At 44.7% G+C, this 144,179-nt stretch overlaps 2 protein-coding genes across 22 annotated transcripts in view; one reads left to right on the plus strand and one right to left on the minus strand.

The window, feature by feature from the left end:
- The window catches only part of ralgps2 (Ral GEF with PH domain and SH3 binding motif 2), a 911,087-nt gene extending 887,576 nt beyond the window's left edge, over nt 1-23,511 (minus strand). For 7 of the 18 annotated variants that reach the window (XM_085982219.1, XM_085982212.1, XM_085982214.1 and 4 more), the window contains exon 1: nt 23,317-23,509. The gene's annotated coding sequence lies outside the window, so the exon portion shown is untranslated. Of the gene's footprint in view, nt 1-2,527; nt 2,628-23,316 lie in introns of all 18 variants that reach the window. The other 11 variants (XR_015077609.1, XR_015077608.1, XM_085982220.1 and 8 more) reach the window with 5 other exon arrangements.
- A 4,808-nt stretch (nt 23,512-28,319) lies between these two features.
- Nucleotides 28,320-100,768, plus strand: LOC147121748 (tRNA-splicing endonuclease subunit Sen15-like). 4 transcript variants are annotated; one of them, XR_015077611.1, is made up of 4 exons: nt 84,671-84,777; nt 85,816-85,908; nt 98,143-98,297; nt 100,347-100,437. XR_015077611.1 is itself a non-coding variant. In XM_085982234.1 (3 exons), exons 1-3 carry the CDS (start codon nt 28,325-28,327, stop codon nt 100,534-100,536), a joined length of 399 nt encoding a protein of 132 aa, XP_085838360.1. In that variant the 5' UTR covers nt 28,320-28,324; the 3' UTR covers nt 100,537-100,768. The 4 variants fall into 4 exon arrangements, 1 of the variants encoding a protein (XP_085838360.1); XM_085982234.1 differs by lacking the exons at nt 84,671-84,777; nt 85,816-85,908; nt 98,143-98,297 and adding exons at nt 28,320-28,397; nt 51,638-51,773 and having other exon boundaries at nt 100,347-100,768; XR_015077610.1 differs by lacking the exon at nt 98,143-98,297 and having other exon boundaries at nt 100,347-100,480.
- The last annotated feature ends 43,411 nt before the right edge of the window (nt 100,769-144,179 follow it).

The raw sequence follows: 144,179 nt of genomic DNA on the forward strand, positions 1-144,179 counted from the left end.
AATTAACTGGATTTTTCTCATTTCAAACACTTTTGAATGTGTGTGTATTCCCATCATTTCTGCTTTATTATTTCCAGCACTGTTGTGCTGCTGCTCTACAGCCTGGACATGAAGTGCAAAAAAAAACCAGTAAATTAATGGTTTGAGTTTTCTGCCAATGTTTTCAGGCTTTCTGAGCAGTTGATGTAATGGTCAAATTGCAATCCAATTTTAAGATTATGGCTATGATGCACAAATCATCCTCAATGCCTCCTTCAGATGGTTCATTTCACAATAACTGCAAGCCAAAATCATTCCACTGCCAAACAACAAGCTGGACACAGGCATACTCCTTCAATTGTATACCGACTGTACCCTGGCTGTCACCACACCTCAAACGCCCTTTTTCATTAAAGAAAGATAGGCATGCTGCAAAGAAAATTAGCCCCAGTCTCTCTATGGACTCATATTACATGAAAGGATTAAAGCTAAACCTCAAAAGTAATCTGAACATTTCTCATTACTAAAGTGAAGGCAAATGAATCAACATCTCTCAGATCATAAAAGCATTTGCACATCTTTGTCTTTGAAGATGTTATTTTATTATTTTGTTAGCAGGAAAAAAAAAACAAGCACATATCACACAAACACTCCTGCACATCTCCAAGCAGTTAAAAACAACAGTACAGGAGGCCTAGAAGTGAAATCCTATCCTATTCTCTTTGCCAGAAAATGAGTCAGGCCTTGGGAGGACTGAGTAAAAGAAAAATATCTGAAAAACTTTAATGTATGTAATGCTTAAAGATCATAATATTTTGCTTTTTCTGTGATGCCATATAAGTAGGTTTTTTATAAAATAAACTTTTCTTGCATTGTTTTATCATACAAAGAATGCAGCACATACCTATTGCTCCATTAATGATACTTTCACCAAAACTTAGCACAGCTTAAACAATGGAGGAAACTTATGAACCAAAATAAAACCAAATTTCATTGCAACTGAAAATATATCGCAATTGAGAATAATGCTAATAGTTTTAATTACAATTAGTTTTAAAATACAAATTTCTGTCAATTCCCTCATCAACTTCACTTATCACAAAAGCAGGTCCTTCAAATTAGCGGAGTGCAAAGCTGGTTTTGGCTACCAAACAAGTCTCTAACATAAGACCCCATTTTCCACCTGTAACATCGCCCATCTCTGCCCCACCTCCGCTGATCTGCTGCTGTAACCCTCATCCATGCCTTCGTTACCACAAGACTTGACTATTCCAATGCACTCCTGGCCAGCCATATCTCGCACCCTCCAGAAGCTCAAGCTCATCCAAAACTCGGCTGCCTGGATCCTAACTCACACCAAGTCCCAGTCACTTGTCACCCCTGTGCTCGCTGACCTACATTGGCTCCTGGTTAAGCAATGCCTCGATTTTAAAATCCTCATCCTTGTTTTCAAATCCCTCCATGGCCTCGACCCTCCCTATCTCTGTAAACTCCTTCAGCCCTACAACGCTCCTAGAGATCTGCCCTCTACCAATAATGGCCTCTTGCGCATCCTGATTTTAATCACGTCACCATTGGTAGCCGTGCCTTCAGCTGCCGAGACCCTAAGCTCTGGAATTCCCTCCCTACGCTAAAGGTGCTATATAAATGCAATTTGTAGCAGTAATCGTAGTTGTAGATTTATATCAGCAAGCGAGAAACAAATACTGGTATTGCCTTGCTAAAGCTTGCGAGAGATTTTGAAGAATTACTGTCCAGACAACAGCACCTTATCAATAGTAATTTGATCAAATGTTAGTGTCTGCACCTATTTTTCAACTCCCATTTAGGGTTACATTTTTCACCTATTCATGGTCAATTTTCATAAAATCAAACCCTAAGATGTCACTAACAGACTGAAAACGACTTTCAGAAAAGGAACTAGTCATATCAAATGGCAATGCATTCTCTACCAAATTATTTTCACTACAACACAGCCCAAAGCAGTCTAAAAATTAGGGTTTTACCTGCATTGCCACCATTTTTTGGGAAACAACTTAATATTTCTAGCAAGTTTGATTCAGCATTATGTCTCAACATAAAGCCAGCAGGACTGAATCCAGGCACGCCACCATCATAATTTTGGATGTTCACTTGTAAACAATGGGGTGATCATTGTGCATAATCACAGGCATTTCACATCACTGTTCCTTTGCAGCACCGAAGTGGCCAGGCATCACCTTATTTCATTCACAAAGTAGGAGCTTAGCTAAGACAGACAATTAGGAAAGTTGTGTTCCTATCCCAAAAGGGGGAGGCATTTCAATTAAAATAGGGACTTCCATTGATGGCTTGGTGGCCAAACCCTGACCTCACAAACTTAAGGGGCTGGGTCTACTGCTCTTCTGCACACAGAAAGTGAGAGCACAGCAAAGAGAGTAAACAAAGTCTAGATCAACTTGCTTTAGAATAGCCTAGCTTGAAGTGGGTCTACACCTAGTGAAATACTACGGTTGCATCCTTATTATTTTTCATAAACTGAGAAACATAGGAAATTGACTGTTCTCACTTAAAGCTGTGTTCTCTTCATTCATGTGCTAGTGTAAAACAAATCAGTCTGTTGGTTTCAAACTGTGGCACATCTATACAATGTGTTTTTCAGTCCGCTTCTGTAAAAGAGAGAATGCACGCTGTGACACATGCAACAATTCAGTGCCAATATATATCCCGGTCATAGGGGTAACGAGGTCTGTTTACAGAAGTGACCAAGACTGAACTAGAGAGAATATCAAGCACACAAACCCAAAAATTGAACAAATATCAAATAGCAGTGCATTTTCTACCAACTTATTGTTTTCATTACAGCACAGCCCAAAGCAAATGCTAAAAATTAAATCCCACTAAAGATCAAAAACATTTTCTTCACTCCTTTGGTCCTTCATGTAACGTGCAACACTCCCCATCAAAATAGCAGGCATCAACCTGCTCCCAAGTCACTGCCAATACTATCTTTAAACTGGCTGCTACTATTACCAGTGATGTGTAAGAGAACTATTGCTTAAACCCATTTTCCCTTTGTCTCTCCCAAAGTGCTTGCCTTCCCCCCAGAATGAAGAATTAGGATCAGCCTAAAAATCAGAAATTTAATGTATGGGTGATGCGCCATCAATTACTCAAAAGACTGAAGTTGAGCGAGTAACAATCAGGCTTTTATTAACTAAAGAATGAAGGTCTTGTCTCGAGTGGTCGACCCGTCCAGAATACTAAGGGACTGGGAGGTAGTCACTTATATACCTGGAATAGTGGGAGGAGTCAGCCGAGGCATGTCCAGACCTGTACCTAGTGGAATACACATACAGACACAGACAGGTATGACAGTGGTTTACCACATTGGGGAATTACATAATTCTCACCACCTGTCCAGGGCAAAGCTGCCCACCAGCCTACCTACAAGATCATATTTTCCATGGTAAATAAGTGACCTTAAGACACAGTATTAATGATACCAGTATCAAAGTCCTATGGGCTAACATACTAAGTTTGGACCTCGAGAGAATAGCACATCTGCCAAGAAAGGGTCAGATAGAGATTACATAGGATATATGGCACAGAAACAGGCCATTCAGCCCAACCAGTCCATGCCGGTGTTTATGCTCCACTCGAGCCTCCTCCAGTCTTCCCTCATCTAAATCTATCAGCATAACCCTCTATTCCCTTCTCCCTCATATGCTTGTCCAGCCTCCCCTTAAATGCATCTATACTATTTGCTTCATCCACTCCCTGTGGTAGTGAGTTCCACATTCTCACCACTCTTTGGCTAAAGAAGTTTCTTCTGAGTTCCCTATTGGATTTCTTGATTACTATCTTATATTGATGGCTTCTAGTTATGCTCTTCCCCACAAGTGGAAACATTCTCTCTGTATCCACTCTATCAAATTCTTTCATAATTTTAAAGACCTCTATTAGGTCACCCCTCGGCCTTCTTTTTTCAAGAGAAAAGAGACCCATCCTTTCCCGATATGTATACCCTCGCATTTCTGGTATCATCCCTGTAAATCTTCTCTGCACCATCTCCAGTATATGGTGGCCAGAACTGCACGCAGTACTCTAAGTGTGGTCTAGCTAAGGTTCGATACAGGTTTAGCATAACTTCCCTACTTTTCAATTCTATACCTCTAGAAATAAACCCCAGTGCTTGGTTTGCTTTATTTATGGCCTTGCTAACCTGTGTCGCAACTTTTAGTGATTTGTGTATTTGTACTCCGAGATCCCTTGTTCCTCTACCCCACCTAGACTCGCACCCTCCAAGTGATAAGTGACCTCCCTATTCTTCTATCAAAATGTAATACCTCACATTTATCTGTATTGAACTTCATTTGCCAATTATTTGCCCATTCTGCAAGTCTATTAATATCCTCCTGTAATTTGTTGCAGTCCTCCTCAGTATTTACTATCCCCCCAATTTGGTATCATCCACAAATTTAGAAATTGTGTTTTTGATTCCAAAGTCTAAATTGTTAATGTAAATTGTGAACAGCAGTGGTCCCAGCAGTGATCCTTGTGGAATACTGCTACCCACCTTCTGCCACTGTGAATAAGCTTTCTGTCCTGAAGCCAGCCAGCAATCCATTCTGCTACTTGTCCCCCTACTCCGCATTCTCTGACCTTGTTCATTAGTCTATTATGGGGTACCTTATCGAAGGCCTTTCGAAAATCTAGATGGCCTTTCAAATCTTAGATCTCATCCTTCCTGCATACCATACCAACAAATTTCCAATCACAGTATAGTCTGTTCAGCTTGATTCAAAGTCACTTATTTCAAATTATCTGTTACTTCTAACTTTGAGGGGAAGAAAGCGCCCTGCTCTTTTATTTAAGTTGCTTAATTCAAACTTCTTTCAAGCAAACAACTTGGAATTAAGTGGAGTGGATTGCACATCGAAAGGTCATCGGCTTGAAACGTTAACGGGTTCTCTCTGCTGACCTGCCGAGTATTTCTAGCATTTTCTGATTTTATTTCACATTTCCATCATCTGCAGTATTTTGCTTTTGGATTGCATATAGCGGTTTCTTAAATGGGTACCATCTCCTAGACTCAAACACCTAGCAACCACTTCAACTGTTAATGACCCTCAATGTAAAGAGCTACTTCCTGGTGTCAGTCCTGAATTTTCCTTTCACAGTCCTCTTGTCCTGCTGCCTTGGTGTGTTTTAGGCTGATATTTAATGGAATTGTAATTGATTCACTTAACATTTCTTACAATGTTAGATTTAATTTCCTTTCTTGTATTCTCTTCTGGGCATTTTCCTAAAAGAAACGCATCACACCCTGAAGGAAACAACAGGGACACAACTCTCATTCAGACTTCCACAAGTATTGAACTGCAACCAGCCATTAATGCCATTCTTATTTTCACTTCAAGAGCCATCATTCTACTGAGATGTTTGTTGTTCCAGCACCAGAAGTACAATATAATGCTGTTAGCTTGATCTCTGAAAAATTGGCACGAGGAGTGCTGCCATAAACTGATCATGCATTGATTTAGTTTCACAAAATAAAGCCCGCTTTTTCCCCTAAACTTAGGCAACATTTTGTACTAATAGCATACTTTCTGTCCCATCAGATATTTATTTTCAAATCAGCAGAAAGATCACGAGCAACTGCACCAGCAAGCGTAACAACAGCATGAGAGGTTAGTAATGTGGTTGCCTTGTAGTCAGATTTCCCTCCCTGAGAGGAAGCATCCATTCAGTACCTTCCCCCAACAACAGTGAGATCAGCTGCACACTGTGTGGACAAGTCACAAATCCACCTTTGCAGCTATGAACATCGGTACACCAACATGTTGTGTTGACCAAACAATTTCCTTGTTTAAGTTGAACTTCCGAGTGCCCGCTTAAAACACCAAGAAAAACGAATAAAGAGGTCATGAATACTTGCCAAAATGAGCTTATGTGCACAGATGGATCCTGTTGAGTCTCCTTCATTGCACACCAAGGTGCAGCTGCTAAACAAGGGATCATGTTACAGCTTACAAGCTCAGATCTGAAAACTTAACACACTAAGGGAAAACATTTTTAAAACTGATTTCTAGTCATCAACAATCATATGTAAAACTTTAAGTACTATATATATCCTACTGGCATCTGCAGCCACGCTTAAGTAGTAGTTAGATTTTCAACTTTTCAATTGCACATTGCTGTGTGGAGGTTCCAAAAATTAGTGGTCTAGATGTAGTTACTACAGTATAAAAACGCTTACTTATTCACTGGAGACCTCAACAGAAAACATTTTAAATAAAAACAGAAAATGCCGGAAATACTCAGGTCAGGCAGCATCTGTGGAGAGAAACAAAGTTAACGTTTCAGGTCGATGACCTTTCATCAAAACTGTAAAACGTTAGTGATGCAACAGGTTTTAAGCAAGTAGAGGGGCAGGGAACGGGTGAAGGGGAGGAAAGAACAAAAGGGATGGTCTGTGATAGGGTGAAAAGGAGAGATTAAATGACAAAAGGCATGATGGTACAAGACAAAAGGAGATGGTAATGAGACAAATAAAGAAACAAAAAATGGGTAGAGGTGTAAATGGCAAAAACAGAATGATTACCAACAGTTGCTGTCCGATAAATAGGGGCAGTGGTTATGATCTGAAATTGTTGAACTCAATCTTGAGTCTGGAAGGCTGCAAAGTGTATAAGCGAAAGATGAGGTGCTGGTCCTCAAGCTTACATTGAGCTTCAGTGGAAGAGTGTAGGAAGCCGAGGACAGAGGGATCAGAGTGAGGCGGAGAACAAAGTGAAAGGCAACCGGAAGATCGAGGTCACGTTGGCAGACTGAACAGTGGTGTTCCGAAAAGCGATCACCCAATCAAAAGGTTCTTTCCTGCCTCTGCACTTGTTTAAAATCTGTTACATCTCTAACTTTTTACCAGTTCTGATGAAAGGTCATTGACCTGAAGTTAACTTTGTTTCTCTCTCCACAGATGCTGCCTGACCTGCTGATTATTTCCAGCATTTTGTTTTTATTTCACATTTCCAGCATCCACAGTATTTTGCTTTTATGTTAGGAAACATTTTTTAATTGATTTCTCATCACTGACAGCAAGATCACACTTTAACCTTCATGTCAGTGACAGGAAACCAATTTTAAAATGATTCTGTTGATGCTGGTTATGTCAAAAACTCAGCCAAGAGCCCAGATTGTGGACACCAGCAGCACGGTGGCATAGTGGTTAGCACTGTTGCCTCACAGCGCCAGGGACCCGGGTTCAAATCCGGCCTCGGGTGACTTGTCTGTGTGGAGTTTGCACATTCTCCCCGTGTTTGCGTGGGTTTCCTCCGGGTGCTCCGGTTTCCTCCCACAGTGCAAAGATGTGCGGGTTAGGTTGATTGGCTATGATAAATTGACCCTTAGTGTTAGGGGGATTAAATACGTGGGGTTACGGGGATAGGGTGGGATATGTGTTGGTGTAGGGGTTACGGGGATCAGGTGGGATATGTGTCGGTGCAGGCTCGATGGGCCGAAATGGCCTCTATCTGCACTGTGGGGTTTCTGTGAATAATGGAAAGAAAATTGACAATTTTGTGAAAATCTAACATGGTAATCCACTACAGCAGTTATTGTGTTTTGAGGAAAATATGATGGTTTGCAAACCAAGTGTGTATAATTTAAACTTATGCAATAATACCCAACCTTCTTCAAAATTATTTTCTCCCCTTTTCCCAAATGGGCCTCCCCATCCACTGCATTGTCCACAATTCACAGTATTGTATATGTAATCCGCTCCCGGTTGTCCACAAATGCCACCCAGAAAACCAGCTGCGCTCTCCCTCAGATTCTCTTGTTATGGAAATGTGCCTGCCTTCTTGATGCTCCACCAAAATGACCCAGCTGAAACTGTGAACTCAGCAATGCGGAGGTACAAACCTTCCTCACTCCAGACTGCCCAAGACCAATCTACTTATGCATCATATAAAATATAGATAAGCTGCCAGAATGACAGTCTTCATCTTCAAGTCACCATGTGCTTATCATCGTTAGATTAACTATAGTTTTTTTCTTTTTGGAACTAGGATCCAATTCTCCAAATTCATGGATTCAGGCCCTTCTATGGGGCTGGAGGGCGTATTTCTTCAGGATCTGGTGGATATGTTAACAGTTTTCCTGCTTTCATTGCTCCTGAGTGACAGCTGACTCTGCAGATCGAGCTCGAAAACTTTTTGCTACTACCTTTGCTAATGAACATCTCTGGGGAAGGAGTCATAGATTTTTTATTTAAAGATAAACAACAATTAATTTTGAGTACTAAAACAAACTTAATCAACAAGCAGATCTCCTCCAATGGCCAAGTGGGTGAAAGCAACACACAGTGCAGGACCAGAAGCTCCTAAATTTAATTTCTAGTCTGTGCTGAGGTAGCTGATCCAATCTGAGACAACAGCTGCAGCACTACAATTGACCTCCTGCTCACTCCCAGGTCTAGGCATGCTCATTCCTCTCAATATCGAAGTTAAATTGCAGTGTTATGGCTCTCCTGTAGGAACCCCCCTTCCTCTATCCCTGGTACCAAGTAATTACTCACTGTTGGTCGGAATCACCATCAACGAGTTATACAATTCTCCTCTCTAAATTAATAATTTCAAGTTATTACATGTGTTTCAACTGAAATATGATGCATTTGGCAGTAATATTTAGCATCATATTTTATGAAATATTTATATTGCTTATTCAGCAGAAACTATTAAAGTTGAGTGAACATAAAATATTAATATACTAGTAAAAATGATGGAATAAACACAACAAAACTAGCCAAAATACAGAGGTAGTGATACAAAGGTAATGCTACAAAATGAAGAAAATCAGAAAGCAAGAAAGAATGATGAGTGCGAGACAAACAGTAACATGAAGTGAGCAACATCAGGAAAGATTAACTGGCACTATACAGGTATAAGTGGAGAACTTAATTCTACTTCCAACCCCCCACATAAAAAGAACACTTGTAAAACTGACAACCTATTAAAGACTATTCCACAAATAAACAGGCAATTGCATTCAAGTATCAGTTAGTTCTGGAGAACAAAATATTGATGTCTTTAATGTCTACTGTATTTGGGCCATCATTATGCTTTATACTGGCAAATAATTTTTCACAACAAAGAACATAATGACAGCAGCGAACGGGTATTACGGAACATACATTTAGCAGTCGTGCTCAAAAAATATCCATATAGCTAAACAATGCCAACTGAAAGTATAACAAATAAATTTAGGTGCTGAATGTGGAGCATCATGGATTCCCATAAAAGGATAAGCTATATAGGTCTTAGGGTTGCAAAATTCTGGGAATTTTTAAAAGAGGAAACTTTCCATGGGAATTTTCGGGAATTTAGAGTTTTTTTGCACACTGATGGTTTTTGTCTCTGACCCTTATATTATCTTTGTCGTCAAAATAGACATACTGTTCCATACAAATAAAAACAGGCTTTCAAAACTTTATTTAGGTTATAATTTTGAACTTTATTGAACCCCCACAAAAAAGACCCATCTAAAATAAAATAAAAAGAGCGTCAGCTTATTTAGCCTGTAATTTGTCCTTATTTTGTCCCTTTGAGTCTTCTACTCATGAGTCTTCTGAGTCTTCTACTCCTCATTGCTCCTCCTGATTCTCTGACTCTGACGTGTCCATTTCCTCCTCTGTGTCAGTGTCTAGCTGTGTGGTGGACACTTCTGTATCTGGCTCAATAAGTTGTAGGTTCGCCCGGATAGCCACCAGTTTCTCCACTCTCTTGGTAGTCAGCCTGTTGCGCACCTTTGTATGCGTATTCCCAAAAAGTGACCAGTTTCATTCAGAGGCCGCTGATGAAGGTGGGATTTGGAGTATCACCGATGCAATAGGTGACAGGGCCTCAGATGCACAAAGTCCCTTCCACCAGGTATGTGCACTGATATGCTTGCATGATTCCCATATCCCATCCCCATTCCAAAGACCTTGCTTGGTAGAGAACTTTGCCAGACTTCCCAGAACTTTGCCCACATCCAGATTGAGATGGTGTGAGAGGGTAGAAATCACACTGTAAGCGCTGTTGATCTGTTCTCCAGAAAGTATTGGTCTCCCAACATGCTTTGGGTCCAGCATGTATGCTGCAGCATGAATCGGCTTGACACAAAATTCTTGACGCGTCTGTATGAATTGAACAATTGCCTTCTCCTCTGCTTTGAGCAGCAGGGATGTGGGTAGGGCAATGCTGATTTGTTCTTTTAAATCAGTAAAAAGCCTGAGAACATCTGACAAGACAGCGTCATCTCCTTCAATCTGAGCAATTGCAGATGCTACTGGTGAGAGTAGTTTAAGGCTGCTAACCACTCTCTCCCAAAACACATCATCCAGCAGTATTTTCTTGATGGTGGTTTCCATATCCCCAGACTGGGATATTGCCATTTCTTGCAGCTACTCCTTACCCTCCAGAAGGCTGTTGTACATTATGACAACACCACCCCATCTAGTGTTGTTGGGCAGCTTCAGTGTGGTGTTCTTGTTCTTTGTCATTTGCTTGGAGTTGTAGGTTGCTGCAACTACCTGTTTTCCCCTGACATACTTAACAACTTGCTTGGTTCTCTTGTACAGTGCTTCCATGGTTCTCAAAACCATGATGTCCTTGAGGAGCAGGTTAAGCCCATGAGCTGCGCACCCAATAGACGTAATATGAGGGTAGGCCTCCTCCACTTGAGCCCAAGCAGCCTTCATATTCGCAGCGTTGTCAGCAACTACTGCAAAGACCTTTTGTGATCCAAGATCGTTGATGACCGCTTTCAGCTCATCAGCAATGTATGTGCCTGTGTGTCTGTGCTCTTGAAGAACACTGGGAGAGGAGTGGAGACGATGTAGTTTATGATGTCCTCCCCTCGTACATTTGACCACCCATCTGAGATAACTGCAACACAGTCTGCCATCGCTATCGTTTCTTTGAGCTTTCCTTGGACTCTGTTATACTCAGCCTCCAGCAAATAAGTAGACAAAGCATGTCTGGTGGGAGGACAGTATGCAGGGCGAATAACATTGAAAAATCTCTTCCAGTACATATTGGCTGTGAGCATGAGGGGTGAGCCTGTTGCATATACAGCTCGAGCAAGGCACTCATCTGCATTCTTCTGGCTATGGTTATCCATTGTATCAAAGAACCTTCCAAGTGGGCCAGGAGTTGCTGATGATAAGGAGCCTGATGCTGAATGGAAGCAGAGGAACTCTGGGCTGACTGCTGTGAGCTTTGAGTGAAGTTGTTGCATTTGGATAAATGCTGCTGCATCTTTGTGGCATTCTTTACATATGGCTTTCTACAGTGTTTGCACATGTACACAGTCTTTCCATCTTTAATGCCTGGGGTAAAATGCTTCCACACATCCGACGGTAAACGTGGCATTGTTCTATGCAGAGAAATAAAGGGCATTCATCTGTGTCGAACTGCGGTCGATCAGCACGATTGCAACAGGGTGAGTTCATTTTTGCTGATGCTCCATGTGATGGAAGCATGACCTGTACACACACGATGCTACATCACCAATAGTGTATTATTTTGTATATTTTAAATTGAAGGAAAACAGAGTTCAACAAGTAACTGGTTTATTTGGTATAAAGTCTGATTTACTTACTGCATCATCACAACATCAGCAGTAAACAAAATGACTTCCCTCAGGACCCCTAACCTGGATCTTAAAAAAACTATAGCAGTCTTACAGATGCCTGCAGGCCAATCACAATTCGATATGCAAATATTACAAATAGAGGGAGCTAATCGCTCATCCACTCATCCAACCAATCAGGACACATTTGTTCACAGTCACACACAAAACTTGTAATTATTAAAACAAGCCAAGTAAGAAGATAAACATATATTGATTAAGAAATTCCTTAACAATTAAGATTCCATCTCTGTTACTAATTTTAAGAGAGGACCTGTGGAAAAAAAAGAAATACAAAAAAAAACAATATTATGCTAACAAGTGCTTTTTTGGGCAAAATTCCCAAATTCCCAAGCTAAACTTCCCGTGGAAAATTTCCGGAAATTTACCGGAAACTTTCCACCCCTTTGCAACCCTAATAGGTCTCATCAGTATTTATCTTAATGAACTAATTTACTGCTACCATAAATTTCAATCCTTTGAATGGCATGAACTAGAGATCAAAACTTGCATTTAACAGGTCAACTTGCAGTTATAGTGCCTTTAATGTAGTGAAACGTGCCAATGAGCTTCACAGGAGCATTATCTGACAAAAAATTGACAATGAGCCGAAGAAAGAGATATAGGACAGGTGGCCAAAAGCTTAGTCAGAGGCAGATTTTAAGGAGCATCTTAAAGAAGGAGAAGTGGAGAGACAGAGGTTTAGGGAAAGAATTCCAGAGCTTGGCATCTCAACAGCTGAAGGCACGGCTGCCAATGGTGGGGCGCAAGAAGTTGGGGATCAGTTCAGGATTCAAAGCTACAAAAAGTCCAATGCATCAACAGAGATCGAGATTCATGGGTGGGGAAAATGTATCTATTCAGTTTTAAAAATGAATACTGAAATATTAGTGAAAAAGCAGCTGGAAAAAAGGATAAAGACAGGGAAAAAAAGTGAAAAGATGGGAAACTGGAATAGTAAGGCTAAATATCTGTGCTTTCAGGACCAAGGACTTTGAAATCAAAATAAACAGCATTTCTGACAACCTAGAAATCAATTTTTGACCCTCTATATTATCACTAGCTCATTTCCTGTCATTTCAAACTTCCTTTCCGCGCTAATTTTTTTGAATGCAACTTTCTGAAGTTACACGTGCAAGCAGTGCTGCCCTATAAACAAAAAAAACTTAAAAACCAACATTAGGTTTGCAAAACCAAAAGCCAGTGCCATAATTCAGCACTTTTGTTAAGGTGAGGGCTATTATTGATGCCAAGCATAGGCAAGCTACTCGATTGCCAAGCCTGAGCTTAACCTCATCTAATGTCCACACGTAAACTTCAAGCACAGGGCAGCAATTAACAAACAGAAGGGGGAATTCGAGCGAAAATGTCCCCCTTCTTAACCCGGGGCAGCGGTCAATTGGTTTGGGGGTAGGGGAAGAAGAGGGAGAAGCACAGGGTCAGCCAGGGCTCCTGCATCTGATTGCTTTTCAGCAACCCCTGCCGAAAGTGCATGTGCTGCTGTGCTCTCGATAATCTGAGCAACTGGGATTAAGTGTTTTAAAGAAGTTACAATGGAATGGATGAAAGGCTGTAACCCACATTTAATCTGGACAATCTGGAAATGTATACTCAATTCAATGGAACGCTTAAAAGTTTTGGTTCTAATTGCAGAGCTTCTGCAAGGGTAAAATTTACACGAGGATGAGAAAACTGCAGTTAAAAATACCAGCAGGACACATGGGAGGAAAAACTCAACATACAGTAAACTTTTATTACTACTACTAGATGTCTCTAGAAACAAACAATAATACATCGGTGCAGTTAACCTAGTCACGGTACAATTACTTCTGAAACTGACGGAAAATAATCTGACCATAAAATGGAGAGTTCCTATATCTGAATATAATATATTCTGATTTAGCATTTATTCTTAGTTAATTAATTCACTCTTAAATGATAATGTTCCCCCAAGAATTTTTTTTTTCATATAAAAGGTGCGATAAGTGCACAGTTAGAACAGAAACCTATTCCAGGAATAAAGTGTGCCTCTTTCTACAGCTGTCACTTCTAATTTATATAGACCCCAGAAACACTGATTGCTTAAGCAAGCACGAGTGCAAAGCCCTAAAGCGTCTACCCCACGGTCATTCTGGAACAGATAAGGAAACAGCCTGGAAACTTGAAAAAGTTTTGAATTTTGTATCTGTATTTCAGTATGTTGAGTGATCCAAATTATTTCATCACATGCTATCCATATTAACACATTTTATTAATAAGTCAAAATGACAATGTAGGATACATTGAATATTCTCTTTGAATGCTTTTCCCTTGGGACAATCCATTCATCTTTCAGCAATGCTAATTTTTTTTAGTAAAAGCTTTCCACAGGAAAATAATTGTCGTGCAATTATTTTCAACCCACACACATGAACTAGGAACAGGAAAGTCCACAAATGCGGTGGGGAAATGCAGTCACCTAGAATACACAATGCATACAGGACTTGAGCTATCGGTTTGGGGGACACAGAGCAGCACAAAATCCAAACCAACATTCAACATTAGTCTACTCCAACTGGTATCAACATTTCCTTGCATCATTTCTCAATAACAGATGCCTACTTGGCACTGGGGCCTCAGGATATGCAACTTGATCTGAAGGAGACCACCACAGGTGGACTCCCTTCAAATTTGGTCCACCTAAAGCCTTTTGGCACAATAACAACTTGTGTATTTATATAGCACCTTTAACGTAGTAAAACATCCCAATACAGCAAGCAACTGGCTGGAACACCTTAAAGTGTCTCAAGTGGTATTTTCAATCAAGCTCATACATACAATTTGGCCCAGATTAGAATATTGGTAGTTAGCACAACTGACAGGTATAACAAGGAAACATCAGTTTTCACTCTAGATTATTTTCATATGTTCCATAATTTGAACCTCCCTCTCCATCTTTCCATCAATATACAAAAAATAAAGCTTAGATTCCCACTTTTTAAGATATTTTCATTTCTTTGACCATTTTTGGTCTCCTCACCACCATCCCAACACTTGATACCTAACCAATGATGCTGTGAAACCAGCTATTTGAAGATAAACAAGAGCAATCCTGAAAACGTTTTTTTCCTCTCGCCCCCACAAATGAGATTGGGAGCTCATAATCAGGAGCATGACTGGCATGATTCTGTGCCACACAACTCCACGATATAGCATGATAAGAATCCAGCACACTGTGCTCCCAATTATTTCGAATTTTTGTTTGGTAAGAATCCTGATCTTGCGTTCAATATAAATAATTCCTACCAAAAGTCAGTGTCTAGTATGATCATTAACAAAAAAATGCAGTGATTAATATGCTGCTGCAAAATACTAACAAACCCATTGCAGTCCCTAGAAACACAATCTTTTCTTCTTTCCTTGCTCTCTTCACATTACAGGCCGCACACTTAGAATCCATAATTTAAAATCAAATTAGTGAGCATTTATATAAACAAAGGATAATCAAAGGAACACAACGCGGATATTTTAACGGCAACTCGTGATCGATGAGTTTTAGTTTTTTTTAAAGTGAGAAATTAGATGAAGGGATTGTAGATGTAGTTTATATGGATTTTCAGAAGGTGCTCAACAAAGTGTCTTGTTACAAAAATTCAGGTGTGTGCTAAAAGAGGAATGTGCCAGAGAAAGAGGATTGAATGCTGGTTGACAAACAGGAAAAAGGTGGATAATTATGACTAATAATAGGTATATATAAATATGACTAATGGCTGCTGCTGGGACTGGAGAAGGATTGGAAGTGGTGTATCCAAAGGCTCAGAGCTAAGGCCACTTTTGCTCTTTTACATATTATTTAAAAGTGTGCGAACTTGGATAAAATTAGCACGATATTGAAATTTGCAAATTATGAGAAAGAAGTGGATTTGAAAAACAGCAAGGGCCAGAAAAGACTTCATAAGGACACAGATTAGTGGAATGGGAAGACAGGTGGAAAATGTAAGTCAACGAGGAGGTATATGAGGTGATGCATTTTGGGAAGACACAGAAGGAATAGAAGAATGCTGAAGGGTGTGGAGGAACAGAGACGCCTAGAGCTGCAATTACCTAATTCCTTTAAAGTGCAAGTACAGGTAGATAAAGTCAAAAAGGTCAATAGCATTATGGGTATTATAAATGAGGGCACAGAGTGTGAGAGCAAAAAGGTTCTGATAAATTTGTATAAGGCAATTGTTTGGCCACAGTTAAGAGTACTGTGTGCATTTTTGGGTGCCACATTATAAAAAGCACACGAAACCCACATAAATACATATTTCATTGAGAAATAAAAACTCCACAGGAAAAGTGATCCAGAAGTTAAGGATAGTATTAGATTAAAAGAGGCTTATAATGTTGCAAAAAGTAGTAAGCCTGAGGATTGAGAGAGCTTTAGAAACTATTAAGGGTGACCAAAAATTTATAAGGGAGAAAATAGAATGATAGTAAACTACTGTAACAAGAAATATAAAAACAGATTGTAAGAGCTTCTACAAGTATGTAAAAAGGGAGAAAGTAGCAAAAGTAAACATTGGTCCCGTAGAGACTGAGACAGGAGAAATTATAATGGGGAATAGACTTTAAATAAATATTTTGTATCTGTCTTCACAGTAGAAGACACAAAGCATACCAAAAATAGTGGGGAACCAAAGGGCTAATAAGAGTGAGGAACTTAAAGTAATTAAGATCAGCACAGAAAAAAGTACTTCAGAAACTAATGGGACTAAAAGCCAACAAATCCCCTGGACCTGATGGCCTAAGTCCTAGGGTTCTAAAAGAAGTGGTTGCAAAGATAGTGGATGTACTCATTGTGATCTTCCAAAATTCCCTAGATTCTAGAACGGTCCCAGTGGATTAGAAGTTAGCAAATGTAACCCCGCTATTCAAGAAAGGAGGGAGCAATAAGACAGGGTATTACAGGCCAGTTAGCCTGACATCAGTCGTCGGGAAAATGCTGGAATCCATTATTAAGGAAGTGGTAATGGGGCACTTAGAAAATGATAATATGATTAGGCAGAGTCAACATGGTTTTAGAACAGGGAAATGCTGTTTAACAAATTTATTAAAGTTTTTTGAGGATGTAACTAGCAGGATAAAGGGGAACCAGTGGATGTAGTATAATAATAATAATAATAATAATAATAATAATAAATCAACTTTATTGTCATTGTTAGTGCACAAGTGCAGTACAACGAAATGTAGGCTTGCGGCTCCCGAGAGTGTACATTCAGATTAAGACATTTAAACATTCAACATACATTTGGCTTGTAATACATAAACATAACCATAATAAAGTGCATTGGCAGATGTGCAGGCTTTAGAGTTTATTTGTGGAGTTCAGTAGGATGACAGCCCTGGGAAAGAAGCTGTTCCTAAATCTGGATTTCCAAAAGGCATTCGATAAGGTGCCACATAAAAAGCTGTTACGCAAGATAAGGGCTCATGGGGTTGGGGGTAATATATTAGCATGGATAGAGGATTGGTTAACGGACAGAAATCAGAGGGTAGGGAGAAACAAGTCATTTTCAGGTGGGCAGGCTGTAACTAGTGGGGGTGCTGCAAAGATCAGTGCTTGGACCTCAGCTATTTACAATTTATATTGATGATTTAGATGAAGGAACCGAGTGCAATGTATCCAAGTTTGCTGATGATACAAGGCTAGGTGGGAAAGTAAGCTGTGAGGAGGACGCAAAGAGCCTGAAAAGGGATGTAGACAGATTAAGTGAGTGGGCAATAAGGTGGCAGGTGGAGTGTAATGTGGGAAAATGTGAGATTATTCACTTTGGTAGGAAGAATAGAAAAACAGTATTTTTTAAATGGCGAGAAACTTTTAAATGTTGGTATTCAGAGTGATTTAGGTGTCCTCGTACAGGAAATACAGAGTAAGCATGTAGGTACAGCAAGCAATTAGGAAGGCAAATAGCATGTTGGCATTTATTGCAAGGGGGTTGGAGTACAAGAGTAAGGAAGTCTTGCTACAATTGTACAGATCACACCTGGAGTACTCTGCAGAGTTTTGGTCTCCTTATCTGAGGAACGATATATTTGACTTAGAGACAGTGCAACGAAGGTTCACTAGATTGGTTCCTGGGATTAGAGGGTTGTCCTATGAGGAGAGATTAGAAACATAGAAGATAGGAGCAGGAGTAGGCCATTCGGCCCCTCGAGCCTGCTCCACCATTCAATGAGATCATGGCTGATCATCCAAATTCAGTACCCTGTCCCTGCCTTCTCCCCATATCCCTTGATCCCATTAGCCTTAAGAAATATATCCAACTCCTTCTTGAATATATTTAATGAATTGGCCTCTACTGCCTTCTTTGGCAGAGAATGCCACAGGTTCACCACTCTCGGTGAAGAAATTCCTCCTCATCTCTGTCCCAAATGGCATACCCCTTATCCTTAGACGGTGACCCCTGGTTCTGGACTCCCCGACCATCGGGAACATCCTTCCAGCAGCTAGTCTGTCTAGTCCTGTTAGAATTTTATATGTTTCGATGAGATCCCCTCATTCTTCTAAACTCCAGTGAGTACAAGCCCAATCGAGCCAGTCTCTCCTCATACGTCATTCCTGCCACCCCAGGTATCAGCCTGATGAATCTTCGCTGCACTCCTTCCATGGCAAGAACATCCTTCCTCAGAAAAGGCGACCAAAACTGCACACAATACTCAAGATGTGGCCTCACCAAGGCCCTGTACAACTGCAGCAAGACATCCTTGTTCCTGTACTCAAACCCTCTCGCTACGAAGGCCAACCTTCAGCGACTGGTGCACAAGGACACCCAGGTCTCGTTGCACTTCCCCTTCTCCCAATCTATTGCCATTCAGATAATAATCTGCCTTCCTGTTTTTGACACCAAAGTGGATAACCTCGCATTTATCCACATTATATTGCATCTGCCCTGCTTCTGCCCAATCACCCAACCTGTCCAAATCATACTGGAGTTTCTCGGCATCCTCCTCACAGCACACACACCCACCCAGCTTTGTGTCGTCTGCAAACTTGGAGATATTACATCTAGTTCCCTCGTCTAGATCATTAATATATATTGTGAATAGTTGGGGTCCAAGGACCGATCCCTGTGGTACCCCACTAGTCACTGCCTGCCACTCGGAAAAAGACCCATTTATTCCAACTCTTTGCTTTCTGTCTGCCAACCAGTTCTCTATCCAAGTCAGTATCTTGCCCCCAATCCCATGTGCATTAACTTTACACGCTAATCTCTTATGCGGGACCTTATCAAAAGCCTTTTGAAAGTCCAAATACACCACATCCACTGGTTCTCCCTTATCTATTTTACCAGTTGCATCCTCAAAAAATTCCAGTAGATTAGTCAAGCACCATTTACCTTTTGTAAATCCATGTTGACTTTGTCCGATCCTGTCACTGTTTTCCAAGTGCTCTGCTATTACATCTTTTATAATGGACTCCAGCATTTTCCCCACTACCGATGTCAGGCTTACCGGTCTGTAATTCCCCGTTTTCTCTCTACCACCTTTTTTGAATAGTGGGGTAACATTAGCTACCCTCCAATCCATGGGTACTGTTCCAGATTCTATCGAATGTTGGAAGATGATCAGCAATGCATCTACTATTTCTAGGGCCACTTCCTTAAGTACCCTAGAATGTAGATTATCAGGCCCTGGGGATTTATCGGCCTTCAATCCCATCAATTTCCCTAACACCATTTCCCTACAAATACTGATTTCTTTCAGTTCCTCCCTCTCATTAGACCCTATGTTCCCCGACATCTCTGGGAGGTTATTTGTGTCCTCCTTTGTGAAGACAGAACCAAAATATGTATTTAATTGGTCCGCCATTTCTTTGTTCCCCATTATAAATTCCCCTGATTCTGACTGCAAGGGACCTACGCTTGACTTCACCAATCTTTTTCTCTTCACATATCTATAAAAGCTTTTACAGTCAGTTTTTATGTTCCCTGAAAGCTTACTCATACTCTACTTTCCCCCTTCTTAATTAATCCCTTTGTCCTCCTTTGTTGAATCTTAAACTGCTCTAAGTGGAGACTAATTCTGTCCCTCAGAATTTTTTCCAATAATTTCCCTACCACTGATGTTAGGCACACTGGCCTGTAATTGAGTAGATTGGGTCTGTGCTCTCTGGAGTTTAGAAGAATGAGAGGTGATCTCATTGAAACATACAAGATTCTGAGGGGGAATGGCAGGGTAGATGCTGAGAGATTGTTTCCCCTGGCTGGAGAGTCTAGGACTAGGGGGGGCGGGGGTGTAATAGTCTCAGGAGAAGGGACCGGCCATTTAAGACTGAGATGAGGAGGAATTTCTTCAAAGGGCTGAGTGTCTTTGGAATTCTCTACCCCAAAGGGCTGTGGATGCTGAGTCGTTCAGTATATTCAAGGCTGAGATCGATAGATTTTTGGACTCTAGGGGAATCAAGGGATATGGAGATCAGGCGGGAAAGTGGAGTTGAGGTCGAAGATCAACCATGATCTTATTGAATTATCAAGGGGCCGTATGACCTATTCCTGCTCCTAATTTTTATGTTCCTATATCATGCAGCATAGATTCACCAAGATGATACTATGCATGAGAAACTATAGGAGAGACTTGAGATGCTGACACCATTTCCACCGATGAAAAAAAGGTTAATATTTAATAGAGATGTTGAAAGTTACAAAGGGTTAGACTTAATAGGGATTCACAAGTTCATCTTGTTCACATGACCCACCTGCTGTTCTTTCGACCCCTATTCCCACTAAACTGATGACCAACCAATTTCCCTTCCTGCCACCATGCCAGCTGACATTATACATTTCCTACTTTGGCTCGGCATCCTTTTTTTTCCCCCCTTCGGAGCGCCTTGGGATATCTTTTCTGTGTCAAAGGCACTGTATAAAATACAATTGTTCCTGCATAACCAATAATTTTAAATTGCCATTTAGATGTTTATTTTGAGTTCTGATTCCCTATGAAAAAGTGAACTGTGAAACTCCAGATTTAACTGCAGACAAAATATAGACACACTTGATTTGATTAAGTAAACTTCAATCTTATGTAAAAGTGTTTAACCCAGGAGACTGCCAATATTCTGTAAACAATCTAAATTGAAACAAAGCCAAATACAATTTTCTGCACTGTTTAAAAGATAATATGAACTTGTTTATATGTGAACTCTTTTTCCAGCTGCTTGACTCTGCAACTCAGACCTAAAATTGGTGATCAAAATGGTTACAATGTGGTCTTTGATGTATTTTCATGCATAGAATTAATTCCCCCCCACCAATTAAAACAAAACTTCCTTTCTCAGTGAATTAACTTCCACAGGTTCTGCCAAACTGCATAATATGTTCAGGGACAAAAATTGCCAAAATGTTAAGCGTGACAAAACTACTAGACTGTTGAAGAAAAAAGAACTAGCATTTATATAGCACCTTTCATGTCCTCAGAACATCTGAAAGCGTTTCACAGCCAATGTATTATTTTTAAGTGTAGTTGCTGTTGTTTTGTAGACAAACATGGCAGCCAATTTTCATACAGCAAGGTCCCAAAACACCAAATGAGGTAAGTGACCAATTCATCCATTTTGGAAATGTAAGCTGAAGGATGAAAGTGGCCAGTACACCTGGAGAACTCCTTGCTCTACACATAGCACCTCTTACATTCCCAACAGGTAGATGGGACCTTAGTTTAAAATCTCACCCAAAAGACAGCACCTTTGACAATTCACCAGTTCCTCAATATTGCACAAGAACGGCAGCCTAAATTATGCGCTCAAGAGAGTCTTGAGCCCAGAACTTTGACTCCAAAAGCAAGTGTCACCCGTTCACCAAACTGACACTTACTTGGAAGTAAAGATGGTGGAGCAACTAACATTTGACCGTCAACGTATTAATGACATTTACTTCAGACAAAATGTTGTCAAAATCTAAAGTGACACAAGGATTGCTTTTCCAGAAATTGCACCATAATTTACCTTTCTCACTGTTATTCACTGCAATGTGGCTAAGAACTATCACAAAATAACAAAACATTAAAAAAAATCAGATTTTTTTATGACTAAAATGTGTTTATTCATAGAAAATTGACAATTGTATTTTAACTTTACAATAAGCAGCCAGTCAACAATGCACACAAAATTTGTGAGCTTCTTGGATTCAGCCCAAAGGGTAAGAGATGGTAGAGGTATCCAACATACAACTACAGCTTAGTAAGAGATTGTTTTACTATTGAAATCCTTCAGTGATTAAAAGCTTAAAGTAGTTGAACAGATTTTTTAGACTGCCACAAAGTTTTGAAAAAAAGCACACCCTCAATGCAATCTTGGCTTTCAATCAGCATCCTTAATTTCCCACCGTAAAAACTCCCCTTCTAACACTAACTATTTCTAACTTTCAGGAGAACTGGACTAACCGGCTTTTATACACACCTGCACAAGAGACCGAAGTACCCACAACACAGATTGATGGATGAGAAAGACAATGGTGCTTCAAAGGAGCAACAACATAATATGACAACAGTTGCCACAGTTAACAGTGGTAGTGGTCACCGAGGAGGAAGACTTGTGTTTTTCAATCAATGCCAATATTATTGTTTTGCAACAATGTAAATACACCATGAACAGCAGTAAGAATATGCCATCAATTTCAGTAACAAGAACTATGTTTACAATCAACTTGGGTTGTGTAGCTTTTCTCACTTATGGGATAAGCCAAGTACATCACTGTATCGTTTACAGTTAAAATTGTAAGCTCGAGAGTCAGAATTGCAGTGAAACATCTTCACAAATACCGACTGCAACCAAAATCTAATACCACTAATCCATGATTTCTCCCATCTTAAACCCAATTGGTTAATGCAGCTGAATGGGTCAGAAGAACGAATAGCCTTAATAGGGAAACATCTGTATGAACATGTTATATTAGCTTATAGCAGAGCCAGCAGTAACTCTAGATTTCAGAAGTAAAGCCAGAAACTGAACTTGCAAAAATAAAAAGTTAGCGTTGGTGAGCCCTAGAGGAAATAAGGTTCCTGTCTCGGCAAGGGGCATATGATTTGCGTGTGCAGAACTGGAGGGACTTTCATCGATCACTGAAGATGTCGGCGCAGATATTTAACAGTGACAATAGCACAAATCGACATATAGCCATGCAATTTTGAACTGTGATCAAATCTATCTCGCGTGACTCTGGCTGTGCGATGTGCCGTGTAAGCTGCACAAAACAGGGAAACTTTATTATATAGATATATATACATTTCCATGAAGTGTGATGTGGGAGAGAAAGCATTTCGATCCACAGCCCACTCACAGCGGGAGGGTTAGTGTGTTCAAAGGCGGACTGTGATTTCAGCACAAGCAGCTGAACCCCTTGACTGAGGCGGAGGGCTGGACAGTCACCAGGCTGCAGCTGTCAGCCCGAGTCCGGGTTCCCGTCACAAACCGGCTCGGCAGCAGCAGCAGCAACCCCAAAGGCGATGGCGGGGGGAGGCGGACCTACTGGGCCTGACCCGCGCCCGCACAACCCTCCTTCCTCCCCTGCAAGACCGGCCTTTCACTGCTGCCCGACAGCCCTAAAAGCTCAACGGAACGCCGCGAAAGCCTGGGCCCGTAGGCCGGCCGGTGTGAGGCGGGGGTGGGGAGAAGGCCGGCCGGTGTGAGCGATGTTTCTGGAAAGAAAGAGAGCGCCGACTGACCTGCGCCGTGTCCGGATTGGTGCTGCACTGAGAAACCCGGGCGCTGCTGACACGAACTCTCGCGTACATCCCCAGCGCCCACACAGTGTCAGTGGTGCCGGCAGCGGCCGTGAGTTCCTCGCTTCCACTCCCGCTGAGAGGCGGGGCCCGGCCGCCGATTGCAAAACACGGGCGCGCAACCGTCACGCGCAAAGGCAGCGCGCGCACACACTCGGCAAAAACAACGCGCGCGCCTCTTGTCCCGCGACGACGCTGTGATCTGCGCGCGCAGCCTCCCTACCGCATCCTTTCCCGCACACAGCTCCAATTGGCAGCCTATCAGCGCACCGCACCACTGTGCAGCGCCAGCCACAGTCCTGCCTGCCACACCACCTTTCACCGGGTGGACAGTGTCAAGCAGTCAATCCGGCGCGCACCGCCTTGCAACTTGTCACATCAGCCTCACGCAGACAATGCAATGCAGAATCCACATCTTACCCTGTGCATCAGTCTCGCATAGCATCAGGAGTATGGGAAGCCCCATTTTTCCCTTCCCATAGCGTACTGTCTGGTGTAGACCTGTAAATATTAAACACAGCCTCCTGCAGCCACATACTCTTGACACAGCTCCATCCAAGATTCTGTAAAGCCTTGCAAAACAGATATATATAATACAATTGCACATCCATGTACAAAGTTTCACACAGCTCTGCACAGATCAGTACTCAGTACTGGAGAGGTACCAATGCTGCCTCCGCAAGATCCTACAAATCCACTGGCAGGATAGGCGCGTGTTGGCTGAGGGATAAATATTGGCCAGGAGACCAGGGATAACTCCGCTGCTCTTCTTCGAAATAGGATCTTTTACGTTGACCTGAGAGAGCAGACGGGGCCTCGGTTTAACGTCTCATCTGAAAGACTGCACCTCCGACAGTGCAGCACTGCACTGGAGTGTCAGCCTAGATTCTGTGCTCAAGTCCCTGGAGTGGGACTTGAACCTACAACCTTCTGACTCAGAGGCGAGTGTGCGCCCAACCTGTGCAGTTGACATTACGATAGTGGACCTACTGCCTCTCCAATGAAGATCAAATAGAAGCAGATGTGCTCCGAAGGTGTCAGCCAGGGTTAAGTGGGTAGCACTCCATCTCCTGAGTCAGAAGGTTGTGAGACCTCAGCACCAAATCCCGGCTGTCACTGTTGTAATGTAGAAAATGCGGCAGCCAAGTCACACACAGCAAGATCCCAAAAAGCGCAATGTGATAATGACCAGATAATCTGTTTTTTAGTGATGTTGGTTGAGGGATAAATATTGGCCAGGACACTGGGGAGAACGTCCTGCTTTTCTTTAAAATAATGCCATGGGATCTTTTACGGCCACCTGAGAGGGCAGACGGGGCCTCGGTGCAACGTATCATCCAAAGGACGGCACCTCCAACAGTGCAGCGCTCCCTCAGTATTGCAGCAGTGTCAGCCTAGATTTTTGTGCTCAAGTCTCTGGAGTTGGGTCTTGAACCCATAATCTGCTACCCACTGAGCCATGGTTAATGCTCAATAACAAGTTGTTAATATCCCTATTTATGAGAGAAGTTGTGGGGATAGGAACTTCTGTTTTAAAAATCAGGTGTAAGTGTCCTCTTTATATTTTAGTAATTTTCACACATATCTACAAAAGAAGTAAATGAAAGAAAGACTTGTATTTCTATAGCGCCTTTCACGACCACTGGACGTCCCAAAGCGCATTACAGCCAATGAAGTACTTTTGAAGTGTTGTCACTGTTGTAATGTAGGAAACGCGGCAGTCAATTTGCACACAGTGAGCTCCCAAAAACAGCAATGTGATAATGATCAGATTATCTGTTTTTGTTATGTTGATTGAGGGATAAATATTGGCCAGGACACTGGGGATAACGCCCCTCCTCCTCTTCGAAATAGTGCCATCTTTTACGTCCACCTGAGAGAGCAGATTGGGCCTCGGTTTAACGTCTCATCTGAAAGACGGCACCTCCGACAGTACATCATTCGCTCAGCACTGCACTGGAGTGTCAGCCTAGACTGTGTGCTCAAGTCCTTGGAATGGGCCTTGAACCCACAACCATCTGACTCCGAGACAAGTGTGCTACCACTGAGCCACAACCGACACCTGATCCAAAAGAAGATGGGTGGTAACTTCAACTGCTATACAGTTGCTGGGATGCCAAACTTCATTCACGAACCTAGGGAAAATGTTAGGAGTGAGTCAAAATGTTGCAGCCAGTGGTCACACTAAAGCTGTAATACCCATCACCCCTATCCTTTCTAAGCTCCACTGGAACCCCATGTTCCAGAGAATTAGCATTTAATATTTTCATCTTCACCTTCAAATCCCTCCGTGCCTCACCGCTCCCTAGGTCCCTGTGTGCACTCTCGGCTTCTCTGACACTTCCCTACTTAATGTTTCCTGCTCCATCAGCCGCTGCATGCCAGCTCACTGGACTGTAGCACGTGTTGCCTCACAACTCTCCTCATCTTGTGTAGCTGAATTTATCTACACTCTATAAACTAATGGGCAGTTTATTTAATGCAGAAGAGTAGTCATTGTAAAACAGTGTATGCATCCTTCATGATACATAGAATCATACAGCACAGAAAGAGCGATCCAATTAGTCCCACTCCCCTGCTCTTTTCCCCATAGCCCTGCAAATGTTTCCCCATCAAGTATTTTATCCAATTCCCTTTTGGAAGTTACTGTTGAATCTGTGTCCACCACCCTTTCAGGCAGTGCATTCCAGAGCACAACAACTTGTTGTGTTTAAAAAAAAAAAAAATTCTCCTCATCTCCCCTCTGGTTCTTTGGCCAATTACCTTAAATCTGTGTCCTTTTTGATATGCATATAAAAAATGCTCCCTGCGGCGCTATCTTTCAACGTAATTAGAAAACAGTTGCTCAGACTTTTTGTGGCACGACACAACCATGAAGACCATCTGGCTCACTTCCTCTGTTGGATGTAGATTGACTGGATGCGGAAAGTCCCATAAAAATCCACAATCGGCCATCAAAAGGAACATCTATCTGGTCCACACTCACGGCCGACACAAGTCTTCACCCCAGATACAGCTGTCAATCAAAGGCTCACCATCTCTGTGGTTTGATTTTTTGACATGTGCCAGCTGATCTAAATGACGTGTCAGAACAAAAAAACACATTGACCTCCGAGCGTCTTACACTCGGCTGCCATTCTTAATCAATTACAGAGGAAATCTGTCCCCAGTTTAAAAATAACAGTAATCATTGGAAAGCTAACAAAGATATAAGAAAACAGGTGGAACCCAGTGTCTCTGCATTTAATTAACATTAGCATATTAAAACCATCTTTTGTTTCAACAGCATCCAGCCACTGACTCAGTAATGCATATGCATTTCTCTCTTCAGGACCTGTGAGAGGAAACCTGTCTGGGTTTCACACTGAATGTGCATGAGACAGACTGGCCATTTTCTGTATGAATTTTGTGTTATTAATCCCTCGTGCTGTCACTAGTAGCATGGAATTCAAATCAGTAATACAGCACAGAAGGAGGCCATTTGGCCCATTGTGCTCGTGCCGGCTCTTTGAAAGAGCAATCCAATTAGTCCCACTCCCCTGCTCTTTTCTCCATAGCCCTGCAAATGTTTCCCCATCAGTAATACAGTGCTGGATCAGTGTAAGTGGCTATGGAGTGGCAGTGTGTGCCAGCTTGGCTCAGTTGGCAGCACGCTTGTGGTTGGGTCGAAAGGTGGTGGGTTTGATCTAAAAATATCTCGGCTCACACTCCATTTGCACTGTGGAAGGAGTGCAGTGTTGTTGGAACTGGAGTTCAATGTCTGAGACATTAAGCTCAGGTCCTGCATTGAGTGTAGTTTTGGTCCCCACACATGTGTATGTATCAAAAAGGACACAGCTTTAAGGTAATTGGCAACAGTACCAGAGGGGAGATGAGGGGATTGGTTTTTTGTTTTTACCATTGTTTTTTACACAGCAAATTGTTATAATCTGGAATGGACTGCCTGGTGGGTATAGAGGCCCTGGAGAAGGTACAGGTGAGAGCAACCAAAGTGGTACCCAGCCTTGGGGTATCAGTATAGGAGATCCGAGGTACTTTTGTTACAGAAGCACAGGCTTTGAGGGGATGTGATTAAGATGCTTAAAATGACAATGGGCTTAGAGTCTGTCCAGTTAGGTAGGTTATTTGAGATGGATAGGAATGGTTGGATTGGGGACTTTGCATCAAACCTTTGTATAAAGACTTGGGTTGGTCTTTAGGAAGTATTTCTTTTCACAGAGAATTGTCACCCTCTGGAACAGATTATCAAAGCTTGCAGTGAGTATAGATTCCCTGTAGCCCTTCAAAAGGGAGCTGGACAATTTCCTGAAGGAAGAGTACATTTCCAGTTATATTAGGTGGGATTAGAAGGATTCATGGGTTACTGTGGTCTCCTAGGGATTTGCACAATTGCCTTATGGAGTTGGAGAGGAATTTGCAAGTTTTTCCAAAATCGACCTTAGGTTTTTTCCACTTTAAAAAAAAAAATCCCTGTCCCAGGAGATGGTGTGCTTGATGTATCTGTCCTTTTTGTATGTTTATGCTTCTGCTCTTCCTTTTACTTTACATATATGAACATACATACGAATTAGGAGCAGGAGTAGGCCACTCGGCCCCTCGAGCCTGCTCCGCCATTCAATAAGATCATGGCTGATCTGATTACTCCACATTCCCGCCTACCCCGATAACCTTTCACTCCCTTGCTTACCAAGAATCTATCTACCTCTGCCTTAAAAATATTCAAAGACTCTGCTTCCACCACCCTCTGAGGAAGAGAGTTCCAAAGACTCACGACCCTCTGTGAGAAAAAAATTCTCCTCATCTCTGTCTTAAATGGGTGACCCTTTATTTTTAAACAGTGACCCCTAGTTCTAGATTCTCCCAAATATATATAATAAAGAAAAAAGGTGATGCAAGCTGGATTTAAGTGCTATCATTTTAATTAATGTTTTTTTATTTTCAGTATACAGAGATGATGGCTTTAGATGTTGCAGAGAGTGCACAAGTATATACTGCATTTCTGGTGTTCCTTGACCTTCTGGAAGGTAAGATAACGAATCTTGTAACTTTTCAGGTATTTTTCAAGGTAATTTACTCTCCCTGACTGGCTCTCCCAGACTCATTGAGCACTGCTGGCCTCTGACAAGCCATTCTTTACACGAGTTTAGGCAGTGAGTGTTGGTGCACCATTCGACTGTAAGGGGTGTGAGTGGAAAGTTTAGAGCAACACTGACTGCAGGGGTAACAATAAAATAGAGGCGAGAAAGATTGCGATGGAAAGGAAGAGGTTGGAGGCTGGAGTTGAGGGACCAATGTCTACTGGCCGACAAGCTTTTTATTGTATTCAGTCCAGGAATGTAAACGTGTTAATAAGAATTTCCCCCGTTAAGGTGAGGTGCAGGGTGAAACCTCCTCTACTCTTGCTCTCAACAATGCATTGTATCCTTACCTTCAGAAGAGCATGTCCATCTGCACCTGTAATTTTTATTTCCCTTTCTCACACCAGCTATTAGACTTTTCTGAGTGAGGTTGTTAATTACTACCACATTATGCACAGTTCTGTGCTGTTGCCATGTAGTCACTGGGACCAGGATTGATACGACCCACTCTCACTTCACTGGGAGCCTTGCATCTGTCAGACAGGGACCTTTGCTTCATCGGTTTGGCCTGGATTTGAGCTCCTGGTGATAAGACCTTAATCTGACCCATCGTACCACCCAGTTATTTTGTTGGGGAACGGCGCAGAAATTAAACAGAACAACAACAACTTACATTCATTAAGTGTCTTTAATGAAGAAAATCATCCCGAGGTGCCTCAGAGAAGCATAATTGGACACAGTGGATGCCGAGTCAACATCCTGGGGGGGTCACCATTGACCAGAAACTACATAAATACTGTGACTACAAGAGCAGGTCAGAGGCCGAGCATTCTGCGGTGAGTGTCTCATCTCCTGACTCCCCATGGCTGCAGTGTGTACCATTTACAAGAAGCACTGCAGCAACTCGCCAGGGCTTCTTTGACAGCACCTCCCAAACCCGCGACCTCTACCACCTAGAAGGACAAGGGCAGCAGGTGCATGGGAACGCCACCACCTGCAAGTTCCCCTCCAAGTCACACACCATCCTGACTTGGAAATATATCACCGTTCCTTCATCGTCGCTGGGTCAAAATCCTGGAACTCCCTCCCTAACAGCACTGTGGGAGTACCTTCACCACACGACTGCAGTGGTTCAAGAAGGCGGCTCACCACCACCTTCTCAAGGACAATTAGGGATGGGTAATAAATGCTGGCCTTGCCAGTGACGCCCACGACCCAGGAGCGAATAAAAAAAGATATTAGGCGGGGTGACCAAAAGTTTGGTCAAAGAGTTAGGTTTTAAGAATGGTCTTGAAGGCAGAGAGTGAATGGAGATGTGGAGAGCTTTAGGGAGGGAATTCCAGAGCGTGGGGCCTAGATGGCTGAATGCACAGGTGCCAATGGTGGGGGAAAGGGAGGTGGATCATATTTAAAAATCCATGATTTTAAATGATTATTGTACTATGTGGCATGTATAAAAAATGTTCTGTAAATTTGTTGATGGTTTACATATTTGTTTGGGGAGCTATAGAGGCGTGTTCCTTTACGACTTCTACAAATTCTAGCTAAGTCCCTGTGATTTAAGCAGGATGGTTTTTGTGTTTCACAAGGTGCTTTTTTTGGTAGCACGTTTTTGAACCCACAGATTTGACAATATGGCTGCTATCCACATTCTTTGCTTTACAATTGGGAGTTGCACAAAAAGCAAAAGTACTACAAATGCTGCAAACCTGAAACCCTTAATCAGAACCGGAAGATATTACTGCTGAACAACATTTACAAAGGAACAAAACGAAGGCAAAGGAAGTGAACATACATACATACACACGAAAGAAGAAATAGAATGACCTGTAAAGTGCATGACTGGAAAACAGGTGATGATTAAATGACAGAAATTACATTAGCCTGAAATACTAGGAGGCATAATGAGAGAAATTAAAGATATTTAGGAGACCGAGAATGTGTGACTAACTCGGAACGTGGGGGGATGAGGCAGGTAGTAATGGAAGCGTGAAAAACTGGTAAATTGGAGAAGAAAAAAAAACAAGCAGGCTGACACCAAAGAAAGAAAGACTTGCATATATATAGCGCCTTTCACGGCCACAGGATGCCTCAAAGTGCTTTACAACCAATTACGTACTTTTTGAAGAGTCACTGTTGTAATGGAAACGCGGCAGCCAATTTGCCCACAACAAGGCCCCACAAACAGCAATGTGATAATGACCAGATACTGTAATCTGTTTTTGTGATGTTGATTGGGGGGGGTACATATTGGCCAGGACACCGGGGAGAACTCCCCTGCTCTTCTTCAAAATAGCCCCATGGGATCTTTTACGTCCACCTGAGAGGGCAGACAGGGCCTCGGTTTAACATCTCATCCAAAAGACGGCACCTCTGACAGTGCAGCACTCCCTCAGCACTGCACTGGAGTGTCAGCCTAGATTTTTGTGCTCAAGTCTCTTGGAGTGGGATTTGAACCCACAACCTTCTGACTCGGAGGCAAGAATGATACCAACTGAGCCACGGCTGACACCAAGGGTGCAGACCAGCATTGTGTTCCAATGGAGGGTTCCTACCCCAAGCACCAACCTGTCCTGCCATTTCCCCCATCATTTTGGATATACTGACACATCCAGCCTGCTGAACAGAAAGTGGGAGCTATTGTTAAGACTGTTACATCCGTGAATAATTGAGACACGGACAGCAGGAGTGAACAAAGTAAGTCTTTACTGGTGGAAGTCAATAGTGAAACTAAAAACACAGAGGCTCAATAGCGCCTTTTATACAGGGGTGGTCACGGCCGGTACTGCAGTCTGAGACCAGTTATTCTCTTAAATGTACATACACAACAATTCCTCCCCTTTTAGATAAACAGTACATAACATTCATTTAACAACTAAATGATAACTAGTTACAATCACAATTACTGTTGCTAGGTACATTGGTTAAGTTTAAGCAATTATAAGTTCAGTCTTTGAGGAGGCTTCCTGATTCTGTCTGGATAACGCCTCTTTGGGGTATCAGGTTCTTCTGGCAATGTTGAGTCGGGATCAATGTCGTTGTTTGGTTCATCTGCTTCCAATATTACCGGTTCTGCGGTAGCTGCAATTGGAACGTCGATTTCATTACCAGGTGTATCAGATCGTGGTGTGGAGTTGACGTTTTCCCGTGACTCTAGAATCTGGTCAGCATGGCGTCTTACAATGCTCTCCCCAACGTCCACGGTATACATGAGAGGTCCTTGTCGTGTACAAATCGTTCCTGGCTGCCATTTCTCAGTGCGGTAGTCCCGGGCCAAAACTGGTTGACCTATCTTAAAACTCCTGGTCGGCCTTTCATTCATATTCTGAAACTGCCTGTTCTCCACATCTCTTCGGACGTTTGGCTTAACCGAATCCAAGCGGCATCGTAGTCTTCGATTGAAGAACATCATGGCTGGAGTTTGGTTGGTAACCGCATGTGTCGCATTCCGGTAGGCAAACAAAAAGTTGTCCACCTTGTGTTGTAGGGGTATATCTTCATTACACATTGCCTTGATAGCCTTCTTGCATGTTTGGACAAACCTCTCGGCCAATCCATTACTGGCTGGATGATATGGGGCAGATGTGTAATGCTTAACACCATTGTTCTTTAAGAACCTCCGGAACTCTTCAGACACAAACTGTGGTCCATTGTCAGAGCAAATCTGTTCAGGCAGCCCATTCCTGGTGAATATGGTTCGTAAAACTGTGATAGTTTTTTCCGTGGTGGTTGAGGACATTTTTATTACCTCTGGCCACTTTGAATGCGCATCCACCGCAATTAAAAACATCTAGTCCATGAAGGGACCAGCAAAATCAATGTGCACCCTTTGCCATGGAGATGAGGGCCACTCCCATGGATGCAGAGGAGCTTGTGGTGGGGCGTTTTGGACCTTCTGGCATCCTGCACAGCTCTTGGTCATCTCTTCGATTTCTCTATCGATTCCCGGCCACCACACAAACGCTCTGGCTAAGCTCTTCATTTTTACCCCACCCAGATGACCCTCATGAAGCTCATTGAGCACTCTATCCGTCAACTTAGGTGGAATTACTACTCTGGATCCACACATCAAGGTTCCTCTGCACACTGACAGCTGTTCTCTTCTCGGCGAGAATGCTGGCAGCAGTGGTTCGCCATGTGCTGGCCATCCCTTCACCGTTAAATCATAGACCCGTGATAGTGTCGGGTCATTCTGTGTTTCCTTTTCTATGTTTGCATTTGTCACAGGGAGACATTCGACTATGGTCGAGTGGAATAACTCCATTGGATCCACTGCAAGGTCGTCGTCTTCCACCGTCGGCAACGGTAGACGTGACAATCCATCAGCATTTCCATGCTGTTTAGTTCCTTTGTACTCGATGTCATATTGGTGTGCCCCAAGGAAAAGGGACCATCTCTGCAGCCGTTGTGCTGCCATTATCGGTACGCCCTTCTGAGGGTTGAAAATGGAGACAAGAGGTTGATGATCGGTTAGTAGAGTAAATTTTTGACCGTGCAGGTAGTGATTGAACTTCTTCACCCCCCACACTAGGCTGAGGGCCTCTCTCTCAATCTGGGCGTAGTTACGCTCGGCAGAAGTTAACGAGCGTGACGCAAAAGCTATCGGCCTCTCTAAACCATCAAGGAATTTATGTGACAGTACCGCCCCAATGCCGTAGGGAGACGCATTACACACCAGCCTGATTGGCAGTGCTGGGTTGTAGTGAGCCAATACTTCCCTTGAAGTGATTAAGTCCTTACTCTTCTGAAAACACGCTTACAATCATCGCTCCATTTCCATGCTACCCCCGTTCGTAGCAGGGCGTTCAGTGGGTGCAGAATTGTCGACAAATTCGGCAAAAACTTATGATAGTAATTCACCAATCCGAGGAATGACCTCAGTTGTGACACATTTTCAGGCGCTGGGGCCTTAACAACCGCTTCAATTTTGTCAGGGGACTTATGTAACCCCTCTTCATCAATCACGTGGCCACAATACGATATCTGTTTCTTAAAAAATTCGCACTTGGGGCGGTTGGCTCGCAGCCCATGCTCCTGTAGTCTAGTGAGCACCTGTTCTAGGTTGTTAAGGTGTTCACTGTCATCTTCACCTGTTACAAGGATGTCGTCCAAGTAACACTGAGTCGCCGAAACCCCTTGCAGGACTTGTTCCATCACTCTTTGCCATATCGCCGGAGCCGATGCTACTCCGAATACCAATCGATGATACTGGTAAAGACCTTTGTGAGTGTTTATCGTGAGATACTTCCTAGAGGACTCCTCAACCTCCATCTGCAAATATGCTTGTGCTAGGTCAATTTTTGTAAAACGCTTCCCTCCAGACAGTGAGGCGAATATGTCTTCTATCCTTGGAAGAGGATATTGTACTGTGTGAAGGACCGGGTTCACCGTCACCTTGAAATCCCCACAGATGCGAATCTTCCTTGGCTCCCCGGACTTATTGCTTAACGTTTTCTTCATGACAGGAACGATGGGTGTCGCCCACTCACTCCAGTCGACCTTGGACAACACGCCCGCCTTCTCCAGATTCTCCAGCTCTGCCTCGATGGCTGGGCGAATTGCATATGGTACCGGTCTTGCTTTGAAAAACTTGGGAACTGCATTCTCTTCTATTTTTATCGAGGCGGTTACGCCTTTAAGCGTGCCCAGCTCTTGTTGAAATACCTCTTTGGCGTTAGCTAAGATTGTTGACAATCGTCCAGGAGTGACGTCTTCATCTTTTTTACCGTCCACCGTCATTGCATGAATGGAGTGCCAATCTAAGTTTATCTTCCTGATCCATTCCCGTCCCAATAACGGTGGTCCACCATTTGGCAGTATGTAGAGATACAATTTCCGTATTTTCTTGCCGTTGTATTCGACAGGCACCCTTATTTTTCCTCTGGGGTATACTTTTTGCCCCGTATACGTCGTCAAGACGATGGATGTCTCTCTCAAGGGTATGTGTGAAAATAGCCGCTCGTAGTCTCGTCGATTCATGACGGTTAGCGCTGATCCTGTATCCAATTCCATTTTAACTTGGGACCCTGCTATCGTGAGGGTGACCCAAATGGTTCGGTGATCCTCTTTTGCGATTACATTGTGAAGTTTGAGACAGCTTAGTCTCCTGTTCCCGGATTCACTATCGCTCATCTGGTCTTCGGAACTACTGTCCGTCATCTTTTGTACTTTCTTGTACGGTTCCTTAGTAGCCTTTTTGTTGTCGCTGGTCTTCTTCCCAGACCTGCAAACTCGTGCAATGTGTCCCATCTTCCCGCATTGCCTGCATATTTTGTCTTTGGACCAGCAGTCCTTCTGGTCATGGTTAGTTCTGCCGCAGCGATAACATTTTGCAAATCCCCGTGTCATTTCGTGGGTGCCGTATTCCTGTGGTTTTTGTTGAATTTCTGCAGCTCCCCTGGCTGCTGCTTCATATGATACTGCCACGCTGAAAGCCTTATCTAGCGTCAGCTCTTTCTCTGAGAGTACCTTCTTCTGTGTTCCTTCACTCAGGAGTCCACAGACAAATTTGTCCCGTAGGGTATCTGCCAGTCCTGCTCTGAACTGGCAGTGCTTTGATAGCTTGCGTAGTTCCGTAAGATACTCAGCATTGCTCTCATCTTTGTGCTGAGTTCTCCTGTGGAATTTAAATCTTTCTGCTATCAACAGCGGTGCAGGGTTTAAGTGTTCCTGTAGGACAGAAACAATTTCGTTAAAACTCTTCGCCTTCGGTTTGGCTGGAGTAATCAGGTCCCGCAATAGGCCGTACGTTCTAGCGCCCATTAAGTTTAGCAATATCGATGCCTTTTTCCCCTCGGCTATTTCGTTTGCCTCGAAATATACCTCGACTCTTTCCACATACGTGGTCCAGTCCTCTATTGTATTATCAAAAGCAGTGATACAGCCAGTCTTCGGCATCTTGCAAATCTAAAATGGCGCCTCCCGCGCTTTGCCTTCTTCCCCGATTTAACAAAATGGCGCCTCCCGCGCTTTGCCTTCTTCCCCGCTGTTGTTAGCGCTGCTTTCCACGGTTTCTTGCGCATTTAATATTGATTTTTTTTTCTTTTATTATTTTCCCGTCGTGGAGCGGACCCTCTGAGACACTCCCCTCCCTCTTCTTAGGTCCGAACGCTGCCCGGCTCCGAAGCACCGGCCGCGCCCTGTGTGCTCCACCCTCTCTCTCTCTCTTTGCTTCCCGACTCGCTGCCCGGCCCCGTTGAAAAGCCACCCGATCGAGCTTCAGCCCGCCGCAGCCCAGGAAGGATCAGTGCACTACCTGCCACCATCCCAATTAGCTGGGAAACCACAGACCGAGGAACCAAGCCTGGCTCTGGACAGTCTCTCCTGCAAGTTTCCAATCCGACGATTTGGAGGGCGGTTGCCCACGGTCGACGCCCGTTTCTCCAGTTTCTTTGGATTTTATTTATTTTTTCTTTCTTCTGGCTTCGACCTTCAATAACGTCGTCTGAGGTGCTGCTGAGTTGCAGGTAAGTTCGTTTCTTACTCGTCGCCAGTGTTATGTCCGTGAATAATTGAGACACGGACAGCAGGAGTGAACAAAGTAAGTCTTTACTGGTGGAAGTCAATAGTGAAACTAAAAACACAGAGGCTCAATAGCGCCTTTTATACAGGGGTGGTCACTGCCGGTACTGCAGTCTGAGACCAGTTATTCTCTTAAAGGTACATACACAACAAAAACCAGAAGTTATTCGTCAATATTAAGATTAGAGGGTTGCAAATGGAAAGATAGGCACGCAGTTCCTGGAGCTTGCATTGAGCTTCATTGGAATAGTGTAGAAAGCCAAATACAGAGAGGTCATAATGGCAGTGAGATGGGGAATTGAAGTGGCAAGTGACAGGGAGGGGGCTCGGGGCTATTCAGTTCAATGCACAGAAAATTGTGCAAGCCGTGAATTGGGTACACTGACCTCCAATCCTGAATTCCCAATACTGTATATCTTCCTGTTGCATGGAGCTACGCACCTGGAACGTTAAGTTGTAACTGTTTCGATTATTTCACACCTTGTCTACCAAAAGCTCTTCTTTAAAGGAATAGTACTGTCAAGAGGTGTTCACAGTAAAAGCGAATATTGTAACTTCAAATTAATGCACATCTGTTTTTTATTAAATCAGCTCTTTGCATTAGTTTATATGTTCTGTGGTGGAGTATTCATTGTTATAGCTGTCGCTGTATCTGACCTTTTGAGTGGCTGGAGGGTGCACTTTTGGAGTGCATCAGGTATCCAAATGGTAGCATTTCTGTGAAAGTCAGATGTGATCTGTTTGTCTTGAACCTTTCCCTGCTGAGTTTTGCAGATTGAAACTGCTGGGTTTAAATGCAAATGCTGGTCAGTATGAAAGAGCCATTCACCAGGGATTGCCTTGTATGCCTAACTGCAGTTAACATGAAATGTTTTAAAAAGGGAAACAAACTTTTTTTTTAATCCTAAGGAGAAGTACGGATAATGAAAACAATTAAAGGGCAGTGTTCATGTTGACAATTACTTGTACTATAAAATTTGGTTTATAATTCACACCTTTTACAACGACAACAACTTGCATTTGTGTGGTAGCTTTAAACATAGAAAAACATCAGAACATGCTTCACTGAGGTGCAGTCAGAAATAAATGGATGCTGAGCCACAGGAGATATTAGGAGGGGTGACCAAAAACAGGAGAGGACAGAGACAAAGCAATTTCATCTGAGTTACCCTGGCTGAATTTCCCCCCACTCCCACTACCAAGTTTTAGACTGAGGCCAATTGTAACACCCCTAATAATGCCCTGCTGAGATTAGGTTACTGATCATAGAACTAGGATGGAAATTGGGACCTTGCTGGCGTGTTTGGTCCTGTTCCAACTGAACCATCGGTGGGAGGCAGACGAGATTAAACAAAGAAACAACATTTTTAACATTTAAGCTAACAGTGTAGGGAATAACAGGTGTAAAAGTATTCCCTAATTGCCGACATGTGTTGCGTGTAGAATGTATTTTACACAGTGGTGCATTTGAAAATGAAACACACAATTTTTTAAGTATCGCCTGTTGAAAGGTTACTCCATAGAGCTCAGAAATTGTTTTACGATAACTCAGCATTTTCAGTGCGGATGGAATACAGTTACACAGCGCAGCAGCACTTTTGGAGCGCATCAGGTATCCAAACGGTAGCATTTCTGTGAAAGTCAGATGTGATCTGTTTGTCTTGAATCTTTCCCTGCTGAGTTTTGCAGATTGAAACTGCTGGGTTTAAATGCAAATGCTGGTCAGTATGAAAGAGCCATTCACCAGGGATTGCCTTGTATGCCTCACTTTTTTTGAAGCCAGTTACACTGAACCGCATCAGTGCATTTAACATGCGAGTACAAAATGTATAATGTACTTCTTAAATTCTGTGCTGAAGATTGCTTGAACTGATCAGGTTGAAAGAGACCTAGGAGTCCTGGTAGACTCAAAGCTCAACCTATCCAACCAATGGATATCAGCAGTCAGCAGAGTCAGTAGAATGTTGAACTACCTAGTCTAAACAGTAGAGTGAGAGGAAGTCGTGGTCAAACTGTACAGCGCTTCTGTCAGATCTTGCCTCGAATACTGTTGCCCCGTTCTGGGGAGACATCCAAACACTGGAGGCAGCACAGAGAACAGCCACGAGGCTTTTCCTTACTTTCCAAGGTCTGACTTTTGTGCAGCTTTTGAGGGAGTGCTGCACTGTCGGAGGTGCTGTCTTTCGAATGAGACGTTGAACCGAGGCCCCGTCTTCCCCCTTAGGTGGGCGTAAAAGATCCCACGGCACTGTTCGAAGAAAAGCAGGAGAGTTCTCCCAGTGTCCTGCTCAATATTTATCCCTCAACCAACATCACTAAAACAGATTACCTGGTCATTTACTTCAATGCTTTTGGGACTTTGCTGTGCGCAAATTGGGTGCCACGTTTCCTACATTACAACAGTGACTACACTACAAAAGTACTTCATTGGCTGTAAAGCACTTTGGGACGCCCTGAGGTTGTGACTGGTGTATAAATGCAAGTCTTTTTCTTGAGGGAAGACTGGGCTTTTCAGCCTGCAAAGGAGGCATGAGAGAGGTAATTTTATGGAGGTGTATAATACTGTTAATCTAGACTATTTCAAAATAAGCAGTGGGAGTAGGCCAAGGATTCAAACTTTAGGAACTGATATCGGGAAGTTCTTCACACAGAGAGTGATCAATACTCTGAATGGACCTTTGGGCAGAGTGCTGGAGATGAAAACTCTAGAATCATTCAAGAAACACCTAGATGCAAGAATGGGGGAAGCGTAGGACAGTTAGGGAAGGATGAATATAGATGGGCCAAATGGCCTCCCTCATCTGTAAACATATTGTGATGATCAGTCGCAGAGGCATACAGCAAATATCTGTTGTGCTGTTATAACCATCCATCTCTGCTCCTTTGTTGGAAACACGGCGCAGTTATTTTCTGTTTGCTTCCCCATTCCATCGAGGGAGAAATTGCACCCATGATGATCCCTTAAGGTGTTCAGTTTAGCTTGGGTGGGGGGGAAAGGAGATGCAGCTTTATTCTTTCTAATTGAGTCCTGGTCATCGCAACACATGTTGGCATTTTATTGTTAACAATGTCAGTCGCCTGTTGCACAGAACCTCTTGGTAATAGCTCAAGCAATTCGGGAACAATTAGCAAATGACTCTTTGAAAAGAATTGCTTTTAATGCTGAATTGTTTTTGAATAATTTGCAGTGCTGTCTCCTCACTACTATTAGGCTGAAACAACAGGGCTCCAGAGATCACAGTTGTGTGACATTCTTCAGTATTGTTGGAAGCAGAAAGCATTTAACACTGCACATTCTGAATGACAAAAAAAGCATTCTGACAACTACGTTATTATCTCTTGTGTGTTTGATGTAATTTTTATGACATCACAATCTTTCTGTTCTTGCACGTTAGAATCTGCTAGATCTTGAATGCTCATTGCAGAGTGCTGAAATTGTCCATTTTCCTAACCAATGTAACCTTCATGAAAAATGTTTGAACGTAACATTGAAATTGAATGGGAATTGAAAAGATGTGTGTTTATCTTGGGTTTTAGCGTAGCAAGGGCCATGTTTGCCCAGGGTGACGCAGCATGCTAGAATAGAAGGCCTTAATACCACGCGATAATGCTCACAGCTATAGGTTCATAATGGCTGTTATGAATTTGCTGTTTTTACATTTTAGTATTGCTTGCTGTGCGATCCTACTGACGTTACAGAAAGAGCTGTAACCGGAAACGCCAGAAACTCCAAAGTGCAAATGATCCCATGCATTTGTTGCGGGTTTTGTAATGGTGCAGCATCAAAATGTTCCCCTTTTAGCCCACTCATAATCAAATTACTTCATAAATCCTGAAAGTAGGAGATCCAAAACGACATTGTATTTGGTTCTACTAACAGAGGTGCATTTAAAAGTTATTTACAACACAACAGAAAATAAAGCACCAAATCTGGCTGCTTATATAGAGACTTGGTTAGACACAATCTTGAGTACTGCATTCAGTTTTGGGTACCGCACCTCGGGAAGGATATATTGACTGTGGCGGGGTACAGTGCAGATTCACCAGAATGATAGAGAGATTAATTATGCGGACAGGCTGCATAAACTTGGCTTGTATGCCGTTGACTTTCAAAGGTTGAGTGATCTGATCGAGATGTTTCAAATGTTAAAAGGATTTGAAAAAAATCATAGAATGGTTACAGCACAGAAGGAGGCCAATTGGCCCGTCGAGCCTGTGCCAGCTCTCTGCAAGAGCAGTTCAGCTAGTCCCACTCCCCTGCCCTTTCCTGTAGCCCTGCAAATTTTTTTCCTTCAGGTACTTATCTAATTCCCTTTTGAAAGCCACGATTGAACCTGCCTCCACCTCCCTTTCAGGCAGTGCATTCCAGATCCTAATCGCTCGCTGTGTAAAAAAGATTTTCCTCATGTCGCCTTTGGTTCTTCTGCCAATCACCTTAAATCTGTGTCCTCTGGTTCTCGACCCTTCCGCCAATGGGAACAGTTTCTCTCTATCTACTCTGTCTAGACCCCTCATGATTTTGAACACCTCTATCAAGTCTCCTCTCAACCTTCTCTGCTCTAAGGAGAACAACGCCAGCTTCTCCAGTCTATCCACGTAACTGAAGTTGCTCATCCCTGGAACCATTTTTGTAAATCTTTTCTGCACCCTCTAAGGCCTTCACATCCTTCCTAATGTGCAGTGCCCAGAATTGGACACAATACTCCAGTTGAGGCCAAACCAGTGTTTTTAAAGGTTCATCATAGCTTCCTTGCTTTTGTACCCTATGCCTCTATTTATGAAGCCCAGGATCCCGTATGCCTTTTTAACTGCTTTCTCAACCTGCCCTGCCACCTTCAACGATTTGTGCACAAATAACCCCCGGTCTCTCTGTTCATGCACCCCCTTAAGAATTGTACCCTTTACTTTATATTGTCTCTCCTCGTTCTTCCTACAAAACGTAACGCTTAGCACTTTTCTGTGTTAAATTTAATCTGCCACCTGTCTGCCCATTCCACCAGCCTGTCTATGTCCTCTTGAAGTCTATCACTATCCTCCTCACTGTTCACTATACTTCCTAGTTTTGTGTCATCGACAAATTTTGAAATTGTTCCCTATACACCCAAGTCCAAGTCATTAATATATACCAAGAAAAGCAGTGGTCCTAGTACCAACCCCTGGGGAATACCACCGTGTACCTTCCTCCACTCCAATAAACAACCGTTCACCACCACGCTCTGTTTCCTGTCACTTAGCCAATTTCGTATCTGTAACGTCCGTGTGTAATTGAGACGCGGACTGCAGAAGTTGGTTATAACAGGTGTTTACTGAATGGAGACAAAACTGGAACTACTATACAAAGTTACTGCACAGGCTTATATACAGGGGTGGTCACTACTGGTACTGCAGTATACAGGGGCTGCAGAATATAGTTCCTTCTTCAAGGTACGTACACTACAGTATCCATGCTGCCACTGTCCCTTTTATTCCACGGACTTCAGCTTTGCTGGCAAGCCTATTATGTACACCACGTCAACCGCATTACCCTCATCAACCCTCTCTGTTACCTCATCAAAAAGCTCAATCAAGTTAGTTAAACACGATTTGCCTTTAACAAACCCATGCTGGCTTTCCTTAGTTAATCCACACTTGTTCAAGTGACTGTTAATTTTGTCCCGGATTATCATTTCTGACAGCTTTCCTACTACCGAGGTTAAACTGACTGGCCTGTAGTTGCTGAGTTTATCCTTGCACCTTTTTTTGAAAAAGGGTGTAACTTTTGCAATGCTCCAGTCCTCTGGCACCACCCCCCGTATCTAAGGAGGATTGGAAGATTATGGCCAGTACCTCCGCAATTTCCATTTTTATTTCCCTCAGTATCTTGGGATGTATCCCATCTGGTCCTGATGACTTATCTACTTTAATACAGCCAGCCTTTCTAGTACCTCCTTTTTATCAATTTTTATCCCATCCAGTATCTCAACTAACTCCTCTTTCACTGTGACTTTGGCAGCATCTTGTAAAGACAGATGCAAAGTACTCATTTAGTACCTCAGCCATGCCCTCTGCCTCCATGTGTAGGTCTCCATTTTGGTCCCTAATCGGCCCCACCCCTACTCTTGCTACCCATTTACTATTTATATGCCCGTGGAAGACTTTTGGATTCCATTTTATGTTAGCTGCCAATTTATTCTCCTACTCTCTCTTTGCCTCTCTTATTTCCTTTTTAATTTCCCCTCTGAACTTTCTATATTCAGCCTGGTTCTCACTTGTATTCGCAACCTGACGCCCCCCTTTTTCTGCTTCATCTTACTCTCTATTTCTTTTGTCATCCAGGGAGTTCTGACTTTGGTTGCCCGTCTTTCCCCCTTATGGGAATGTACCTCGACTGTACCCGAACCATCTCCTCTTTAAAGGCAGCCCATTGTTTGATTACAGTTTTGCCTGCCAATCTTTGATTCCAATTTACCCGGGCCAGATCCATTCTCAACCCACTGAAATTGGCCTTCCTCCAATTAAGTATTTTTACTCTAGATTGCACCCTGTACTTTTCCATAGCAAATCTAAACCGTATGGTACTATGATCACTGTTCCCTAAATGTTCCCCTACTGACACTTGCTCCATTTGACCCACTTCATTCCCCAGGACCAGATCCAGCAATGCCTCCTTCCTCTTTGGGCCGTAAACGTACTGATCAAGAAAGTTCTCCTGAACACACTTCAGAAATTCTTCCCCCTCTTTGCCCTTTACACTATTACTATCCCAGTCTATATTAGGATAGTTGAAGTCCCCCATTATCACTACTCTATAGTTCTTGCACCTCTCTATAATTTCCCTGCAAATCTGCTCCTCTATATCCTTCTCACTAGTTGGTGGCCTATAGAATACACCTAGCAGTGTAATGGCACCTCTGTTGTTTCTTAACTCTAACCAAATAGATTCTGTCCTTGACCCCTCCAGGACATCCTCTCTCTCCAGCATTGTAATATTCTCCTTAATCAATACTCCCACCCCACCTCATTTTTGTTCCTTCCCTATCTTTCCTGAACACCTTGGCCCCGATTTTCGGCTTGTGTGGGGAATGGTCGGATTTCCCCAAATGTGGGGTTTCTGACACACATAAAAAAGTGTCAGCCAGCTCCACGCAATTTTCCCTCAAGTGGCCAATTAATTCCCAGCATGTGGGAAGCCTTGCTAATTGTCCAATTCGAGTCAGAAATCCCCACACTATGATGTCATCATTTGTGGTGCTTTCAAAGTGTCCAGCAAGCTTCTCCACCTCTGCAGGCTTCTCAACCACTCTTGCACAATGGCAGAGGAGCCTGCACCAGCTGCTGCCAGCGGCAGAGGCCGAGCTGCCTTCAAATTCGATGAGGCTTCACTGCAGGCATTATTGGATGGGGTTAGGGCCCACAGGGAGGTCCTCTTCCCTAGGTCAGGGAGGAAGAGGCCTCCCACTGAGACCAATGCTGCATGGATGCAGGTGTCAGCAGATGCCAACTCGCTGGGAGTCACCAGAAGAACCTTGGCATTACATCTCTATCTCCTTCCTTTACTCCCCCACAGTACCATCCAGAGCCCCTGTCCTCACTGTGGAAGAGGAAGAGGCTGTGCAGCCAGACTCCTCAGAGGAAGCTCCAACCTCTGAGGGCGCAGCGTCAGCAGAAGTAAGCGCACCCAGCACCAGCACAGACACTCACACCTCGGGGGGACCTTCGGGACATAGAGTAGTGTTGTCACCTGGTGTTTCACAGCTCACAAGTGAGCCTCAGCAGATTCTGGAGACAGGGGCAGCAGTGGAGAGTCCTCGTCGGAGGGCGCAGGACTCTGCCATCTCGGCTCAGCTGTGCTGCATGACGACCCTCTGCCTCTGGGTCCATCCGCAAGAGAAGAGGTGATGGAACATCACGGAAGACCTCTCCTGGTCCCTCAATACCTCCTCTCTGGTGAAGAAGGCCCAGCCGCGCCTATATTTCCTAAGGAGGCTGAAGGGATGTAACCTGTCACCCCTGATCCTCTCTAACTTTTACCGCTGCACAATAGAGAGCATCCTGGCGAACTGTATCACAGTATGGTATGGCAGCTGTAGCTACTATGACCGGAAAGCCCTGCAGCGGGTAGTCAAAACTGCCCAACGCATTACCGGCACCCGGCTACCGACCATAGAGCACATATACCAGAAACGCTGTTTACGGAGGTCACGGACCATCATTAAAGACCCTACCCACGCCAGCCACAGTCTGTTCGCCCTCCTGCCATCTGGGAGACGGTACAGATGCATTCGCACCCGAACGACCAGATTTAGGAACAGCTTCTTTCCCAGGGCTGTCATCCTACTGAACTCCACAAATAAACTCTAAAGCCTGCACATCTGCCAATGCACTTTATTATGGTTATGTTTATGTTAATGTATTACAAGCCAAATGAATGTTGAATGTTTAAATGTCTTAATCTAAATGTACACTCTCGGGAGCCGCAAGCCTACATTTCGTTGTACTGCACTTGTGCACTAACAATGACAATAAAGTTGATTATTATGATTATTATTATGGATCTCCATGCACAGATGCAGGAGTCTCTGGCAGGTTTTGTCTCCAGGGTCGCTGCGAGTGCTGAGCAAATGGAGGAGTCCATAGCGACTGTAGTGTATGTACCCGTCTACCTTTAAGGGAACTATTGAATGTAACCGTTCACCTTTAAGAGAACTACTTTAGGTGTGGCACTACTTGTTTGGCTTCTGTATACTGTAATACCGACAGTGACCACACCAGTATATAAGTGTTGTGGCAGGATAACTAGGGCAGATTCGCCCTGACCTTCGAATAGTAAAGACCTGTTTGTTTGTTACTTCTGAAGTCTGTGTATTTATTAACTGCACAACCCACAGACTTTACAGTGGCGACGAGTCCGATCGTACCCTGCGGCAAGACTACCAAAGCAACGAAGAGCGTCGAAGAGAGGCAACCGCCCTCGCCGTGCTGCTGAAAGAAAACACGAGGCTGCAGCAGGAGGAAGGAGGAAGACTTTAGCAACAAAAGCTTCCATCAGCAACAGGCACTGACTACCCTTCTACCACGGTGCAGAGTGAGCCGATCAGCAGGAAACAAGGCGGCCGCGGAGACTGTGAGTAGGGGAAGGTGTAGAGAATATCCGGAGGATACGGGCTGTGCACTCGACCACGGTCGAGGGGGAACGGAGCCGGTCAGAAAGTCGGGTCCAACGGCGTCGTGAGACAGTCGGACCTCGATCGGCGGGGAAAGCTGGGCAGCGACCGCAGCCACGAAGCGCTGAGACTGGGAGTAGGCGCGGGAAGAGAAACCCAGCCGCAGCCGGGGAGGGAAACACCGGTCTGCGAGAGGGCTGGGAGGCGAACAGGAACCGTGCGGGTGGGAGAGAGAGACAGAGCCGAGCAAGGGGAGACTGTGCGAGAGCCAGTCCAGCGGCTGAACTGTTCTCCACCAATGGGGTACCCAGAGCCGGTGGAACCGAACGTGCGGGAGAGAGAGCGACAGAGCCGGGTACGGAGAGAGAGACTGCGCGAGAGCCAGTCCAGCGGCTGAACTGTCCTCCGTTAACGGGGTGTACCCAGCGCCGGTAGAGCCGTGCGGGCGGGAGGAAAAGACAGAGCCGCGTAAGGGGAGCTGTGCGAGAGCCAGCCCAGCGGCTGAACCTGTCCGCTGTGGGGAAAGCGTACCCCTTCCACCAGGAAGAAACGCGGGAAGCCGCCATTAGGCGGAGGAGACGACAGAAGCGGGAGACCGCCATTGAAGTGGGCGGGGAGAGAAAGGAAGAGCGGGAAACCGCCATCTTAACTGACATACCGCCATTGAAGTGGGCGGGGAGAGAAGGAAAGAGCGGGAAACTGCCATTTTCGCGGGAAACCGCCATCTTAGAAATAAACAAATAAATAAGAATACTTAAAGAAATACTGGTGCTGCTCCCAAGGGAAGAAAGATGCCTAAGCGAGGGAATATTAATGATTTTAATTCTGAGATAGAAGACTGGGCCACGTACGTGGAACGCATCGAGATCTATTGTGAAGCCAACAAAATAGAGGAAGACGACAAGGCGATAACATTGTTAAACTCGATGGGCGCAAAGACATACGGGCTCTTGAAGGATTTACTAGCACCAGCTAAACCGGCGGATCAGTCTTTCGAAGAGATTGTGGTTGTTCTGAAGGACCACTTGAACCCCACACCGTTGATGTTGGCTGAACGATTCAAATTCTATGCAAGAACGCAACGGAAAGACGAAAACAACGCAGAATACTTGGTCGAACTGCGTAGGCTAGCGAAATACTGCCAGTTCGGAGGGAATCTGACAGAGGCACTGCGAGACAAGTTCGTAGGCGGATTGTCCAAGGAAGGGACGCAAAAGCGCCTACTCGAAGAGAACGACCTTACACTTGACAGGGCTGTCCTTATAGCCACATCACACGAAGCCGCAGTGAAAGGAACAGCGGAAATGCAACTAAAGGCGGCGGCGCTCGGGGTGGACCAAATTACCTCGAGTACAACAAAATGCTATCGTTGTGGGAAGACAACACACGACCAGAATCAATGCTGGTTTAAGAACCAAGAATGTAGGAAATGTGGCAAACTGGGTCACATCGCTAAGGTATGCCGGTCAGGGAAGAAGACCAACAACCAAAGGAAGCCATCACAAGAAAAGTACAACAAGGTATACAAGGGGGCTGAGAAGAGTTCAGACGAACAGAATCCAGACTCAGATCCAAACGGCCAGGAGCTGGGTAGTCTGAGTATCCACCATGTGAGTAAGGAAGCTGACCTACAAACTATCTGGGTCATGCTAAAAATAGCTGGAGTCCAAGTGAAAATGGAGTTGGACACTGGATCAGCTGTATCAGTCATAAATCGAAGGGATTACCACCAGCTATTCTCACACATACCCTTAAGAGATACCAAGTTCGTATTGCAGACATACACGGGGCATAAAGTATACCCCATGGGAAAAATAAGAGTCAAGGTGAGAGATAGGGGTAAAGAACACCCAAGAATGAACTTGTACGTACTACATGAGGGAGGACCACCACTTCTAGGACGGGAGTGGATCAAGAAAATAGACATGGAATGGCACTACCTACAAGCAATGACGAGTGAGGACTCGGTGCAGACAAGCAGCTCAGACTCTGAGCCGGAAGACGATAAGTCCAGCCCACGTATGAAAAACAAGGTTAACATGAACTCACTGACTAAGGTTGGAAAAACGATGGCGTGCATAAAGACAGAGAATTCTGAGTCTGTTCAAGTCACAGACATATGCATTACGGAGGAACACCGGGCTCGAACTCAACGTTATTTCAAAGTACGACAACAATTAGAACAATTAAGTTACCGTCTTGTACAAGAGATGAAAACAATGAAAAAGTTCTATGACACCGAATGGGAGAGTCTGGAAAGACAACAGAACCTGCTGGCTCAAGCAGAGAGCGACCATAGAGCCATCGTGACCAATTACCGATCACATCTCCCTTATGATGTTCAGGAGTTAGAATATTTGCATGATCTAGAGATACAGCATAAAGGCAAACCACGCTACACTGAGGATTTTGTTCTGCAATTGGAGACGGAGCTAGTGCAGGCAAGGTTAAGAGAAGCTGAATCGCAGTGTGCACTTAAAGAGATGCAGAAAAAAATCTTGGACATGGAAAAGAGAAACGCTTCTTTACCTGATGTGAATAATGTGGCCATGTTGCAAGAGGAGCTTATCACTCAGTTGAATGAAAGTAAACGGAAAATGGCTGAGATAGACTGCAAGAATAAAGAAGATTTGATGGCAGTGAGACTTCAAGAGGCAGATAGCATAGCAGCCTTGGCTGAACTCCAACAGGAAATTGCGAAAGAAGCAAATGAAGAGGAATCTTCAGGAAGCCAGGATTTTATTCCAGTTCTTCTCTACGACTCCTTACAAGCAGAGTGTGAGAAGTTGAAAGAACAGTATGAACAGGCCCAGGCTACAATTCTGGAGGGGATTAACTCGGCAACCTCCGAAAAGCTAGTTTCAGTAGAAGCATATGAACAACTAAAGGTTGAACATGAGCAAGAAGTCCAAAGGCTGCAGGAAATTCTTGATGAGCTCAAGGCCAAGACAGACTCATCGGTAGAAGTTCCATCCATAGATGAGAATTTAGAGGTGAAAGACATGGCAGAACATGAAAGACAAGATGTCCAAGAACTCATAAAAATATTGAAGGAAACCCAAGACAAATATGAGGCGGCAATGACCGAGGTTCAACGACTTGAAGAACAGAGTCAACTGGGAATCCTTTCAGTGGAAGGAAAGGAAACTGTAAGAAACACAGAGACTGTAAGAATGGGCCCTGAACATGAGCTTGGGAGCATCAAGGCGCAACTTCTTCGAGCGCTTGAAACCAAAGTACAAGAGGAAAGGAAGGTGAAAGCATTGGAGGGAAAAGTGGATGAAATGGTGAAGACTCTGATCCACAGAGTCCCCGTGGAAGAGTTAACGGTCAGCCAACTCCTTCACATGCTGAGAGACAAGACTCCACAATGGGAACACGAGCTTCAATCTTCAAAGGGAAGGAATTCGGAGCTCTCAAAAGTTACGGAAATAACTGAGGTGGCAACACAGATTTTGTGTTACAGTTTACTCTATGAAGAGTTCGTTGAATCACGTCAATGTGAACAGAAGAATGTTGAAACAGCTGCTTCAGTAGAAGGATTAAATAGCCTGATAACGCAATCCCCGGTGGAAGGGAAGGTATTGAACTCACAAATGAGGCCAGTAGTGAAGGAATGGCAGACAACCCAGGAAGAGCGGGATGAAATTGAATGCATGAAGAAGTCTTTTCAAGAAAGATGTCTAGGGAAGGAACCACAGTCAGCTAATGTCCAGATGGGTAAGGAGGAAGTAGAAGGCCCTCTCGCTGGCCTAACTCAGGACAAACCCGAGTATTACCATGACCTGTTGAGTGACACTGAGTATTACGAGGATCTGGTCTGCCCAGTTTGTGATGAAAGCTCCCAAAGTGCAGAAATCAGGATGAAGCACTTAAGGTTTAAGGAACATAGAGAGTTGGTGGCGCTACAGCTGGCAGCCGAGAAAGGACCCCCGAGAGTCTCCAAAAAGCAGAAAAGAAAAAGAAGAAGCAGAAGATAATAACTATCTAAAATATTATCACTTCTACCATCGCAGGCGGGACACTACGAAAGGAGCTAAATTAGTTGAAAAACCGGAAATTATCAAGACAGCCAGTTGGTTGTAAAAGTCCGCACTGCTGATTCAACAGGACGAAAGTTCAAGCTGTTACGCCAAGAAAAAGGCTATGGAGGAGTCACGCTAGCCATGTGAACCGGCTACACCAAAAGAGATGCTGTTCGGAGCGAGCCAAGATCAGAGACTGAATCTATGAACTGTTTCCGCAGAGACTGAACCTGTGAACTGTTCCTACCGAGATTATATCTGTAAATTGTTTTATATGACGTTGACTCCACCGAGATTATATCTGTAAATTGTTTATATGAAGTTGAAGATATGTATGTTAACGGGGACTCTAAGTAATAAGCTAAAAAAGGAGGATTGTAGTGTATGTACCCGTCTACCTTTAAGGGAACTATTGAATGTAACCGTTCACCTTTAAGAGAACTACTTTTGGTGTGGCACTACTTGTTTGGCTTCTGTATACTGTAATACCGACAGTGACCACACCAGTATATAAGTGTTGTGGCAGGATAACTAGGGCAGATTCGCCCTGACCTTCGAATAGTAAAGACCTGTTTGTTTGTTACTTCTGAAGTCTGTGTATTTATTAACTGCACAACCCACAGACTTTACAGCGACCATGAGCAGAGCCTTTGTGGAGTCATTGGCGCATGAACGCATCACCATGGAAAGGTTGGCAACCTCCATGCAGGAGATAACTCGCCAGGGTACGGAAAGCATGGCGAGTGCTCATGAGAGAATGACATCTCTTGAGGAGCGTTGGCCATCTGTTGAACAGAGAAACCAGATCTTCATGGAAGTCCTTCTGAGTAGGACTGCCAGTGCAGAAACGGGTCCCACTGGCCCCCTAAAGCGCAGCAAGGTGCTCTCAAGCCACTTCCAAGCGCTGGCCCCTTCTGGCCTGTGCAGCTTCAGGTGAGTGAGCAGCAGCCTGGTGCTCCTGGTGCTCATCCTGCTGTTCCTGGTTCTGCTGCTGCTGCCTCTGCTGTTGGAGATCCTCTAATGCCAGGAAGGGAACGTCCCAAAGGCCTCCCATGCTTCTGGCAGATGCCTCCGTTGAGGGGGCGCTGAGTTAGGGTGGTGAGAGGGGCTTCCCAGGAGCTCACACTGGAGAAGTGTGTGAGGCTCCAACTTTCTGCAGTTGCTCCTAAGGCTTCAAAAAGTTCCCCCAAGCCTTGATCAACAAGGTCCTGCAGCCTGCAACTGCTGCCTATTTAAATCTCTTCAGCCCTCAGCGACCTGCTGCTGCAAGCAAGCAAGCCAGCTGTTTTCATGCCAGCTCTCGGCAGCAGGGTTCCCCGCAGGCGGGTTTCAGGTGGGGAAAGCCCCAAAGTCGCAACGGCACGGGAAAATCCACTTTAACAAGCAGATAATTGCTTGTTAGTGCTCCGATGACCAGTCCCGCCAGCGGCGGCCGGGACTGAAGCGGGGCGCGTGGAAACGGCAGTCCGAAAGTCGGACGGGGCGGGGAATCAGGCGGGGGGGTCCCGACCCGCTTTTTCGCCGATTTTCGGCCCCCGGCCGTATGAAAAGCCACCCGACGGCGGCCAGAAAATCGGGGCCCTTGTATCCAGGAATATTTAGTTCCCAATCCTGTAGATACAGAGAAACGATTTCCTCTGGTTGTGGGGGAGGGTGGAATCAAGAACGAGGGGGCATGATCTTAAAATTAGAGCCAGGCCATTTAGGAGAGAAATCAGGAAGCACTTTTTCACACACAAGGGTAGTAGAAATCTGGAATTCTCTCCCCCAAAAGCTGTGAATGCTGGGTCAATTGAAGCTTTCAAGACTGAAATCGATCGATTTTTGTAAGGTAAGGGTATCAAGGGATATGGAGCTAAGGAGTGTAAATGGAATTGATGTACTGATCAGCCCTGATCTAATTGAATGGTGGAGCAAGGTCTCGGGGCTGAATGGCCTGCTCCTGTTCCTCTATGAATATCTTGATTTGGCAATGGGTGAACTCTGTTGTACTGAGCACCTGCATTAAAAAACAAGTTGAGCTTTGAAATGAGCTTTGTTAAACATGTAACATTTTAGTATTGCATTAAGTTGGCTTTTGAATTTGCATTTTAAACCTTAAATTTTGTAGCCATCTACCTCTTAATGATTGGGTTTCTGAATTCACCCCTGACAGATATTCCCTCCTTCTGATAATGCAATCTTTGGTGAGCACAAAACTGTCCATAATTTGCACTAAACTGATGTTCTCCTTTGGGGATGCAGTGTGGCTGATGTTTGAAATGGAAATGATATAAGTGCTAAAGTAAAATTGAGCTTTTTCAAGGCTGGACTTGAGGCTCAATGTTAAAGCAGATTAGAGGGAGCTTTATCTTGCAGCTGGCTTTGATGCTGGCATCATATGCAAAAAGTAGAACATTATTGTTTTTGTATTTCCCTTTATTAAAAGGTTTTATTGTGAGGAACAGGTGATTCCTGTTTTTGTTTTTAAGCTAACTAGTTTCTTGTGCTTTTGAAGCCAGGAACTGGAAGGATGTGACGTACAAAGGATCAGAAGAGCTTCAGTTGGTCTATCTACAGGGTTGTCCAGGAGAGCAGGAGGAAGTGGAAGTGGTGGTGCCAGTGCCTGTTCATATGTCACTGAGTCACGAAAGGTGAGGGCTTGCTCTGAAGCCAGGGCTATTCGTGCATTTCCCTGTGAATTTGATGGAGATGGGGGGAGGGGGGGAGAACCATTCCAGATTACTGTGTGTTTTGATATTTGTATTTTACAGTAATTTATGGATGGTAACCTGTTTGCTTCATATGTATTGTACAGCTGTCTGTGTCAAATAACTTACTGATACTGCGGTAAAAACAGAAAATGCTGGTAACACTCAGCAGGTCAGGCAGCATCTGTGGAGAGAGAAACAGAGTTCACGTTTCAAGTCGATGACCTTTCGTCAGAACGGAAAAGAACTCTGTTCCGATGAAAGGATCTTCTCCATGTATCGCTTCATGTTGCAGCATCAGAGACAGAGCTGAAGTTGTGAGACCTTTTATCCTTGCAATTGCACGACGTGTTCTGAATTTCCTTGTTGGCTGGTAAATATATCAAAGTGCTATCTGATCGTTCCTCTGTCTGGCAACTTGATCGATATCCGTACAAACTCTGGTTATCCATTTCAGCTCATCAGTCTGAACCATGTGCTGTATGTTCCTCTTTGTTGCTTCTTTGTACCTTTCATTCTTCCTGGAGGATTCAGAATGGTGTTGAAACAGGTAACTTTAGCTCAATGAAAAGTTTGGAAAACTGTACTAATGGGGGTAATTTTTCACATGGGGGGGCAGGAGGAAAACTGACAGTCACGGATCGATTACTCGCTGTACACCACGCCCACTTTTCATTTCCGTTGAAGGTTGCCAATCCGCAGCTGTCAGTTTTCCGCCCGCGCCTGAAGTAAAAGTTACCCAGTGATTTTACCGGACTTTGGAATTGGTCAGTGTGGACACTTTTTTTTTGTCAGGGAAGATCACATTTTTAACTGGCATCCTATTTCCCTAATGTTTTAGCAGGATAAAATAAACATGATGTGAATTGAACTTTATTATTAACACGAACAGTAGTCCCCTACCAAAAAAAATCTTGGTAGAAACCGTTACACTATCAGCCAAGCTAGCCAGTTCTTATCGCACTGATAAGGGAGTCACAGTGAACGGTCTCTAGTCAAAAGGTTTATTGAGCTTAAAAGGTAAGGAAAACTGATGAAATAACAACAGAAAATGCTGGAAATACTCAGCAGGCCAGGCAGCATCCGTGGAGAGAGAAATAGAGTTAACGTTTCAGGTCTGGGACCCTTCATCAGAACTGGAAAAAGCTGGAGATGTAACAGATATTAAGCAGGTGCAGAGACGGAGGGGGGGGGGTGGTTAGGAGGGGAGGAAGAAATAGAAAGAACATCCTGCACTTTTGTAAGAGGCAGGAAAGATAAAATGTTGCAAATGGGAATGGCAAAAATCATACTGTTGGGGGTGATTGAGGAGTGGACCAGGGTGTCGCGGAGGGAGCAGTCCCTTCGGAATGCTGAAAGGGGAGGTGAGGGGAAGATGTGTTTGGTGGTGGGATCACGTTGGAGGTGGCGGAAATGGCGGAGGATGATCCGTTGAATGTGGAGGCTGGTGGGGTGAAAGGTGAGGACAAGGGGAACCCTATCGTGGTTCTGGGAGGGAGGGTACCCTGGGAGGGTACCCCCAACAGCCCTGCTCCTTCACCTGGCACCTTCCCGTGCAAGCGCAGGAGATGCAACACATGCCCTTTTACCTCCTCCCTTCCCACTGTCCAGGGCCCCAAACACCCCTTCCAGGTGAAACAGCGATTTACTTGTACTTCTTGCAATTTAATATACTGTATTCGCTGCTCACGATGTGGTCTCCTCTACATTGGGGAGACCAAACGCAGATTGGGCGACCGCTTTGTGGAACACCTCCGTTCAGTCCGTACTGGTGACCCTGAGCTTCCGGTCGCCTGTCACTTTAATTCACCGCTTCACTCCCACTCTGATCTCTCTGTCCTCGGGCTATTGCATTGTTCCAATGAAACTCATCGTAAGCTCGAGGAACAGCACCTCATCTTTCGATTGGGCACTTTGCAGCCTGCCGGACTCAACATTGAGTTCAACAATTTCAGATAATTATCCCTGCCCCCATTTTTCATGATGTATGGTTTTTGCCATTCCCATTTGCAACATTTTATCTTTCCTGCCTCTTACAAAAGTACAGGATGTTCTTTCTATTCCTTCCTCCCCTCCTAACCCCCCCCCCTGTCTCTGCACCTGCTTAATATCTGTTACAGCTCCAGCTTTTTCCAGTTCTGATGAAGGGTCCCAGACCTGAAACATTAACTCTGTTTCTCTCTCCACGGATGCTGCCTGGCCTGCTGAGTATTTCCAGCATTTTCTGTTGTTATTTCAGATTTCCAGCATCCGCAGTATTTTGCAATTATAAGGAAAACTGATGTTTTGCCAGATATACAAGAAACCCACAATTGCTATTTAATTGCATTGTTAAACTCATTTTCTAATGGACAAACTTTTGTACTGTACACCAAAACTCAACTTAGTAAGTAAGTGCGGAGCTGTATTCTGCTTACTTTGCATAAATGTTCCGCATGTATATAATTATACAAAAACATATAATTTTGTGTGGTTTTGGGAGAACTGGGTTCGTGGTGTTCAGATATGAAACTGCTGTACTGTCAGCACATTATCAAAGGAATAATGAAAGAGTGAGGGACTAATAGCTGAAAATAGTCAAAATCAGAGCTAACAGCAGCTTCCCTGATGGTTGAGTTAGTGAATGCACATTTTGGTGTGTTCATGAGCCTCACAGATCAAGAAAGCCCCAGGTTTGAGCCCTCGTCCGCTGGTAAAAGTGCTACAATCGGCCCCCGTGTTCCCCTCCCTGGGCTAGAGGGGGGTGAGGAGGAAATCAGCTGGGGTTGCTGCTCCTGATTGATATCTGTTGAATTGTTGGAAATTTCACACTTGCAGATATCGAGTGAAGGCAGTATTTGGCTTGGCTGTGCTACTCGTCACAGTCAAAGAGCTTGGTGACATTCAGTCATGGATCACGTGTGCAATGGCCAGTTGGGACAGGTACTGAAGTTTTGACAGCATCTGTGGAATTGTTTCTTAGCATGAGCCAGTGCCTTCATGAGGGAGAGAGAGAGAGAAAACGGCAAGGGTGAAATGGCAGTTTCAGTGCAAATGCCAAAATACCTCATTTTGAAGTGGAATTTAAACTGAACACCCAAACTTTGTCCACCTTTCTTGTCCTTCCATTATGGATAGGGAAAAAACGCTCAAGGATAGTATTAAGTTCTGAAAACGTGATGTCGGGTTTTGGGTACTTCAAACTACAGTCTACTCTTGATAATGTGAAGTGTTTTTTGCACTTAAAAATTGAATTAAGCATCATAAATAACAGCAAAGTGAGAATTTAATGCTCAAATTAAATTACGAGATAATTTGAGTAATAGGCTTTTAATTGAGGAGTAGACTAGTCTTGTGTTGAAGCGTCTGCTGTTTTAATGCTGTAATTCAGTGTTAACTCTGAATACAGAATAATAATACAAGTGTCGTGCTTTCTATTCTACTTGTGACGGATTCTTAGTTTGAGTTTTAATATGAAGTCAAATCCAAAATTCTAAGATTCTAATGTACAAAATGCCAGCAGTTTTTTTTTTAGAAACAGAGGAAAAGACTGGGGCATTTGAATGATAAGGAGAATGGGCCAGCCATTGAAATAGTTATCTTTAGCAGGTCAAGAAAATTGATAAGATGTTAACGAATTGGGACGATTTCAGCATGAGTTCACACATGGTATGTTGTAATCTTTGCTTTACCTCAGTGGGGCTTGTCTGCCAGAAATCCCGCTCTTGCGAGGGTGATGCCAGTTTAATGGGCAGCTTATCTGTCTTGGACATGGGTGGGGTTGGAAGACGAGCCTCCTGACTTCCTGTCGACTCGGAGGACATTAAAAAAACCCCACCATGGACAAAGTCTAGGTTCCAGGAAAAGAGTGGGCTAGTGAGGGAAAACTCGCTCAACTGGTCAGAACCGGGAGGCTGACCAGGAGAAGTTAAATTAGCCCACTAACGTGGATGGTGTGGCATGATTTATTCTTTGTTGCTCATGAGGAGGGGCTTGAAGTGAAGTAAGAAAATGAGTTTTGGTTATAATAATCACTTTGTACATTCACTTGCTTTCTGTGAAATAAAGCAGCTTAACGATTTGTATCTGACCTTGCCTTTCTAGTGTGTTTTCAGTGCACCTACAGGTTGAAGAACTGCCCGTGAAAGACATGGGGCAATTTTAACCTAACTCACCCATCGGAAAACTGACGGGTTCAGGTGCAACGCTGTTTTTACTCCCCGCCGGATTTTACTCTCCACTGAAGTCAATGGAGAATAATATTGGGCAGAGTGTAAAACCGGCGTTCCACCCGGTCCCGTGGGTTTCCCGCCAGATGAGTTTGATTAAAATGTTTATGATAGTGTTCAATTCAGATCACGAAGGAGTGCTGCTGTTACATACATAGATACATAGAAGATAGGAGCAGGAGTAGGCCATTCGGCCCTTCGAGCCTGCTCCGCCATTCAGTGAGGTCATGGCTGATCATCCAAATTCAGTACCCGGTCCCTGCCTTCTCCCCATATCCCTTGATCCCTTTAGCCTTAAGAAATATATCCAACTCTTTCTTGAATATACTTAATGAACTGGCTTCCACCGCCCTCTGTGGCAGAGAATTCCACAGGTTCACCACTCTCTGGGTGAAGAAATTCCTCCTCATTTCAGTCCTAAATGGCTTACCCCTTATCCTTAGACTATGACCCCTGGTTCTGGACTCCCCGGCCATCAGAAACATCCTTCCTGCATCTAGTCTGTCCAGGCCTGACAGAATTTTATAGGTTTCGATGAGATCCCCTCTCAATCTTCTAAACTCCAGTGAGTATGAGCCCAATCGACCCAATCTCTCCTCATACGTCATTCCTGCCATCCCAGGTATCAGCCTGGTGAATCTTCGCTGCACTCCTTCCATGGCAAGAACGTCCTTCCTCAGGTAAGGCGACCAAAACTGCACACAATACTCAAGGTGCGGTCTCACCAAGGCCCTGTACAACTGTAGCAAGACATCCTTGTTCTTGTACTCGAACCCTCTTGCTACAAAGGCCAACATACCATTTGCCTTCTTAACCGCCTGCTGCACCTGCATGCTTACCTTCAGCGACTGGTGTACAAGAACACCCAGGTCTCTTTGCACTTCCCCTTCTCCCAAACTATTACCATTCAAATAATAATCTGCCTTCCTGTTTTTGCCACCAAAGTGGATAACCTCACATTTATCCACATTATAGTGCATTTGCCATGTTTCTGCCCAATCACCCAACCTGTCCAAATCGTGCTGGAGTTTCACGACATCCTCCTCACAGCATACCCTCCCCCCCAGCTTTGTGTCATCTGCAAATTTGGAGATATTACATCCAATTCCCTCGTCCAGATCATTAATATATATGTTGTGAACAGCTGGGGTCCTAGGACCGATCCTTGCGGTACCCCACTAGTCACTGCCTGCCGCTCGGAAAACAACCCGTTTATTCCAACTCTTTGCTTTCTGTCCGCCAACCAGTTCTCTATCCAAGTCAATACCTTGCCCCCAATCCTATGTGCCTTAATTTTGCACGCTAATCTCTTATGCGGGCCCTTATCGAAAGCCTTCTGAAAGTCCAAATACACCACATCCACTGGTTCTCCCTTATCTATTTTACCAGTTACATCCTCAAAAAATTCCAGTAGATTAGTCAAGCATGATTTACCTTTTGTAAATCCATGTTGACTTTGTCCGATCCAGTCACTGCTTTCCAAGTGCTGCTATTACATCTTTTATAATGGACTCTAGCATTTTCCCCACTACCGATGTCAAGCTTACCGGTCTATAATTCCCCGCCTTTTCTTTACCACCTTTTTTGAATAGTGGGGTAACATTAGCTACCCGCCAATCCATGGGTACCGTTCCAGAGTCTATCGAGTTCTGGAAGATGACCAGCAATGCATCTACTATTTCTAGGGCCACTTCCTTAAGTACCCTGGGATGTAGATTATCAGGCCCTGGGGATTTATCGGCCTTCGGTCCCATCAATTTTCCTAACACCATTTCCCTACAAATACTGATTTCTTTCAGTTCCACCCTTTCATCAGACCCTATGTTCCCCGGCATCTCTGGGAGGTTATTTGTGTCCTCCTTTGTGAAGACAGAACCAAAATATGTATTTAGTTGGTCTGCCATTTCTTTGTTCCCCATTATAAATTCCCCCAATTCTGACTGCAAGGGACCTACGCTTGACTTCACTAATCTTTTTCTCTTCCCCAGGTTACACTCTTGTGCAATTAACTACTGGGAAGTGCAGGTACAGCTCTGAATGTAAGACATGAGGATAGCTTATGGGAGTGACCAGCACCACTGAATCTGAGGAAGTATCTAAGGCAGAATTTGTAACACTAAAACAAAATAATGCATGTGGACATTCAGAAAACATAAATTTCTTGTGACAAAATATATTAAGATATTTCCAATCTCTCAATTTTTCTGTTGTGCAGTTGCTTTTACTGGCTGTTTACACTCTGGGCTGGATTTTGTCAATGGGGACGTGATGGAGGCGGGACTCCCACTTTTTGGGTTGTAGTCCCACCTCCATCGATTTGTGACCAACCCACGCGATTTTCCCTTGATTGACCTTGTTGAGCCCACCCAGCGGGCTCAGCAGGCCAATTAAGGGACACCCGGTTACAGGTGACATCAGGGATTGACATTTCATCTGTCAAGAGCTTTTGACAGATGAAATAGCGTTTGACAGCTCTGTGAAGCTGTCAAACACTGACAATCTGACTTCTAACTTGAGCCCTTCTCCACAGACTCAGTTAGAAATCTCTCCAGAACAGAAAGCAGAATGCTGCAGATTTTGACAGCTCGCGGCCATTCTGCTTTCTGTGCCGGTGAGATGAGGGACTCCCGAGACCTGAAGGAAGGAAGCCTGCATTAGTAAGTAAAGGTAAGTAAAACTTCTTTAAACACTTTACACACACCAAACACACTTACCTCTGCACTCATGCACCCATCACTCACCTGAACACCGGACATCTCGAACCCTCCAAGCCCTTCAGCCCGACGGTCCACCTCGCTAACTTGGCGTGGTTTGGAGCCGTCGGGCAGCCCACACTTCAGGGCTAAAAATCGGGATTAGGCCAAAAACTGCCTGTTAACTATCTGTTAACAGGCAGTTAATTGGCACTAATCCCCTTCCCGCCTCGGGGAGGCGGCTCCCAGCACAGGTCGGGTACCCGCCTCCTGGGAAACGGGCATGGAGGCGGGTTGGGGGGCGGGAAGGGTTCGTGCCCCCCAATTCTGCAATTTCCCCCCACTCCCGCCTCCAAACCCGCCTCCACTGGGCTTGGAAATTCGAGCCCTCTGTGTCTGAGTCAGCAAATCTCTATCTCAACAATCTGTGTCTTCTCACAGCTCTATAGCATTAATTCCTAATTTTGTATGAAAATGAAAGACTGCAGATACATGAGGTAGTCACCAAGAAATCAAATAGGGAATTCAGAAGAAACATCTTTACCCAGAGAGTGGTAAAAATGTGGAACTCGCTACCACAGGGAGTGGTTGAGGCGAATAGTATAGATGAATTTAAGGAGAGGCTAGATAAGCATATGAGGGAGAAGGGAATAGAGGGTTATGCTGATAGAGTTAGATGAGGAAAGATGGGAGGAGGCTCGAGTCGAGTTGGACTGGTTGGGTTGAATGGGCTGTTTCTGTGCTGTATATTCTATGTAATGCTATGTAATACAGACTTTGTTAAATGCACTTTGGAAAAGGGTATCTGAATTTTTATGACATGGTGGGGGGGGGGGGCAGTAAATTAGTTATTTTAAGCTACCAGGCTCTTGTCCTTTTGCCTCGCCGGCATACAGAAATTCTTGATGTACCCACAGGACATTTTGGTGTTGTGAGAGAGCTTGTGTAACACTAAGAAGTAGCATTGGTGTCTAAGAGAAATGTGAACAAGCAGTTTTCACCAGAGAAAATGGAGTTCTGAAAGTCTTAGCCCTTGATTACTGAAATTTTATGTTTGTGAATTTAGTTGATTACAAAATTTCCACTGCTAATTTAAGTATGAGTCCTAAAACATTCAAAAGGTTCACAAGTGGTAAAAATAACTGGTGATAAATTTATAGATTTCAAAAATTCCAATTCCAATACTTGTACAGGAAACTCTTTATTATCCGGCACCAACGGGACCGGCGTGGTGCCGGATTATCAAAAAGTCCGGATTACAGAGAGGTGTAGTTAAAAGGTACGAGAGCTCCATACACAGCAACAAATCCAGGCTTCCCTGTTGCTTAGCAACATGTGCAGGAACTCCGGCCACAGACCAAGCATCCCTGTTGCTTAGCAACAAGTGCACGAACCCCAGTTACACAGCCACAGATCCAGGAACTGCCACTAATATGAAGTAAAACTTACCTGAACCTACTCCTGAATTTTGCCAGTTAACAGAGATTTCCGGTTATTTAGGTGCCGGTTAAAAGAATCCTCCCCAACTATGCTGTCCAATTAAATGTTATATATTGTATAACCAGCAATTCTTGTTTTAGCCTAGTCAGTGAGGATCTCAGACTTACTCAATAATAATGTCACTACATTACACTTACTGATTGTGAACTTGCTGGCTGTTTTTAGATTAACTAGAATATTCTGTAGATGATGAAGTAATGTTGTGAAGGCTTTATGAAAATATATTTAAAAAACCTAATTATTTTCCCCAATTAGAAAAAAAATCTTCCACCGGGCAGGTTGTACTTGAAATCTGTGTTAAATATCGTGACAAAATAGCATTGTTTATCACTTTTTGGTGTTAATTGCTCACAGTGCTACATATTTCATAGGACCAACAATGGGCATTCGTACAATTTTTGAAGAAAGAAACAGTGTAATTTTCTGTTCAACTGTCCGATTTTTAGCTCATGCGCACTCGATTGCTGTTAAAGCCTCATTCAGAAGAGTATAATTTGCCCAAGGCCACTTGCTGCATTCTGAGCAGTTCTTCACGGGGAGCAGGCACTGCACAGTTTTTCATTGCTACCACCTGCTGCCATGCTTCCTCCTCTAGTTAAGCAGGAGGGACAGTCTGCATTGCAGAACTCGCCACAGCCCTAGTCAATTATATTACGTAATAAGTCAGCAAGAGCTGGGCATAACAGCTCTCTTTCTCTCCCTCTCTCTCTTTTTCACTCTGTCTTTCACTCTCTCTTTTCCTATTCTCTCTTTCTATATATTTCTCTCTCTCTCTATATATATTTCTCTCTCTGTTTCGGTCGGTCTCTCTGAGATTGGGCACTCTGGCGGCGCAGCGCTCTGTCTCGCAGTCTGACTGAGAACTGGGATCCCTTGTCAAGCAAGGTCTTATGATCGCATACTTTGTGTCGCCACGAGAACTAGTTTCATTCCATATCTGGTGTAGATTTGCAAGCTACCAATAATTACAGGGCTTGGGCAATCCACTGCTCTGTGGGAACCCTGTGGGGTTTATTCTATCATTTGTGAAATAATGGAACATGGCACTCTACCGTGTACCAGTTAATATGGAGTAATGGCAATTTGCGGGGAGAGGGGCATGGGGAGAGTTTTGATTTGGTTCTGGAAACTAGTCATTCAGGCTAAACATTGAATACACAGATTGCTTCCTTAAGAAAATGCTGGGTCATTTAATGCTTTGTACATTGTATTTTTATATGTATTCACTTTGATAAAGGTTATGTTCCCTTACCATTATTTATTTTCAAAACAATCAGACTAATGAGGCAGCAAAGACTCTTTCTGGAGGAGTGCTATTTCTGTCATTTGAGAAGTCTGTACATGCGATGAACTCTTTCCAGGACCTCTGGCTAAATGGACATTTCTTCTCCTTCCCCAAATAACCAACAGGTTACTAATTTAAATTGGATATGTGCCTAGAAGTAGCAATCCTCACTTAAATAATATTACTGATGTGTGAAACAGCAATTTGATTTAGTGATACCACAATCTTTTCATCAGATCAGCTAGTTTTTGCAGTGATGCACCACAAAATTGGGCCGTCAAATGGGGTACATTCTTGGAGGAATTCGTAACCTGCTTTAAGAGTCTGGCAATGCAAGGCTGGCACCAGAAAGCTATCTTTATTTAGGATAGTTTTTCTAGTAAAATAAATGTAACATTCCTCAGTTTGATGGTATGTGAGCCAGCATCGTGCTTCTTCTGACCCTCCTTTCCCTTCAGAGTACAGTATTCTGATTTCAACTTTTGCTTCAGTACTTTCCCTTACGAACTGTCCTGTAGATATGTAATTGGCTTTAATATCTAGAGGGGTTAGACTACTGTGGAAGGACGTTTTTGTACTATATATAAAATATAATATGCTGATATCCTGTGGGGTTGCACGCAGGGAGTCAAGACCCTGCCCAGTGTCTGGGTCAAGCAGGTTAGAAAGTGGTGGGCTAACTGGATCAGGGAGAGGGGAGGCAGGCGAGAAGAGGAATGGGACAGAGCAGGAGGAGATGGAACAATAGAGAGCAATGAAAGCGCAGGTGGCACTGAACCAGGTTCCGTTTCTTCAAGGGCATGAGAGAGGGAGACCAAAATGGGGGGGGGGGAGAAAAGGTTGAGGAAGAAGAGGGGGCAGTGTTGGCAGGGTGGCACTGGGCTGGGGCCAGTTCTCCTTTCAATAAGGGGAAGAGGCACTAGGTCATCGCTCAATTCCATCCGTGTGCGGAATGGGAAGGAACGGTTTTACTTCTCGTGGGGGTGAAGGGGGAAATGTTAGAGGGTAATATTTTGGCTCGAGATGGGGGGGTGGTGCTGAGTTGCTTCTGGATAAGGGGCTGGAAGAAGCACCAGTTGTTTCTCAGTGGGTTGGGGGGGTGTGGAGTTGGCTTCTACCTGGGTGGAGGGGAGTTACTGCTCATGAGATGGGGGGGTCGAGGGGGGCAGGCATAGTGACAAACTTCAGTTCAGTGGGGGAGCGGGGGTAAATTTGCTCTTAGCAGAGGAAAGGAGAAGGCCAAATTTGTGCAGGGGAGAGAGAGGCATAGTTTGTCATCAGTGGAACAGCGGAGAGGATGTTGGCTTTGAGGGGGTGGGGGGGGAGGCGAGCTTCATTGGGGTGGGGGTGTGTGTGTGTTTTTGATATGACTTGGCATCCATGAACTGTAGCATGCAAGAAAAGTGTGCCTTTAAAAAAAAAAAAAATTAAAAAAATTATGTTTCAATTCCTGGTGAATGAATACAGTACTTGTAAAATTGGACAAAGGCAGAACTTAGTAGCTGCCTGTAGGGATTGTACATTACTACCTTTCATCCATAGAAATAAAAGTCATAAATCACACCTATTTTGTAGGTAAAAGTGATTTATCAAGCGACTAATTTAAAGGGGGAAACCAGTAGTCAAGTCTCATCACTAGTATAGCTGTTCTTTGATATCTTCCTATATGAATAAGTTGAGCAATCCGATATGGGGATGCGCGTCCCTTAAGAGATTTTCATGTTGTCTCACCGCTTTCCTGTGCCCTTCATTTGAAGGGTGTATGAGCGGAGGGAGGGGGGGAGTGCAGTAAAAGATTTTACTGCTTCCACTTTTGGCTTTGAGTATATTTGAGCTCAGTTGGTATTGCTTAACTTGGAGTCAGAAAGCCCATCTTAGGACCCGAGTTAGACTGACGTGACCGTGCATTGCTGGAGGTGCCACCTTTCAGGATCAGGCATTAAACCGAAGCCCCAACTAGCTGTTCAGAGGGACCTAGAAAATCCTATGACACCATTCTGACTGCACTTCAAAGAATAAGTAATTGATTTGCCGTACAGTGTTTTGGGATGACTTAAGGATACGCTACATAAATGCAAGTTCGGCCTTTCTGCCTCGATGCTTTTTAAATTCAGGTTTATGCCAAGTCCTGGTTTCAAAATCTGCAACCAGTGCCAGGAATTCTAATAGAATGGTTAAAGCCAGCCCAGAAACGTGAAGCTCTATTGGATTGAAGAGGTAAGGAATGTCGCTGAAGTGATTACTGAGGCAAAAACAGACAGTTGTTACTTTATGCAACAGTCTGACTTTACCTCAAAGATGGAAAATTTTCTGATATTTCCTGATTTCTCTCCACCCCCCCCACCCCATCTATCTCTTTCACCTTGTAAAATAGTTTCCTCAAACCAAAAATGATTGTTTTCAATGTTGTCGCTTCCCCTCCCCGTAAAGACATTGGCCTAGAAATTGGGTTTTGGCGCAGCGACGGCTTTAGCGCCGGAAGTTAGTGCCGGAGCTAAGTCGCGCTGGGCGGGCCAAAAATTCACTAGTTCTGCGCCCAAACGGCTGCCGGCGCTGCTGAAAGCTGTTTGCGCCTGAAAACTGGCGCTACGCGCTGAATTGCGGCGCTATTCCGGCGCTGCGGCGCCCGCTGCGGTGCGGCAGGTTCGGGAAGTGCAGGCCTCCTCCTTCCCTTAAGGAGGAGCTGCCTGCACCCGGCCGCGGCCCGCGAAAATCATTGTAAAAATGAGCCCGGCACCTCGGACAAGTGCCGGGCTTGCATCTGTCCCGGGGGGGGGTGGGGAGAAGTCCGGGGAGGGAGCTGCGGCCAGGCGGCCGGCGGGAAAGCGGCCGGCCGCCGCGGGGCCTTTAATGCGCCGGCGCAAAGTCCAGTAAGGCACCTCTGCCAGAACGTTGCTTGCGGCTGCCACGGGCGAGGCGGCCGCAAGTCAATTTCGGAGTTCGGGCGGGTTACCATGGCAACCGGGACGCTGCGCACACCGATGACGTCATCAGTGCTGGCGCAGCGCTAACGGCCTAACGCCGATTTAGGGACCCACTCAATTTCCAAACTGGCCATAACTCCGGCGCTAGGCCCTCTAGCGCCTCAAAAGCGGCGCTAAGCCTACCGAATTTCTAGGCCATTCAGTCTTTGCTGGGATACAGTGTCAGGGTGCCGGGCACTTAACAGATCCAAAAATATTGGGTGAATTTGTTTGAGAGCAAAACAATTGTGGAAGGATGTTCATCGATATAGAGAGAAGATGGTGCTCCCTGCATCAAATGGGTGAACCGGTTGTTCGGCTGGCGATATGCTGATGATGACGCTTCCCTGTTTTATTGAGTTTAACGCTAATGGGAGGGGTGGGTTCATTCTAAAATCAGAAGGCTTATTGTTAAGTCTCAGCACTAGCTACCGTTTAAACAAAAATGGAACTATTACCAATTGTTAACCGACGCGTTATTCATTTCTCTTCCAATTTTCTTCCATCCTCTCCTGGAGTCTTTGACTCTTGCCCAGATACAATTCAGTGGGTGATGGGCTCTTCAACTGTGGAGGACCTCGCAGCTGAGTCTACAGATGCGCTTAATGTGCTATCTGAGTCCATAGATTAAGGATAACTACTTGGGCATGGTACCAGAGGCAAACGGGCATGCTATCCAGCAACCGTCACTGGATAGCAAGATCCCTGACTGATTTTTATTTCTTCCCCACTCTAGGGTGTTGAGACTAATTGTAGCACCCCAACTGTTGCCCTAAGCGACACTAACTGGGGATTGAACCAGGGACCTTTTGCGTCAACAGTGCTATACAAATACAAGTCAGGGTCGTGGTGGTCTGTGCGGCTTAATTCCACACATTGTGCATTTACTCATTAGGCCAGCGCTTTTTTTTGAACAGCAGACAAACAGGCCATTCAGCCCAACTGGTCTATGCTGGTGTTTATGCTCTACACGAACCTCCTCCCACCTTTAACCTCACCAGCATATCCTTCTATTCCCTTCTCCCTCATGTACTTATCTAGCTTCCCCTTAAATGCATCTATGCTATTTGCTTCAACCACTCCATGTGGTAGTGAGTTTCACATTCTCACCACTCTGAATAAAGACATACACATTTTTTAAAGTTTTTTTTGTTTCCATCATTTGTTGCTATTGACTTCATTGGAGTAGCTATTGAACTCAATGTGAGTGAGCTCAAGTAACGCACACAGTTTAAGCTGAGGTGCCTCTCGTACTTATCCTCCACTGATAATTTTAGTTTTTACTTATTATCAGACTCAATAACTCCAAGCCAGTTCCTCTGAAGTTATTGCCAATTTACATTTAAACAAAGCTTAAAAAAATTATTTACTTTTTTCTTTGTGATTTTGTGAGCTACTGATAGTGAGGGTGCTTGTTTCGAATGTAAATGGGTTTGTTCCATTGTGCGCTGCTATTTATGTGGATTTAGACCCGGACAGTGTATTTGTGTGGATTTAGGCGCTTTTCAGTCAGCACAAAGTTAGGAAGGCTGTCTTTTTTTTTACAGCGTTTTAGCCATCTGCCTTAAGTTTCAAGAACTGTTTAATTTGACGGCCATTTTTCTTCACCTTTGAGGGAATAGGAACATTCTGAGGTGGGGACGTTTTTAACATTCTGTTATTTTAGTGTCTTCCTGGGGTCTGTGGTAAACCTAACTGCTGAAAGCAGGCCCTTGTGACGTTGCCACTGTTGGACTGAGGATTGATACCATAGCTGCAACTCCTGAGCAGTAATATGTAGTACAGTTTGTAAGCAGAATTCTATCTACCTTATGTATTGCATGCTGGAAAGTTATTTTGCAGACTTGTAGCCCTTATGACCTCATAACCTGCAATCCTCATGTTTCCTTTGTTGACTAAATATTTTCAATAAAATTCTAGAACTGTCTCCAGATTGGATTGTTCTATTGAGAACAGTCCACCCTCTTGTATATCTAACTATGGAAGGTCTGGTTCAAAAGGTGTAATGACAGCTTCATCCTGCCCCCTCCCTTTCAGTCACAGGCCTCCTAGTGACCACTCATGGACCTGTGATGATGCAACGTTCCAACAATTTGAGAATAATAACGTTTGCAAGTGCAGGGTTTTTTAAATATTTGTTCCATTTTTGTTTAATTTCTTTTCTTGATTTGGTAATGACTTGGAGCTGCATTGAGTTGACTATGCTGCAAAATGGGGATGCCACGTTGGAAATCTTTGTGTACAGTAGTAATGGTGACTGCTACTTTACTTTAATTAATGCTTGATTAATTTAGTAATGTTCACATATTTATGGTACTTTTAAAATAAGGATGTCCTGTTTACCTAACAGCACTATATTTTCCTGTATGGGGACACAGCAGGAAAGTGAAAATTTGGTGAAATCGGCTTTCCCCCCCTCTAGTTGAACCATCAATGGAATTACATTTGTTCAAATTGGACGTCCAGCCTGTCCAGTAACTTAACTACGTCTGTTTCCGTGGTTTCAGTTTGTTTAATGCAGTGTGGCATGGCAATTAATATGCAATCGGTTACCATAATTATTTGCTGATCTGAGCTGGAGCGTTTCCCGAATTGTCGGGATAAACCGTGACCTGCTGTCAATTTGTATTTGTTTCCATGTCATTATTGTAGGAGTTCCTCAGGGCAGTTTGTAGGCCCAACCATCTTCAGCTGCTTTATCAATGGCCTTCCCTCCATCATAAGGTCAGAAGTGGGGATGTTCGCTGATGACTGCATAGTGTTCAGTGCCATTCGCAACTCCACAGATAATGAAGCAGTCCATGCCCGCATGCAGCAAGACCTGGACGACATTCAGGCTTGGGCTGATAAGTGGCAGGTAACATTCGCGCCACCCAAGTGCCAGGCAATGACAATCTCCAACAAGCGAGCGTCTAACCACCACCCCTTGACATTCAACGGCATTACCATCGCCGAATCCCCCACCATCAATATCCTGGGGGGTCACCATTGACTAGAAACTTAACTGGACCAGCCACATAAATACTGTGGCAACAAGAGCAGGTCAGAGGCTAGGTATTCTGCGGCGAGTGTCTCACCTCCTGACTCCCCAAAGCCTTTCCACCATTTGCAAGGCACAAGTCAGGAGTGTGATGGAATGGTTTCCACTTGCCTGCATGAATGCAGCTCCAACAACACTCAAGAAGCTCGACACCATCCAAGACAAAGCAACCCGCTTGATTGGCACCCCATCCACCACCTTAAACAGCCACTCCCTCTACCGTGGCTGCAGTGTGTACCATCTACAATATGCACTGCAGCAACTCGCCAAGGCTTTTTTGGCAGCATCTCCCAAACCTGCGACCTCTAACACCTAGAAGGACAAGGGCAGCAGGCGCATGGGAGCACCACCACCTCCAAGTTCCCCTCCAAGTCACACACCATCCTGACATGGAGGTATATCGCCGTTCCTTCATCATCACTGGGTCAAAATCTATGGAAGTACCTTCACCACGTAGACTGCAGTGATTCAAGAAGGTGGCTCACCACCACCTTCTCAAAGGCAACTAGGGATGGGTAATAAATGCTGGCCTCGCCAGCGATGCCCACATCCCATGAACGAATTTAAAAAAAAATGAAGGTCAATCATTGAGAAAACCTAGCAGGCTTCATCTAGACTAATAAAAGACATCAACAAGCTTGTACATTCTCATTTACCCCAACACATTATTTAACCACCTGTGTTTGTGCTAAAATACAGAACTGCTTTTGTTTCTTGTCTGTCTGTCTCTATAACGAGCAAATAAGAGACAAGAGAACAATGCAGCCATGGGGAGCGGGAGGGGAGGTCCACGTTTAGCTTGTAAATTTTAACAACCCTAATACAGAATTATTTTACCTTGATTGCTGACTTTCTCAAACACGTAGAAAAGTAACTGGTTACTTTGGTGGAATCTTTAAGTTCAGTAATCTGATTATTTTTACCACTTTAGAATTAAAAAAAAATCTATCTGAACAGCATAATATCCCTTCTCGTGTTTAATTTTTAGTCCTAGATTTCTTAAATCATTATTGCAAGCTTCCTGAGTAACACTTTTACTTTTACCTGACTAATTGTATTATCTAATACTGGCCAGGTATTCAGTGCACAGTGTTAGATCCGTGGTTCAGTGGATAAAGCATTACACGGATGCTGTACTTAAACAAACAACAGGTCTTTACTGGAGGAGGGTCATCTCTAGACTGGAGTACAGAGGCATGCGCACAGCTTATATACCGGTGTGGTTACTGCTGTTACTACAGTATACAGGAGCTGTAAAAAGTAGTTCTGACTTAAAGCACATACACTACAATTCCTCCCTTTTTAGATTAATAATACCCCCTTAATATTCAAATAACGATTACATTTTTACATTTACATTCAATAACAAAAAGTCCATTTATAGATTCAGTCTTTGGGGCGGCTTCCTGACCCTTTCGGGATAGCGCCTTTCCGGAGGTTCTTGTTCTTGGTGCAGAGGCGATTCTGACCCCTTTTCATCGGGTAGTTCATCGGGTTCCACTGCTACTGGGTCTGAAGTAGATGCTACCGGTATGTCTGGTTCACCCCCAACATCCACTGTGTACATTAATGGCCCCTGCCTTGTACATATCGTTCCGGGTTGCCACTTCTCTGTTCGATAGTCATGGGCCAAGACTGGTTGCCCTACATTGAAGCTCCTTGTCGGCTTCTCGTTGATGTGCTGGAATTGTTTGTCCTCAACATTTCTTCGCACATTTGGTCTGAGCAAATCCAGATGAGATCTCAACCTTCAGTTAAAGAACATCATGGCCGGGGTCTGGTTGGTAACTGCATGTGTCGCGTTTCAGTAGGCTAATAAGAAATTGTCCATCTTATGCTGTAGTGGAATTTCCTCATCGCACATGGCCTTTATCGCCTTCTTAAAGGTTTGTACGAACTTCTCAGCCAATCCATTGGTGGCTGGATGATACGGGGCGGATGTGTAATGCCTTACCCCATTCCTTTTCATGAATTTTTGGAACTCATCGGACACAAACTGTGGTCCATTATCAGAGCAGATCTGCTCTGGCAAACCGTTTCTGGCAAATATGGTCCGTAGGACTGCAATCGTTTTCTCTAGTGGTTGAAGACATCTTTATCACCTCAGGCCACTTTGAATGAGCATCCACTGCTATTAAGAACATTGAGTCCATGAATGGACCAGCGAAATCAATGTGCACCCGTTGCCATGGAGAGGAGGGCCACTCCCATGGGTGTAGAGGGGCATGTGGTGGTGCATTTTGGACCTTCTGGCATCCTAAGCAGCTCTTAGTTAGGTCTTCGATTTGTTGATTGATTCCCGGCCACCACACATAAGCCCTAGCAAGGCTTTTCATTTTCACTCCCCCCAGATGACCTTCATGTAGCTCCTTTAGCACTCTCTCCCTTAACTTGGGTGGAATCACCACTCTGGATCCACACATCACTGTCCCCTGGCATACTGACAGCTGTTCTCTTCTGGATGAGAATGCTGGCAACAGTGAGTCGCCATGTGTTGGCCATCCCCTCACCGTCAATTCATATACCCGTGACAGCATCGGATCATTGCGGGTCTCCTTCTCTATATCCGCGTTTGTTACTGGCAATCGTTCAATTATCGACGAATAAAATATCTCGATAGGGTCCACTGCTGGTGCTTCCTCCACCGTAGGCAGTGGCAGGCGCGATAGCCCACCAGCGTTCCCATGCTGTTTCGTGCCTTTATATTCTATTTCATATTGATTTGCCCCTAGAAACAGGGACCATCTTTGTAACCGCTGTGCAGTCATTACTGGCACGCCCTTCTTAGGATTAAAGATGGAGACAAGTGGTTGGTGGTCAGTCAGCAAGGTGAACTTCTGCCCATGCAGATAATGGTTGAATTTTTTTACTCCCCATACTAGGCTGAGGGCCTCCCTGTCAATCTGGGCGTAGTTGCGCTCGGCTGAGGTTAGTGACCGAGACGCAAAGGCCACTGGCCTCTCCAACCCGTCTGGGAATTTGTGCGACAGCACCGCTCCAATGCCGTAGGGTGATGCATCACATGCCAAACGAATTGGTAGTGCTGGGTTGAAATGGGCCAACGCCTCTTTTGATGTGATCAATTCTTTACACTTCTGGAAAGCTCGTCTACGTTCATCATCCCACTTCCATGGTACCCCTGTTTGCAGTAGGGTGTTCAGCGGGTGTAGTACCGTAGACAAATTTGGTAAGAACTTGTGGTAATAGTTTACCAGCCCGAGGAACGACCTCAGTTGTGACACATTTTCCGGTGCTGGAGCCTTGACTACTGCCTCAATCTTGTCAGGGGACTTATGTAACCCCTCTTCATCGATGACATGGCTGCAATACGAGATCTGTTTCTGGAAAAACTCGCACTTGTGGCGATTAGCTCGTAGCCCATATTCCTTTAATCTGGCGAGCACCTTCTCCAAGCTAGCGAGGTGATCACCGTCATTTTTGCCCGTGACCAAGATGTCGTCCAAATAACACTGGGTCCCTGGAATCCCTTGCAGGACCTGATCCATCGCCCTTTGCCAGATAGCTGGAGCCGAGGCTGCTCCAAACACCAGCCGGTTGTATTGATAGAGACCTTTATGGGTGTTGATCGTAAGGTAATGTTTCGAAGCTTCTTCTACCTCCATCTGCAAGTACGCCTGGGCTAGATCAATTTTGGTGAAGCGTTTACCACCAGATAACGAGGCGAAAATATCCTCAATTCGTGGAAGCGGATATTGCACCGTGTGAAGGACTGGGTTCACTGTCACCTTAAAATCCCCACAGATGCGGATCTTCTTTGGTTCCCCAGGCGTATTACTCAACGACCTCTTCATTGCAGGGATGATGGGTGTAGCCCACTCGCTCCAGTCCACTTTGGACAGTACTCCTGAACGTTCCAACCCTTCCAGCTCTGCTTCAACCGCTGGTCTGATCGCATAAGGCACTGGTCTGGCCTTCAGAAACTTTGGGCTTGCATTATCCTCTATTTTAATTGTTGCTGTTATTCCTTTTAGTGTTCCTAGTCCCTCCTGGAACACTTCTTTTGCGTCAGTTAGCATTTTTGACAGTCGTCCAGGTGTGACGTCGCCATCCTTTTTGGCCTCCACCTTCAGTGCCTGTATGGAATGCCAATCTAAATGTATCTTCTGGATCCACTCACATCCTAGCAGTGGTGGTCCTCCATTTGGCAATACATATATATCCATTTTAGGTATTTCCTGACCTTTATATGTCACTTTCACCCTTATTTTTCCTTTGGGGTAGACTTTTTGCCCCGTATACATCTTCAAGACAATCTCTGTAGCTTTCAAGGGTATGTGTGAAAATAGCCGCTTGTAGTCTCTGATTTATGACTGTTAGAGCTGACCCTGTGTCCAATTCCATTTCCACTTGGACTCTGTCTATCTTGAGTGTAACCCAGATAGTCTGGTGATCCTCTATTTCGGTTACATTATGTAGTTTCAGACAACCCAGGTCCTTGCTTCCGGAGTCTGTGTCACTTTTCTGTTCATCTGAACCACTGTCCATCACCTGGTGTACCTTTTTGTACTTCTCCTGTGGAGATTTCTTACTGTTGGTTTTCTTCCCAGACCTGCAGACCCTTGCTATGTGTCCTGCTTTCCCACACTGTCTGCACACTTGGTCCTTGAACCAACAATCTTTCTGGTCATGTGTTGTTCTGCCGCAGCGATAGCACTTCCCTGTTCCATAGGTCATTTCGTTGGTGCCGTATTCTTGCGGACTCCGTTGTATCTCTGCAGCGCCCCTCGCGGCTGCTTCGTGTGATACTGCCATACTGAAAGCTTTATCCAGCGTAAGGTCCTTTTCTGATAGAAGCCGTTTCTGGGTTCCTTCACTTTGTAGCCCACACACAAACTTGTCCCTTAACGTGTCTGCTAGTCCCGCTCCAAACTGGCAGTATTTCGATAGCTTGCGCAGTTCCGTTAGGTACTCAGCATTGCTTTCGTCTGTGTGTTGGTTCCTTTTATGGAACTTAAATCGTTCTGCTATCAGCAGCGGTGTGGGGTTTAAGTGGTCCTGTAGGATTTCTACTATGCTTTCAAAATTCTTGTTTACCGGCTTCTCTGGGGTTATTAGATTTCGCAGTAACCCATAAGTTTTTGCACCCATGGAATTTAACAGAACCAGTGCTTTATTAGCATCTGGCACTTCATTCGCCCTGCAGTACACCTCAATACGTTCCACATATGTTGCCCAATCTTCGACTTCATTGTCGAACGTAGAGATACAGGGTACTGCCACTCTTCGGCATCCTTGGTTGTGCGTTAACTATCACCAATGGCGCCTCCCGCGCTTCCCCTTCTTCTCCGCTGGCACAAAATGGCGTCTCCCGCGCTTTCCTTCCTTCCCGCGCTCGCCCGTCTTCTCCACTGCGGCTTCGCAAAATGGCGTCTCCCGCGCTCTTCCTTCTCCGCGGCTCAATGGCGCCTCCCGCGCTCTACCTGGTTCTCCGCGGCTCAATGGCGTCTCCCGCACTCTCCCTGCTTCTCCGCGGCTCAATGGCGTCTCCCCTTGCTTCGCCCCGCGGACCCTGATCAGCCCGTGATCCCTGGCTGTGCTCTGCGCGTTCTTCTCTTGATATTTGTCGACGCCGCTCAGTCTAGAACCCGGCTGTTTCTTACCCTCTCTCCGGTTTTGCAGTATTTTTCCACGACGCCGCTCGGTGATCAACCCCCGGCTGCGCCCTGCTCTCTTCACCCTTTTTCTTACCCCGTCGACGCAGCCCGGCTCTCTCTCTCTGCCGTTGGTCGGCTCCAGCCGCCGCTGCTCGGGAAGGGTCTGCTCAGGACCTGTCGTCGGTCTCTTACTGCTCGTTGTGGCTGGGGAACCAAGCCCGGCTCTCCACAGCCTCCCCAGCGAAGTTGGATCTCTGCCTGACTGCTGGGCGGTTGCTCGCGGTCGACGCCCGTGTTCCTGGACTCGACTATTTTTTTGTTTTTTTTTGTTTAATGTTGCAGGTAGATTCGCATCAACACTCGTCGCCACTGTTAGATCCGTGGTTCAGTGGATAAAGAATTACACGGATGCTGTACTTCAACAAACAACAGGTCTTTACCGGAGGAGGGTCATCTCTAGACTGGAGTACAGAGGCATGCGCACAGTTTATATACCGGTGTGGTTACTGCCGGTACTACAGTATACAGGAGCTGTAAAAAGTAGTTCTGACTTAAAGCACATACACTACACACAGCATTTCGAGGAGTTTTAAATTGAACAATTCATGCTTCGACTGCACTCGATATTTGACTCAATGAATACAGCACTATGAGAAATTGGAGCACAAGAGTTGATTGTTGCAGTATATTCTCTTGGGGAATGGCTGCCATTCGGTTTTACTAGTCAGATACTGGGTACGTATTGTTGGAATGTGACCCGTGACGGTTTTATATTCAGCAAGCTCCTTCTCAGGATTATGCTGAACCTGTGGCTGAACAAGGCTGAAGAGGTGCTTCAGGCACTTCACACAAGGAGGAGCAGCAGCAGGGTTCAGCAGATACTAGTTTTCCATGGCCGAACTGCTTCTTTACACTCGTGTTAAAAATATTTCTCATTGCTATGCAAACATTACGCAGCAGTCGATCTGCACTGCAAGTTTAATTTTGCACTCGATCCATTTAATTTTGCAGCTAAATGAGACATTCTGTGGTATTTGAAAAATGCAACAAACCTCAAGTAACTGCAGCTGACCAGTTAATTACTGTCCAATTAAATTTGTGTACATGTTCTTTCTCCCAACCCCCTCACCACCCTATGTGGATAGAAATATAATGATGGGCCTGTCCATCTGCCAATGTTAGAAATAAGTCCACAACATTTTTGTGAAGCTCTGTGAAATGAACCTGAGAAGAGATACTTCAATCTTTTTGAAGTAAGACTTGGTTTGCTGATACAAAGATGACTTTTAAAAAATGTCTCCACATATGTAAGTACGTTGATTATGATAAATGATCATGGAATGGAAGTTTGACATTTGGCTGCTGCTGCATCCTTTATCTTCCTCTAATTTTGTTACTCAAATGCTAACTAGAGGAACTGAAATCCTAAAAAGGTATAAAAATAACTGGGCCATTGATATGAGCCAGAAGCTGGTAATTGGGATAGCAAAGTGCTGAAATAAGCCAGAAAGGATCAGGCTCAGTGTGAAAGAGAAACTAAATGAAAGATTGATTGGTGAAGAGATTAACACTGTTACTTAAAAGCCAGCAAGCTGCTGATTTTCTTTTTAACGTTGCGGAATCGGATATCTGAAATTACTCATTGGCAAAAATCACTTTAATCCCATTTATGCTGGAGTTCAGCAGCAAACCGGGTATGGGACATTTGGGAGTATTAGCACACAGCACGAGTGCAAATGGGACAGCAGATACCAGTGTTGTGATTGGTTGCATGTTGACATCACTATGATATTGGTCTTCATTTTGAAAAAAACGCAGTTGCCAGTAAATAGCTGAGTAGTTGGTTTGATTTATTCTGCAGTGCTTTCAAATTCATACTGACATTAATTCTACTCTAGAGACCGTGATTTCATTCCCATATGAGACTGTATTACACATCTAATGCATTTTGGACTGCAGAATGCAGTCTATGCTGGATTAAATCAACACTACAAAGATACCTCAGTCTCTTCATTTACAGTCATCTAGCTACTTGACCTGGCAATCACGTCTGAGCTATGCCAAAGAAAATAGATAATAAAGCTGGCAAAGTGGAAATCTGCAAGGGAACCTGTTTCTATTTGATATGTTCAACAACTACAGTGTTTATTGGATTCTGTGTCCGTTCATTGTATATATACCTGTGCTTAACAGGGTGCATCTGTTGCTCCTGGACTGGGTTGAACTAAAGCTGTAACGGCTGATGGAATAGCTAGCCTGCTCTGTAGTCTGGTGCATCCTGTTAAAATATCACAAGTGACTGGGGGCTGAATTTTAATGGGGAAGGTGGGTTGGGAGCTGGGGAGGGGGGACTTTGAAGTGGTCGGGGAACCCGGGAGAACTTGAATTTAATGGCAGGGCCTGTAAAGTGCAAGTGTGTAAAGGCACTTGCCTCCTGGATCCAGCAGTCCTCACCTTGCATTAGCTGGCGGGTTTCAAGAGGCGTGCAAAACCCGACCAGCTAAAGTTAAATTCAAAATGGAGGTTAAAGCAGACCAATATCCTCGCAGGGGGGTTTGCTAGTGCTGTTGAGAAGGATTTAAACTAGTTTGTCAGGGGGCTGGGAACCTAAGTGTGGGCCCAGAATGGAGAGAAACAAAGCCGAAAGTGCAAGTTAGAAAAGTAGTCAGCAAAACTAGTAGGGAGCAGAAACAAAGACCAACAGTAAAGAGGGTCAAAGTGCAGAAAAATATTAAACAGGCAAAGTTGAAGGCACTTTATCTAAATGCACATCGCATTCGCAACAAGGTGGATGAATTAATGGCACTAATAGAAGTAAATGGGTATAATGTAATTGCCATTACACAGACATGGGGCTAGATTTTCAGGGAGCCGTGAGGCGGGGTTTCAGGCGCGTGGGGGGGGGGATATCCCGAATTTGGGGGTCCCGACACCATTCCGCCCAAAACCCCGCCCCACGTAAGTTTCAGGGGCGGCGGGTACCCGCCCCGCACTGGGACCCACCGAAACCAGGCGGGAAGGGATTAGTGCCAATTAACTGCCTGTTAACAGGCAGTTTTTAGCCTAATCCCCATTTTGAGGGGTTTTGTGTGGGTTTCCTGACAGCTCCAAACCACGCCAGGTTAGCGAGGCGGGCCGTCGGGCTGAATGAGTTGGAGGGGTCGCGATGTCGGCGCTCAGGTGAGTGATGGGTGCATGAGTGCAAAGGTAAGTGTGTTTGGTGTGTCTAAAGTGTGTAAAGAACTTTTACTTACCTGTAGTTACCTTTACAGCCTTTCTTCCTGTAGCCGTCGGGAGCGCATCACTCAGCCGGAACTGAAAGCTGAATGGCTGCGATCTGTCAAAACTGACAGCCTTCAGCTTTTAGTGCTGCTGAGATTTCTAAATGAGTCTGCGCAGAAGGACTCATCTTAGAAATCAGACTGTCAGTGTTTCACAGCTTCAAACAGCTGTGAGACACTGATATTTCATCTGTCAAGAAATCTTGACAGATTAAATTTCAGTCTGTGACGTCACCTGTTGCCGGGTGGCCCTTAATTGGCCTGCTGAGCCCGCTGGGCAGGCTCAACAAGGTCAATCAAGGGAAAATCGCGCGGATTGGCCGGACATCAAAGTAGGCTGATCAAAAACCCGAAAGGGGAAGTCCCGCCTTCTTCCCGACAGGTTCGACAAAATCTACCCCATGGTTGCAGGGTAACCAAAGCTAGGAACTGAATGTTCCAGGGTACTCAACATAAGAACATAAGAACATAAGAAGTAGGAGCAGGAGTAGGCCATACGGCCCCTCAGGCCTGCTCCGCCATTCAATAGGATCATGGCTGATCCGAATCTAGACTCACGTCCACTTCCCTGCCCTCTCCCCGTAACCCCTAATTCCCTTATCTGCTGGGAAACTGTCTATCTCCATTTTAAATTTATTTAATGTTGCAGCTTCCACAGCTCTCTGGGGTAGCAAATTCCATAGATTTACTACCCTCTGAGTGAAGAAGTTTCTCCTCATCTCAGTTTTGAAAGGGCAGTCCCTTATTCTAAGATTATGCCCCCTAGTTCTAGTCTCACCCATCAGTGGAAACATCCTCACTGCATCCACCCGATCAAGCCCCCTCACAATCTTATATGTTTCGATAAGATCGCCTCTCATTCTTCTGAACTCCAATGAGTAGAGTCCCAACCTACTCAACCTTTCCTCATACGTCAATCCCCTCATCTCCAGAATCAACCGAGTGAACCTTCTCTGAACCGCCTCGAGAGCAAGTATATCTTTTCTTAAATATGGAGACCAAAACTGCACGCAGTATTCCAGGTGTGGCCTCACCAATACCCTGTATAACTGAAGCAAGACTTCCCTGTTTTTATACTCCATCCCCCTTGCAATAAAAGCCAAGATTCCATTGGCCTTCCTGATCACCTGCTGCACCTGCATACTAACTTTTTGTGTTTCATGCACCAGGACCCCCAGATCCCTTTGTACTGTACCACTTTGCAGTTTCTCTCCATTTAGATAATAACTTGCTCTTTGATTTTTTCTGCCAAAGTGCATAACCTCACACTTTCCAACATTATATTGCATCTGCCAAATCTCTGCCCACTCACTTAGCCTGTCTATGTCCTTTTGCAGGTTTTTTATGTCCTCCTCACTCACTGCTTTCCCTCCCATCTTTGTATCGTCGGCAAACTTGGATATGTTGCACTTGGTCCCTTCCTCCAAATCGTTAATATAGATTGTAAAGAGTTGGGGTCCCAGCACTGACCCCTGCGGAACACCACTGGTTACTGATTGCCAGCCCGAGAACGAACCATTTATCCCAACTCTTTGTTTTCTGTTAGATAGCCAATCTTCCACCCATGCCAGTATATCACCCCCAATCCCATGATTTTTTTATCTTGATCAGTAATCTTTTGTGTGGAACCTTGTCAAATGTCTTTTGGAAGTCCAAATACACTACATCCACTGGTTCCCCTTTATCCACCCTGTATGTTACGTCCTCAAAGAATTCGAGCAAATTTGTCAAACATGACTTCCCCTTCATAAGACCATGCTGACTCTGTCCTATTAAATTATGTTTATCCAAATGCGCTGTTACTGTTTCCTTAATAATGGACTCCAACATTTTGCCAACCACAGATGTTAGGCTAACTGGTCTATAGTTTCCGGCTTTTTGTCTACTTCCCTTCCTAAATAAGGGTGTTACATTAGCAGTTTTCCAATCTGCCGGGACCTTTCCTGAGTCCAGGGAGTTTTGGAAAATAATCACCAATGTATCCACAATCCCTACCGCCACTTCTCTCAAGACCCTAGGATGTAGGCCATCAGGTCCGGGGGATTTATCCGCCTTAAGTCCCATTATTTTACCGAGTACCGTCTCCTTAGTGATTTTAATCGTGTTTAGCTCCTCCCGCCCATTGCCCCCTGTTTGTCCAGTGTTGGGATATTTTTAGTGTCCTCTACTGTAAAGACTGAGACAAAATATTTGTTCAGCGTCTTTGCCACCTCCATGTTCCCCACCACTAGTTTCCCAGTCCCATCCTTTAAGGGACCAACGTTCACTTTAGCCACCCTTTTTCTTTTTATATAGCTGTAGAAGCTCTTGCTATCTGTTTTTATATTTTTTGCTAGTTTACTTTCATAATCTATCTTCCCTTTCTTAATTAATCTTTTAGTTATTGTTTGCTGGCTTTTAAATGCTTCCCAATCTTCTATCCTCCCACTAGATTTGGCTACTTTATATGCCCTTGTTTTCAGTCGGATACTATCCTTTACTAAGCCATGGATGGCTGTCTTTTCTTTTACTCTCCTTTTTCTTCTCAGTGGAATATATTTATCTTGAAAGATGTGAAATATCTCCTTGAATGTAGACCACTGCTCTTGTACCGTCTTACACTTTAATCTGTTTTCCCAGTCCACTTTAGTCAATTCTACTCTCATACCTTCATTGTCTCCTTTATTTAAGCTCAGTACGCTGGTTTGAGATCCAACTCTCACCCTCAAACTGAATTTTGAATTCAACCATATTATGGTCACTCATTCCAAGGGGATCCTTTACTAGGACATTGTTTATTAATCCTGTCTCATTACACAGGACCAGATCTAAGATTGCCTGCCCCCTGGTTGGTTCAGTTACATACTGCTCAAGGAACCCATCCCTAATACACTCTATGAACTCTTCCTCAAGGCTGCCATGCCCAATTTGATTAGTCCAGTCAATATGAAAGTTAAAATCCCCCATGATTATAACTGTTCCCTTATTACAAGCCCCAACTATTTCCTGATTTATACACTGACCAACAGAGTTGCAACTGTTAGGAGGCCTATAGACTACGCCCACTAGTGACTTTTTCCCCTTATTATTCCTTATCTCCACCCAAACTGTTTCACTATCCTGATCCTTTGACCCAATATCATTTCTGACTATTGCAGTGATTCCATCCTTGATTAACATAGCAACCCCACCTCCCTTTCCTTCCTGTCTGTCCTTCCTAATTGTCAAATACCCTTGTATGTTTAGTTCCCAGTCATGATCATCTTGCAGCCATGTTTCCGTAATGGCCACCAGATCATACCCATGTGTAGTTATTTGTACCGTCAACTCGTCTATTTTGTTACGAATGCTGCGTGCATTCAGATAAAGAACCTTCAAATATGTTTTCTGACAATTTATTCCTGCTTTTACCCCCTTTACTACTTTACCATTATACATTCTGTCCCTTCCTGACACGCTCTGGTTTTTAATTCCCCCACTGCTACCTTGCTCTATTGCCTTCTCCGCTGTCATTTTTATTTTTCGCTCTCTTAAAACCCCCCCCCCACTAATTAGTTTAAAGCCCTCTCTACAGCCCTAGTTATTCGATTCGCCAGGACTCTAGTCCCAGCACTGGCCAAGTGAAGTCCGTCCCAATGGAACAGCTCTCTCCTGTCCCAGTACTGATGCCAGTGTCCCAAGAAGCAAAACCCATTTCTCCCACACCAGTCTTTGAGCCACGCATTTAACTCTCTAATTTTATTTACCCTAGCCAAATTTGCACGTGTCTCGGGTAGTAATCCAGAGATAATTACCCTTGTGGTTCTGCTTTTTAATTTGGCCCCTAGCTGCTCAAACTCCCTCAGCAGAACCTCTTTCCTTGTCCTATCTATGTCGTTGGTACCAACATGGACCACGACAACTGGATCCTCCCCCTCCCACTCCAAGTTTCTCTCCAGCCCAGAGGAGATGTCCTTAACCCTGGCACCGGGCAGGCAACACAGCCTTCGGGACTCTCGCTCTCGACTGCAAAGAACCCTATCAATCCCCCTAACGATACTGTCCCCTACCACTACAACATTTCTTTTAACTCCCCCCACTTGAATGGCCCCCCGCTCCATGGTGCTGTGGCCAGGTTGCTCATCCTCCCCGCAGTCCCCGTTCACATCCTCACAGGGAGAAAGAGCCTCAAACCTGTTGGACAAGAGCAAGGGCTGCGGCTCCTCCAACACTACCTCCTGGATCCCCGTACCTGCCTCACTTCCAGTCACACCATCCTGTCCCTGGCCACGGACTACATCTGAATTAATTAATCTAATTGGTGTGACTACTTCCTGGAACACAGAGTCCAGGTAACTCTCCCCCTCCCTGATGTGTCTCAGTGTTTGAAGCTCGGACTCCAGCTCATCAACACGGAGCCGGAATTCCTCGAGCAGCCAACACTTACTGCAAATGTGATCACTGTGAACATCAATGGTGTCCACCAGCTCCCACATATTGCAGCAGCAACACATCACCTGATCTCCCATTCTATGTAATTAATTCCATTTATTAATATTATTCTTAAATACCCACTGCCCCGATTCTAGATGATGAATATCGCACCTTAGAAACTATAAACCAGAGTTTAAGCTTAAAAAGAGACAAATACTCACCAACCAATCACTTACCTGCTTTCTGGTGACGTCACACTTCGATTTCTTTTTACCTCTCTCCTTCCCTCTGTGTCCCGAGTTCGGAGACTGGTAAGCCTTTTGGAGCCTTTTGTAGCCCCACTCTGCCACTTAAACACCCGCCGAAGCTCTGAAGCCTTACCTGGGTCTCTGGAGCCTTTTGTAGCCCCACTCTGCCACTGAAACACCCGCCGAAGCTCTGAAGCCTTACCTGGGTCTCGGGAGCCTTTTGTAGCCCCGCTCTGCCGCTGAAACACCCGCCGACGCTCTGAGGCCTTACCTGGGTCTCGGGAGCCTTTTATAGCATTTAGGAAGGACAGACAAAAAGGAAAAGGAGGTGGCGTAGCGCTGTTAATAAGGGATGAGATCGGTATGGTAGAGATAAAAGATTTTGGCTCGGCAGATCGTGATGTAGAACTGGAATCAGTTTGGGTGGAGCTAAGAAACAGCAAAGTGTGGAAAACATTGGTGGGAGTTGTGTATAGGGCAGCAAACAGTAGTGGGTAATATAGGGCACAGTATCAATCAAGAAATTAGAAGTGCATGTAACAAGGGCAATACGGTAATCATGGGGGACTTTAATCTACATATTGACTGGGCAAATCAAATTACCACTAATGGTGTGGAGGACAAATTCTTGGAATGCATGCAAGATGGTTTCCTGGATCAGTATGTGGAGGAACCAACCAGGGAACAGGCTATTCTGGATCTGGTACTGTGTAATGAGAAAGGGCTAATAAATAATCTTGTGGTAAAGGGGCCTTTAGGGACAAGTGACCATAATATGATTGAATTTTACATTAAGTTTGAGAGCAATGTAGTCAAATCTGAAACTAAGGTCTTCAATCTAAACGGAGGAAACTACAAGGGTATGAGGGACAAGTTGGCCATGGTAGATTGGGAGACTACACTAAAAGGTATGAAGGTGGACATACAATGGCTAACATTCAAGGAAATAATGCATAATTTGCAACAAACATATATTACTTCTAGGGCATAAAAACCCAAAAGGAAAAGTGATCCAACCATGGCTAACAAAAGAAATTAAAGCTAGTATTAAGTCAAAGGAGGAAGCTTATAAAGTTGCCAGAAAAAGCAGTCAGCCTGAGGATTGGGATCTTTTTCGAAATCAGCAAAGGGGGACCAAGAAATTGATAAAGAAAGGGAAAATGGAATATGAGCACAAACTAGCGAAAAATATAAAAACGGATTGTAAAATCTTCTATAGGTATGTGAAAAGGAAAAGACTGGCGAAGGTAAATGTGGGTCCTTTACAGTCAGAGATGGGAGAATTTATAATGGGGAATGAGAAAATGCAGAGAAATTAAATAAATACTTTGTTTCTGTCTTCACAGAGGAAGACACAAAAACCCTCCCAGAAATACGAGAAAACCAAGGGTGTGGCGAGAATGAGGAACTTAAAGAAATTATTATTAGTAAAAAAACAGTACTAGCAAAATTAATGGGACTAAAAGTCGATAAATCCCAAGGGCCGGATGACCTACATCCTAGGGTATTGAAAGAGGTGGCCATTGGGATAGTGGACGCATTGGTTGTCATCTTCCAAAATTCTATAGATTCTGGAACGGTTCCTGCAGATTGGAGGATAGCAAATGTAACCCCGCTATTTAAGAAAGGAGGGGGAGAGAAAACGGGAACGACAGACCTGTTCGCTTCACGTTAGTAGTTGGGAGAATGCGGGAATCTATTATAAAGGATGCAATAACTGGGCACTTAGAAACTAATAGTAAGATTGGGCAGAGTCCACATGGATTTATGAAAGGGAAATCCTGTTTAACAAACATATTGGAGTTCTTTGAGGATGTAACTAGTGGAGTAGACAAAGGGGAACCGGTAGATATGGTGTATTTGGATTTTCAGAAGGCCTTCGATAAGGTCCCACACAAGAGGTTGGTGAACAAAATTAGGGCACATGGAATTGGGGGTAATATACTAGCATGGATTGAGAATTGGTTAACAGACAGAAAACAAAGAGTAGCGATAAACGGGTCTTTTTCAGGATGACAGGCTGTGACTAGTGGGGTACCGCAAGGATCGATGCTTGGGCCCCAGCTATTCACAATCTATACCAATGATTTGGATGAGGGGACTAAATGTAACATTTCCAAATTTGCTGATGATACAAAGCTAGGTGGCAGTGTCAGTTGTGAAGATGATGTAAAGAGGCTTCAAGGGGATCTCGACAGGCTCAGTGAGTGGACGAAAACATGGCAGATGGAATATAATGTGGATAGATGTAAAGTTATCCACTTTGGTAGAAAAAACAGAAAGGCAGAGTATTTCCTAAATGGTGAAAGATTGGGGAATGCAGCTGCTCAAAGGGACCTGGTACATGAGTCACTGAAAGTGAATGTGCAGGTGCAGCAAGCCATTAGGAAGGCAAATGGTATGCTGGCCTTCATTACAAGAGGATTTGAGTACAGGAGTAAAGAAGTCTTACTCCAATTATACAGGGCCTTGGTGAGACCACACCTGGAGTACTGTGTACAATTTTGGTCTCCTTACCTAAGGAAGGATATACTTGCCATAGAGGGAGTGCAACGAAGGTTCACAAGATTGATTCCTGGGATGGCGGGACTGTCGTATGAGAAGAGATTGAGTAAACTAGGCCTGTATTCTCTTAAATTCAGAAGAATGAGAGGGGATCTCATTGAAGCATACAAAATTATTACAGGGCTTGATAGGGTGGATGCTGGGAGAATGTTTCCCTTGGCTGGGGAGTCTGGAACCAGGGGCCACAGCCTGAGGATAAAAGGTAGGCCATTCAGGACTGAGATGAGAAGTAATTTCTTCATACAGAGGGTGGTGAATCTTTGGAATTCTCTACCCCAGAAGGCTGTGGAGGCTCAGTCATTGGGTATATTCAAAACAGAAGTCGATAGATTTCTGACTAGTAAAGGCATGGGGATATGGTGATAGGGCCGGTGAATGGAGTTGAGGCAGAAGATTAGCCATGATCTCATTGAATGTTGGAGCAGGCTCGAAGGGCCGAATGGCCTACTCCTGCTCCTATTTCTTATGTTCTTATTGGGCCGGATTTACCGACCCCCACAGGTGTGTATGAGCTGTGTACTCACCCGTAGGGGCCTTGCAAGTGCCGGTTTCAGGCATGCGAAGCGCATGTGCTGAAAACCGGCACTGCCGATCTGTCAAGAATTCTCTTGACAGATCATCCGCCTGCCCTGGCGAAGGGCCTCTGCGGGTGGAGAGTTCTGCTTTCTGCAGAACCTCCGCCCACTGAAAACCTTTAAAAATCTTACGACTGGTAAAAGCGTAAGGCCTGCTTTTACCAGCATAAGAGTTTGAAAAAGTAAAAAAAAAAATTCTCACTCATTTATAATTTAAAAATACTTTTTTAAAAAAGGTAAGTTTATTTTTAGCCCCGTAAAAAAAACTTTAATTTTTTTTTCCAAAAATTAGACTTTTGTTTAAAACATTTAATTTAATTAATTTTAAATACATGATTTAAAAAAAAATATATTTAATGTTTAACTTTTTTAAGTGATCCCCATTCACACTTTTGACAGATCTATGCGGAGAGACCTGTCAAAAGTGTGCACGGGAATTCCCTTCTTTGATTGGTTCCCTATGGCCCACGTGATCCCAGGGATGCTTGTGAACCGCCTGCGCCCCTGGGATACCTGGGCCTCTGTGCCCACGCACCAGAAGAGGCCCAGGATTGGAAGTCTCGGGACCTACAGAGCCAGCAGGTAAGTTCGTAGATTTTTCCCGATCAGAGGCATCCGCACGCAGGAAGCCTCTGATCGGAAAATCCGGGCCATTTTAATATTTAAATAGACAACTCGCCTCCCGGGAGTGGGTTGGCAGCCCACCCCGCCTCTGTTAAAACCAGAAGTGGGTGGATTGGATTCTGATTTTTAACACTGTAATTTCCCACACGACCCCAACCCACCTGTTTTTTTTTTAAGATTAAAATTCCTCCCGGGTCAACACCACAGACGTTGCTGCCACTTCAGTCATATCTTAAGGTTTATGTCAGGGGCACGAGCTGCTGTAGTTGCACCTGCGCATTCTCTATTGGTCCAGAAGGTCCATACAGAATGTCAGTCGTAAAACTTCCTCCTGCCCGCACACTTCTTTCTCGGATAGTGTTGGCACCTTGCCCTCTTACTAGGTGTGCAGAGGTTCGAACACAGTCGCTGAGCCATGATCCTAAATCATGCATCAGTCCGTGGAAAGGGTCGGGAGTTCACCTTTGCGATAAATTCCCTTGTGATTTTCTACTGTATCTGTAAGGGTCAATTTCATGAGAATTGTGTCTAGTTGTTATGCTGACCAGTGTATCACTTTTCTCTCTCTCTCTTCACCCCTCCGCCAAATTTGCTAAAAATGTGGCAGTGATTTTATGCTGCTGCACTCCCCAGCCTGTGATTTTTCTGTCTGTTTTTTTAATAGGTGGAAAATTATAGGTTTGGCAGCACAGAAGTGAAAAATCTCCCCTGGGATGTTTAGTTCCATAGTGGAATACCCCCTCTTTTTAAAACCCAGACCGACTTTCCAGTAGATAGGGGGGGAGTATTGTTAAAAAATATATTTTCCTTTATCTTTTTGGTAGATGTGTGTCAGATAAATTGATTTAAAGTAGTGTTTTGTGAAAAATTTGTTAGAAATAAGTCTTTAGATCTCCGAAAATCCAATTACTAATCCATTAAGTAACCTGACCTTTGGGTACACAATTGGAATATAAAAGGTTTGTTCTCCTAATGCATCTTCTCACCCATGCACAGGGAAATTGGACACTCAGCGTGGTGATGCACGTCTAATTTGTTGGAATCTGTGCCTTTGGATCTTTGCCACTGCTGACTCATCACTAGTGCCTGGTAAAGGTCATATTTTTAATTCTAGTTCCTTACTATAAATACATTGTACAATATCGAGTACATGTTGATTGCACTCGCTTTTGTATTTAAACCACTGTTTCAGTTGGTAAAAAGCTTGCACTGCATTTTAGCTGTTGTACTTGAGAGGTGACTCTGCTTGTAACAAAACCCGTGTGATCTGATTGAGTGTGAATATTTTTTGCTGTGAAATCATTGTAATAATTATCAATTTAACCAACCTAATCAGGTAGGAATCTGTTCGGAGCAAACGCTATGTAAGAATCGCACGGATAATTAGTACTGAGTATCAGATTCATCAGATGCAGCAACTCACCCTTCCGTTCTCCCCCCGTTTACTTACAGCTTATTAGATTGTGTGGTTTTTAGCCATGCAAAATTCAATGGAGGACGCTATTGTAAGACATGCTGAAGCTCCATACGTGTCCATTGATTCACTATTGTATTTGCCTCCTCATCAAGGAGGTGCTGTTGCTAAAATGTAATATGAACGTGTTATTTTTAATTTACCATTCATATATTTTTAAGCCTCTTCTGGCTCAAGGTGACATTAAAATAATGAAACCTTATAAGGCACTTCAAAGCATTTCCCATGCCTCCCTTGTATCTCAGCATGATGTACATTGCAGGGCGGGGGACTATCTAGGAATTGCCCTTCTTGGAATACCATAATATTTTTATTTAAAATTAGATTAGATTCTGATGTTTGGAATTTCTAGCAGAGTTAGGTGAAGACTTAATTGAGTTAGCAAAACAAACTGGGAGGCCAAGTTCACCGTGTTGAATTCCAGTGAGCAAAATACTGCACTGCTGAGCAAAGAGATGTGGTTGTGAAAGTGACTTAGTAGATACCTGATCAAACACGAGCAGGGAACAGAAAGTAATGAAGGTGAACAAGGTAAGAGAAACAGAAATCCCATCGGAGAGAAGAGCAGAACTTCTTCAAGGTGGGCATTCTGGAAGAGAAGTGACAATGAATTAAACACTAAAACAAAAGCAAAATGTTCCAGTAAGAGTAGGTCTAAATATCTTCATAGTCCTGATTTATTATTTGAGGTAAATCGTCTTTGTTCCATTAGAATTGATGACCCTCCCCTCCCATCTGATGCACCTTGTCTACCTCAATACTGTCTTGAGGATCATTTTTGGCTGTGATTGGGTAATGACAATCAATGTATTCACACCAGTGATTTGAACCCTGTTGGTCTTAGTCTCTAAGGTCCAGCAAATACATAGTAAAGACTTTTAAAATTTTTAAAAAAAAGCATTTTTATTACCGAGCGAAATAAGTGTTGCATTATGTGCGTTTTAAATCAGTCTTGCTGCTAAGCAGGGCCGTACTTTCCTCTTTTAAAATGTACGATTTCCGAGAATGCAATTTAATTAATGCCAATGCAGAAAAAGGTTTTTATGCTCAAATCTCTGGCGTGGGATTTGAACCCACAACTTTCTAACTCAAGAGGCGAGAGTGCTACCAACTGAGCCACAGTGGCATCTTCGAGCAGAGACCTCCAGATGCGTAGACAGTAGGCATGGTGGGAGCATCTTTCGTGAATGTTCCCACTTCTGCTATAGAGGCTTTGGGCTTTGGCAGCTTTAACTTTCTTGATGGACAGATGCAGACAACCATGACTGAGGGAGCCTGAGAACTGTAGATGCTATTGTTCTGTACAAAGATTGGTGGGCCTTGGGGACATGCCCTCAAGCAATGGCAGGCAGAGATTAGCACAGGAGCAGCCAGTTGAGATTCATGTCAGCATCAGTTCTGTCCCATCACATAGTCCTACACATTTGGCACTGCTTCTGAAAGCAATGAGTCCACCAAAGTGGATCCCTTGCACTGATGCCGATGAATCAGTTTATTACATATTACATGCCTTCTATATCCCTTGCAGCTTGCCAGTTGACTGTACAGCCAGCGACTGGTGCTATTTCTTCAACTAAGGGCACACTTCAGACACATGCACAACTGCTACTGGTAGTTCATTGCAGATGCTTGACTGTCCCTGCAGGTCTTCATTGGAATAGTTGACACATCTCCATCAGTGCCTTCTTGCTGAACCTGAGCCTCTTCATGCTTTGTTCATCTTGTTATGCTCAGGTAGCTACCTTTGGTGCAGTAGGCCTTCTGTCTAACATTGTACCCACTATACCCTCTGTCTTCCTGTGAGATACCTACTAATGAATGCTATGCTCTCTGACCCCAAAAAAACTCTGTACTATTCACTTTTAACTCTGCTGTGGTGATGCTTCAAATTCTTCTCCTTTGTTAAACTCACTTCTGCTGAGTCTGACTTGGAGTAAAAAACTTTTTTTGATTTGACGGCAGATGCAGAATGCTGCACAAATTCCTTATTATTGATCTTGAAGGTCTGAATATTGAAAACTAACTTTTTACTAATTTTTCGCTAAACGGAGCATGCAGATAAATATTAAGTTTTTCTATTGACGCCCACTTTTACATGTGTTTTGCTGAAATTTATGGAGAGGTTAATCATAGCCCACGTTGAGTCATCTTTTCTAACTTGCAATGTTTAAAGTTCTAATGATCTGGTCAGGAGGATAGAGCAGTATAGAAACTTGGAAATGGTGCAAGAAGTGGACAGAATGGATTACCCTGTTACTATGAAATACAGAATCATAGTTAATGGAAACCAGAAACGATGAGATAAAAAATTGCTAGTTTCATTAACTAACCAGTAGAACTTTTGAGTTTTCATTTGACCCAGATTCAAGTTTTATATTGGTAGCAAATTTAATTGAAGTCAATAGAAATCGAAAGCCTAAAACCAGTTGTTATTTGTGCCCATCTTGTTAATAAGTCATTTTGATGTTAAATTCTTAAGTGAAATGTTTATTTTCCCACCGACTACATATTTGTACCGTGTATTCATTCCAAAACGTGTACCACTCAATTCTGTCTGAACATGGTTTATTTCTACAATTTTCAAAACCGCAGCAAATTGAAAGCAATAGCTATGACATCCCATTTGTCAAATATTTACAGTTGAAAGCATGAAGACATTGTGCATCAGAAGAAGTTTCGGGTAATATTTCACTAAGAGGTTTATGATCTGGAGATGGCCTGTTTGACTGCACAGTGCAAGCCACTTCCAGCTCCTGGTTTCAATTGCAGACTAAGGTAGCCCCTTCACAACATGTGCTCACAATTGAGCATTGTGCTTCACCGAACACAGTGAGGCTTTGCGTTCTGAGTGACCTGTTTCTAGTTAGAGGCACTGCATCTGTGTTCTTAATTGATATTTATATCTGTTCTGTGATACTGAATCTGGTCATTTCAGTAAAACATCTTAAAGCCATTCATTCTGTAACTCTCTAACTCTTATGAAGCTTCAATGTGAGATTGTTTGTCTGTGAGTCACTACTTTGTATGAGTTTTTCCTTTTTTGATGTTCCTAAATGATATGCTGTTTTCTCAAAGGGGCTCCTCTTTGTAGTTGTGATCTTTGTTTTTTTACCCACCCCCTGAGGTTCACGGTATAATGCTCTTCCCAGTTCCCAGAACTTCCTAACTATAACGAGACTCCGTGCATTGTAGTGCGTGCAGCAGGTGTCATGGAGTGCTGATTATGGAAATGTTTCAGAGCACTTCTCTGATTATCGTGAGTCTAAGAACCTCTGAGTTTTATTTTGCTGGATCAGGTTCGGCTGAGTACATGTTCAGGTTCAAGTTGAATTCAATCTTTCTCCTCTCTTATTTTTAATATGTATAATGCACACTTTTCCCTGAGTTAGACCTACATCAAATGTTTTTCATTTAAAACCCCTCTTGTGGTGTCTTTTAAGTGAAAATCTCAAGGGTGTAACAAGGTAGTCATATTTCCCTACTGGTCCATGTTTATTGCTTTTGCCCACTGTCATTGTTCTTTAACAAAAATAATTTACATTTATATAATGCCTTATCAACACTTCAGGACATTGCAAAAAATGTTGCATGCAACAAATTACTTTTTGAACTGTAGCCATTTTTCATATAGTAAATGAGATAACTGACCAGTTAATCTGTTTTTTTTGGTGGTGAGGGGTGGGGGGGCGGGGCGTAACCCCTACACCAACACATATCCCACCCTATCCCCGTAACCCCACGTATTTAATCCCCCTAACACTAAGGGTCAATTTATCATAGCCAATCATCCTAACCCGCACATCTTTGGACTGTGGGAGGAAACCGGAGCACCCGGAGGAAACCCACGCAAACACGGGGAGAATGTGCAAACTCCACACAGACAGTCACCCGAGGCCGGATTCGAACCCGGGTCCCTGGCGCTGTGAGGCAACAGTGCTAACCACTATGCCACCGTGCTGCCCTTAGGTTAGGTGGATCCAAGGTTTAATCCTTGGTCTCTGCTGAGTTAACATGAGGGAGAAGGGTATAGACCGAAATGGGGACAGGGTGGGAAGAGGTAATTGGTGCGGGAGGAGGCTCATGTGGAGTATAAACACTGGCATAGACCAGTTGGGCTGAATGACTTGTTTCTGTGCTGTAGGTTCTATGTAAGATGATCACAGCCAGAGGTTGTGCTGGTGAGATGATGCAGTTGAACTCCATGTTCTTGGCTTAATACTTGGTTTCAGTGTCACCACAGGCATATCCTGTGTCTTAAGTCTTAAAAATTGCAAATTCTGCAGAAGTTTTAAATAAAGCATCTGAGGACACATTGTCTACATTTCAAAGAAATTGACTTTGGGTAGACACTGCTTTAATTTAGTTTTTACAGTTACATACACAAAGTACAGTATTGCTTCTAACATCTGAGGATTTGCAATGACCTTTTAAATCTCTAGATTATACATAAATAGAAACAAATTGTAGTTACGACGTGAAAAGCCAACCATTTAAACCTTGTCTTTGTTCCTGATCAATCTCCATCCTTTCAGATTGCCTTTGTTTGTCATTTTACAACCTGTAGCTAATAATCCACATTTGTGCAAAGGATCTGCAACAGTCACTCCCTATAATTACTAGAGCAGGAATTGTGTATCTATATATATAAATCGGTACTTCTGTCTGTCATTCTGTCTGTCATCGCGTGTGCGTCTGTCGGGTAGGCACTCGAAAGTTACAGGGCGTACCTACACGCGCGTTACCTCCAAAGAAAGCTTACGCTTCCGAGACGGTTTTAAGCGTATTTACGTTTCGGCCGGGCTAAAATCGCGCCCGCGGTATCCCAAAAACCTTCAACGTTCCGCTCATTAGCATCTCATTATCCGCTCATTAGCGACAGAGTGACCTCGACCAATCGTACGCCGGGTTGCTGGCGTGTGCCGCCGGGCCAATCGGTGCGTGTGTGGCCGGGCCTTATCGTTCTGAACCGAGGTGAGTCGCCGCCATCTTGATTCCAAACTTTTCCTTTCTTTTTCCCGCTTTCTGCGTCTTTAAAAAAAACGTTGCTTTTAAAACACATATTGTTTTAAAAAAAAATGATTTAGAAACGAATTAACTTATCTAATCTCATTAATTTTCCTACCTTTCCCCGTTTTTCCAGGTAGGCCTCGAAGCCTCGGCTTCTCCTTCGCACCCACGCCTGAGCTAGGCACCTCCCGGCCCCACTCGAAGGCTGGAGGGCCGAGCCTCAGCCCAGCGCCGCTAGGGTGCACGCGCAGCAGGAGCTGAGACGCGGCGTCTCTCTCTGGCTCGGCCGGGGGGCGGGGCTTGCTGAGCGTCAAGCGTCACCCTGGCAACCGGCCCCCCAGCCGTCTCGCACAGCCGCAATCGGCGGTCTTCACCTCGGGGGGGGGGGGCGCGACCCTCGGGGGGGGGGGGCCGCGACCCTCTGCGGGGGCCGCGACCCTCGGGGGGGGGGCGTGACCCACGGGGGGGGCCGCGACCCTCGGGGGGGCCGCCAAGCGTCACCCTGGCAACCGGCCCCCCCGGCCGCCTCGCACAGCTGCAATCGGCGGTCTTCACCTCGGGGGGGGTGCCGCGACCCTCGGGGGGGGGCGCGACCCTTGGGGGGGCCGCGACCCTCGGGGGGGCGCGACCCACGGGGGGCCACGACCCTCGGGGGGGCGCGACCCACGGGGGGCCGTGACCCTCGGGGGGGGCGCGACCCTCGGGGGGGGGCCACGACCCTCGGGGGGGGCCGCGACCCTTGGTGGGGGGAGGCCGCGACCCTCGGGGGGGGCCGCGACCCTCGGGGGGGCCACAACCCTCGGTGGGGGGGGCCGCGACCCTCGGGGGGGGGGGGGCCGCGACCCTCGGTGGGGGGGGGCACGACCCTCGGGGGGGCCCCCGCCCTCCCTCCCCCCCCGCGCCCCCCTCCCCCTCCCCTCCCTCCCCCCTCCCCCCCCACTTCCCTTCCCCCCCTTCCCCCCCTCCCCCCTTCCCTTCCCCCCTCCCCCCTTCCCTTCCCTTCCCCCCGCCCTCCCTTCCCCCCCGCCCTCCCTCCCCTCCCCCCCGTCGCTCTCTCTCTCTCTCTTCCAACAACAACATGCCCTCGAAAAAGCCTCCCTTCCCCCCCCGCCCTCCCTTCCCCCCCCGCCCTCCCTCCCCCCTGCCCTCCCTCCCCCCCGCCCTCCCTCCCTCCCCCCCCCTCCCTCCCTCCCCCCCCCCAGTCGCTCTCTCTCTCTCTCTTCCAACAACAACATGCCCTCGAAAAAGCCTCGGCACCGCCGGGCACTTCAGCTAGTTAGCTAATAAATGGTGGAATTGCTGGGCAAAAGCTGGCACTATCAATGAGAAGCCTGAGTTTATATTCCAGTGTTTGCGACGGTACGGAGCAGCTACCTCTTCCTTGTTGTTCATGTTTCTTAAATGTATGCACAATACATAGATCCATGTACATGTACAACACAACATAAATCTCTTCCTAGTTAGCTGTGAATGTAAATATTAAGTAATTTGGACAAATTACAGGCATGAATGCAGGTCATTTAATTTAATTTTAATTAATCCTTTGAGTATTAATTTATTTCTATTAATGTATGCCAGGTATTTTTTTCTGCAGTTTGGAAAGAATTAGCATTGCATTGGAAGAAGAACAGTAGATAAATATAGCACTTTGGCAAAGCTTTATTCTCACACAGTAGATGTGACGTGCTGTGTGCAAAAATCAGCTAGGTGAGAGGTTAAAAAGTACAGGAAAATCTGCCATTCGGATGTGATGTATAGGTTAAAATGAGGGCAATCCCACAGAGCTGGACAACAGAGGCAAGGCATTGGAAGCAGATGGCGTGTGTCAGAAGCTGCAGTGGGGTTAAAGCTGAGATCAGGAGCAGGGAATCGAAGGTGTAACTCCACATCCTACCAATCCAGGTAGTATTTTGCAGTAACAATGCTGACTGTAGTAATAGTTTAACTTTTTTTTTCCACCAATTGTTTATTTGATGGTGATTTGCTGTCCATTTCTGATCTCTAAAATGTCAAAGTTCTGGCGTATTAATAATTGGAGCTCAGCAGAACTGAGGGTGGCTATCCAACCATAGCTGTATAACACCCAATTAGATCCAATCTGATCATCTTTATGCAGCATTTCCATTATTAACTATAAGGGTTTATAATGGGCCAAATTTTGCTGTAGCTGGGCATCTAACGCAGTCTGCCATTAGTTAGACTTGCCCTTGCACGTTAAGGTTTTTTAAATTTTTGTGTGCCAAGTTGCTGAAAATGCGAGCTGATATCGTCACAATGAGGGAAACAGGGCATTTTGAACCTGAGCGAACAGGACAAGCAGCTGTGTATCTCCTTAACCAATCAGATTGAAGGATTGTGAAATTAACAGCGCAAGAACTGAGAAGAAAGTGTAAATTAGAGTGGGTGAATTCAATGTCAAATCAGGTACAGGAAGAGAAATAAAGAGAGGGAAAGAAAGATTGGATTAAGAGAGAGAGAAAAGAGACAGAAAGCAAAAGTAAAAAAAAAAACATTTTTAATTTTATACGTGACATTTTTAAAATCTCCAACGACAATTAAAACCTGAAGGAATGAGACTCCAGACTTTTAATAGTTAATTTTCAGTGTCAGAGAGGTTGATTGGCAGTAATAAACACTTATCACATTGTTAAAAAGGTACAGACAAGTGGAATGGACAAGACTTAACTTTCTGTGGCGAGTTTAGTTCGTATCTACTGCACAAATACAGCAACTTCAGGCCATTCAATGCGTGTCAATGATGAGCCAAACAGCGAGATGCCATTTTTGCGCAATTCGGACACCAACTTTTTGATATTTGAGTTTAATCTCCCATCTGCCCCTCTCATCTGAAGTTGCAGGCACTGTTAGCCTCACCATTATTTTGACAGGAATATCTGGGACAATATTTCACTGGGTGTCCTGTGAAATGTAGTAAATGGGCTAATGAAGACAGTGAAAACTTGCTGTGATTCAAAAGCCAGCTTACACTGTCATTTTATACAAATCTATGTAAGGCAGCTTGAATTTTTAAAATTCAACTCTGAAATTGGAAGGAAAGGCACTCCTTGCACTGGTATTAAATCATTACAGTAGTGTCCCTTGTTGGAGATATTCAGAGGAAACAAAAAGCTTACTCTGGCCCTAGACCAGCCGACCCACCTCCTTTCACTCTGTGCCAATGTTAGTATCTAGGCCATAGCCGTAGAGGGGAAAGTTATGCTATTATGGCCACATTGTCAGATTTGTTTTGATTGTAATTTTGCTGAGGCTTGGTGCTCCTGTTGAGACATGTGCTAATGTATTTAGTGGAGATTAGCTTGCATTTATATAGCACCTTTAACACAGTAACATCCCAAGGTGCTTCTCAGGAATGTCATAAAAACAAAATTTGATACCGATCCACACAGAGATATGAGGACAGGAAAACATGGTCAAAGAGGTAGGTTTTAAGGAGCATCTTAAATGAGGAGGTAGAGAGGCTTAGGGAAGGAATTCCAGTGCTTAGGGCCCAGGCAGAGGCAGCTGAAGGCACGGTGGCCAATGGTGGAGCGATGAAAATCGGGGATAGGCCAGAGGCCAGAATTGGAGAAGCGCAGAGATCTCGGAGGGTTGTAGGGCTGGAGGCAGTAATAGAGATAGGATGGGGCGAGGCCATGGAGGGTTTTAAAAACAAGGATCAGAATTTTTAAATCGAGGTGTTGTAGGACCAGGAGCCAATGTAGTTCAGCAAGCACAGGGGTGATGGGTGAACGGGACTTGGTGCGAGTTAGGATACGGGCAGCAGAGGTTTGGATGAGCTCAAGTTTATGGAGGGTGAAGATGGGAGGCCGGCCAGGCGAGCATTGGAATAGTCAAGTCTAGAGGTAACAAAGGCATGGATGAGGGATTCAGCACCAGAAGAGCTGAGGCAGGAGCGGAGATGGACAATGTTACGGAGTTTGAAGTAGGCTGCCTTGGTGATGGAGCAGATATGTGGTCGGAAGCTCATCTCGGGGTCACAATAGGACACCTAGGTTGCGAATGGTCTGGTTCAGCCTCAGACAGTGACCAGGCTGAGAGATGGAGTCAGTGGCTAGGGAGCGGAGTTTGTGGTGGGGACCATAGATTAATTTTAGACAATCTACTCTTGCATGCTGGATGTATGCTTGCACAGATAGTTACAAAAATGCAATTTTTCCTTGAGGTGGGGTGGGGGTGGTGGGGAAGGAGAGGGACAGATATCACTTGGTCCATGTGATCTCCTGGACTGGTTTCGATTGCATGAGGGGGTGGAAGAGGAATTTTCAAGAGTATTTTTTCCCTTCTTAGCCCTTTTTGTTTGCCTCTCAGGAGATTACATGGCTGGTGTGGGGAGGGGGAGGGTGGGTGGTGGGAGACATAGGGCTGGATTTTGATTCTGGAGGTGTGTAGTCCCGCCTCCATCAAGTTGTGGCCAACCCATGCGATTTTCACTTGATTGATCTTGTTGAGCCTGCCCAGTGGGCTCAGCAGGCCAATTAAGGGCCACCCGGCAACAGGTGATGTCACAGATTGACATTTCATCTGTCAAGAGCTTTTGACAGATGAAATATCAGCGTTTGACAGCTCTTTGAAGCTGTCAAACACTGACAATCTGTACACTAAGTTAATTCCTTCCTCTCAGGCTGATTTAGAGATCTCTCCAGAACAGAAAGCTGAATGCTGCAACTTTTGACAGCTCGCAGCCATTCTGCTTTCTGTGCCAGTGAGATAAAGGACTCCCGAGACCTGAAGGAAGGAAGGCTGTAAAGGTAAGTAAAACTTCTTTAAACACTTTACACACACCAAAAACACTTACCTCTTCACTCATGCGCCCATCACTCACCTGAACACCGGACAATTCGAACCCTCCAAGTTCTTCAGCCCGACGGCCCGCCTCGCTAACTTGGCGTGGTTTGGAGCTGTCGGGAATCCCACACTTCAGGAATAAAAATAGGGATTAGGCTAAAACTGCCTGTTAACTACCAGTTAACAGGCAGTTAATTGGCACTAATCCCCTTCCCGCCTCGGGGAGGCGGGTCCCAGCACAGGTCGGGTATCTGCCTCCTTTGAAACTAGCATGGAGGTGGGTTGGGGGCAGGATGGGTTCGTGCCCCCCAATTTCGAGATTTTAACTCCCCACACGCCTCCAATCCCGCCTCCATGGCCCAATGAAAATCCTGCCCATATTCTCTATCTCTACTATATCAAACCCCTTCAGAATTTTAAAGACCATGGGTCACCCTTCAGCACATGCTCTGACTTTTGAAAATCCAAATATAATCCAAATGATGAAGCAGACCCTTCAAAAAAATGTTACTGCTTCTTTTCAAATATCCTAATTAGCAGTACTTTCTGCATGACTAATCCAGCTAATTGGTAATTACTGCATTCCATGAGAAACCTTTTGGTATAATGATGAATTTCTGATTTTTGATTCAATCATTTGGTCTCTTCCACATGTTTGCACGGATTAAGCGAAAAGTAGTTTGCTATGAATACATGACTTAAATTGGATCCAGTACTACCATTGATAGAATAGCTACTTTCTTTCCATTTTCAATTATACATATCTCTTCCAAAAATAGCAATAGCTCTTGTTGAGTTGTTGTATCTGAGTTGTTGTATCATAGTTTCCTCCTTTTCAGGTCTTTCAACGAGCTCTTTGATTTATACCTTGGGACGGTTTACTACGTTAAAGGTGCTATATAAATGCTAGTTGTAGTGGGTGTAGTAGTTGTTGTAGTACAAGTGGACTGTTCTTTGCTTGGATGCTAGTAGTCTTCATTTGATGAAGCACTCCTCCGCTATTTGTGCAGCTCCTCTTAACTTTTCCTAGGTTGCTTGTATTCACTATTCTCTGTTTGACCATGCTTTGTTTTTCACATTTGCATAGTGTGTTTCAATTGATTTTAAATGCTAATGATCTAGGATAAAATCAAAATATGTGAAATAGCTGAGGTGGTTTTAATGTCGTCACAAGGTCATCTCAAATGTTTTGTTGGAGATTTAAGCCATTTTCTCATTGGGATGTTTATCAACATCAACTTGCACTTATTTGGCACCCTAACATAGAGAAATGTGCCACAGGGTTTTCGGAGACATAATCTGAAGAAAAAATGGACACCAAGCCAAAGGAGGATGACCAAAACCTTGGTCAAAAAGGTGGGTTTTAAGGAGGATCTTGTAGGAGGAAGTGGAGAGGTTCAGGGAGGGAATTCCAGAGCATGGGTCTGGAATTTTCTTTTCCAAGCTGTAATGTTTTAAGATTTTTGCCTATTTGACCAGGAAGGGATTTTGGTTTAATTTATACTATGCCGTTAAGAAGTTAAATTCAGTTCACAAAAGGATTAACCATCAGAGAAAACGCAATGGCCCAAAATTTGCGATTGGAGGCTTCCCGCGGGCAGATGCCTCCGACCTGTAAAAGATCTACGAATTTACCTGGTGGTCCCGGAGGTACGGAGAATTGCGCTCCTGGGACTCTCCGGGTCCGCACGGGTAGAGGCCCACGTATCCCAGGGGCGCATGCAGTTCGCAAGCGCCCCTGTGATCACGTGGGCCGGCCCAACCAATAAAAGAAGGGAATCCCCATTCATACTTATGGGAGTTGCGTACGGAATCCCCTTAAGTGTGAATGGGGATCACTTAAAAAATACACGAACACTTGAAATAAATGTTTTAAAATTACATATTTAAATGCCTTTTAATTAAATATTTTAAACAAATTTAATTTTTTGAAAAAAATATATATTTTAACGGGGCTAAAAATAAACTTACCTTATTGGACAGGGTTTTTAATGTATAACTGAGTGATATAATTTTATTTTTCTATCTTTTACCAGGAGTAGGAATTTCACGGGCATTCAGCGGGCAGAAGTTGGGCAAATAACAACCTCTCCACCCGCGGAGGCCCTTTTCCCGGGGATACAGATGATCTGTCAAGAAGCTTCTTGACAGAGCGCAAGTTCCGGGTTTTAGCACATGTGCTTCGCACCTCGTACGTACCTGTAGGGGTTGCAAAATACGGCCCAATGTATCTGTGATGTTGTACAGGACAATAATTTTAGGATACCAGATGAATCAGTCATCTGGATTCTCACATATCAAATCAGTTTGATACAATGGGGCTTGTCCAACACAACCTCGAGATATCTGCAGCTTTAATGTTGGAATGCTTTATATTCATGGCGCTCAGCAGGGGGCTGATCTAAACAGTTAGTTGCCAGAGCTCCCTGACCGATGACTAGGTTTTTCATTCAAGTCAAGGAGTTTGATTGACAGCTCAGCAAGCCAATCCTCTATGCAGAAAGCTGAGGAAGGGGTCAAAGATCATTCTTTTTCTTTGTCTTTCTCGCTTTCGTTCTTTCTCTCGTTCTCGCTCTCCCTCTCTCTCTGGAAAAGGCAGTCTTGGTTTATTTTTGAATCTGGAATGGTAGGAATGAGATGGATGTCTCATGTTCTAAAGTTAGTGCCAGTCAATTTAGAGATTGTTGGCTTGTAAAGCGAGTTAGGCCCATATCAAAGGGCAAAGTTTGAATTTTACCAAAAACTGTATTCTGTTCATTCATATACTTAATGTAAAATAAACCCATCTACTGGTTTACAACTGGCATCATCTCACTGGAATGTTCATCAATCTCATTACCGAAGGATAAGAGAAGGTACTTGATGGTGCGGGAAGATCAGAGAGTCAAGTGCACACGAGAGGCCATATTGTTAGAATCCACCGATCACACTATTGTCTAACTAGATATTCGGCAGTAAATTTACTCTAAAGATCATAGTAATGCAAGGTCTGCTTGCGGGAGTGACCAGTGACGCTGAACCCTAGAAAATATCTATTGTAGACCCAAAATTTATAACGGAAGCGATTAATCTGGGATTACATACCTTCGGATTTGTAATTTTGAGGAGAAAATTTCTCATCATGATTAGAAATAAATGTTGGTAAATGGAACACTTTTCCAATATGGGCATTCAGTGCCAGCATCAAGCAGTTTCACTTCAGATATGGTCTGTTCCGTTGCAGAATAAAACTTGCTCCACTGTGCTCAAAGCTTGTACCTTAATCTAAACAAGTTTATCTTAATGTGGGCATTGAATTTTTCACATCAGCCATTCTTATGACTTTCTCTTGCAAATGCCTTTTGCAAACGTCCGTCATCAGTAAGTTTTGTCAGAGGAATCAGTGCCAGGGAGCTCATTTTTGCAGCGTTCTCTAATGCAGTGTCTATACCCTTCCAAATAAGGTGTTGCACAGTCAGATCCTATTAAGCAATGTAAATAGGTTTTCCTTTTCTGAAACCAGTGGGAGCTTATTCAACCTGTGCAGAAATTTCTATTTCTCTTATTCATTTAAACTGAGTGATCGGTCAGTCACAATTTTTTTTTGTTAATTTTAGTTTGTAAAATAATCCATGGCTTTTTGATTTATGAAAAAAATACAAATGTAGACGATGGTACTTTTGAGGAATGAGCACTGAATCCCTCACAAAATTTGACCTTGGATAATTCAAAGCTATCTGTTTTGACTTTCTCTTATTTAGGTGTGTTCGGAGTTTGTCCGCTATCTATTTGGGTCCAAGAAATCATAACAACATGAAAGTATCCTAATGCATGACCACTCTAGGGCTTTTCTGTATTTTTTTATTCATTCATGGGCTGAGGGCGTCGTTGGCAAGGCCAGCATTTATTGCCCATCCCTAATTGCCCTTGAGAAGGTGGTGGTGAGCCACCGCCTTGAACCACTGCACTCCGTGTGGTGAAGGTACTCCCACAGTGCTGTTAGGTAGGGAGTGCCAGGATTTTGACCCAGCGACGATGAAGGAACGGCGATATACTTCTAAGTCAGGATGGTGTGTGATTTGGAGGGGAACTTGGAGGTGGTGGTGTTCCCATGTGCCTGCTGCCCTTGTCCTTCTAGGTGGAAGAGGTCGCGAGTTTGGGAGATGCGGTCAAAACACAATTGTGCGAATCTAGTTCCTCACATAGATTAGGCAACCTGGAAGATCCCAGTGTATCTTAACATTTGTTGATTTTTTTTTAGGATTAGAAGAATCATGGAGTGTATCTGTAACCAAAGTGAAAAGGAGCTCATCCTGGCTGTCGTTGACTCGGACTCTACAGTAGTGTATTATCAACTTACCAATGGGTTTGTTGTACCAGACCCACCAGATGTTGTCGAAGAGGTGGACAGCAAACTGTGTAGAAAGAGGCGGAGGAAGTTTCAGAGATGACCTATGTTCATTTTGTCAAATCTCATTCTGATGGAGGTTATTTTTCCAAAAGATGTAAATGTGTTAAATCTCTGCTATAAAACTCAATGGGTGATCACCATTTATGTCCTGTATTTACAGGTGTCTCATGTTCTTGCCTGTAGCTTTCATTATGGTGGCATAGATCTGTATTGGCTGTTTCAGTGTTAACCTTAGTTGTATTCATCGGCTTCAGTATAAAACAGTTGCAAGACTCTGACTTAAAATCATTTTAAGAAACTTCACCTTCATTCAGGTCCATTATGCTGTATAACAATGTTGACTATTTAAAATATATATATAAATTGTATTTATGTACTTTTTTAAAAAAAAGGAGTATTTTGTATTATTGTTTTGGTTACCTAGTTCCCTTTCTCTGCTACCAGAAATTGCATGGAAACTTTCTAGTGCAATATTAGAAGCATGTCCTCTATTTTGACTCTACTGATGACCTCCGACCTCACAAGCTGGTACTCACTGAGGCTCGATGTTATAGCATGGACCAGCAGCATCAGGGGGAAAAAAACACAAACATCAGCTGAGGGGACAATATATGCAGTTCTGCTGACAAACTTGAGCTCTGCTGTTCTGATCTGATGTCCTCTGGATGCCCTGTCACACACTGCCAGCCTTCCACTAAGCCTTATGAATAGCGAAGATAAACCAATGTAGAAGTAGTCTCAGTCTGTACCACTATAATCATTCACAACATTAAAAAAGACTGTCTTAAGCAGATTGATGAGCCACTGATACAAGCACAACTAGTGATTGACTTCCATTCAAATCAGCTAGGTTTTTGAGCAATGAGGCGAGGCACTAATCTATAAACAATCCAAAGAAAAACTAGGGTTGCACCTATTTGTGATTGAGTTGATAGATGTAGAAAGAAGCTCTCCTGTCAGTCATCCTTGTCTGGGCCAAATGGAGTGTGAAACAGGGAGAGTAAAGGATAGAAAGGTAAATAACAATTTAAAAACATATTGTAAGGTCCAATGTATAAGTCACATGCATTTTTAATGCCCCCTAAATATGGGGCCTTGACCTAGTTTTGTTTCGTGGAGTTGGTGTGATTTTTACACCGGGGCAACTTTTTATAGTGGGTTTTGTGGCTTATAATTAATAAAACTGGTAAATTTCATTACAAGAAAATATTTCCCATATTTCTACAGTTCGAATGCAAGAGTCTCATTGTTACTGACAGAATGAGATGGCAGTATTCCACAGTGTTTTGTAACCCTATGTTTTAGATTAAAAGAATCTCAAGTTAGTGGAAAGATGTAAATGTTCCCTGTAAGTTTCTTGACCAGATATCAGCCTAGATGTTTAGAGGCAAGGATTTCCAGTGGGATTTTCACTCTTTAATGATCTGGCAGTATAGTGGTGCTTGCTAACCTGTATACTGCAACAATGATGATCACATTTCTACAAACAAAAGGATTAATGACTAAACAGAAATTGGCACTGGAATAATGCCTTTCTGTTGGCCAATAAAACCACCCATATGGCGACAAAAGCCATTTTGATGCTGCAATTATTGACTGGCTATCGAACTCTAGTGAGCTTGTGTTTGGGGGCAGGGGATGAATTACCATGCGAATCCAGAGGCTTTGGACTACGTCCTTACGAACTTTTATATGTGAAAAGCAAAAGCTGTCCCATGTGAAGCTTTTATTCTTGACTTCTAAATGCAAACAGGCAGCGATGTTCTGTCAATGTAATTCATCTGGACTAATTATGCTTGCTGTCAAAACAATGAAGGATGTAAAGTACAATATACTGCAATAAATAAACTGAATCTGATTTCTGGTTGTATAAAGCTACACCATTATAACAAGACTGATTTGATTGGGTGTTAAATAGCATACAATAGAAATGTATAGAGTTGGCTTTACAAGATGTTGTGCATCCGTTTCAATTTTATGCAACCAAGTTCCAGTCATAGTTTTAACACTTGACTCTCAAAAACTGGTTCCTACCTACCTTAGTTGCTGCCTACACGTAGCCCACACTACCCTGTGTCACTGTGTACATGTAGCCCACAGTACCCAATGTAGATTAGATTAGCATTTACAATATAGCTCACATCTTAAAATTCTGTCCACTTGCCATTCCCTCCAAAATATAAAAGAAAAAGGACTTGTGAAAGACGCTATAGAAATACCTCAGGACATCTCAAAGTGCTTTATAGCCAATGAAGTACTTTCTTTTTCAGTGCAGTCACTGTTGTAATGTAGGAATCATGGCAGCATAAGGAACGGTAGTGTAGTGGTAATGTCACTGGGCTAGTAATCCAAAGGCCTGGACTCGATCCAGAGATTTGACATGGCAGCTGGCAAATTTAAATTCAGTTAATTAAATCTGCAATAAAAAGCTAGTATCAGTATTGGTAATAATGAAACGATTGGCTTGTTGTGAAAACCCATCTGGTTCACTAATACCCTTTAGGGAAGGAAATCTGTTTTGGTCTGGCCTATATGTGACTCCAAAACCACAGCAACTGCCCTCTGAAATGGCTTAGCAAGCCACTCAGTTGTAACAAACCACTACGAAACACAATAATAAGAATGAAACTGGACGGACCACCTGGCACTGACTACGGACGCGACAATGGCACACCCAGCCTAGTCAACCCTGCCAAGTCCTCCTCACCAGCATCTGGGGAATTGTGCCAAAATTGGGAGAGCCATCCCACAATCTAGTCAAGCAACAGCCTTACATAGTCATACTCACAGAATCATGCCAATGTCCCAAACTCCTCCATCACCATCCTGCCGGCAGGACAGACCCACCAGAAGTGGCGGAACAGTGGTATACAGTCGGGAAGGAGTGACCCTGGGAGTCTCTCAACATTGATTCAGGACCCCATGAAGTCTCATGGGCAAGGAAACCTCCTGTTGATTACCACCTACCACCCTCCCTCAGCTGATGAATCAGTACTCATCCATGTTGAACACCACTTGGAAGAAGCACTGAGAGTTGCAAGGGCACAGAATGTACTCTGGGTGGGGGACATAACTGCCAATCTGGGCCTGGGACAGGTGGTGAGAGAACCAACACGAGGGAAAAACCTACTTGACCTCGTCCTCACTGTAATGTGCTCAACACACGGACACGGGATGTATTCCTTCAGCCATCAACACGAGGCTTCTTTATTCCTTTCCTTTCTCTGTTTACTCTCCGTCGCCCCCTACCGGGGCGGAGGGTAACTATCACCACATCTCCCTTTCTAAAGAGACTTTGAATACTATTCCTTTACTATTAACATTTCAAATGACCTTCTTTCAAATCATTACTTTTTTACTGTGCTTAATAAATAACAAACTCTAACAAACATAACATCTCTAATGCACAATGTATCTTTTTGTTTTGTTTTTAGAGAAACACGAATAATGCAAGCAGAGTAAGCTTGGAGGGACAAGGTGACTGCCTGAACCCTCCACCAAGTACCTCGGGTATTATTCTGACCCAATGAGGTGTCTTGGTTCTTAAGCTATTCATGTTGCAAAGTCCTGGAGATATGAAGGAGGATTGCGGACCCTTTCAGGGTATCGTCTGGAACCCGATGGAGGTGGGGTATCCCCTATGGGTGGAGGAGACGGAGGTGGGGTATCCCCTGTGGGTGGAGGAGTTCCAGGACCCGCATCCCCATTGAAGTCATCGGGAATGGAAGGCTCATCAGCAGCGTCTGGGGGCTGCTGGGTAAGTGCGAGGTGTCTGCGGTTCCTGCGAACTTTCTGGCCCTGGATATCAACCAGATACGATCTTGGGGTGTTGGCCTGTCCTTGCACAATGCCTCTTTTGCGGGAGTCACGTATCCACACATAGTCACCTGGAAGGAGTGGACACAAGGGCTTAGCTCTGTGGCGACTGTTAAAGTTGGTCTGTTGTCTTAGTTTAGATTGTCCTCGTCTGTAAAATTCTGGAGGTCGGGCCAGCCTGGGGTCAGGAGTGATGGCATAGTTGGCACGGTTGTACAAAGTTTTCTGCCTTGTAGCAACTCAGCAGGGCTGAATCCGCGAGAAAGAGGTGTGGAGCGGTATGCAAGGAGTGCCCGGTATGGGTCAGGTGACTTTTTTAAAAGCTGTTTGGCTGTCTGGACAGCGCGCTCAGCAGCCCCATTGCTTTGAGGATACAGAGGACTGGATGTGACATGGGTGAAGTCCCAGCTGTCGGCAAATGAGCGAAAGGTGTCTGAGGCAAATTGGGGGCCATTATCTGTTCGGACCAGCAGGGGGACCCCTAGGCGGGCAAGGCAGGATTTCATACATTCAACGACTGCATGTGAGGTGGTGGAGAGGAGCTTGATAACTTCAATGAACTTAGAGAAGTAGTCAAACATTACCAGGTAAGTTGAGTTATCCAAATGAAATAGATCAGCTCCAACCTTCTGCCATGGGCCCTCAGGGGTGTCATCTGGAATCAATGGCTCTGGTGGTTGTTTTCTCATTTGGGCGCAGCTTGGGCATTGTTGTACTTTACATTGTAGTTGACCGCTTAATCCAGGCCACCAGACAGAACACCTGGCTCGTGCTCTGCATTTTGTGATCCCTTGATGGCCATCATGCAGTTTGTCCAGAATGTCTTTCTGCATTGATGCTGGAATGACCAACCGGCACCCTTGTAGCAGCAATCCTTGTGCAATAGTGAGGTCACCTGAAATGGCCGCGTAAGGTCTAAGAGTGTTGTCAAGTTTCGCATGATCTGGCCAGCCCTCACGGCAGTATGTGAAGACCTGACGAAGTAGTTCATCCGTTTCCTGTTCTTGACGAAGTGCAGCCAGGCGTTTCTCGGTAATGGGCAGTGCAGTGAGTATTGAGTGTACATAATTCTCTATGCACTGCACCTCAGGGGAATCATCCACCGGCGGCTGGTAGGGAGCCCTGGAGAGGACACCGGCAGCTGCTAGGCTCTTCCCTGGCACATGTGATATAGTGAAGTGAAAGTGCATGAGTCGCATCCGAAAGCGCTGAATGCGGGGGGACAACTCGTCCAGGTTTTTAGATCCCAATAGTTTAAGGAGGGGCTTGTGATCTGTTTCGACCTGGAATGTCATGCCTATTAGGAAGTCTCTATAGCGCTCACACGCCCATGTAGTGGCCAGGGCCTCTTTTTCAATCTGCGCATAGCGCTACTCTGTTTTTGAAAGGGCTCCTGAAGCATAGGCTACAGGGCGCCAGTCAGTGTCAGGTCTCTTGTAAAAGGACTGCACCCAAGCCAAATGATGAGGCATCAGCTGACACGTTAGTGAGTGCATTGGGGTCATACAGTGCAAGGCCTGGCGGGGTGGTTAGCTCCGTCTTTATCTCAGTGAAAGCTTGGGACTGCTGGGGTTCCCAATACCATGAGGCCTGCCTGTTGAGGAGATCCCGGAGTGGCTTGGTTTTATCGGCTAGATGGGGTATGTATTTGCCCAAGTGATTGACAAGGCCCATGAAGCGGCGTATTTCAGATACATTCCTTGGTGCGGCCATGTGTGCGAGGGCCTCGACTTTGTCAGGATCTGCTCTGACACCGGTCCCATCGATGACCTGGCCGAGAAATTTCACCTACGTTTTGGCGAATTCACATTTGGAGTTAAGAGTAAGTCCAGCTTGCTGTAGTTTACTGAGAATTGCAAAAAGTCGCTGATTGTGCTGTTCTTGGGTTGCGCCAAACACCAACACATCATCCATTTGGCATAAGACACCATCAAGTCCCTCAAGGAGGCGGGACATGCGGCGCTGGAAATGCTCAGGGGCGGAGGATATTCCAAAGGGCAGTCTGTGGAAACAGTAATGTCCGAATGGCATGATGAACATGGTGAGACGTTTTGACTCCTCTGACAAGGATATTTGCCAGAAACTAGATTGAGCGTCAAGCTTTGTAAAAACCTTTGCATCTTTCAGCTGCCCCAGAGTGTGCTCTACGCAGGGTAAGAGATGCAGCTCTCTACAGACACTTTCATTGAGTTTTGTTAGGTCTACACAGATTCTGATTTTTTCGTTGGGTTTTGGGACTACAACCATTCCGGAGCACCAGGCTGTGGGTTCCTCAACTCTTGCAATTATCCCCAGTTGCTCCATGTGGGTGAGTTCCTCCTTAACTTTGGACATAAGGGGGAGCGAGACACATCGGGGTGTAGAGAGAACAAAAGGTTTAGCATCCGGCTTGAGGCGAATGTGACACTCCTCTTGCAGTCGCCCAATGCCTTGAAACAGTCTGGGGAACCGTTGTCTGACCTCCCGTTCGAGGTCCGTAGATACTGTCTCTGCTACTTGTGGGTCCAACCTGGACACCAGACGCAGGGAAATGATGGCGGGGCGACCGAGGAGCGCTGTTCGTAGACCGCGTACCACATACACGTCCTGTTTTGTAGACCGTGGACCATGGGTCAGGGTAGCTGAAAATTTTCCTCTGACATTCAACGGGACTTGACCAGGCCCCTGAAGAATCTTAGTGGTGCTCTGAAGAGCCTCTTGACCTAGGTCGTTGTAGAGGCACTCCGGGATGACAGTGACATCAGCCCCTGTATCGATTTTGAATTCAGCCATGTGACCACACAGGCTTAGGGTGATGGTCCACGGCTGGTCCTGCCCATCTCCAATTGACCCCAGGAACGCTATCTCATTGTCGTCGTCCTCTGATATTTCAGCAGCCGCAGGTGTGGATCGGCAAACTGCAGCAAAATGTCCCTTTTTCTGGCAATTCCTGCAGCTAACATCTTTGGCTGGACAGATTTGTCTATTGTGTGTACTCCGGCCACACCATCTGCAACTCTGCTTTTGTGGTTGGAAATGTGTTCCAGTTTGAGTTCCAGTGCGAGGCCTCTGTACATATTCATGTGAGTCAGTTTGTCTTGATTTGGTAGAAAAATGTTTTTGGGGGGCTGATTGTCGGGGGGCACTTATGGTTTCAATGGACTCCTCCTCCTCATTACTATCTTTCTGAAGCATTGATTGCTGTTTCTTTATTGCTTCACTTTGGAAAACCTGTGTTTTTGCTTTGTCAACTGTGAGGTCTGGATCCATCTGTAATTTTTCAGAGAGTTTAAGATCCCTTAGTCCAACAACCAATCTGTCATGAATTAGTTTGTCCCGCATAGCTCCATATTCACAGTGTTCTATGAGCTCATATAGCGTTTTGATGAAGCTATCACCCGATTCCCCTCTCTCCTGCACGCGCCTATGGAATCTTGCGTGTTCGAATATCAAATTCCTCCGCGGGATGAAATGATTAGACAACTCCGTTTTAATTGTGTCATAGCTTTTCAGTTGATCAGCCGCAATATTCCTGCACCGGACGATCGCTTCAGCCTCCGCTCCCATGGAATATAATAGCGTGTTGACCTGTTTTTCCTGTGACTGTTTATCAAGGCCTGAAGCCTGTCTGAAGCGTTCAAATCTGCTGAGCCACAACGGCCACTCTTCCGGCCGTGTAAAATCAAATTCGGAGGGGGGAGAAACCTGAAAGAATGCAGGGCTTTGAGTGGCCATGATAGTAAGCAACGTGGGGTAAGAACACTTTTTTTTCTCAGTCTCTCTTGTTTATCTCCATCCTGGCTTAACTAGCTACTATGCTACTCCCGTATCGTAAACTTTCACTCACCGGGAGCTGACTGGTTTCACCGGGAAAGTTAGTTCCATTGATGCGGACCGTCTTTAACATAGGTATTTCGGGTACTTGCCACTTCTGTCACCATGTAATGTGCTCAACACACAGACACGGGATGTATTCCTTCAGCCATCAACACGAGGCTTCTTTATTCCTTTCCTTTCTCTGTTTACTCTCCGTCGCCCCCTACCGGGGCGGAGGGTAACTATCACCACACTCACCAATCTACCTGTCGCAGATGCATCTGTCCATGACAGAATTGGTAGCAGTGACCACCGCACAGTCATTGTGGAGACGAAGCCCCGTCCTCACACTGAGGACACCCTCCATCGTGTTGTGTGTCACTACCACCGTGCTAAATGGGATAGATTCAGAACAGATCTAGCAGCTTTAAACTGGGCATATCCCTCACTACTATTACCATCAAGCCAGGGGACCAACCCTGGTTCAATGAGGAGGGTAGAAGAGCATGCCAGGAGCAGCGCCAGGCGTACCTAAAAATGAGGTACCAACCTGGGGAAGCTGCAACACAGGACTACATATATGCTAAAAAGTGGAAGCAGCATGCTATAGACAGGGCTAAGCAATCCCACAATCAACAGATCAGGTCAAAGCTCTGCAGTCCTGCCATATCCAGTCGTGAATGGTGGTGGACCATTAAACAACTAATGGGAGGAGGAGGCTCCAAGAATATCCCCATCCTCAATGATGGTGGAGCCCAGCATGTGTGTGCAAAAGACAAGGCTGAAGCGTTTGCAACAATCTTCAGCCAGAAGTGCTGAATGGATGATCCATATCGGCCTACTCCTGAGGTCCTCACCATCACTGAAGCCAGTCTTCAGCCAATTCGATTCACTCCATGTGATATCAAGAAATGGCTGAGCGCACTGGATATAGCAAAGGCTATGGGCCCCGACAACATCCCAGCTATCGTGCTGAAGATTTGTGCTCCAGAATTAGCCACACCTCTAGCCAACTGTTCCAGTACAGCTGCAACACTGGCATCTATCCGACAATGTGGAAAACTACCCAGGTATGTCCTGTCCACAAAATGCAGGACAAATCCAACCCGGCCAATTACTGCTCCATCAGTCTACTCTCAATCATCAGCAAAGTGATGGAAGATGTCATCGACAGTGCTATCAAGCGGCACTTACTCACCAATAAACTGCTCACTGATGCCCAGTTTGGGTTCCGCCAAGACCACTCAGCTCCCAACCTCATTACAGCCTTGGTCCAAACATGGACAAAGGAGCTGAATTCCAGAGGTGAGGTGAGAGTGACTGCCCTTGATATCAAGGCAGCATTTGACCGAGTCTGGCATCAAGGAGCCCTAGTAAAACTGAAGTCAATGGGAATCGGGGGGAAAACGCTCCACTGGCTGGAGTCATACCTAGCACAAAGGAAGATGGGTTGTGATGGTTGAAGGCCAAACATCACAGCTGCAGGACATTGCTGAAGGAGTTCCTCAGGGCAGTGTCATAGGCCCAACCATCTTCAGCTGCTTCATCAATGATCTTCCCTCCAACATAAGGTCAGAAATGTGGATGTTCGCAGTTGACTGCACAGTGTTCAGCACCATTCACAACTCCTCAGATAATGAAGCAGTCCATGCCTGCCTTCAACAAGACCTGGACGACGTTCAGGCTTGGGCTGATATGTGACAAGTAACATTCGCGCCACAGAAGTGCCAGGCAATGACTATCTCCAACAAGCGAGAGTCTAACCACCTCCCCATGACATTCAACGGCATTACCATCGCCGAATCCCCCACCATCAACATCCTGGGGGGTCACCATTGACCGGAAACTTAACTGGACCAGCCACATTAAATACCGTGGCAACAAGAGCAGGTCAGAGGCTAGGTATTCTGTGGCGAGTGTCTCACCTCCTGACTCCCCAAAACCTTTCCACCATCTACAAGGCACAAGTAAGGAGTGTGATGGAATACTCTCCACTTGCCTGGATGAGTGCAGCTCCAACAACACTCAAGAAGCTCGACAACATCCAGGACAAAGCGGCCCACTTGATTGGCATCCCATCCACCACCTTAAACATTCACTCCCTCCACCACCGGCGTGCCGTGGCTGCAGTGTGTACCATCTACAATATACACTGCAGCAACTCGCCAAGGTTTCTTCGGCAGCAGCTCCCAAACCCGCGACCTCTTCCACCTAGAAGGACAAGGGCAGCAGGCGTATGGGAACACCACCACCTCCAAGTTCCCCTCCAAGTCACACACCATTCTGACTTAGAACTATATCGTCATTCCTTCATCATTGCTGGGTCAAAATCCTGGAACTCCCTATCTAACAGCAATGTGGGAGTGCCTTCACCACATGGACTGCAGCGGTTCAAGAAGGCGGCTCACCACCACCTTCTCAAAGGCAATTAGGGATGGGCAATAAATGCTGGCCTTGCCAGTGACGCCCACATTCCATAAACGAATTTAAAAAAAAGCCAATTTTCACAGAGCGAGATCCCACATAAGATAATCTGTTTTTTTAGTGATGCTGATTGAGTAATAAATATTGACCAGGACACGGGAGAACTCCCCTGCTCTTCTTCAAAATACTGCCATGGAACCTTTAACGTCCACCTGAGAAGACAGACATAGCTTTGGTTTAACGGCACCTCCGACAGTGCAGCACGCCCTCACTACACTGGAGTGTCAGCCTAGATTATGGGCTCAAGTCTCTGGAGTGGTTCTTGAACGCACATCCTTTTGACTCAAAGGCGAGATGTGCTACCATTGAGCTGCAGTTGACGCCTGTCTACATCTATAATTTTAAATAATTACAAATGATAGTAAATAAATGGGCTTTAAGCTTAAGGCTCAGGAAATAAATTGCACATTTCTATTCAATCTCATCTTGACCTTCTCAGCTGTCGTGAAAAGAGCTCCAGTTTCTCTAGTCTGACCTCTGCACTAAGGCCTCTCATTCCTGGTACCATCGTCGTCAGTCTTTTCACCACGGCCTTACCACCTTTCCTAAAGTAGGTGTAAGGATATCAGCAAATAGTGATGATATTTGTCTGTGTTTGATTACTTGTGCCTGACCAGCAGAGGTCATGTGAGAGACAAAGAGTTCAGAGAAGTTTTACTTTCAGTTTGATTCTAGCTGCATCACAGCATAGTGTGTTCTGTAAAAAGCTGTAGAAAGTCTTGAAGATTAAACAACATTCTCTTTCAGAAATGAGTCTTTATTGAACCCAAAAAGAAATCAAAACATGATGTCAGAAGTGGCTGAAAGAGAAAAAATCTGAAGTTAGCAACTTGATGGGACAGTGAAAGCAGTTGTGGCAAGTAAGCGAAATCAGCTCTCCACCTATTAGCAAGCCAGAAGAGAACATCGTTGCTTACCATTAGAGAATAGCTAACGAAGTGAAAAAATGGAAGGTTTACACCCACTGGCGACGCTTCAATTGACCGGTAATGTGGCTGAAAATTGGAGGAGATTCAAACAACGTGTAGGGTTGTATTTATCAGCAATCGAAGCTGACGATAAAAGTAATAAACAGAAATCGTCCGTGTTTTTACATGTAGTGGGTGATGCAGCGCTGGAGGTATATAATAATTTCATATTTGCTGTTGATGGAGACAAAATTAAGCTAGATAAAATAATGGAACAGTTTGAGGCCTACTGCATACCTAAACGCAACGTGACCTTTGAGAGGCACAAATTTTTCACATGTGCACAGAAAATCGGCGAGACTATTGATCAGTATGTGACTGAACTGAGAAACCGGAGCAAATCGTGTGAATTTGGGGGACTCACAGACTCGCTGATAAAAGACAGACTGGTGTGTGGTATTCCAGATAATGATCTAAGGGAAAGGCTGCTAAGAGAGCAAGATCTAGACCTGGGAAAAGCCATAGCACTGTGTAGTGTTACAGAGACTGTGAAGTTGCAGGCAAAGGAGCTGTTCAGTGACAGTAGCTGCAACGTGGATGCAGTGAGAAAGCACGGATACAAACCGTTTACCAAAGAGACGTGGCCAGCAAATGAAAATGAAAGGGACAATCGGAAGTCATGTAGTCGATGCGGTACTCAGCATCCACCAAGAAAGTGTCCAGCATATGGTAAAACTTGCTATAGTTGCAACAAGAACAACCATTATGCCCGTTGCTGCAAGAACCAAGTGCAACAAAGCAAGGTCCATGCTGTAGATGCAAGCGACATAGAGGAATTCTATGTAGATGTTGTGTCTGAAAACAAAAGAGAAGAAAGAGACTGGATGTTGACACTAAAAGTGAACGACATACACATTCCATTTAAATTGGATACTGGAGCACAAGTTAATGTGATATCAGAGACCGATTTTAAGAGAATTAGACCCAGACCAAAGTTACATGGAATACAAGTGAAAATGACCGGATACTCAGGTACTGATATACCAGTGAAAGGAAAATGCATTGTCAAAGTAACACACAAGGACAGAGAGCACACGCTAGCATTAATCGTGGTGCCAAAGGATGTGCAAGGCATACTAGGGTTAAAAGCCTGTGAGAGACTGAACCTGGTAAAGAGAGTCCTCGTTGTGGAAAGCGAAGGAGAGACAGTCTATGATGAACTCATGAAAGACTACAAAGACCTAGTTAAGGGTCTAGGCTGCATTCCAGGAGAACACACGATCAGAGTAGATAAAAGTATGACACCGTTCATACATCCATGCAGAAAAGTTCCGTTTGCTCTTCAAAAGCAACTGAAGGCAGAGTTGGACAGGATGGAAAGCCTGAACGTGATTCAGAAGATAGATGAGCCAACTGAGTGGGTGAGTTCCCTCGTCGTAGTGGACAAAAAGAATGGAAAGCTCAGAATTTGCCTGGATCCAAGAGATCTAAACAGAGCAATAAAGAGAGAGCACTTCAAGCTTCCTACACGTGAGGAAATCATGGCACAGTTTGCAAATGCAAAATATTTCAGCAAGTTAGATGCGTCCTCAGGATTTTGGCAGATGAAGCTGGACGAAGCAAGTTCAAGACTGTGCACGTTCAACACTCCATTTGGCAGATACAGATTCCTAAGGTTACAATTTGGCATTGCCTCAGCTCCTGAAGTGTATCACAAGACTATCCATATGATCTATGAGCACCTGGAGGGAGTTGATACATCAATGGATGACATCATAGTATGGGGAACCATGAGAACTGAGCATGACGAGAGACTGATAAAAGTGCTGGAAGCAACAAGGAAAACAAACCTGAAGCTGAATAGAGAGAAATGCCAGCTCGGGGTGACAGAACTGACATTCGTGGGAGATATCCTTAGCAGTGAGGGCATCAGACCAGACCCCAGAAAGGTGTCCGCCATTGAGAATATGCCAAAGCCACAATGCAAAAAGGACGTGCAGAGGTTTAATGGAATGATCAACTACATGGGTAAATTCATATCCAACCTCTCAGAAAAAATAGCGCCACTGAGAAGACTAACTGAAAAGAACATAGAATGGGAATGGAATCATGAGCATGAGAAGTCATGGAGCGATCTAAAGAAACTGCTCAGAGAGGAACCAGTTCTGAGGTTTTATGACCCAGCGAGACCCATCAAGATATCATCAGATGCATCACAGACTGGGCTCGGTGCCGTTCTTCTGCAACAATATGACTACTGGCAACCTATTGCATATGCATCACGCTCAATGACAGACGCGGAGACGCGATATGCTCAATAGAAAAGGAGCTGCTCAGCATCACATACGCCTGTGAAAGATTTCACCAGTTTGTGGCAGGACAAGCAATCAGTGTAGAGACTGACCATAAGCCCTTGATTGCATTGTTCCAAAAGCCACTAAATAGCTGTCCGCTTAGAATACAAAGGATGATGATCAGGCTGCAACGCTATACACTGAATGTTGCATACACACCGGGTAAGCTGATGTATACAGCAGACACGTTGTCCAGAGCTGTTGACCCAAGTGAGCCTGCAAACACCACAATGGATGAAAAAGTGAACACCTACGTGGACATGATCACAAGTGCACTGCCCATAGCAGATGCAAAAATGGAGCTCATAAAGACTGAGACAAACAAAGATGAAACAATGAGACGACTGAGAAAAAGCATCTTGGATGGATGGCCCAACATGAAGCAAGACTGCTCACCTGATATAGCAGAGTACTGGAACTGCAGGGTGGAACTATCAGTGGTCGAAGACATCATCTACAAAGGAAGTAAAATAGTTATCCCAAAGAGTCTGAGAAGAGAGATGCTAAAAAAGATCCATGGAGGACATCTGGGAATCGAAAAGTGTAAGAAAAGAGCACGAGAGGTGATGTACTGGCCACGAATCAACCAAGATGTGACAAATGAGGTGTCAAACTGCACAATATGCCTGAAATATCGAGCAAGCAATCCGGTAGAACCACTAAAGCCACACCCAGCACCAGACAGACCTTACCAGAAGGTAGGCGCTGACCTATTTGTATGTCAAGGGAAGGACTATCTTGTCGTCACAGACTATTACTCCCTGTATCCAGAGGTTTGTAGACTGTACACCACCACTGCAGAAGCTGTGATAAGAAGTATGAAAGCCATATTCTCCAGACATGGCGTGGCAAGCGAGGTCTTCACAGACAACGGACCCCAGTTTAACAATGCAAATTTCCGACACTTTGCCAAAGAGTGGGACTTTGTCCACACAACGTCAAGTCCTCACTATCCACAGTCCAATGGACTAGTGGAAAAATCGGTCCAGACAGTGAAAAGACTGATGTACAAGGCAAAAGACAGTGGAACTGACTTCTACCAAAGCATGCTTGTATACCGCACAATGCCGCTCGAGTGTGGTATGTCACCAGCCCAACTCCTGATGGGACGTCGGCTAAGGTCAAACCTACCCATCCCGGAGAACCTCCTGAAAACAAAAGAGGGGGAGAAAGTGAGGAAGTTCAAAGAGCAACAGAAAGAAAAGCAAAAGTACTACTATGACAGAGGAACACAAAACCTACCTGAACTCCACACTGGTGACCAAGTAAGGTTGAAAGACAAAACAAACACATGGACTCAGAAGGGAACTGTCCTGAGTGAAGTTCAACCAAGATCATACACCATTCAGACAGATGAGGGTGCTGTTCTGAGAAGAAATCGTCGAGATCTTCTCATGGGACCAGCCACAGCAGGTCAAGAGACTGATACTGGTGAACAACCTGATCACACAGCTGAGAACCAATCATCTGAGGCAACAACTCAGATTCAAGGACAATCAATCAGAAAATCCTCAAGACACGTGAAGCCTCCTGAGAGACTCATTAAGCAAATTTAAGGATTATTGTTAAAGAAGGAAGTAATGTTATCTTATTCTTTCTTCAAGTTCTAGTGTATTGACATATTTCATGTGAACACACAAAGCAAGGGTAAAAAACCTTGATCATGATAATGATGATGTAAGTTCATTAAATGTTGTTAGTTAAAAGTAAAATACTTTTGTTTTAAGAAAGGGAGATGTAAGGATATCAGCAAATAGTGATGATATTTGTCTGTGTTTGATTACTTGTGCCTGACCAGCAGAGGTCATGTGAGAGACAAAGAGTCCAGAGAAGTTTTACTTTCAGTTTGATTCTAGCTGCATCACAGCATAGTGTGTTCTGTAAAAAGCTGTAGAAAGTCTTGAACAAGACTTTAGATTAAACAACATTCTCTTTCAGAAATGAGTCTTTATTGAACCCAAAAAGAAATCAAAACAGTAGGGTGACTAAACCTGGACATATACATATTCTGTGTCCCAACTCATGATGTGTGTAGTTTCAGCATTACGACCCCTGCTTTTGTACTCGATGCCCTATTTATAAAACCTAATTACTTTTGTTTTTGCAGCTTTATCAACTTGACCTCTCACTTTTAAAGATTTATTTATGTGAAACCTTGAGGGGGAGGAATTGAGTCGATAATTTTAGCGGTAACGAAAAAGAAGCGCCGGACGCTACGCCAGTGAATCCGACGCGAACTTCGCGTTTAGTCTCCGGGAAGTGGAGCTAAATCAAGCGCCACCACATCCCTTGGAGCGCTAAAGTTCAGCAAGAGGGGCAGTGGCGGTGCAGCACTGCCCCGTGTCAAGAGCAGAGTTGTCGGGAACGGAGGCTCCGTCCCTCCCTTAAAGGGAAGGGCCAGCGCTGCAGGCGGCCGGCCTCCCTAACAACGTCTCCTGCAGCTGTTAGTGTTGTCGCCCGGCGATGCTGCAGGGGCTGGAACCAAAGTTTGGATCCAGGGCTCTACCTGAGCGCAGGAACTCGTGGCGCTAGTGGTTACCACCGCCGCAAACCTCCACAAAGGTCCCCAAACATGAAGGTGGGTTCAAACTTCCCAATTTCAGGCACTATTTCCAGATGGCTCAACTCCAGGGAACTCCATGCCCACTTCTTTTGCCAGGTGTCTTTCCCCTCCTCCCAACCGCACAGCTGACCCTTTCTCCCATTTTCAGAAATCTCGCTCTACCTGGACTCCTTCCTCTGGCCTTTTGCCCTCTCCTTTCATTGCGAACTGCCGGCGTGGCATTGGCATCTCTGCTCCCTTCACTCATTCCAACCTACCTCCCTCTGAACTTGCAGCACTCCGTTCTCTCAGATCCAACCCCAACATTGTCATTAAACCAGCTGACAAGTGTGGCGCTGTTGTAGTTTGGTGAACCAACCTCTACCTAGCGGAGGCTGAACGCCAAATCTCTGATACCTCCTCCTACCTCCCCCTGGACCATGACCCCACTACTGAACAGCAAGCCATTGTTTCCAAGACTGTCATTGACCTCATCTCCTCTGGAGATGTTCCCTCCACGGCTGCCAACCTCATAGTTCTCCAACCCCGCACAGCCTTAAGGACTCAACATTGAGTTGAACAATTTCAGACCATAACCTCTGCCCCTATTTTTTCACATGGTAGCTGTTGCTGATTCTGTCATTCCCAATTACACCTCTTCTGGACTCATCTTTTGTTTCTTTACTTGTTACCATCTCCTTTTGCTTTGCACAATCATCCCTTTTGTCATTTAATCTCTCCTGCCTTCCACCTAATCACAGACCTTCCCTTTTGTTATTTCCTCCCCTCCCCCCTTTCCCTGCCTCTGCACCTGCTTAAAATCTGTTACATCTCTAACTTTTTCCAGTTCTGATGAAAGATCATCGACCTGAAACGTTAACTCTGTTTCTCTCTTTACAGATGCTGCCTGATCTGCTGAGTGTTTCCAGCATTTTCGGTTTTTATTCCAGGGAATTATGGTCTGGAATCTAGCCAATACACACATCCCATGTTTGGGAATGGAGACCAGAACCTCCAAAACAATTCCTCTATATAGCCGGCCTTTCATAAACCTCCAGAGAAGGCTGGCCTGGGAGGAACAATGTTTCAGGCTGAAAAAGAAGCTTCTGCCTATTTGAAAATGCTAGCGGGCCGATCGGCCCTCTCATAGAGTCATAGAGTTTTACAGCACAGAAAGAGGCCCTTCGGCCCATCTCCAGTCTTGTGCAGTAGAGAATTCCCAGACATAGAAACATAGAAGATAGGAGCAGGAGTAGGCCATTCGGCCCTTCGAGCCTGCTCCGCCATTCAATGAGATCATGGCTGATCATCCAAATTCAGTACCCTGTCCCTGCCTTCTCCCCATATCCCTTGATCCCTTTAGCCTTAAGAAATATATTCAACTCTTTTTTGAATATATTTAATGAACTGGCCTCCACCGCCCTCTGTGGCAGAGAATTCCACAGGTTCACCACTCTCTGGGTGAAGAAATTCCTCCTTATTTCAGTCCTAAATGTCTTACCCCTTATTCTTAGACTATGACCCCTGGTTCTGGACTCCCCGGCCATCATAAACATCCTTCCTGCATCTAGTCTGTCCAGGCCTGACAGAATTTTATAAGTTTCGATGAGATCCCCTCTCAATCTTCAAAACTCCAGTGAGTATAAGCCCAATCGACCCAATCTCTCCTCATACGTCATTCCTGCCATCCCAGGTATCAGCCTGGTGAATCTTCGCTGCACTCCTTCCATGGCAAGAACGTCCTTCCTCAGGTAAGGCGACCAAAACTGCACACAGTACTCAAGGTGCGGTCTCACCAAGGCCCTGTACAACTGTAGCAAGACATCCTTGCTCCTGTACTCGAACCCTCTTGCTACGAAGGCCAACATACCATTTGCCTTCTTAACCGCCTGCTGCACCTGCATACTTACCTTCAGCGACTGGTGCACAAGAACACCCAGGTCTCTTTGCACTTCCCCTTCTCCCAATCTATTGCCATTCAAATAATAATCTGCCTTCCTGTTTTTGCCACCAAAGTGGATAACCTCACATTTATCCACATTATAGTGCATTTGCCATGTTTCTGCCCAATCACCCAATCTGTCCAAATCGTGCTGGAGTTTCATGACATCCTCCTCACAGCTTACCCTCCCACCCAGCTCTGTGTCGTCTGCAAATTTGGAGATATTACATCCAATTCCCTCGTCCAGATCATTAATATATATTGTGAACAGCTGGGGTCCTAGGACCGATCCTTGCGGTACCCCACTAGTCACTACCTGCCACTCGGAAAACGACCCGTTTATTCCAACGCTTTGCTTTCTGTCTGCCAACCAGTTCCCTATCCAAGTCAATACCTTGCCCCCAATCCCATGCGCCTTAATTTTGCACGCTAATCTCTTATGTGGGACCTTATCGAAAGCCTTCTGAAAGTCCAAATACACCACATCCACTGGTTCTCCCTTATCTATTTTACCAGTTACATCCTCAAAAAATTCCAGTAGATTAGTCAAGCATGATTTACCTTTTGTAAATCGATGTTGACTTTGTCCGATCCAGTCACTGCTTACCAAGTGCTCTGCTATTACATCTTTTATAATTGATTCTAGCATTTTCCCCACTACCGATGTCAGGCTTACCGGTCTATAATTCCCCGCTTTTTCTCGACCACCTTTTTTGAATAGTGGGGTAACATTAGCTACCCTCCAATCCATGGGTACTGTTCCAGAGTCTATCGAGTTCTGGAAGATGACCAGCAATGCATCTACTATTTCCAGGGCCACTTCCTAAAGTACCCTGGGATGTAGATTATCAGGCCCTGGGGATTTATCGGCCTTTAGTCCCATCAATTTTCCTAACACCATTTCTCTATAAATACTGATTTCTTTCAGTTCCACCCTTTCATCAGGCCCTATGTTCCCCGGCACCTCTGGGAGGTTATTTGTGTCCTCCTTTGTGAAGACAGAACCAAAGTATGAATTTAGTTGGTCTGCCATTTCTTTGTTTCCCATTATAAATTCCCCTGATTCTGACTGTAAGGGACCTACGCTTGACTTCACCAATCTTTTTCTCTTCACATATCTATAAAAGCTTTTACAGTCAGTTTTTATGTTCCCTGATAACTTACTCTCATATTCTATTTTCCCTTTCTTAATTAATCCCTTTGTCCTCCTTTGTTGAATCCTAAACTGCTCCCAATCCTCAGGATTATTGCTTTTTCTGGCCAATTTATATGTCGTCTCCTTGGATCTTATGCTATCCCTAATTTGCCTTGTTAGCCACGGTTGAGTCACCTTTTTTGTTTTATTTTTATGCCAAACTGGGATGAACAAATTCTGTAGCTCATCCATTCGGTCTTTGAATGTTTGCCATTGCCTATCCACCGTCAACCCTTTGAGTGCCATTCCCCAATCAATCCTACCCAACTCGCTCCTCAGACCATCGTAGTTTCCTTTATTTAAATTGAGGACCCTAGTCTCTGAGTCAACGACTTCATTCTCCATCTTAATGAAGAATTCGATCATATTATGATCGCTCAGACCCAAGGGGCCTCGTACAACAAGATTGCTAATTAATCCTTTGTCGTTACATAATACCCAGTCTAAGATGGCCTGATCTCTGGTTGGTTCCTCGACATATTGGTCCAGGAAACCATCCCGTAAACACTCCAGGAATTCCTCCTCCACAGTATTGTTACTGATTTGGTTGGCCCAATCTATATGTAGATTAAAGTCACCCATGATGACTGCTATGCCCTTATTGCACGCTTCTTTAATTTCCCTTTTAATGCCATCCCCAACCTCCGCCTTACTGTTGGGAGGTCTATATACCACTCCCACTAATGTTTTTTTCCCCTTAGTATTTCTCAATTCTACCCATACAGATTCCACATCATCAGAGCTAATATCCTTCATTACAATTGTATTAATCCCTTCTTTAACCAGTAATGCTACCCCACCTCCCTTTCCTTTTTGCCTATCTTTCCTGAATATCGAATACCCCTGGATGTTGAGTTCCCAGTCTCGGCCATCCTTGAGCCACGTTTCCGTAATCCCAACCAAATCATATTCGTTTACCTCTATTTGCGCAGCCAATTCGTCCACCTTATTACAAATGCTCCTCACATTAAGACACAAAGCCTTCAGGCTTGTTTTTTTAACGCTCTTAGACCTATTAGAGTTATTATTTACTGTGGCCACGTTTGATTTAAACCGTTGATTTCTCTGACTGCCACTTTTGTTTTTCTCCTTCCTATCTTTTGCTTTTATCCCTGTTTCCCTTTCCTCTGTCTCCCTGCTCAGGTTCCCAACCCCCTGCCATTTTAGTTTAAACCCCCCCGAACAGTGCTAGCAAACCTCCCCGCAAGGATATTTGTCCCGCTCTGGTTCAGGTGCAACCCGTCCGACTTGTACAAGTCCCACCTTTCCCAGAAGCAGGCCCAGTGATCCAGGAAACTAAAGCCCTCCCTCCTGCACCAACTCTTTAGCCACGCATTCATCTGCTCTATCCTCCTATTCCTATACTCACTAGCACGTGGCACCGGGAGTAATCCAGAGATTACAACCTTTGAGGTCCTGCTCTTGAATCTGCTACCTAGCTCCCTAAATTCTTGCTGCAGGACCTCATCCCTCTTCCTACCCATGTCATTGGTCCCAATGTGAACCATGACCTCTGACTGTTCACCCTCCCCCTTCAGAATGCCCTGCAGCCGTTCAGTGACATCCTTGACCCTGGCACCAGGGAGGCAACAAACCATCCTGGAGTCACGTCTACGGCCACAGAAATGCCTATCTGTACCCCTTACGATAGAATCCCCTACCACTATTGCTCTCCCACTCTTTTTCCTCCCTTTCTGAGCAGCAGAAGCACCTCTGGTGCCAGGAAGTTGGCTGCTGCTGCCTTCCTCTGGTAAGTCATCCCCCTCAACAGTATCCAAATCGGTATACCTGTTTGAGAGGGGGATGGCCACAGGGGTTCCCTGCACTCCCTGCCTGCCTCTACTGCTCTGCCTGATGGTCACCCATTTCCCTTCTGCCTGTGCAGCCCTTACCTGCGGTGTGACCAACTCACTAAACGTGTTATCCACGACCCTCACAGCATCGTGAATGCTCCAAAGCCCATCCATCTGCAGCTCCAGCGCCGCAATGCGGTCTGCTAGTAGCCGCAGCTGGATGCATTTCTGGCACACGTGGTCATCAGGGACACCGGCAGTGTCCCTGAATTCCCACATAGAGCAAGAGGAGCATAACACGGGGCTGGGCTCTCCTGGCATGACTTACCCTTTAATTAATTTAAATTAATTCATTATCACCAATTAAAGATAACTCTAAGGCACTTGTATGGTTTACCAACAGTCCCTGCTACACCAGAAAAGACCTTAGTAACTATAAACTACAGAGTTAAAGTTTAAAAAAGAGAAATACTCACCAACCAATCACTTACCTGCTCCCTGGTGACGTCACACTCTGATTACTTTTTACCTCTCTCCCCGCTGCTGAGTTAGTCGGGCCTCGCCTCTCTTCTCCTTTTATACCCGGCCTCGGTGCTCTCCTGGTCCGATCTAGTCGGGCCTCGCCTCTCTCCTCCTTTATACTGCCGCCTCGGTGCTCTCCTGGTCCGATCTGGTCGGGCCTCGCCTCTCTCCTCCTTTATACTGCCGCCTCAGTGCTCTCCTGGTCCGATCTGGTTGGGCCTCGCCTCGCTGCTCCTTTTATACCCGGCCTCGGTGCTCTCCTGGTCCGATCTGGTCGGGCCTCGCCTCGCTCCTCCTTTATACTGCCGCCTCGGTGCTCTCCTGGTCCGATCTGGTCGGGCCTCGCCTCGCTCCTCCTTTTATACCCGGCCTCGGTGCTCTCCTGGTCCGATCTGGTTGGGCCTCGCCTCGCTCCTTTATACTGCCGCCTCGGTGCTCTCCTGGTCCGATCTGGTCGGGCCTCGCCTCGCTCCTCCTTTTATACCCGGCCTCGGTGCTCTCCTGGTCCGATCTGGTTGGGCCTCGCCTCGCTCCTTTATACTGCCGCCTCGGTGCTCTCCTGGTCCGATCTGGTCGGGCCTCGCCTCGCTCCTCCTTTTATACCCGGCCTCGGTGCTCTCCTGGTCCGATCTGGTCGGGCCTCGCCTCGCTCCTGCTTTATACTGCCGCCTCGGTGCTCTCCTGGTCCGATCTGGTCGGGCCTCGCCTCGCTCCTCCTTTATACTGCCGCCTCAGTGCTCTCCTGGTCCGATCTGGTCGGGCCTCGCCTCGCTCCTCCTTTATACCTGGCCTCGGTGCTCTCCTGGTCCGATCACCGAGGCGGCAGTATAAAGGAGGAGCGAGGCGAGGCCCGACCAGATCGGACCGTAGGTGGATTCTGAATGTGGTACGAGGAAGACATCACCAGGTGGCAAAAGCTTCGATGTGAGCAGAACTTCCCCCTGGAGCCGTACCTCCATTACCTAACACCCGAATTTCTGGGCCAATACATTGAATGTACTGCACTCTACCGCTGCTTCACAAATGCCACCCCTCGCTGGAGGCGGACTGCTCGAAGGGCTGCCATCAGAAAGGCACACAGACAATGTTCCCCTAAATTTATTTGGGTGCGCAGTGTAAGATTCTCAACATTCACAGATCCCGCAAAGCTGGAAGAAAACCCTAAGGAAAATGACTTTGGACTCTTTCTAACAAGCTTCAGGATGATAAAATACGCATTGGGCCTAACAAGGGGAGAATCAAGGTTGGAAACCAAGATTTGGCATTTTAAAAGGCATGTTGGGCCTGTAAAGGGAGAAAAGGCTGCAACAGGGAATGAGATCAACCTCTGTAAAGACATTTTGGGTATTGGAGTAAATCAAATTGTCTGGGGAACTGTGTAACCTCACTCAGCCCCTATCAGACATTAACATCCTAACAATCGACCCACGGAGGAGCAGTTCCCACCCAAAACACAGGACCCATCCAAAACATGCATAATACAAATCACCTCGCCAACCTACATAGAAATCTCGGGCTCAGACAGGAGACTCGAAACCTGAGTATAGCTATGACAATTAACTAGGAGCTCAACAGCTCATTGAATAATCAGTACAGCATCCCGAAACCATTTTACACATTTCTAATCAAGTTACCATTAACGAGCCCGCCCAAATCAAACAATAAACCGGGACTGATTTGGCGTGTGATGTAAGAAAAAGGAGACTTACCATCAAGTAACTTTAAAGTAAGCTTTAAGTAACTTATAAACACACTATATACAAGAGAGGTCTTTACCATGCCTCTGGTAGAAGCCTCTTACAATACTGAACAGACCAGTATTTATACCAGTCCAACAGGAAGTGACATATGACAGGAAGTGAGGTATGTACACAGTTCATAGTTCATAGTTCACAGTTCACAGTTCCCAGGAAGTGATGACATAACTTCCCGGAAGTTATTATTTTTATCACAGCGTGCAGATTAGAAGGCCCCTCAAAGTATAATTGAAGGCCTGTCTTCTCAAGAAGACAGTTCTCTTGAGAAGCAACACACAAGAAGAAACCAGAGCATCGAGATGGGGCAGCATTTTACCGTACACCCAAGTTCAACAGCTTCAGTGACCCAGGACATCATCAGACACATCGCGGCAACAAGAGCCTTACGAAACTACCAACAAAATATTACCACCAACCAACCTGGTAATATCGAGCCACCGCGACCAAAGAAAAACAACTCAGGAGAAAACCGAAGATTCGAAAGTTTTCCACTCTACAATCTATTCCTGACTTACCCCCAGGTAAGATTTCTACTTAAAAGGAACTCTAAACTCTACAGAAGAAAAGTGGGTACTCACCCCATAAATCCAAAACGCACCCTACCGCATCAGTGAACTCGCGAAGACTGATCAGCAGTCGAAGTCCTCGACCACGTCCGGGGTGCGGCTAACACTGACCAACACATCCAGCGAACCCCGAAACCACGAACCAGCTCAAATGTCAAGGATTCATTTGGTGAGCATTATCCCTGGTCCTCTAGAGTTCAACTTAGCTAGGAAGTGGGATTGGGAGGGGTGAGGTATTTTCTACTGTATTTCCCTCGTATGTATTAAAATGTTCCCCATTTTTATTAGAGTATAAGATTGTTATGTTGTATTTTCTTTCTTGAATAAAGATCAAAGTTTCTTGCACCAAAACCAGTTGTCTGCTGCACTTTTGTCACCCCCCCCCACCAAACAATCCCAAGGTCTAGAATCAAGGGAGTGGGAGCAATTCAAACTGCTCATAAGTCAGTGGTGAGGCTGACCCACACACCACCCCCTACAGCAGCCCCTTTAAGGGGCTGCACAGCCCATCCACAGTTTTGCCTATGCTTATAGGGATAGCTGCACATAGCTACACATATTCTGGTCATTCTCCACAGTTCAGGAGGCCACAGAGATTATGACTGGACTCTGAAAATTTCTGCAGACAATGACCTGTGCCTATCAAACCTACCCAATGATGAAAGAGCCCCTCATAAGCTGTCACACCTAGCCACATGAAGATGCCTTCCTTGCCCCCACCCCAGTGGTGAACTGCAACTCTCACCATAACACAGATAAGTGAAATACTTGTGGGACATATAGCAGTTGGAATGGGTTACGTACGGACTACCTGGAACCCTTTCCTGGAAACCCCTACTCAACCCAGACATTCCCACCCACACGGCTAGAGGCCTCATAGAATCATAGAATGGTTACAGCACGGAAGAAGGCCATTCAGCCCGTCCAGCCCATGCTGGCTCTCTGCAAGAGCACTTCAGCTAGTCCCACTCCCATGCCCTTTCCCTGTAGCCCTGCAAATTTTTTTCCTTCAGATACTTATCCAACTCCTTTTTGAAAGCTGTGATTGAGTCTGCCTCCACCACCCTTTCAGGTAGTGCATTCCAGATCATAACCATTTGCTGCGTAAAAAAGTTTATTCTTACGCCGCCTTTGGTTCTTTTGCCAATCACCTTAAATCTGTGTCCTTTGGTTCTCGACCCTTCCGCCAATGGGAACAGTTTCTCTCTATCTACTCTGTCCAGATCCTCATGATTTTGAACACCTCTATCAAATCTCCTTTCAATCTTCTCTGCTCCAAGGAGAACAACCCCAGCTTCTCCACTCTGTCAATGTAACTGAAGTCCCTCATTACTGAAATCATTCTCGTAAATCTTTTCTGCACCCTCTTTAAGGCCTTCACATCCTTCCTAAAGTGTGGTGCCCAGAATTAGACACGGTACTCCAGTTGGGCTGAACCAATGTTTTATACATGTTCATCATAATTTCCACACTTTGTACTCTATACCTCTGTTCATGAAGCCCAGGATCCCGTAAGCCTTTTTAACTGCTTTCTCAACCTGCCCTGCCACCTTCAACGATTTGTGCACATATACCCCCAGGTCTCTTTGTTTGTGCACCCCCTTCAGGATTGTACCATATAGTTTATAAGTCCTCTCATTCTTTCTACCAAAATGTATCACTCCACACTTTTTTGCGTTAAATTTCATCTACAACGTGTCCGCCCATTTCACCAGCCTGTCTATGTCCTCTTGAAGTCTATCACTATCCTCCTCACTGTTCACTATACTTCCAAGTTTTGTGTCATCTGCAAATTTTGAAATTGTGCCCTGTACACCCATGTCCATGTCATTAATGGCCCAGAAATTCCAGAACGGGGCTTGCAGCGCGTGCAAGCCCCGTATTTACACTTACCCCGCGCTACTGCCGATCAGCTCCAGGGACGCCTGGAATTGGTGTTTCCAGAAGAATAATCCCGGGCAGCGTATGACGTCACGCCGCCCAGGAGTGCATGACGTCACGCCGCCCAGGAGTGCAGCCAGCGCGAAGTCAGGAGTGTGCAGTGCAAATGAGACACGCCCCTTGAGGTCTCAGTTTCACTGGACATGCCCCCAATGTTTCTGTCAAGCTGCTAACCATTTTTACATGCAAAGCAGCAGTTTAAATAGGTTTTTGGAAGTTTTTTTAAGATTTTGGTAACTTTCATAAACTTTTTAAAATGTTTACATTATTTTGAGTAATCTGAAGTAGTTTTAAAGAGAATTAAAGCAATTTAAAGACTTTTAAAAGCCCTAAAAGAATTTTTTAAATTCCATTTATTTATTTAGCAATGTCGTCGTCATACGTGTCTTCACACTGTTCCCTTTGGGGAACTGTATGAAGTGGTGGAAGGATTTATGGCCATGATTAACGCTCATTCCGTGACCGTAACCATCTTTGAACCAGCCATTAGGGCGGTTAGTCCTATGGCGGGAGGGTTTTACGGGCTCCCACAAGCTATACAAGGAGGGGGGGCCACCCACACCCACGGACGCAAATATCCCACTGGATGTCAACCCAGAATTTAGAGCCGGAGCTCCGACTCCACTTGCCGGGACTGTCTGGAGCGGGGTTCAAAACCCTACCCTGATCTGGCCCAGCGGCGGGGATCCTACCGCTATGACAAAGGCCCAATCCAATTAGCAACGTGAAATGGCAGCATAGGGCTCCAGTCACGGGGAGGGAAAAGGCGCAGGAAACGTATGGGTGTCACCTTTTGTGCGGAGTGGGCCTTTTGCGTAGCAGTAAGCATCCCCGCCGCTGGGCCAGAAGGAGTAGGGTTTTGAACCCCACTCCAGACAGTCCCGGCAAGTGGAGTCGGAGCTCCACCTTTAAATTCTGGGTGGACATCCAGCGGGATGCTTGCGTCCGTGGGTGTTGGTGGCCCCCCCCCCTCAGATGGGTTGTGGGAGCCCGTAAAACCCGCCCGCCATAGGACTAACCACCCTAATGGCTGGTTCAAAGATGGTTACGGTCACGGAATGAGCGTTAATCACGGCCATAAATCCTTCCACCACTTCATACAGTTCCCCAAAGGGAACAGTGTGAGGATACGTACGATGATGACCTCTTGCGCAATGCACCTCCTTGGACCCTCAGTCGCAGATGCGAGGGGGCAAGTTGTGCAATTGTTAAATTTTTAATTTTATTGACATGTAAAATGTTGGCCCAGTAATTCCCTTCCAAATGCGCTAGTACGGTCGGGGTACTTACGCATCTGGCCGGATGAAATGCCGGTTTTCAGCATGCACAGTGAATGTGGGGAAAACCGGCATTTCCTGTCCTCTGAACGAAGGGGTTCAGAGGCAGAACGCGTGCGACTGCACAGGCAGCGCGTGCGCAGTATAATTCGCCGCTTTCATTAATGCTTTCAGTGAGGTCCAGTCATTACAACTTACACATGAAAAAAGCATGGGTACAGTTGCTCCAGAGGCTGCGGAGGAAGATATTTCTTATCGTGGAGCTTCTGAAAGTATGTATGTCTGTATATATTCCTTTGCGTGTTATGTATATATTCCTTTACTTATGTGTATGAATGTATTATTTAATTATGACTTTCAGAGAAAGTAACTTATTGGAAAATCATAATTAAAAATATACATTCATACACATTAGTAAGGAATATAAAACATACATACATATACGTAAAGGAATATATGTGGACATACATACATAACTCATTCTCACATTCCATTCACACAGCCACAATTGCTCCTTCTACCTACCGTTCTGAAAACCCGTTTAAAAAAAAAAATTAAAGTTTAAAACTTCGTTAAAATTTCTTAAAATAACTTCCCTCCCTTTCCCAAACCTAAATATTGCATTTCATAAGCTCCTCCATAAAATATATCTCCTTCCCCAGCCAATGAACAACTTTACACTTGCTTTTTTTAAGTGCAAGTTCTAGGGACTTACCCTCACTGAATCCATCAGTGAAATCTACAAAGTTCACTGCGCAAGCGCTGCCTGTGCAGTCGCATGCGCTGTGAATAGACCTCGGGTCTGGAAATGCCGGCGTTCCCCGCATGCGCTGTTCCTGCTGAATGCCGGCATTTCCAACGGCCAGATGCGTGAGTAACCCGACCGTACTCACGCTTCTGGCCTGGAATTTCTGGCCCAATATATATCAAGAAAAGCAATGGTCCTAGAATGGACCCCTGGGGAACACTACTGTATACCTACCTTCCTCCAGTCCGAAAAACAACCGTTCACCACTACTCTCTGTTTCCGATCACTTAGCCAATTCTGTATCCATGCTGCCACTGTCCCTGTTATTCCGTGGGCTTCAACTTTGCTGGCAAGCCTATTATGTGACACTTTGTCGAATGCCTTTTGGAAGTCCATATACACTATGTCAACTGCATTACCCTCATTAACCTGCTCTGATACCTCATCAAAGAACTCAATCAATCAAAGGAACATTGGAACAGGAGGAGGCCATTCAACCCCTCGAGTCTGTTCTGCCATTCAAGAAGATCATGGCTGATCTGCATCTTAACTCCATCTACCTGCCTTGGTTCCATAACCCTTAGTACCCTTGCCTAACAAAAATCTCTCGGTCTCAAAGGATGGTAAGAATGGGTTAACTGCTAACATGGTCACAACCTATCAAGGATTCCCTCCTGTTCAGCTGGGCCATGAAAGCCTCGCATAGGTCAATGATGCAGCTCTGTGCAGACAGGACCCTGGAACCCTTCTTGACTCAGCTGTACTGAGTGAAGTCTGGAAATCACCCTGACCCCCAAAGCATATGGTCCCCAACTTACACTTAACTTTGAGATACCTCAGTGTCATTGTATCTTGCTGAAGTACTGGTGCAGTAAAACTGGACATCAACTTCACAAAATGTAATGATCTTTGAATAAATAAGAAGAAACTGTGACTGCCTCTAAATATAACAGAGATATCGGGGTAGGATGCTGCCTGGCCTGCTGAATGTTTCCAGCATTTTCTGTTGTTATTTGAGAAAAATGTAATGCCTTTCCTTTAAGAATTATATATGCTGTATTCACATTGAACTGCAGAGGGTGCTGTTGCTGCACAATTTAGAATGAACATGACAACATTTCTACACTGAGGAAAGGGAGAAACTTGTTCGATAGCAAAATACTGCAGATGCTGGAAATCCGAAATAACAACAGAAAATGCTGGAAAAACTCAACAGGTCAGGCAACATCCGTGGAGAGAAATTTGAGTTGACATTTCGGGTCGAAACCCTTTTTCAAAACTGGAAAGGAAATAAAATAGATCGAAGGCAGGGCTGCGATCGAACAAAAGAAGTAAAAGAGACATTAAAAGGTATTCAAAACCAGACGAGATGGTAATAGGCCAGTGGAGACAAAAGACAGCTGCGATTAGGTGTGAAGTGTACTGGCAGGATAAGAGACAGCTGCCAGGTGGGAGAGAGAAAAAAAAGGAAAGGGGGGGGTGCGGGGGGAAGGAGGACCCAAAACAAAGGGGTGGAAAAAAATATAAGTAAAAAAGTAATAGGGGCCGAGGTTATGATCTGAAATTGTTGAACTCGATATTGAGCCCGGAAGGCTGCAAAGTGTTCGACCCTAAAGAACTAGCTCTGTTTCAGTTTCTAAACTGAGACCACATAAAAACACTATTCAGTTCATGAACCAAGAGAATTCAGGTACTACTGTATATCACCATAAAGGTAAGTTTAATTTTAGAACGTGTTAAATTTATGGGATACTTGCTCTGAAGTTAACTTGAGGTTGATTTTTTTTTTACATGGATTTGATCTGAATTATTTCCCACATCCTAGCTTAGTGCGGTGATAAATCAACAAAGCTGCAGTCCGGTGTGGCACAGAGTGGTAGAATGTGGGCCCATACCCTTGGTTCCTCACTCTATGGCTACTCGATCCAACTGGAGAGTGGCACGAAGCAGAGACTGGACAGGGAAAGAGGCAAAAGTGTAGAGCGCCCCACTCTGGCCTGTTGCCCCATTCCTCTGCCTCTCCTGATGGCTGATTATACAACAACATGGGCAGAGGCCTGAGAGCAGGCCGGTATGATGGAGGGAAACCAAGGGGAGTGGTGGTGGGGGCGGGTAAAGGGTATGAGAGAAAATAATCAACACCTTAATAGAAAAATCCTAGTCAATTCAGATTGGCCCATTGCGAGTCTCTCCTCCCTCCACTCCACCATCAGTAACACAGCCTTCAGCCAGCCTGCCTGCACTCTGGAATTGTGTCCCTAAACCTCTTTGCCTTGCTACCTCCCTCTCCAACTTCAAACCTACCTCTTCGATTGCGCTTGAGCTCACCTCGCCTAACCTCTCTCCCACTGCTTGTTCATGTCCAGTGTTGCCATGTTCCATTACATGAAAGGTGCTGTACAAATATAAGTTGTTGTCGAACCCACTGCCATTCAGGATGATTAAAAATATACCTTGCAAATATTATTTTTGTAATTCCCCAACTTCTCCACAGATTGTCCTCTGCGTTTGCATCCTCCCTTGTTGGGAGGGTCGGATAGTCTACAGATAGCATCCTTCTCTTGGTTAAGGAGCTGGGATGTCCCAGTGTAAACAAGCATTCTAATAATGGTAACTCATGGTCTACAGGGCAGTAGTGATACCCGCCCTGCTGTATGCCTCAGAGACAGGGACCATGTACAGCAGGCACCTCAAAGCACTGGAGAGGTACCACCAACGCTGCCTCCGCAGGATCCTGCAAATCCATTGGCAAGATAGGCGCACCAACATCAGTGTTCTTGCTCAGGCCAACATCCCCAGCATCGAAGCTCTGACCACGCTCAATCAGCTCCGATGGACGGGTCACATTGTCCGCATGCCCGATACGAGACTCCCAAAACAAGCGCTCTACTCGGAGCTCTGGCACGGCAAGAGAGCCCCAGGTGGGCAGAAGAAACGCTTCAAGGACACCCTCAAAGCCTCCTTGAAAAAGTGTAACATCCCCACCGACACCTGGGAATCCCTGGCCCAAGACCGCACAAAGTGGAGGAGAAGCATCCGGGAAGGCGCCGAACACCTCGAGTCTCTTCGCTGGGAGCAAGCGGAAGCCAAGCGCAGGCAGCGCAAGGAGCGCACGTCAACCCAAGCACCCCACCCACCCGCCCCTTCAACCACCATCTGCCCCATGTGTGACAGAGACTGTAGGTCTCGCATTGGACTCATCAGTCACCTGCGAGCTCATTTTTAATGTGGAAGCAAGTCATCCTCGGTTCCAAGGGACTGCCTAAGAAGAAGAGAGAACTCTGTAATGATCTGTTCTTCAAATGGGAAGTCTGTATATTAAGGGGATGATATTCGACTCTGCATTGAATAGCACGTGAATACTAATTTACAGAGGCATGCATTCAATTCAATGTTTAAGAGTAGCAATCAGCAAAGGCAAATGATCCGGGGCGATTTCTGTAGTAATGAAGCCTGAGTGAACAGCTAAAAGAAAGAAAGAAAGACTTGCATTTATATAGTGCCTTTCACGACCAACGGACATCTCAAACTGCTTTACAGCCAATGAAGCACTTTTGGAGTGTAGTCACTGTTGTAATGTGGGAAACGCGGCAGCCAATTTGCACACAGCAAGCTCCCACAAACAGCACTGTGATAATGACCAGATAATCTGTTTTTGTTATGTTGATTGAGGGATAAATATTGGCCAGGACACCGGGGATAACTCCCCTGCTCTTCTTCGAAATAGTGCCATGGGATCTTTTACATCCACCTGAGAAAGCAGATGGGGCCTCGGTTTAACGTCTCATCCGAAAGACGGCACCTCCGACCAGCTTTTTTGATTGATAATCTATACTTCTTTTTTTTTAAATCCCTGCTAATAATATCGTGTCATTATGTTGCATCAGTTAAAACAACAAGCCCTTTCGAAATAACATCTTTCAAAAAAAACTGTTTTTACATGTATTTTTCTTCCCCTCTTCGACTGAGAGGGCAGGTGGATGTGACACTATATTACCAGCTGCTGGGGAGAGTAGCTGGGGTGACTCACTCTCCAATGATCCTTCCCTGTGTGAGGAAACACCTGGCCTTTGCTGTGTCTCTTTCTTCAGCAGAGGTTGGAAGTTCACAGTACGGGAAAATGACATGAACACACATCCTACGACACGCCATGAAGTAACATTTTTAACTACAGTATGTAGGATTTGCAAAATATGTTTTTAATGCTGCATATTGCAGAGTCAGAATGCAGATATGTAAACCAGACTTTCTAAAACCAGAATTATGGGAATAAAATTACATTGTAATCGAGGTCTATCTTTGATGCCAGTGTTCCCAGTAAAATAATCACCTCTGCTCTTCCCCTGTTACAGCCTCCATCTTCAATCCTTCATGCCTACTGTACCTGGGCCACCACTGGCCAAGCCATCCAATCCGATTATCTGGCTTGACCACACTGAGCGCTATCATACGTTACCATGCTGAGCCAAACCACCTGGACATCCTGGACAGCAAGGATAATCTCAAGCTCATTTTTTCTTTGACCAAGAGAGATTTGCATTTCGATAGCGCCTTTCACAACCTCAGGCAGTCCCAAAGTGCTTTACAGCCAATGGAATACTTTCTGAAGTGTAGTCACTGTTGTAATGTAGGAAACGTGGCAGCCAGTTTACGCACAGCAAGCTCCCACAACCAGCAATGTGATAATGACCAGAATAATCTGCTTTATTGATGTTAGTTGAGGGATAAAGGGTTGGCCCCAAGACACCGGAGGAGAACTCCCCTGCTCTTCTTCAAATAATGCCATGGCAACTTTGATATGCACCTGAGAGAGCAGACGGGGCTTCGGTTTAACGCCTCATCTGAAAGACGGCACCTCCGACAGTGCAGCACTGCACTGGGAGTGTCAGTCTGGATTGTGTGCTCAAGTCTTTGGGACTTCAAGCCACAACGTTCTGACTGAGAGGCGAGAGTGCTACTACTGAGCCACAGGAGTGGGAAGGACTTGCTTCAGTATCCCTTCTTTCCTGCCCCTCCCCTGCCACCAAGAAATAATGCCACAATAAACGAGCCATTGTGACCTGCTGTATGATGGCCCCAAGCCAGGAGCTGATTTAAAGGCAATAGGTTTTTAATTTGCGGCCCTGAAAATATTTGCTTAATTATTTTTTAAGGTTCCTGCAGGAGAGACTGTCTGTTCATCCTTGGAAATTGTTACTGCAAGTTAAATTCCGGTAATTAACTCTGGTGAGGAATTCATTATTCAGCAGAGTTTCCCCTCGGCATCCACATGTTCCACTGCTATAAAGATGATGATAAAGATCAGAAGGACAACTGTTGGGAGGTCAGGCTGATTCAGCACCATGTGGCTACCTATGCCTTATTTGGACCTGTCATCAGATGACTACACTTGCCCCCAGAGACAATCTCTTGAAATGTGCCAGCTGCTGGACCCTGACCGCTAGCCTATTTCTACCAGTGGCAGTGATAGTCCCAATGGCTTTATGCTTCTAATGTCACTGGATCTTTCTAGGCTGCTAAGGTGACATTAGCCAAATTAGCTAATTGGCAGTCCACCCTGCATAAAGATGATCACCGTTGCTCAGTTACAGGTTGAGCGTCCAAAATCCAGAGTTCTGGAATCCGGAATGTTCCGGAATCCGGACATCCTGTCAAACCGTTTCCGCCGCCAACCGGGTGACATCCAGAAATTGGAAATATCGCAACCTGGGTCCAGGCATTTCCGGACTCGGAACGTGTTTCTGATGTCCGAAGTCCGGAAACACCCGAGCCCAGGTTGCGATATTTCTGGACTTCGGACATCAGAAACACGTTCCGAAGTCTGGATAAACACGAAAACCGGCTCGGCCTCAGCCCCGAGGTTGCCGGATTCAGGATGCTCAACCTGTATTCTCCTTTCTGAAGGACATTGCAAAGTAGGGAGAGTGTGCGTCAACTCTTACTGAGGGCTGGGTTCCTTCGGGTTTAGGATGCCTTGACAAGACTGATATCATACTATGGACTCGTTATGAGCACCCACTAAACTACATCAACAGAGAAGCGTTTCCCTCTCTTAACCTGCAGCTGGTTTTTAATGCCAATCACATCCTATATGTTGATTCCTATTGTCCTGGAGGCTGCCATGATGTGTTTGACCATTGTCCAGCTGGGTGGTGTTGTTTATGTACCTTTAAGAAAGAACTAATTTTACAGTTCCTGTATACTGTAGTACCAGCTGTGACCACACCTGTATATAAGCCTTGAGCATGCCTCTGTACCCCCAGTCTTGAGACTACCCTACTCCAGTAAACACCTGTTGATTGTTAAGTTACAGCATCCGTGTAGTTATTTGAAAACATCATACTCCCAGAATCATGGATCTAACAGTGGCGACGAGTGTCGATTCGAATCTACCTGCAACTCTGCATTTCCCTTCAAGGATTCGCTCCGGGAGGGCGGTGGAAGGAAGTCGAGGCCAGAAGCACGGGCGTCGACCACGAGCAACCGCCCAGTCGTCCGGCAGAGAGTGAACATCGCAGGGGAGGTTGTTGAGAGCCGGGCTTGGTTCCCCAGCCATGACGATCCAGCAACAGACTGACAACAGGTACAGCGCAGACCCTTACCAGACAGCGGCGGCTGGAGCCGACCGATGGCAGAGAAAAAGCCGAGCAGCGTCGACGGGGTAAGAGAAAGGGTGAAGCGCACAGGGCGCAGCCGGGGGTTGAAAACCGAGCGGCGTCGAGGAAAAACAAAACAGAGAGAGAGAGGGTAAAGCAGCAGCCGGGTTCAGGACCGAGCGGCGGAAACGGGAAAGGCGCACAGGAAAAAAACGCGCAGAGCACAGCCAGGGCTCAAGGGCTGAACAGTGTCCGCGGGAGAAGAAGGGAGAGCGTGGGAGACGCCATTGAGCCACGGAGAAGAAGGAAGAGCGCGGGAGACGCCATTTTTAGAAGCCGCAGCAGAGAAGAAGGGCGAGCGCGGGAAGAAAGGAAAGTGCGGGAGAAGCCATTTTGTGCCAGCGGAGAAGAAGGCAGAGCATGGGAGATGCCATTTTTGACAGTTAAATCACACCCAGGGATGCCAAAGAGTGGCAGTATCTCTACGTTCGACAATGAAGTCAAAGATTGGGCGACATATGTGGAATGTATTGAGGTGTACTGCAGGGCAAATGAAGTGCCAGATGCTAGGAAAGCACTGGTTTTGTTAAATTCCATGGGTGCAAAAACTTATGGCTTACTGCGAAACCTAATAACCCCAGAGAAGCCCGTGAATAAGAATTTTGAAAGCATAGTAGAAATCCTACAGGACCACTTAAACCCCACACCGCTGCTGATAGCAGAAAGATTTAAGTTCCACAAAAGGAACCAGCATAAAGACGAAAGTAATGCTGAGTACTTAACGGAACCGCGCAAGCTATCGAAACACTGCCAGTTTGGAGTGGGACTAGCAGATACGTTAAGGGACAAGTTTGTGTGTGGGCTTCAAAGTGAAGGAACCCAGAAACGGCTTCTATCAGAAAAGGATCTTACGCTGGACAAGGCTTTCAGCATGGCAGTATCACATGAAGCAGCCGCAAGGGGCGCTGCAGAGATACAACGGAGACCACAAGAATATGGCACCAATGAAATGTCATATGGAACAGGGAAGTGTTATCGCTGCGGCAGAACAACACACGACCAGAAGAATTGTTGGTTCAAGGACCAAGTGTGCAGACAGTGTGGAAAAGCAGGACACATAGCAAGAGTCTGCAGGTCAGGGAAGAAAACCAACAGCAAGAAATCTCCACAGGAGAAGTACAAAAAGGTACATAAGGTGATGGACAGTAGTTCAGACGAACAGAAAAGTGATACAGACTCCGGAAGCAAGGAGCTGGGTTGTCTGAAACTACATAAGGTAACCAAAATGGAGGATCACCAGACTATCTGGGTCACACTCAAGATAGACGGAGTCCAAGTGAAAATGGAATTGGACACAGGATCAGCCCTAACAGTCATAAACCAAAGGGACTACAAGCGGCTATTTTCACACATACCCTTGAAAGCTACAGAGATTGTCTTGAAGACGTACACAGGGCAAAAAGTCTATCCCAAAGGAAAAATAAGGGTGAAAGTGATATACAAAGGCCAGGAAATACCTAAAATGGACCTATATGTATTGCCAGATGGAGGACCACCACTACTAGGATGTGAATGGATCCGGAAGATACAATTAGATTGGCATTCTATACAGGCACTGAAGGTTGAGGCCAAAAAGGATGACGACGTCACACCTGGACGACTGTCAAAAATGCTAACTGATGCAAAAGAAGTGTTCCAGGAGGGACTCGGAACACTAAAAGGCATAACAGCAACGATTAAAATAGAGGAAAATGCAAGCCCAAAGTTTCTTGAGGCCAGACCAGTGCCTTATGCGATCAGACCAGCCGTCGAAGCAGAGCTGGAAGGGTTGGAACGCTCAGGAGTACTGTCCAATGTAGACTGGAGCGAGTGGGCTACACCCATCGTTCCTGTAATGAAGAGGTCGTTGAGTAATACGCCTGGGGAACCAAAGAAGGTCCGCATCTGTGGGGATTTTAAGGTGACAGTGAACCCAGTCCTTCGCACGGTACAATATCCGCTTCCACGAATTGAGGATATTTTCGCCTCGCTATCTGGAGGTAAATGCTTCACCAAAATTGATCTAGCCCAGGCGTACTTGCAAATGGAGGTAGAAGAAGCCTCGAAACAATACCTTATGATCAACACTCATAAAGGTCTCTGCCAATACAACCGGCTTGTTAGATCGGGTAATTAATTTCAGTGGACCACACTGATCTGAGGTCAACACACTAAAATAAAAGTTTGCGAGTCCGGTGGTAAATTTTAAATAGTCGATTTATTGCATCACTTGATTTACACTGTTTGACTTCCTTCAGCAACTAACATCATATTCAAAATGGCTGGTTTTTATACAGCAGCAGATGTACCCACTCCCTTTATTACCATTGGCTCAGCAGCATGCATACAGAGCTATGGTTGATTCAGCTACATCGCACTGATTGGATCTCTGATACATCACTCATTCCTTTGTTCTCTAGTTAAGCTAAATCAGCACTTTCATTGTTCTTAGTTTTTAAGTCAGCCGATGTGATGTTACCAGCTGTGATTGGATCTGATACATCACACCATCCTTTGACTCGTGGTCAGCTTAAGCATAATCAGATTTCTTTAAGTCATTAGATTTTAATCATATTAAAATCTATGTTATTAAAATATATATATATATATTCCCTAACACTCCTCCCTTTGATTCTTTCAAAAATTGAATCATAAAAATAAAGAGTCAGATTAAAAATATAATCAATCATTGCTGTGTTTTGCCACTGTCCGGATCAGTGGCTCTGCACAAATTTACATCAACCAGGATTTTACGTGGCCACAGTAAAAGCCTGGTTTTAATAAGTTAATTGATTTCATGATCTTAAATTAATTAGTGCGTCTTAAAAAGTGGGAGGAGCTCCCCTCAGCTTATGGCTTTGAAAAATACATTCAGGTGAAAAAGGTAGAAAGATTATAAAAAGTAGAAAAGGTACAAACCGATCTAGCAGCTAAATATAACATGCCCCTTTAAGATGTACAAATGGTCTGTGGCGACCTGCAAGGCGTCTTACCTGCGGGGCAGCAGCTGCCTGGTGGCAAGCACATTTAATCAACAGAAACACACAATTTGATCCACATCCTATCTTTCTGAGGAATGTTTTGTCAAGTTTCTTCAAGGGCATTTTATGGCTTCGTGGCTCCTTGTTATCTAGCAGGTGCTATCCTCCCTGTTTCCTTGCATTTTACCATTCCCTTATCATTTCTATTTGTCTTCGGATGCTTGATATTCGACCTTGCTGGCATTTATGCTATCTTTTTCCGCTTGCCTGTTGTCAGTCCCTGGTCTAAGAATTAAAACCCATCTTTGAATCTAACAGCTATTTCTTACAATTCCCTTCTTTGAGAAGGAAATATCCTTATTGACTTCTCACAATCAGCTCTTGACTAATTTAGCTAGCTCTTATTGCTCTCTCAACTTGGGCATTAGTAGGGAGTCTTGAAGATTTCTCCCTTCCTTACAGTCCATTCCTTTGAGGGGGAGGAGCAAATTCTGACCCCTTACTCAAATTCAATTCACTGTTCCGGTGTTCCAATTCTGCCCCGCCTGGGAGATCCTCTGTTTCTTCTATCTTTCCTGATGTTACCCCGCCTGGGGTCTCCTCTACATTACTTCGGATCTTCTCTTTCGGTGTGCTCAATTAATTTGTTAGTGCTTGTCAGTCATGGGCATGAGTACCCAATTGGCTTATGTATCAAAGTCTTACTACACACGTTACATATATCAAATACACTATCATTACAAGTTGGATAGCTACCAGAGCATGTGAAATAATACGAACCTAAGGGTGTGCTGATGTATTAAGCCCAATATCCCACCAATGTGAGTTGTCCCCTATGCTGTCAATTTCAATATCTATTCTCGAGTTGTCTTGCTCCAAAACATAAAAATGCTTTAGGGAGGAGTTCAGTCGCATCATGAGCTCACTGAAACCCACAAACAACAGGGGAATGTCGTATCCGAGTATCCGAATTGTGCCACATAATTGTGTAGCTCATACTTAAAAACGTGTTGGTTGATGGGACAGGTCCTGTTAGACCCGTAAAGCATGGTAATTGCAGTAGTAGTGACACAGGAGGCACCACCAAATCACCTCATACTGGATTCGTACCGGTTTTTCCCACGCTCTGTTACCTACAAAACACAATTATTACAGTCACAGTTAAATTCAGTCTTACAATCATTTCAAGCGACATTACAGTTTAACATCTAATCAACATATCATGGATTTAAAAGATTCTCCAGATCTCTTTTACTCGTATCCATCTTGTGGATAATTCTTACTAAACATGATTTCTCCTTAGCCCTCAATTGTCCCAATCCAGATTCCATGTAACTCTCCACTTCAACTTCAATTTTAATCCCTCTAACAGGTACCAGTGTGTTTAACTCTATTCTGATTGTTTCATCAATTAGATAGTTTCTCGATGGAGTATGTGTCAATGCTTTAAAAGTTGTCTCGCTCTCCTGAGCCACATTACCCCTTTCATGTCTTGCTGTTGTCAAGTAACTGAGCATGTCTGAGACCCGTTCTTCAGTGCAAATTCACCATACATTCCTGGATGGTAATTACTTCATACGTAACAAATCACATTTGCACACTCATACCAGTATCTCAATGGGCCAGAAATTCGTGGCCAAAGGCGTGAGTGCGCTTGGGGTACTCGCGCATCTGGCCGTTGGAAATGCCGGCGTTCAGCATGAACAGCGCATGCGGGGAACGCCAGCATTTCCAGACCTCGAGCGCGTGCGACTGCACAGGCAGCGCTTGCGCAGTGAACTTCGTAGATTTCATTCATGAAATCCGTGAGGGTAAGTCCTCAGAAGTTACACTTGAAAAAAGCAAGTGTAAAGTGGTTCATTGGCTGCGGAGGAAGAAACATTTTATCGTGGAGCTTCTGAAATGCAATATTTTTGTTTGGGAAAGGGAGGGAAGTTATTTTAAGAAATTTTAAGTAAGTTTTAAAGTTAAAATTTTTTTTTTTTAAAAGGTTTTCAGAACGGTAGGTAGAAGGAGCAATTGTGGCTGTGTGAATGGAATGTGAGAATGAGTTATGTATGTATGTCCACATATATTCCTTTACGTATATGTATGTATGTTTTATATTCCTTTACTAATGTGTATGAATGTATGTTTTTAATTATGATTTTCCAATAAGTTACTTTCTCTGAAAGTCATAATTAAATAATACATTCATACACATAAGTAAAGGAATATATACATAACATGCAAAGGAATATATACAGACATACATACTTTCAGAAGCTCCACGATAAGAAATATCTTCCTCTGCAGCCTCTGGAGCAACTGTACCCATGCTTTTTTCATGTGTAAGTTGTAAGGACTTGACCTCACTGAAAGCAGTAATGAAAGCGGCGAATTATACTGCGCACGCGCTGCCTGTGCAGTCGCATGCGTTCTGCCTCTGAATCCCTTCGTTCAGAGGACAGGAAATGCCGGTTTTCCCCAAAAGCACTGTGCATGCTGAAAACCGGCATTTCATCCGGCCAGATGCGTAAGTACCCCGACCGTACTCGCGCAGTTGGAAGGGAATTACTGGGCCAACATTTTACATGTCAATAAAATGAAAAATTTAACAATTGCACGACTTGCCCCCTCGCATCTGCGACTGAGGGTCCAAGGAGGTGCATTGCGCAAGAGGTCATCATCGTACGTATCCTCACACTGTTCCCTTTGGGGAACTGTATGAAGTGGTGGAAGGATTTATGGCCGTGATTAACGCTCATTCCGTGACCGTAACCATCTTTGAACCAGCCATTAGGGTGGTTAGTCCTATGGCGGGCGGGTTTTACGGGCTCCCACAACCCATCTGAGGGGGGGGGGGCCACCAACACCCACGGACGCAAGTATCCCGTTGGATGTCCACCCAGAATTTAAAGTTGGAACTCCGACTCCACTTGCCGGGACTGTCTGGAGTGGGGTTCAAAACCCTACTCCTTCTGGCCCAGTGGCGGAGATGCTTACTGCTACGCAAAAGGCCCACTCCGCACAAAAGGTGACACCCATATGTTTCCTGTGCCTTTTCCCTCCCCGTGACTGGAGCCCTATGCTGCCATTTCACGTTGCTAATCGGATTGGGCCTTTGTCATAGCGGTAGGATCCCCGCCGCTGGGCCAGATCAGGGTAGGGTTTCGAACCCCGCTCCAGACAGTCCCGGCAAGTGGAGTCGGAGCTCCGGCTCTAAATTCTGGGTTGACATCCAGTGGGATATTTGCGTCCGTGGGTGTGGGTGGCCCCCCCTCCTTGTATAGCTTGCGGGAGCCCGTAAAACCCTCCCGCCATAGGACTAACCGCCCTAATGCCTGGTTCAAAGATGGTTACGGTCACGGAATGAGCGTTAATCATGGCCATAAATCCTTCCACCACTTCATACAGTTCCCCAAAGGGAACAGTGTGAAGACACGTATGACGATGACATTGCTAAATAAATAAATGGAATTAAAAAAATTCTTTTAGGGCTTTTAAAAGTCTTTAAATTGCTTTAGTTCTGTTTAAAACTACTTCAGATTACTCAAAATAATGTAAACATTTAAAAAAGTTTATAAAAGTTACCAAAATCTTCAAAAAACTTCCAAAAATCTATTTAAACTGCTGCTTTGCATGTAAAAATGCTTAGCAGCTTGACAGAAACATTGGGGGCATGTCCAGTGAAACTGAGACCTCAAGGGGCGTGTCTCACTTGCACTGCACGCTCCTGGCTTCGCGCTGGCTGCACTCCTGGGCGGCATGACGTCATACGCTGCCCGGGATTCTTCTTCTGGAAACACCAATTCCAGGCGTCCCTGGAGCTGATCGGCAGTAGCGCGGGGTAAGTGCAGAAACGGGGCTGCAATATCATGCCCAATTTCTGGCCCAATATCATGCCACCCATGCCATCCGATACAAGCCTTTCTCGGGCTTTCAGGTACCTTATCGAAAGATTGTAGTCGTCTAATGACTGAATACTTCTTCAAGGTCTTATTTGCTGCTATTAAGCTTTGACCTGAGCTCTTGTCCCTCTGCCTGTAACCTGGCCACTTCAGCCTGCTTGATTTCAAGCTGATTTTTAGCAGTAACTAGCTCTACATTAATCTTTTCCATTTCTTTCTCCTGAAGTGCTCTTTCCTGTAGTTGTGCTTTCACTAATGCAGTTTTCTCAGATATTAGGCTCTCTAAAAGCATAATCTGTTGCTTAAAGTTATTCTCAAGATTCAACTTTTCTTTTTCCATGGTCTCTATTGTTGCCTGACTTTTCTCAATGTTTTCCGAAAACTGCTTTAACCTGTCAACTTTTTCAAGTAAAGCATCTTCCTTCTCAGCTAGAAGGGAGGCAAGAGAATTTTCATTCTGCTTTGACTTCATTAATTTATTCTCCAAGTCTGAAACCAGTTCTTCCTTGGTCTGGCAATCTACCTGGAGATTTAGTAAGCGGTCGTTCAAATTATTTTCTTCTTGTTTCAGATCATCGAGTTCAGACTGATTTTTTTTTTCAGTTTTGTTTCTGCTCTTTTAAACTGCCTGAAGCATTTTGCAAGTTCTCATTCAGTAGTGTAATTCTCCTGTTTCAACCTTACACTCTCAATCACTTTCCTTTAATTACATGTGGGATATGTGCATTCCATCCTTCACTACCCCAATATTCTGTATTCGGTACACCTCTCGTCCCTGGGCTTGGGGTACCATTACGGTACTACCAATACCAACCCGAGGAGCCCATTCAGTAGTGCCTTGGGCTTGGGGTGCCATTACGGTATTACCAATACCAACCCTAGGAGCCCATTCAGTAGTGCCTTGGGCTTGAGGTGCCATTACGGTATTACCAATACCAACCCTAGGAGCCCATTCAGTAGTGCCTTGGGCTTGGGGTGCCATTACGGTATTACCAATACCAACCCTAGGAGCCCATTCAGTAGTGCCTTGGGCTTGGGGTGCCATTACGGTATTACCAATACCAACCCTAGGAGCCCATTCAGTAGTGTAATTCTCCTGTTTCATTTGTCTTTTGTAATACATGTCGCACCTTGTTTTAACACTTGAGTTAGGAGGTGTTGGTATAATTATTGAGTTTTCTTAGAACACCACGTAGGTAAAGCCGTATCGGTTAAATCTAGCACTACCAGTACAAGTTCATGTTGCACATTATCATACAATTAGTTTACAAGATAACTTCCATTTATCAAATCATAATTTTCCTTCTATCACTGTGGGGAAATATTAACTTAAAATTAAGAAACTTAAATTTAATAATGTCCCATATCTTTAAATTTCATACTAAAGTTGTTGCTTGGTGAACTTAAACAGCTGTCAGTGAAAAGGGTTAACTCCTTTGCAGGTTTTTAAGAAGGTGGGGCAAAACATTATCAGGCGTAATTGCGTCACTTCACGTAAATTAAAAAAACTTCCCTGATCGAAAAAGACAGTTGTGTTTACACACTTTAACTAAACATGAAGAGAACAGATAAAACAAAACAAAATAGCACATTCTTGCAGAAAACAGTAAATTACATCATATTTCTTATTGTCCTTTCTTCAGATGTCTTTCCAAAATACTGTAAAAACATAACTGGAGAAAAATTAGTTTTTCACATTTAAACAAATCAAATCAAACTGCTTTAGAAGATTTCACCATAGCAACCGTGACTCCAGGGTTAAATCTTAGACTGAAACTTAATGTAACATTGTACAGTTTGCACTGCAAGTACAAAAATCTATCTTTTGTTAAACAAACTTTTTGTTGCTCTTCTCAGATTTTACACACCAGCTTAACTTAAATTATTTCAAAGGTTTTTTTTTCAATTCTTGGGGCACAATCTTATTCGCACATTCTTAAAACTTCCAAAATCCAAGACAAGACAAAAGATTTAAATGCTTTTAACACAGAGAAGTGGGTGGAGCTAAAACACACATAACAGAATCTTTCTTTTAAAGAACATCTAATCAGACAAAAGAAATACTGTAACTTCTCAAACATTCATAGTCATTTTTCAAGGATCCTTTCACTCAGCAAATCTTGTGTTTTATTTGTCTCAGCACAGATGTTAATAACTTCCATGTCAGTAAAACTTTAAGGGCTAGATTTTCAGTTGCTTGCGCCAGCAGTTAGCGCCTTAAGAGAAGTGATTTTCGGGCGCTATTCGTGTAGCGCCCGGGCGCAGCGCAGTTTGCGCCCCGCCCCAAATTAAGTTGCCCGTTAGCGCCGGCGCAAAGTTTAGCGGCCGCCCGGATGCGCGCGCAGAAAATGACGTCACATCCTCGTGCAACGCCCTTTGGCCGCCCCGAATCCAAACTTCAGTTGGACCGCCCCATTCTGCGGCTGGCGTCCAGAGCGTTTGTAAAATGGAACGCAACACACCCTGGGGAGCGCAAATTAAAGGGCACTCCTCCTGCACTATAAACGGCAGTCTGCATGTGTTGTGTGGAAGGATCC

This window comes from Somniosus microcephalus, chromosome 3 (assembly GCF_052327205.1).
Source record: "Somniosus microcephalus isolate GS21.2 chromosome 3, FLI_Smic_1.0, whole genome shotgun sequence".
Taxonomy (NCBI): Eukaryota; Metazoa; Chordata; class Chondrichthyes; order Squaliformes; family Somniosidae; genus Somniosus; species Somniosus microcephalus.

Excerpts from the sequence above, each read along its gene's own strand:
- LOC147121748 (XM_085982234.1), top strand. The coding sequence starts at position 28,325 with ATGATGGCTTTAGATGTTGCAGAGAGTGCACAAGTATATACTGCATTT. Across the intron at positions 28,398-51,637 it reads GTTCCTTGACCTTCTGGAAG|CCAGGAACTGGAAGGATGTG; the intron begins GTAAGATAACGA and ends GTGCTTTTGAAG. Across the intron at positions 51,774-100,346 it reads ATGTCACTGAGTCACGAAAG|GATTAGAAGAATCATGGAGT; the intron begins GTGAGGGCTTGC and ends ATTTTTTTTTAG.